A 116,511-nucleotide genomic window follows, 5' to 3' on the forward strand; every position below is an offset into this window, starting at 1 on the left:
CAGAGCAGCCACCCTCCAAAAAATCACCTGCTGCTGTGCAGCTGCCTGCCAGCAAGATGAACCAGAGAAAGTGGAGTGACAGACCAGCTTCTTCCAAGCAGTCCTTGGGGCTCCAGGGCTTCCATGGGAAGGAGAGATGCCCTGGGATGGCAACCAGTGCCCCGTCAGGCCTTCAAAGGAGGGAAGAAGGGCAGTTTCAGAGGAGATGTGGCAGTCAGACCCCACATGGCAAGTCCCTGAGTGGATCCAGAGCAGGTAGTCATGCTTCAACACCTCTTCCAGCTGCATCCTCAACAGGTCTTCATGCTGCCAGTCCTGTCCCACTCATCCCTTTGTCCAAACATATAGGGATCCCAGGAGGAGGGGAAAACAAAAAAAAAAAAGAAAAAAAGAAAAAGACAAAACACCCAGCGCCTTAAAAACCCTCCTGGGGTCCACAGCAAGGTACAAGCCATGAGATAAAAGGATTCCTGAAGTTATGTAGCAGGGAGCCACTGTCTCCATGTGCAAAGCTGCGGTGCGCTGGGAACTGTTTCTACCTGCCTCCGAGAGCATTTTATTGCTGAATTACTCAGTCACCCACATCATACATTATATTAGACAATACATAAGCATTTTCACATGCTTTAGAGAAAGAATTAAAAAAAAATAATAATAATAAAAAAAAAAAAGGCAACCTGGTGGATTGTTTTTGGTTTGGTTGGGTGGCTGTGATATATTCAACCGTGGGAGTCTTGACAGAGAAGTCTTGGAATTCAGAGTGTAAAAAATATATATGTATTTTTTTTAAAACAAAAATTAAAATCCATCAGCAGGAGGTTTGCATGATGCAGAGGAAGGTGAGTTTGGGGTAGCATTAAGTATTTACAGGCAAAAGAAGTGCTGGTTTAAATCCCTCTGCCATCCTTCCATCATCGCCTGGGAGGTGAAGGGAGAGTGGAGGGCTCCAGGAAATCTCTGTGAGGCAAACAAAGGCAGCTCTACTCATCAGCTGGCTCAGGCTTTCTTCTTCCCTGCTGCAGGATTTATCCCAGATGAGCCAACAGCCTTCCAGAAACACAACTGAAAAAAATCATTCCCTTACTGTTGAGTATTTTTTTCTCTGAGACTCATGGAAAAATTAAAAAATGTTTAAAATCAAAGAAGAGTTGAGAGAAACGCAGTAAACACCACTTGGACACAGCCCTGCTTTGGAGAGTCCCAGCAGGTCGGTGTGGGATTCCACCCTCATCTCACAGCCCCCACTGCAAGCCCTGGGAAAGGGGCAGGTCGGTCTGTCTGTCCTCCCCAGGCTTTCCCAATGGGTAAACAAGTCCTGATGCCCTGGGATGCACCTGGCACTCAATGCATCCTCCAGATGAGGCGGATGATGTAACGCAGAAGGCGCAAAATGATGATCTGGGGGTGTCCCACCTGGTTATCCAAGAAGCCCTAAACAAACAGGAGAAAAGAATAAAAGAACAACAATCAATACAGTTGACTGTTTTCAGCATGAAGCCCCACACACCATGCAGTGCCACGAAGGCATTGCAGAGGTGTGAAGAGGTTTAGGAAAATGAAGACAAACCCCACGACCTTTCATGCCTTCCTTCAACAAGAAGCTTTATGATACTCAAAGAGTTGAAGCTGCCTGCTCCCTGCCCCTGTACAAGGGGACAGGAGGCTTGTGATACTGCCAAAGGGTTTGGAACATGGCACAAGAGCAGTCTGGGGAGTTAAAAACCTGTGAGAAGGCCAAAAGGGTAACATTAAAAATTTAAGTTAGGGATTAAAATTACTAATAAAATAAACATCCCTCAGCAGAGAGAGCATAAGCAGGTCCCTGGATTTGAGCTCAGACTAATCCAGGTATTAACACCTCCTCATTCACAGAAACACAGCACCAAACACCCCTCCCTGGGGCAAGGGAACACAACAGTGTAGGAGAAAAAGGAACACCAACCTGGAATCTTCATCTTAAAGTCTTTTCGTCTATGGTGAAAGAGCAGCCCAGGTCTTTCCCTCTCTATCCCATCCCAAAGCAACTCAGACTATATTTAGCACAGCAAAATCATGCCTGTACATGCCCCAGAGAGAGAAATTACACTGCTTACAGCAATATGCAGAGTACCTTCTTCGCTACAGGGGTGTAAGGCAGGCATGTCCTGCAGTGGGCAGCTGTTGCCACAGAGAGACAATGGCCAAGAACCCTCCTGTTGGGTACCCCAACCTCCCAAGTGAAGGCATCTGTGCACCCCAGAGCACAAGTGGGACTGCCTATCCAGGAGCTGCCCCACAGCAGCATGATGCTAAAGCCCACTACAGTGCCTGACAGCCAGTGCAGCAGAGAGCAAGGAAAAACCCCAGCGGGCTTAGAGATGAAGGCCAAAATTGAAGTTCCTTCAATAAAGAACTATAACATTGAAACAGGGAGCTGAAACGAGGCATTTTCCACCTCTGCTTGGGTATGGGCAGTCGAGCTCATGGCATGTGTCAGCAGCCAAATGATGCACCCTCTGCCAGCAAAAGCCTGAGTAAGGAGTTGGCCTTCCTAGCCAGAAGGTCCTGTGGCCATGTCCACTAGCTGTATGCGTGAGCTTTGTCAGAGCAGAAGGGCGAGATGGCGAGTTGGCAGATTCCCTGTTACCTTGGTCAAGAGACATCCCCCAGGGGATGATGCAGAGGGTGCACTGATGAGGAACGTGATGGGGAACGTGTGGCCCCAACCCATCTGACAACTCCAACCTGCCTGGCAAGTGCTACTTTGGCAAGGCTCACAGTTCCCCATTTCTAACCTTGTGCTTAAAGGGCAAACCTCAGAGAGTGGTAGAGCCAAGCAGTGCTGTCCGGCAGAATCTTACCCATTTCTCCTGCCAAAGGGCTCTGCCAAGACCACTCATTCTCCAGAGCAGCCAGACCACTTGCAGAAGGGAACAAAACCACCTTTCCATGAAGCAACAACCACTAATTTTACATCAGCTGCTTAAATCAACATCCTCCTTTACATGCACAACTAGGTGCAAATGAAGCCAGGTATAAAGTGGGTTTTTTAGGGTCATGCATGACAGCCTCTGCTTGTGTCACATAGCAAGCAGGACATAGTCACAGAATCATAGATTTGTTTTGGTTGGAAAAGAGCTTCAAGATCTTCAAGTCCAACTGTTAACACAATACTGCCAGATCACTACTATACCATGTCCCTCAGCACCACATCTACTCAGCTTTTCAATCCTTCCAGGAATGGGGACTCCACCACTTCCCTCAGAAGCTTGCTCCGGGGCTTGACAACTCTTTCGTGGAAGAAATTGTTCCTCACATCCAAGGTAAAACTCCCCTGGTGCAACTTGAGGCTGTTTCCTTTTGTCCTGTCACTTAGACGTTGGGAAAACAGACTGACCCTCAGCTTGCTGCAGGGTCTGTTCAGGGACTAGTAGAGAGTGTGGTCACTGTTCTTCTCTGAACAGTTCTTTGATCCTCTGTTTCAGTTCTCTTCCCGGTTGGAAGCTTGGCTGTGGCACTGGTAATCTTCCTCAGCCCCCTCATTAAATTCACCCCATCTTAAACACCAGGCAGCATGGACCATGATCTTCTAACATGGGTTTGGAACTGGTTTTCCAGCATGTGAAGTCCCACATGGGGCAGCACCAAGGGAGCTGGTCCCCAAGAGATAACGTGGCAAAATCATCCCAGCTCATCACAAACCTCTTCACAGAATGTGCTCAAAGGACTCGTGCCTGCTCTTGAAGGTTAACACACTGCTCCAAGAGCCACCAAGAAGGGTCAGCATGGCACTCAGCACTTCTGCCATCCCTTCTGAGTCAGCTCACTGCTACCAAGCACCTTCTGCTTTCTGAATGCCAGTAAGATCTGTTTAGTTCCCACCTTTCATTGAAACATGTCCCTTGAAACAAAACCACCAAACAAACAAAAGATATTTTGCATCATGAGGGATCAGCATGGATGGGGGAGGTCAAAAGTATGTACCAGGTACATGTTGGGATAAAACAGCTTATCTCCAGCACATTGCAGGTCAGGAAAACCACTGCTTGGAAAGAACACAGCCAATGGAGAAGTCTCCAGCAAGGTGAAGTAGAAGGAGCTGGACCACAGCAACCTGGTAACCTGCTCACAGGCATCCACCACACAAACCCTGGGAGCGGGTGAGGAAATACGCTGCAGGAGTGACTCACAAGCTGGGGAAGACGGATTAAGGATCTAGCCAGTCAGCATTTCATCGCTGATGTTGCCACCTAACATGCTTCTGACTCTTCTTCCCACAGACAAGTGCAAGGGCAAGTTGATGGACCAGAAACCACATGCACAAGCATGCAGCTATCGATAACAATGAGCAGGCAAGTTACTGGCTAACGTTGCTCCTCTGAAAAGTGTTACTTCATCTCTCTGTGTTGGTTTGGGGTGTTTTGTTGTTTTGGCTGTTTTTTTGCACTAGAGTCATCCATTTTTCTTGCAACATTCAAAGGTGAGAGAGTTTACAGCCGTGTAAGTACACAGGTTTCAAAACACTGCTGAGAGATTCTTTGTAAGAAAAATAAGTTATCAGACCAAGACTATCCCTGTTTCTTATTTGTGACTAGCTTTCATGCATGTGATCCTCAGCAGCAGGGATCTAGGAGGTAAGCACAGAAACCTGCTGCATTCTCTTCCCTAAAAACAACAATGCCAGAACCCAGCTGCTGCCAGGTGTTGCTTGCAGAGTGGCTTTTCCCAACTCCACCCAAATAATACCAAACACACCCAAACTTTCCCTAGCTCTTAACTTTTAGGAGTTTCCTCCTCACTATTCTCAGGTCCTGTCCCAAACTTGATTGGTCCTGCGTGCTATGAAGGACACTCTGAACTTTGCAAACAAAAGCCTCAAGTGCCAGATTAAAGGTTATTTTTAATGGATATAATGATGCTGCAGCAGCAGACAACTCATCGGTGGCACATCCCCTGCATCCAGGCCAGCACAACCACCCGTGCGCATCTTTTTCTGTCTGTGTCTGAGCGAACGAAACACTCACTGCAGAACTAGTTTCCAGAGATGATTAAGCTTTTCCCTTTTAGAGGCCACACATAAAAGAAATGGAAAGTAACAAAAAAGAAAGATGAAAGTTACCCTTCTTGGACAATAGGAGGCATTGAACTCGTCACCGATGCGCCGCAGCTCCTGTGCGATCCAGATTTCGGGCTGTATGTCTTCTGCGGCAGAGGGAGATGGCCACCGGGAAGCTGCATGGAACAAAACCAGAGCATGAGGAAGAGGTGAATGACAAAAAAGATAAATCTGACCTGAAACTTGGCATTAGTCAATGGACTACTACTACTTTTTGTAGTGTTATTACCCCTGGCTTTTAAGCTTTGTTACAGTTCTAGGAGTTGTGCATGTTTCAAGTTGCTGGAGCCTGCATATGGTATGCACTGCAAACAGGACTCCTTGTATCAAATGTGTATCACAGGAGAGGGTTTTATTCCTTACTTTGTATTATTATGCTTCTAGTTTTTCTCCCCCTGCCCCCCCAACAGGCTTCCCTGCAGAGCATCTTTGGTGCATTCAAGCTTTAGTCCCCTCCTGGAAAGCCAAGATGCCACTGTCCAGTTTGTTTCCTTACCAAGGTTTCATCTTTCCCCTCTTTTCAAATTACTTCCTTTCCTTGCAGGCACCACAGCAGCTCCTCCTCTAACCCTAAAAACCCTCTGTCTGGGGGAGTTTCAGCTGATTCTCACATTTCTTCTCCAAACAGTTCTGAAGTTGCCCCCAAGAAGACAAGGAAAACACTTGGGTTTGTCATACTAAGAAGCAAGCCACAGTTGGATTTGGGTGCTGAGAAACCACGTTTCCAGCTAAAAGAGCCTTCCAACAATGGGAGAGAATTCATTTGAAGGATGCTTCTCAAATGGGAGTTCCCCTCTCAAACAGCATCTTCCAGCACTACAGCAGAAGATAAATCCAAAGCAAGAAAATGGTGCTGGTCTGCAAGAGGGGAAAAAAGAACTCATGTATCAATTATACTGTACTACACAAATATTTTGGTCTCCATTTTAAGGCATTGTTAAAAGTCACTCTGCAGCTCCCTGAACAGCCAGGGAAGAAAGGAGCAAGCTATCACTTGGGCAGGACCACATGTACTACCTGCTCCACCTCTTCTCCCTCCCACAAACTCCAGGGCAAGGTCTGCACAAGAATCACAGCCTTAAGGAAAAAATAAAATGGAAACAAAACAACTCCAAATAACAAAACAAAACAAAACCCCCAAAAAAACCACACCACCAACCAAGAGACCAACCCCAAACTACCGCACAAAACAAAACACAGCATTTTGGCACAGCAGCTTAGAAGGAATCACAAGGGAACAGAACTTGCTTCCAATCTCAAAATATTCAAAGGATTAGTGGGGCAGTTTGAAAAAAAAAAAAAAAAAGGCCAACCCACAACCTAAAACATAACAAAACAAACAAACAGGAATTTAAATACAAGTCTGGCTCCAACCCGACTGGAAAATGCATTTCCAAGCCAAACTAGCGCTGCTTGGCTCAAGGATCTGTTTTGTTTTCACGCTGTGGTAGTGCAGGAGCAGTACCCGCTGCTCGCCTGGGGACGGCCCAGGCGTATTTATTTTCCTTGCTGGTGAATGAAAAGCGGCACAGCCCTCGCGATACTCCACCCTGGGAAGACAAACAGGATCTCAGCCGGGGCGGGGAGACCATCCCTCTGCCTTCACTACAGCCAGACCTGGGCCGCCCTTCTGAGCAAGAGCTAAGCTAGGAATGAAAATGAGGGAGACGGGACCAAACCATGCAAGAATAATTGGCGACGGAAGGCAAACTTTGTGGGTGAGTGCTACTGCTCCCTTCTCCATCTTATCCTCCCCTGTCCCGGCACAGCACCCCGAGAGTTCATCCGTTTAAGAGATGGAGGCTGGGGTTGGTGGCTGAGAGCGAAATCAGGCTGAGGTTTTCAGAAAAGACTTTCTGTGGCACTGCTGAACAGCAGCCTCGAAAAGGTCCAGTCATAACTGGCCCCAAAATCAGTCAAAGGTGCTCTTGGGGTGGGGGATGGGGTGGGGAGGGGGATGGGCAATCGTAGTGCAAGATGTCTGCTGTGAAGATGAGGACAAACCAAGAGGCCACCAACACCCCTGGGATATCTTGCTCTAGCCCATGGGATGCTCCACCCAGAGACCAGCACAGTTACACTGTGGTTGTGCTTAGAGGGAGAAAAGGAAAAAAGAAACAAACCAACCCACGCCAAACTGCACCTACATCCCCAGAGTTTGGTCATCCAAAGCCCCTGCAGAGAACGGTTTCAGAACAACCACAATGAAGCTCAGGGAGAAAACTGAAGCAGCTTGAAAATGAGAGCAACAGAAACACTACCACCAGCTTCTTAGCTCAAGATTTACTCCTTAAATTCACCTATTACCCCCAGATGATTTCCTTCACAGGCAACAAGACATTCATGTAGCTTCTCTTCTCTCTTCCACAGTACAGGGAAACACACCAGGATCACAACAGCACAAAAACCCATTTACAGAGTACCTCCACAAGCCTACTCCAAATACACCCCAAAAACCCACATGCAAACTCTGCACCCCTGTGCCCTTAAACAGAGCTGCTCTTGGAATAAAAACAGCTGCAAAAGAAAATTGTCAGCCAAAGCCTTGAACTGTCAAAGAGTCACACAGCCCCACCAAAGGGTGGGTTTAGGGCTTGGGAGACTTTATGGTGGGGCAGGACCACCACCCCTGCCACACTCTTCTGCAAAAAACAAGCTTCTGTTACCTTCTAGCACAGCTCCATAAACTTGTAACACTCCTCTCCCATTTATCCCCAAAAGCATCTTCCTGTATATGAGAGTTATCCTTCCCATCTCCCATCCAAGAACCTCCCCTTGCTGCCTTCATCTAATTTCCCCACAAAATACAGTTTTGAAGGCAGCCAGGTATAATCCCTCACAGTCAGAGAAGCAAGACACCTCAAAGCACTACTTCCCACTACCTCCCATGCCAGCACCAACTCTTCTTCCAGCAATTAGCTCTCACACACAACCAAAGGAATCCCATAATTCCCTAGGGCTGCTTCCACCTTCCATGTCTGGCAGACTCAGGTCATCATCACTGAAAACGTTGGGGAAGATGTCAGGATAGACAGCTTCACAGCAGACCATGAGCTTGGTTCACTCCACCAAGCCTTGGAAAGAGTCTGGAGGGAGAGGCTAAGAGCACCTATCACACACAAACGGCTCTTGCTTCCAGGAAACACCTGTTTATTATTATTATTATTATTAAAGGTCACTGCTTATGCTTCCTAGAGCAGCTCCCCATCTCTCAGCCCACAGTCAGCACGACAGATAAAAATCAGCACATAAAACCCACAACAAAACATTATACCCTTTGCTTCCTTGCAGAGGGACTGACCCATTTCCGCGCGGGAAAACTCAATGGCACGTATCCGGTGGGACACTGCCAAGGCAAGGGGATCAAGGATGTGGTGTGCAGTGCAAAGCCCTTTCTCAAGGCAAGCTGCAAGGCACAGCCTGGTGGCTGTACTCGCTGACCAGGGATAAAACAGCTCTGGCAGAGCCAGGCTGCCAGCTTAACCCTGCTTGAGAGGAGCCAAGCATCCCATTTAAACAGCTCAAATATTTTCCCTTTGCTTATAGTTGTTTAAGATGATGCCCCTTGCAACAACAACAGAGCAAAGGCCCCAGTAAAACCAGCAACTCAACAGCTTCCTGATAGTGATGAAAAAGGAGCAGCTCAGAAAAATGATTCTTCCTGGAGTGCTGAAGAGAGGGGGAAAAAAAATTTTAAAGTGTAACCACTGGTCTGCTGAGGAACTCCACATCCTTGTGCCTGGCTGGGCCACGTGTGTTTGGCTTGTGAAACCTGCATTAAGTTGTAATTACTGTAATAAGGTCAGAAAATCTTTCCTAAGGGCATATAACAGTAAGCCCTCTACAGCTGTAACCACAGCCATTAACCGGGGGAGCAAAAACCTCAAACAACAACAACAACAAAATGACGACGTTCTGGTCCTGTAAAGCCTGGAGCTGGTGTTTGTTATCCCCCGAGGAGCACTACCGCCTCGGTACCCCGTTCCTACCTTCCTCTTTTCACCTGGTGAAACTTAAAAGGTTTCCTCTAATTAAAGAGAATTAATTAGAAGAGGAGCAAGGCTGGATGGCTCAAGCAGCTCTAACAGGCATGTTTTCCCCACCACTAGAGGCTTCCAACCAAACCTTACCTGGTAAAGTCACTCGTAAACACATGCCCGCCCATCACCACGCTGCTTTGAAGCTGGTTCTGCCTAAGCAGGCAGGAGTTGTGTGACCCCAGCGCCTGTGACACCACGCGGCTCACGGAGGAAGAAACAGGAGCCAAAAAAAAAAGCAAGCCGAACACACACACACCCCCCAAAAAAAAACCCACCCAACACAAAAAAACCCCACACCACACAACACGAACAAGAGGCCACTCACCTCACACAAACCCTGGCAAAAAAGTGGCTCGTAAAGCCTGGCGTGAAGCTAGCCCTCACTAGGAAACCGATTAAATAACTTTGTTCCCTCCTCCACAAGGAGGGACTGACCCATCCCGGAAAAGAATAAAAACAGCAAGAAAAAAAAAGTGCTGGATGAGTGGATGTTCCCCAGCAGTACAGCGCTCAGGGAGGCTGGACAGTTTGCAGAAATCCCACACCCCTGGCTGCCCAGGCTTGCGTCCAAAGTAGCCAGGTCAATCCAAACCAGCCCTAAACTAGTCAGGTCACCCCAAACTGGCCAGCTCACCCACCACCAGTCCCAAACTCACCAGGCTGCCCCAAATCATCTGTGTCACCTTGAATGAGGGGGGCTATTAATGTCCAGCCCCAAAGCAGGTTGCTTCAAACTGACAGGTCACCTCCAATCGGCCAGGTTACCCCAAACCAGCCCTGAACTCACCAGGTCACTCTGAAGCAGCCAAGTTGCCCCAAACAGGACAGGCTGCCCCAAATCAGCCAGGTTGCCTGTGTCCAGCACTAAAGTGGCTGGGTCACCTGCCAAGAGCCCTAAATCATCCCAGTTACCCCATATCACCCAGGCTGCCCATTGCCAGCCCTCCGGATGCCCCACAGCTTGCCCTGGCAGAGGCTCAAGGCTCTGGCAGGCCATTTCGCAACCACCCTACAGGTATTGCAGGCGCTGGGGCAAGGCTGCATCGGGTAAGGGTGCAGCATGAGTGCTGCTCCAGCATAGCAGCAGGGTGCTCGACCACAGCCCAGCGTCCCAAAAACAAGACCAATGGGATGAAGGAGGTCTCATTGCAGGTGTGCAGTGTTCATAAAAAGTTGCATTTCCAGGAAAAGCAAACACGGTGGGGAGTGGAAAGGGGTGCTGCCAAGCACGGGATGAGGATGGGAACTCCGCGGGCTGGTTTTGGGCACTCTGAGCGGTGTGCAGCCCAGACGGAGGATGTAAAGCATCGACAGGAGTGTGGGAAGTTGTTTTCATGCACTCCGAGTTGCATGGCTTCCCCGTCCCACGTCCACCCAAAACCTTACCCATGGCGCTGAGGCAGTGGCTGAGAGCCTGGCAGGGCGGGCTTGGGGTCTGAGTGGCCTTGTCGCAGCTGAGGGGCGCAGGGCTTCGCTCGGCGTCGAAGGAGAAATACCCGCTGGAGGAGCGCGACAGCAGCGGCGACCTCCGCACAAAGATGAAAAGGGGCGAGCGGGTGGCGAAGGGCCCGGGGCTGGCGGGTGGGCCCCGCGATGGAGGCCCCGCCGTGGCGGTAGCGGAGGAGCCGGGCAGGGCGGCGGGAGCCCCGGGACGCAGCTGCTGCGCGGCCGGGCCCGGTCCCTCCACCGCCGCCGGCAGCCTCCCGCCCTCACCGGCGTCGCGTTGAGCCTTGACCTCGGGGGGTTGCTTGGCCATCGGGGCTGCCTGCGGGGCGGGGGGAGCAGCACGGCGTGAGAAGCGGAGGAACCGCCGCCGCCTGCCCCGTGCTGGCCCCTCCCGCCCCCCCCAGCCCGGCCCCATTGTTCTGCCGAAAGTGCTGAGGCGGCAGCTCAGCGCAGCTCAGCTCCGTTCCGCGCCGCCCCGCGTCCCGCCTCAACCCCCCGCCCCCGCCCGCTCCCTCTCCTCTCCCCTCTCCGATCCCCGCTCACGGTGCTCTCCCCCCCGGCTCCGGCGGAGCTGGGCGCCCAACCACGGGGCTGGCGCCGGTGTGCACAGCAGCGGGCCTGCCCCGGGTCCGCCACCGCCTCTGCCGCCGGCCCCGCCCCGTGTTTACAGCGTCCGCCCGGACCGCCCCGACCCGCAGGGACCGGCCCACCGACAGACCGCCCGCCCTCCGCCGGTATGGGTCGTCCGGCTTACCGAGCGGTCTCCCGCCCTCCGCGGGCACGGTGCGGCTCATCGCTTCCTGCTCCGACGACCGGCCGCCCCACCGGGCTGCTCACGCACCCCTCCGCGCATCCCCCGATGCTCCGTGCTCACGCCTTCACACACCCCTCTGCCACTCACCCCCCCTCCTTGCGCGCTACACACACTCTTACACCCGTCCTTGGGCTCTGTACTCATGCCCTAACACGCCCCCTCGCACTGTACATCCACCTTCACATACCTCACCTTGTGCTGTGCACTGATGCCCTCATACCTCTCGCTCTGTGCACTCACACCCTTCCACACCCCTCCTTCAACCCACCACACACACTCATACACAAACGCCTCTGACACTGTTCACTTGCACCTTCACGTACCCCCTTTGCACTGTGCACTCACATCCTTACACCACGTGTATGCCCCTTACACTCTCCTAAGTGTGCTGCTTGTATTGTTCACACACACACTGCACATGCCCGTACACAGCCCCATGCACATGCTGCTGCCACCACCACAACCACCACCTGTTCTCCACCTCTGTGCCAGGCTGTGGGTGCTCAGTGCTCCTTACAGTGCTCTCACGGCAGAAAAAGGCCTGTGGTCCCAGCAATCACTGTCACCCAGAAGCACCCAGTTTTACCATAGAAGAGAAAAACAAAACAAAATAAAACAAAACAAAACCCCAGCAGCCTCCTCTACAATGTTTTGCATGAACAATCACAATATCATTTTGTGGTGAAAAACTCAACCCTGTACCCTGGCAGCCAGGACCTGCCAACCACAGCTTCCTCTGGCCCCAGCACCCACATCAGGGGGCAAGACAGGGGACAAAGCTCTGAAGTTTCTTCCTTCTGAGGGTTGCCAAGCCCCACAACAGGCTGCACAGGGCAGTGCTAGAGTCACCATCCCTGGAGGGGTTGAAAAGACATGTAGCTGTGGACTGAGCTTTGCCAAAAGAGCAGATGCTGGAGTGGAACATAGACCCCCCCACCCCATCCCAGCCATGAGCAGGTAGTGACACTTCATCAGCCCCAAGCCTAGGGGACTGTTGTCTCCAGCCAATGCCTCACTTTTCAGTGCCTCACTCTAGATACTGTGCAAATGTTCACTTGTGTGCAAAGCTTGAGAACAGCAGCCCATGCCTGCGCTGACATCCAGCCCTTGCATGAGCTCAGCGCTGAGAATGACCTGGGAGTGCTGGTAGACAAGCAGTTCACCATGAGCCAGCAAGCATCAATGTGCCCTCCTGGCCAAGAAGGCCAATGGTCTTCTTGGATGAATGAAGAAGTGCATGGCCAGCAGGTTGAGGGTGATTCTTCTCCCCTTCTGTTGTAGTGAAAGCACATTAGGAATACTGGATGTAGGATTCCATCCCTTATGCTGTACCATTTATGTCACACTTAAATCAATACTGTTTTTTCTTGTCCCTCAACACATATGCATCCACATGGATAGTAGTCCTCTGGTCCATGAGACATTTCTCCAAAAAGTTCATCGAATCCATTTAGTTCAAACACGTGGAACTCACATGTCAGACAGGTGAAGTTTGGTACAGCAGGATGACGTATTATGTATCTGGAGCTTGCTGCCAATGTACCTACTGCAGTCCATGTTTATGATCTGTGGTGTTCTTCTGCTGTATTACCCCATACAATGATGTCACCAATACATTGCAAATGGTCAGGAGATCCACCCTTTTTTAGTGTAGACTGAATCAGTCCATGGTAAATGGTAGGTCTGGACACCTGGGGCAATAATTCCAGGTGTACTGGACACCCCTTCCTGTGAAAGCAAACTGACATATTCGGCTGCTTTTAGATTTGCACTGAAGTTCTAACATGTCACTCTCATTGGTGAGACAGTTTTATTTAGGCCATAATAGTCTACTGTCATTCTCCACTCTCCATTAGTCTTCTGTACTGGCCAAATAAGACTGATAAAAGGTGAGTGTGTCTTGCTGATCACTTATTGACTGACCAGTTGATGGATCAGCTTCTGGATGGGGATCGGGGAGTCTTGATTCATGCAGTATTGCTCGTGGTGTACTGTTGTGGTAGCATCTTTTGTTCCTCAACCCTCAGTGGCCTCACAATAGAAGAGTTCTCTGATAATCCAGGCAAGGTAGACAGCTGTTTCATTTCCTCCATCTCTACTGCTGCTATACCAAATGCTCACTGATACCCCTTTGTGTCCTTGAATCACAGAATGATAGGGGTTGGAAGGGGCCTCCAGAGATCACTGAGTACAACCCCCCTGCCAAAGCAGGAACATTCTGGGCAAGCTGCACAGGAACACATCCAGATGGGTTTTGAAGGTCACCAGAGAAGAAGACTCCACAACCTGTCTGGGCAGCCTGTTTCAGTGTTCCATCACCACCACAGGAAAGAAATGCACAAGAGGAATGCATGGGGCATCTGGGCTAACCACAACAGGGTGCTTTTGCCACTTGTATTGAGTCAGACTTACTTCAGCTTCCACTGCAACCAGTTCCTAGGATCCCCAGGTCCCTCTGAAAGTGGATTCTGTCCCTCTGAAGTTTTATGGTATTGAGGTGAATTGCGCACAGGTGTCCACCAAAGCCTTGTATCCCTGTGGTTCTGATGTGCCAGGCCATTGAACCCACACAGTCCAATAAACTCTGTTGTCATTCTCCTCCATCTGTCTGGAGGCCTGGCCTCACTTACTCTGAACAGGGTGCTCATCATCCACAAGCCTGTCCAGGGCCTGACAATCCTTTTGGCACCTTTTCAACCTCTCCAGGGACAGTGACTCCTCCACTGCCCTGTGCAGCCTGATGCAGAGCTTGGCAACCCTCAGGAGGAAGAAACTTCAGAACTTTGTCCCCTGTCTTGCTCCCTGATGCGGGTGCTGGGGCTAGAGGAAGCTGTGGTTGGCAGCTCCTGGCTGCCAGGGCGCGCATTTGAGTCTGTCACCACAAAATGATATTGTGATTGTTTATGCAAAACGTATCACAGAGGAGGCAGATGGGGTTGGTGTGTTTTTTTTCTTTTTCCTTCCATGGTACAGTTAGGTGCTGCTGGGTGACAGTGAGTGCAAGGGGCTGCATGGAAGGGCTAAAAGGTAAAATTATCACAAAACAGGAGGCTTTCCAGGGAAAGAAAGTGCTGTTCCAGTTTCCACTGGGCAGCCTCCTAGATGGCATAAATGGGCTTCACACTCATGTCTTGTAAACATTTTCTTGTGTCTTCCCCATGGTCATAGAGGAGACACCACTTGGTGTCTTGTGGTGTGCATTGTCTTTCCTGAATAGACCTCACAGGAGAACATTCTCTCCTGATGGTTGAGAATCTCATCGGTACAGGTGGGAGCAGAACCTATCCTTCATCCAGGACATTATTTTGTACATCCTGGCAAGCATGCCCATGAGTATCATATGTTTTTTTCAACAGCAGAGATGTCAGCCTGTGGGGAGGAAGAGAGATTATTGCATGTTGATGTAGTTGAGCACCCATGTCACCCAACATTTGTGCCTCGTTGTCTTTCCAGCTAAATAATGCTGATGTGTTGGCATACGATGGTGATGTGCATCACATGGGTCCAGTAACTCTGAGTTCATCTGAGTGAGTCATCCAGGTCAGCAAAAATTCAGCCTCAGCATAGCTAGTTCCCTTAGATTCTTAACACCATTCTCAGTGGTTATCCACTTGCCTGGCTAGTATACAATATCATCTCTAAAGGGATTCCTCTTCCTCATGCTCAGCAGGAGTCACCTTCAGAGAGAGAGGATGTGCCCCTTTCCCAAGACTCCCAGTCAGTACCCATTTCTCTTGCCATTGGTCCCCACTGCTTGGCTTCTCTACCCTCAAAGTCCAAACATCAGCTCCGCTTTCCCAGCATTTGAGCAACCACGTAACAACTTTCTCACCCTCATGATGGCTCCAACCTTTATGTATATCTTGCAACTCACTTAAGGATAGGGATTGAGTGGTCACCTCTGATTCTTCTGCCTCTGATGTTTCCTGCAGAACCCCCCTTTTCTGTGCATTTCATTTGCCTACAGATGTGACTAATATTGGCACTTTGTGAGTCCTTAAGTCAGCCACATCACCCTTCACCAGAGGCTGAATAGCTGCAGTGTTTGCTGTGGGGGCTGAGACGGCTTCAGTACCCTTTGCAGGGGGTCCTGCAGATACACTCTGTCCACCTCTACATCAGAATGCCTGACATTATGAACAAGGTGGTGGAATTATCCCAAGGCTATAACAAAGTTTCTTTCTCCACTGTCATTTCATAGAGATCAGAAATCATTGTAACTAGGAAAGAATCGATAATTTCATAACTTAATGGCGAAGACCACCGCAGAGCTGCACCTCCAACCCTCCACCCAGAAACAATAAACCCCACAAAACCAAAACCCACCAGAAGTAAAGCTGCTAACAGCTTCAAAAGCAACTCTAGAAACAAATACCAGAGAATTACACCCAGCAACCACCCAATCCAGATCACAAACATAATGAATGCTTGTAAGAATCCAGTCCAATCCATTAAAACATCAACCATCCAAGACTCTCAAATTAAAGGTCTATGATTCTCCCAGGTGAGCTGTTTAGGTCAGGCCCCAAGTAAACACTGGGCACCAAATAAGCTGTCTATGTTTAGCCTGTATCTGGAGCTAAATGACAGCAATTTCTCTATCACTTAATGACCCCCCCATCAGCAGAGAAGGGGAACGAGGAAGATGAAAGGAGGCATACAGATCAAAATGAAAATGGATTAAATGAAACAACAAAACTAACACCAATGACAGTGTAAAATCTATAGAATTATACTCAGCCCAGTAAAGGTACAGCACACACTAAACAGGAAAGCACTCCTCAAGAGCAGAAGGAAGAAGAGCAGGGTCAAAGGAAGCCAAATCTGGAAGCTCAATCAGGAGACTCTCCTCTCTCCAGTAAATTTCCTCTTTATACTGAGCATGGTACAGATGGATTTGGGATACACCTAGCTTGGGTTATCTACCCTGGAGCTCCAAACTGCTATGGCTGGCCTGAGATCCTGTACCAGCAAAACCAGGACAATGTGTGTATGTGGGTTGAGCTTTGCCAATGGAGCAGATGCTGGGGTGTAACACAGGCCCCCCACCCTGCCCAGCATCCCCCCATCACAGCAATGAGCAGGCAGTGGCACTTCATCAGCCCTAAACCCAGGGGACAGTTGTCTTCAGACAACACCTCACTTTTCAATACCTTGCTCCAGTTACTGTGAAAATGTTGAATTGTGGGTGGAAGCTGACAACATCAGCTGGTGTCTGCTTTGATATCCAGCCCTTGTAAGAGATCAGTTCTGAGGTGAAGGACCTAGGAGTGCTGGCATGCAAGAAGTTCACCATCAGCAATGTGCCCTCGTGGCCAAAAAAGCCAATGGCCTCTTGGGGTGCATGAAGAAGAATATGGCCAGCATGTCAAGGGAATTTCTCCACCCACTCTACTCTGTCCTGGTGAGAGTATATCTGGAGTAATGGGTCCAGGTCTGGGCTCCTCAGTTCAAGAAAGATGGAACTACTGGGGGGAGCCCAGCAGAGGCTACATAGATGCTGGGGGACTGAAGCATCTCTGTGAGGAGGAAAGGCTGAGAGACCTGGGGGTGCTTAGTCTGGAGAAGAGCAGACTAGGAGAGGATCTTCTCAACGCTTATCAGTATCTAAAGTGCAGGTGGTCAAGAGTTTGGGGCCATACTCTTTATAGTAGTGCCCAAAAACAGGACAAGGAGCAAATGCCACAATCTGAAACTCAAGAGGTTCCATCTGAACATGAGAAAGAACTTTTCTGTGAGAATACTAGACCCCTGCCCCAGGCTGCTCAGAGAGGTGGGAGAGTCTCCTCTGGAGAGATTTCAAACCCAACTGAACATGATCCTGGGCAACCTGCTCTTTAGCAGGAGAGTTGGACTAGCTGGTCTCCAGAGGTCCTTTCCAGTCTCCCACCATGCTAGGATTCTGTGAGGCTATAAGCACTCTGGGGGTGTCTGATCTCCTCTACTGCAAGGAAGAGAATTTTATCAGGGACATGAAAATAAGCCCCAGCAAAACCCCAAGGAGCCCCAATGAAGCAGCCCAGCTGTGCTGGCTGAGATCTTGGTGAGCAGCCTGTGGTGCCTGGGGACATCTTGTCCCCCATCTGCCACTGTGAGGGTGTGCCTTTATCAGCCAAGTCTGGAGCTCCTCTGCCCTACCGTTGCCACTGGGGCCATCATCACCAAGATGAGCTGCAAACCTCCAGGGAACCAGCTCCAGTCCCCCCAGCCTCTACAAGGCTCATTAGCCCAAATGACTCCTCACCACTGACAACCCTGCATACTGCCCAAGTGCCCGGATGATGAATGTGCTGCTCCTGGCTTTCAGACTGATCCTACCTTCTGTGATGGATGCTGCTCCACCAGCTGGTGCTAGCACTGCTCTGTCTCCATTCATTTCTCTAGATGGGCTGCAAAACTGGTTCAGGAATAGCTAGAAAGGTGGTCCCAGCTCCCAAAACCTTGCATTTGCTTCACAAACTGTCCCGGGAGGCCCCAGGGGGTACTCAATAACTTCTTTACCTCAGTCTTCACTGCAAGGGCCTCTAGCCACACTCCTGATGTTATGGAAGGCAATGCCAGGGACGGGGAGGAAGAACTGCCCATCATAAGAGAAGATCAGGTTCATGATCACCTGAAGAACCTGAAAGTGTTCAAGTCCATGGGACCTGAGGGGATACACCCACGGGTACTGAGAGAACTGGCAGATGAGGTTGCTAAACCCCTCTCTATTCTATTCCAAAAGTCATGGCAGTCTGGGGAAGTCCCCACAGACTGGAAAAGGGAAACATTACCCCATTTTCAAAAAGGGTAAGAAGGAGGAACCAGGAAACTACAGGCCTGTCAGTCTCACCTCTGTGCCCGGGAAGATCATGGAGCAGATCCTCCTGGAGGCACTACTGACTCAGAAGAATAGTGAGGAGGTGATTTGGAACACTCAGCATAGCTTCACCAAGGGCAAATCCTGCCAGACCTGGTGGCCTTCTCTGAACAGGGGACAAAATTAATAGATGAGGGACGAGCAACTGATGTCATTTGCCTGGACCTGAGCAAAGCCTTCGACACTGTCCTGCACCACATCTTGGTCTCCAAACTGGTGAAACATGGGTTTGATGGGTGGACCACTAGAGGGATAAAGAACTGGCTTGATGGCCACACCCAAAGAGTGGCTGTCAATGGGTCCATGTCCCAGTGGAGGCCAGTGAAAAGTGGAGTCCCTCAGGGATCAGTCCTGGGACCAGTCTTGTTCAACATCTTTGTGGGTGCCATGGACAGTGGCATTGGGTGCACCCTCAGCAAGTCTGCTGATGACACCAAGCTGTGTGGTGCAGCAGACACGCTGGAGGGAAGGGATGCCATCCAGAGGGAACTTGACAGGCTGGAGAGGTGGGCACAAGCCAACCTCATGAGGTTCAACAAGACCAAGTGCGGGGTCCTGCATCTGGGTCGAGGCAATCCCAGGCACAAATCCAGGCTGGGCAGTGACTGGCTGGAAAGCAGCCCTGAGGAGAGAGACTTGGGGTTGCTGGTGGAGAAGCTCAACAGGAGCTCTCAATGTGCACATGCAGCCCGTAAAGCCAATCAGATCCTGGGCTGCATCAAGAGAAGTGTGGCCAGCAGGTCAAGGGAGGTGATTCTCCCCCTCTACTCAGCTCTGGTGAGACCCTACCTGGAGTACTGCGTCCAGTTCTGGAGCGCCTGTTATAAGAGGGATATGGATGTGCTGGAAGGTGTCCAGAGAAGGGCCACGAGGATGATCAGAGGGCTGGAGCACCTCTGCTATGAGGACAGACTGAAAGAGTTGGGGCTGTTCAGTCTGGAGAAGAGAAGGCTCTGATGTGACCTAATTGTGACCTTCCAGTATCTGAAGGGGGCCTACAAGAAGGCTGGGGAGGGATTTCCCAGGATATCAGGCAGTGATAGGATTAGGGGGAATGGAATGAAGCTGGAGGTGGGGAGATTCAGGCTGGAGGTGAGGAGGAAGTTCTTCCCCATGAGAGGGGTGAAGCCCTGGAATGGGTTGTCCAGGGAGGTGGTTGGGGCGTCATCCCTGGAGGTGTTTAAGACCAGGCTGGATGAGGCTCTGGCCAGCCTGATCTAGTGTGGGGTGTCCCTGGCCATGGCAGGGGGGTTGGAACTAGATGATCCTTGTGGTCCCTTCCAACCCTGACTGATACTATGATACTAATCAGCCCCCCATACAGATGCACACGTATCTGATGTGCAAGGGTCTGGGGTGGTCCAACTTGTTGATTCTGACCACTGATGGATCTTCCCTATCCATTTCCCAGCAGCTGCCCTAGATTCAGCAGCTCAGTTCCCATCCCCTCTGAGCAGCTCCAAAGGGAGGAGAAGGAAAAGAAAATGTGCAGGGAAAAAAAAAATAAAGGAAATTAATTAAGAAAATATATTAGGGGAAAAAAGGCAGGGACCAGCAACAGAAGGGAAAGGTTTGAGAGTCCTTTCCATCAGTTTGGCAGCACTGTTACCTTTCTATATTGGGGTTCCACCAGCAAGGCAGAAAAATCAGGCTTGTGCCTCCTTCCCCAGCCTCCAACAGCAGTACCCACAGTGCTGCAAGGGACCACCTGCTTCCTGAGCATTCCCCCTTGGATCTGGGAACCACCCTGGGGTGTCACCCCTTTTCTGGGGACAGCAGAGCATCCTGGGGCCTTCAGAACTGTGGCAGTGGTTGGGGGGGGTGGTTATTGGGAAAGGCACTAGGGCTGCCAGGGGGCATGGGGCTGGTGGGCAGATGCTGTGTCTATTTTCTCCTCCTTGTTCATTTTGGTTTCTGTGTAGGTGGCTCATGTGAACAGAAAGGTGATGGGGAAAGTGCTGAGTGAGAACAGCCTGTCCTTTCAAACACCTAAATTTAAGCCAGAGATTTTAGTGCCTTTGCAGGGCTCACGTAAGCCCACAACTATCTGGAGAGCTGCAACTGCCACCAGCTTCACCCCTTCTTTCCCTGAGTGCATTTTCCCCCCATGATTCACAGCCCCAGCCTCCTAGAACAAATACGTTTCGACTCTGTCCCCATTCCTATTGTTATGAACCATCTCAGAGGTATTTGCACCAAAGCCATGTCCCAAAGGTCATCTAAGTTTCATCAGCCTGGCACTGCACTCATCAGTGGACATGGATGGAGAGAAGCAGAGTTTGCAAATCTCTCATCATGCTGCTGCCTTCTTCCCTGCATCCCCCAACTCCTCATGGATGTCAGGTCAGAGATGCCACATCTCAGCCTTTATCCCATGGCACTAAGGAATGCTAACAGCCAATTAGCAAAGCTCCCACCAGCATCCACTTCTCAGAGATGCTGCCAGCCCTCAGATGCTTGGCTTCCAGACAGAAATGAGGAGGGAGGAATTAGAGGGGAGGTGGAGAGGGATGAATAATGAGGTTGGTGGAGATCCTGTGGACCCTGGAAGCATTCCACTGGGAAGTGTGTGGGGAGGAGGGTTGGAGGAAAGACCCCTGACACTGCCAGTGAACTGAAAACCCCCAGTATTGCAGAGAAAAAAAAACCTCCTCCAGACCTGCCCTGGACAAGCATCTGCTCATCAAACCCGGTTTTAATTATAAAGCATGCCAATGGGAAAAAAAAAAAGGCAGCTTCATCTTCTTCTCCAATCCATTGTGATAAATGTTATTTCACTTGGTGCTGGCAGATAAAAATCAAGTTTAAGCCACATGCCTTAAATACAAGGCTTTATCTGAGCCAGGCTTGGAGCCTGACCTTTACCATGTTGCAGCACTACATTATCTGCTAAGCACAAGTGGCTTTCACTACCCAGAGCTGGCACAGCACCCAAGGTGCTTCCACGGTGGCACAAGGAAGAAAGAAAAGCAAGGAGAGGAAATTTTCCTGTCCAGAGGGGCTCAGGAATGGAGGGGTTGCAACAAATGTGGGTTACAGCAGCCTACACTGGGGCAGGCAGGTGGGCACAGATGTATTGAGAGCAGCCCTGGAGCATACACCAAGCTGCCGCTGGGCTAGGACACCTGCAGGTGATATCACCAGTGCCTAAAGAACACAAAACGTTACCCACTCCGACCTCTCCCACCCAGACAGGGATGTTGCTATTCTCCCACCCACAGACATGGTGATGGACCAAAGGGCATTCCCTCGGCAACAGCAGCAGCTCTTGGAGGCTGCAGTGACTGGGAATGGTCCTGCTGTGACCTGAGTGATCCTTGGGCCAGGACATACCCCCAGGGGATGTTGCTTGGATTCACCGTGGGCTCAAAGTACTTTGTTACCTGGTTCATGGGTATTTCATAATGACTGAAGCAAGTTTTTGTTCTTAATGAGGCTGAGTGACAATGCCTTGGGTGACATTAATACCTCACCTGGATGACAACCAGGACTGCTACTTTGTTAGCATATACCTAACAAATTAAAGATGTGCCTGCAACTTTTAACAGTCTCAAAGTGTCCTTTTCAGTGACTTAAATACTGCAATTAAGATATTTGGCCTCTGCTATTTGATGGTAGGGAGACATTGCTGGCAGCAAGGGGTCAATGATGGGCTGCCACCAGCAAGAGATGGAGGACCTGGGAGAGAGCAAGCCGTAGACCCTATCTCACCACCAAGGCATGGCGCAGTGACAAAGGGCAAAAAGTGAGTAAACTTGGGTTTACTACAGAAGAAAAAGCAAGCCACCCACGCACCAGGAAATCTCTCCTCTCTGTGTGGGTGGTGGAGGCCCCAAGATGAGTTATCTTTAAAGGGCAACTCTGGGGATACCTAGAGATCTTCATCAGAGTGGATTCAGCACACGCTGAGGAGGAAATATCACTGTCTCCAGCTGGGGCTTTGGGGTTTTGTGCTGGGTTTTTCAAACCTCTATTTTAGCAGCTTATTTTGAAATATTTCAGAAAACAGGAGCCTGCACCTGCCAAAGTCCTTTCTGTGTGGAACCATTCCTATGGCCATTGCTACCCTTTGGCTCCTCTTAGGAATAGTTTCATCCTTTTTCCTCCTGCTTCTCCTTAAGATATTTGTGTAAGAAGGTGGCAAGAGCAGGTGCCTGGTGCAAAGGCTTCTCTTTAAAGCTATTTAACGGAAACTAACAGGGCATAGCCAACTTGACCCAATCTTTTACCCCCCTCTCAGACCTGTTCCTCCCCAGAAGCCGTAATAATTTGTGAAGTGCAAAATGAGAAAAAAAATAAGGAAATTACAAGCAGAAGTCCAATCCAGTACATTCCTGCAGGCAGCCTCAGAATTCACATCTGTGCCTATCATCCCTGGGATGCTTTTAGCAGGAGCTTGAACGTAGATGTGACGCTTGCTAAGTGAGGAGAGATGCATAGCAGGTTATAAAGCCAAAACCATTATCTACCACATAGAATGATGTGAAACTCCTACGCCTACACAAGCTCCTTCTCCAGTGACATTTAAGCTGTAGAAGCACCCACCCAGCTGGTGGCACAGCTGGAGAGGACACATCTGTACCGGGGTGGGGGGAGGAGGGCAAAACAACCCCCCCACCCCCCCCCAACCAACACTCTACCCTGAAGTATTAGTAGTAGGGGCAAACATGCAGGTGAAAGCTTCATCCTACTAATAACACAGGGTCATCAACCATGGCTTACAAGCCTGTGTTATGAGATAAAATACTCAATACATACATACATATATAAAACCTTGAGCATGGCAGTGATCTTTGCTTGGACAGAGAACAGCTGGCCCCAGCTCAGCTTATATTAAAAAAAAAAAGGAAAAACAAACCCAAAACAAAGGAGCAAAATTATTCAATTAAAAAGTAAAAAAAAACAACCCCAGCATTGAATGTTTATATTTCCACCAGCTACAAGGTTTCTCCAGCTGATCTGACTCACAGTGCGACTTACTCCAGCTGAGTTGTGAACCAGATGCTTCATGTCAAACCCAAAAGCTTTTCCACATACCGCAGGAAGCCTGACAAGAGGCAAAGCAGGCTGCACCAAATGGTAATCTGAGAGTTGTTTGCTGTAAAGGGAGGCAGAGGAGCCCCAGCTGCAGGGAAGGAAACATCACACATCGCTCTATGACAGGGAAAGGGCCAGAAAATCCTTCAGAACCCAACCCAGCTATCCCCCTTTGCAGCAAGCACAGCATCCATGCCCTTCTTCAGCATCCAACATTGTACTGTCTGGCCTGGGCTTAGGTCACTTACCCAATCACAGAATCCCATCATGGTGGGGGATTGGAAGACCCCTCTGGAGATCATCTAGTCCAACCACTTCTGCTAAAACAGGATCAGCAACAGCAGGTTGCCCAGGATCACATCCAGGTGGGTCTGGAATCTCTCCAGAGAAGCAGATTCCACAACCTCTCTGGGCAGCGTGGTCCAAGGCTCTGGTACCCTCACAGGAAAGCAGCCCTTCCTCATGTTCAGATGGAATCAATTTGGTTCTAGTTTGTGCCCATTGCTCCTTGTCCTGTTGATAGGCACCACTGTAGAGTCTTGATGGCCTACCCTTTTAGATATTCATAAGCATAGAGAAGATCCTCTCCCAGTCTGCTCTTCTCGAGGCTAGGCTGCCCCAGGTCTCAGCCTTCTGTCCTCAGAGATGCTCCAGTTCCCTCAGCTTGACTCTTTCCAGTAGTTCCCTGTCTCTCTTGAACCTGGGGAGCCCAGAACTTGACCCAATACTACAGATATGGCCTCACTAGGGCAGAGTAGAGTGGGCAGAGAACATCCCTTGACCTGCTGGCCCTACTGTTCTTCATGCACCCCAGACCATTAGCCTTCTTGGCCATGAGTGCACATTGCTGGATCATGGTCAACTTCTTGTTCACCAGCACTTCCAAGTTTCTCACTGCTGGCCCTTTTTCACATTGAACCATTTAAGCAGAGGAAATACACCCCAAGATACAGGGAGTTATTGAAGCCAGTTGTTTGTCTCCCTCCTGTGGATAGATGCACAAATTAAATGGGGCTCTGATGAGGAAATATCCTTTTTTTCCTATTGTTTCACAGGGTTATAGACCAGGACACTGCATGAGCACTGCACTGTGAGCAGCATCAGGGTAACTGCAGGTTGTGAACTCCCCTGGAGTCACCTTGCAAGGAGCAAAACCCAGGACAGATGCTGCTGTTGTGTTCAAGCTGCTTTCCAGATTTCTTGGTAGTTTGTATAATTCAGGTTAATTCCTGTTGTTTGGATGTTCAACAAGATAGCTATCATGGCAAGTCAGCCTTGTAGAAACCCGAGTGACTTGCACAGGCAGCACAATTCAGCACTGCGTGGGTGCTGTAAGTAAAAAGCATAAAAGCAGAAAGAAGGACACCTTTAAAGGAATGCTTTCCTTCCATTTTTTCAGAGCCTTTCCACAATATTCTGCCACAGTAAAAGAAAACAAACCTCATCTTCAACAGAAAACAGCCCTTCCAACTCCATTCAGGAGAGACATTTGCATCTTGGTTTTACCCTGTCTCTGATAACTGTGTTGCAGCTGGTCAGAAGTGAACGTAACGCAAGTCCTGTCTAATCTAAATTTAATCTGTGGACCTTGGCTTCCTTTGACCTAGAAGCTCCTGAGAGAAAGTGCAGTAGAGTAGGAGGGCTGTGAATATAGGAGCCCCCAAACTGAAAGATTCTGTTGACTATGAAAGACTGTCTGTCTCTTCTCCCAGGCAACTAGTACCAGAACAAGAGGACACAGTCTCAGGCTGCATCAGGGGAGGTTTAGGCTGGAGGTTAGGAGGAAGTTTTACACAGAGAGAGTGATTGCCCACTGGAATGGGCTGCCTGAGAAGGTGGTGGGTTTGCCATCACTGGGGGTGTTTAGGGCGAGGCTTGACAGGATGCTTGGTTGCAGGGTTTAGTTGATTGGGTGGTGTTGGATGATAGGTTGGACATGATGATCTCGAAGGTCTCTTCCAACCTGGTTTATTCTATTCTAATCTGTGCATTTGTCTTGCTGCTGACTCAAAGCAGCATTTCAAAATATTAATTTCTTATCTGCAGAGGCTTTTTGAGACCTACCATAAACCTGTCCTCCTTACAAAGCCTTTCCCTGCCCCCAGCTCTTAGAAATACATATTATGGCAACTAGCTAGTCTCCAGCATGCCCACAGCTCCCAAACTGGATGAGTCAAATTAAGCGGCAAGCGTAGTGCAATTATTTTGCCCAAAAGCACAGAAGGAGGCATTACCCTTCCTGAAGTTAACCCCAAGAATGTTTATTTCGAAGCCAGTTTATTATAGAAAGATTCCAGAGCAATGAAACACCAGTCCTGAGTAACTGTACAAGCTAGAGGCTCACTTCCATGAGCGTTTGTGTTCCAGCAGCAGCACAACAAGCCTGTTCCGAAGGAACTTGATCTCCTTCGCATACGACTTGCAGAAGAGGTCCTTCAGCCTTCTGCGCAGAGCTCCTAGAGAAGGCAGGCTGTGGCAGCTGGGGATGTTCAGCATGCTCTCAAAGAACTCTTTCCACAGCTCAGCATTGGCAAGCCTGCAAAAGAACAAAAGAGCTTAAAAAAACCCCAAGAAACTTCTCACTTTGAACTGTTAAAATCTTATTTCCTTTATTTTGTCTGCTGCCTCCTCAGTTAGAAGCTGGAGCAAGTGCAGGGATTGCTGCAACAAGTGTGGCCTCTCTGCTCATGTGCACTCCTAATGACCCAGAGGGATCAAGTTCTTCACCATGATGGTGGTGGAGCATTGGAACAGCTTACCCAGGGAGACAGTTGAGGCCCCATCCCTGGATATATTCAAGGTAGGGCTCGACAGGGCTCTAGGCAACCTGATCTAGTTGAGGATGTCCCTGCTTACTGCAGGGGTAGCTGGACTGAACGACCTTTAAATATCCCTTCCAATCTGAACCTTGTTAGCGGTCATTTCCTCCTTCCAGGCAGCAAGAAGCTGAGGATGCTGTACAACTCTCAGCATTACAGGAGATGACCAAAGAACCCTAGCATGGTGGGGGTTGGACGGCACCTCTGGAGATCGCCTAGTCCAACTTCCCTCCTAAATCAGTGTTGTCCACAGCAGGCAGACCAGGATCACCTCCAGGCAGGTTTGAATCTCTCCAGAAGAGGCTCCACAAGCTCTCTGGGCAGCTTGTTTCAGGGCTCTGCAACCCTCACAGGAAAGAATTTTTCCCTCGTGTTCAGATGGAACCTCCTGGGTTCCAATTTGTGCCCATTGTCCTGCAGCTGAGCATCACTGTGAAGAACCTGATCTGTTGACCCCCAAGGCCCCAGACCTCTCAGCCTTTCCTCTTCACAGAGGTGCTTCAGTCCCCTCAGCAACTTTGTAACCTCTGCTGCACTGTCTCCAGTAACCCCTTGTCTCCCTTGAACTGGGGAGCCCAGAACTGGACCCAGTGCTCCAGATGTTGCCTCACTAGGATAGAGAGGAAGGAGAAACTCCTTGACCTGCTGGTCACACTCTTTATGCAGCCCAGACCATATGCCTTCTTGAGCATGAGGTAACTGGTAGCTAGCAACATGAACTTCTTGCACACCAGCACTCCCAGGTTCTTCTCCACAGAGCTGCTTTCCACAAGGCAACCCCTAACCTCACTTGGTTACTCCTCCCCAGGGACAAAACTCTACACTTGCTCATCCAACTCTCCAGTCTGTTCAGGTTAACTCACCACAGGAACTGCTGAAACTCTTCCTGTAAGGCAGTGAATTTTATGAAGCAGTTCCCACGTGCTGAACACCCACAAGTTTTAAGGGCATCAAGAAGTGCAAGTAACACCAAAAATTGTGACAAATTAACCTCAAAGCTAGTACTAGTGACATCTTTCTAGACAAGGTTTTAAAAAGATTTGACACCACCAACCTTCTGAAGGTTCCTCCAGGCTTCCAGACACCATTTTCATTCTTCACTTGCATGTAGGAACCAAAAAGCATGCAGTAGACTGTTGCTGCAATGCCAAAGTAGTCTGTCTAAACAAGGCAGAAAGAAGATTTCTGTTAAAAAGGCATTAAGATCACTAAAAATTAGCTGAAACACACTCATATGGAGCCAGTAGGGCAAGCTCTGCAAGAAGAGGGTTCATGTTTTTTAAATCAGGATTATGCCTTTAAAGCAACAAGCTGAAGCCACAACTCTTCTGCAGAGGTCCAGCATTTCCAGACTCCATTTATTCATGGCAGATGCATGTGGTAAGTTCCAAATATCCAGGCTGTCCATGCAACCTCCTACCTGGTAGTTCCACGGTCTCTGTGTCAGCATTTCAATGCACTGAAATCCAGATGTTTCACACTTTGCAGTAAATGCTGTTCCTTCAGGGAAGAGTTTCATGTCTATACTCTGGCCCAAGTCAATGAGGGTCAGGCCATGGGAGAGACCATCTATGTCACATATATCATTGTCCAGAAACCTTCAACCACAATGAAAAGAAGCAATCATGTAAATCTCAAGGCTGTGACACCACCACATGCTGGCAGCTCAGGCAGCAAAGGGAAATACTTGCCTTTCTCCAAGGATGAAATTGTCAGGCTTAATGTCACCATGAATGATTTTGCAGCTGTGGAGCTCTTCTACCATATAAAGAATTTTTACAGCAAAGTAGATAACAAGTGCTTGAGGCATCACTTTCTCAGGAAGCTTTTTGTAAATGTTGATGGCATTCTGTACACAAAAAAAAACCAGGAAAAACCATCAGCTACACAGAAACAGCTTCATATGGATTATCCACAGGTCCCTGTTGATAAGCACAGAATGAAGGTCCAGGAAGAGGCAAGTAGAGAGGACATCTGAATATTCTACTGGAACAGCACTCCAAAGGGAACACAGATTTTCCAGAGTAGAAATTGATGACACTTACCAGCAATGTTCCATAGTTGTAGAGCTCACCAACCAAAATGCTGCCATTACTGAAGAAGTGAGCAGAATAAAAGTGGATGTAGAGATGGTGTACACTTGGATCAAGCCTTTCCACCAGCTGTGTTGCTATGTAGAATTCCCAAGGGTTGGCAGGTTTCTGCACCTGTAACCAAAAACTTGGTTTGTTAGGAAAACTTACTAGCATTTAAAGCAACACTGATACTTCTGCTGGCAACAGGCACTTTGTGTCAGAGAGAAGGCTTTTGAAGTCAAAACAAGAAAACCCTTCTGATTCCTTCCCCTGCTACAGAGAACTGCAACAAAACTGGTGAAGGGTCTATAGAACAAGCTTTATGAGGAGAGGCTGAGGGAACTGGAATTGTTTAGTCTGAAGGAGACTGATGGGACACCTCATTGCTCTCTACAACTCCCTGAAAGGAGTTGGAGTGAGGTGGGGGTTGATATCTCTAGTCTCAGGTGATAGAATGAGAGCAAATAGCTGAAAGTGGGCCAGGGGAGTTTAGGTTGGAGATAAGGAAAAATTTCTTTACTGAAATAGCCTTGGAACAGGCTGCCCAGGGAGGTGGTGCAGCCACCATCTTTGGAGGTGTTCAAGAAATGTGTAGACATGGCACTTTGGGAGATGGTTTAACAGCCAGGATAGCGCTAGGTCAATGGTTGGACTCGATCTTAGTAGTCTTTTCCAACCAAAACAATTCTATGTTTCTAGATGATCCTCAAAACAACCTTAAATCACCTTTACATACTCCTCAGTTTCATACTAAGCTCCTCAGTTAAGGTCTTACATAACAAAGGTTTCTACTGGAAGGTTAAATACTGAAAACCACAAAAAGATTCCAGAGGCAGATGTGATGTGGAGAGGCTAAGGACATGTGCCAACTAAAATCTCACAACCACACTTCTGCCAGACTGCAGTGCTGCACATGTGCCTCCTCAGCCAGCAGCAGATGCAGGCATGTGTGACCTTGTAAAACCCTCTGGCCTAAGCTGACCTTGCAGTTAGACTTTCCTCTTGGCATCAACTCTCATGTAAACACATGCTATCATCTGCTGCTCATTTCTGTACTGAAGACAACAGGACAGAGTAGAGAGAGAGCGAGCTGCTCAATCTGCAGCTGTTACCAAAACAAGTGTGTTTATTAATAAAGGCACCCTAGAGAGGTGTCACCCAGCAAAGTCAACATGATAGCCAACTGGCACCAAACAGGTTGGCTGCACAAAGAATACTTGTGGGACATACCTGGAACAAAGAGTGGCCCCAGTTTTATCAGAAATCTACAGACATTGAAATTTGCTATGGACTAAGGCCACTCAAACAGGAAGCTACCTTTGTTCAGCTGAAGAAGCCTGGCTGTAATTGTGACTCCTTAGGATACCTGCGAGACTACCACACACACACACCCACTTATAAAAGAGAAGAAGATTAAATTGAGTCAAGATAAATAACTTCCTGTTCAGAAGGCCATCAGACATCACAGAACCCAACCTGAACATGGCTTTGAGGACAGAGCAACACACTTTGCTTTACATCGGAGGGGTGGGTGCCAAGTGGATGGGGCCAAACTCTTTTTGGCGGTGCACAATAATAAGACAAGAAACAAGGGGTTCAAACTTGAACAAAGACTTCACCTCAACATGAGGAGAGACTTCTTTACAGTGAGGGTGATGGAGCACTGAAACAGGCTGCCCAGAGAGGTTCTGGAGTCCCCTTCTCTGGAGACTTTCAAAACCCACCTGGATGAATTCCTGTTCAGACTACCCTAAGTGATCCTGCTTTGGCAGGGGGGTTGGACCTGATGATCTCTTGAGGTTCCTTCCAACCTCTGTGATAAACAAGAAAACTTAATAGAATTCACCCAGGGTAGATGCCATTATTATAAAATTAATGAATTTTCAAGAAAACTATTTTGAATCAATGCTACTTACCTTGCATATTGCTTTCTGATTGTTTCTAGGGTTACTTGCATCCAGTATGGAAACTTGATAGACTTGGGCAAAGGCTCCCTCTCCTACCAAGCAGTCCACATGGAATGAGTTGGAACCTGTAAGAGATTAATAATATTAAATACTGCTTGCAAATTTACCAGAGACATCAATACTCAAGGGAAAACAAATAAGTAAAAAAACCACCAGCCTATATGCTATTTCTCTAATCGCTGTGCTAGTCCTCCTCTATGAGTCTCTTCTTGCTAGGCAGCCTCTCTATAGGAGGCTGCAACTCCCTCTTGGAGAACACTCAAGTGTTTCTAATTAAGTCCAACTCCCTGGAAGTAATCAAATTCCAAAGTGCACTCCTTAAAAAGTAAATGTTACTTGTATGACTTAAACATTATGTTGCAATTACAGTCGCACAGATTTCGTTGACACAAGAGGGCTGGTGCTCTATACAAAGTTGAGGGGTTTGTCAGAGATTAGGAAAGGAAGACCAGGAAGATTCCCTGTGCAAAATATCAAATTAAAAATGCTTATGCTACCAAAGATCATTAACAACTCCACGTCTAGCTTAAAATCTGAGGTTTGGATAACCTGCAAGTTAGAAAGAATACTTCAGAGGTTCCCAGAAAAAATGCTGTGGTGGGTTGAGAACACACGGAAAACAGCAACTGCTTAAAAACCCACAACATCTTAATTTCGTTTCTCTGGCTGAGACAAGCAATAAATCAACTTAATTACTTAATTACCAGGCCCCACGTTGGGCGCCAAAAAAAAGGAGTGTGGTGGGTTGAGAGGAAAGGCTCTGCCTTCCCTCCCCCACTGAGAAAGAAACCGCGGCTAAAACCCAGTCAGAGAAATGAGAGTATATTTTACAAGGAAACAGATTATATGTAACACAACAGATACGGGTATTTTACAATATATACAGAAATATACAGCAAATAAACTCAACCAGAAACCAGACCCCCCACAGAGGGGGCTTCCCCCTGTACCCCCTTCACCCCCCTACCTCCCTTGTCCCCCAAAAGAGATAGAAAAGAGACGAGGACGGTTAGCAGGACAGGGAAAGAAACAGAGAGGCCTGTTACAGGAGTCAGTATCTTATCTTAGTTGGCCAGAAGCCCAGCAGCAGTCCAGCTGAAAAGGACAGCGAAGAAAGGAAGACTGAAGGAAAGTCCCAGCTCCCCTGGGTCTAACAATCTCACCTCCCACCTTACTTGGCCAATAAAATTCGTTTAGAATACCAAAATATTTTATAAACATTTAGCCAGTGTGCCCCTTCCTTAAAGGCACAGCCTCAAACGGTCACAAATGCAAGGTGTGCTTTCAAGTGAAATGTTTGACACAGCTCTTACCCAGTGGGAGTTCAGCCTTCAGTATGATGGGTGGAAGAGAGGATTTCCATTCAAAGTAGCTGGCGTAGGTGTGGAGTGGTTTGGGAAGCTCTGACAGGAGTTTGCAAATCAATTCCTTATCCCAAGGGTTCTCAACAAGTACTTCAAGGAAATAAGAATATTTAAGCTTAAAGAAAAGTGTTATTTCAAAGGGGTAACACAAGCTTAAACTTGAATTAATATTACTGAATTTAAAACAAAAATCCTCACCAAAAAAAAAAAGGATAAAGTTAAGTATTCCTCCATTTTGACAATCCATCTCTATACCTATGGTTTCCCTGGTAAAGCTGCCCAGAAAGACAGCTATTTCTAAAGCATTTGAGTCTCAACTAGAAAACCCTTAGGCAGTCCTGAGTACTCCTGTACTTCAGTATGTCTTTGGCATCATGCAACAGGTATGACCCATGCTTGTCCTGCCTTACATCACTTGTCCCCATGCAGCAGTCTCCTTTCAGGAGCCACCAAAGACAGTTCTCTCACCGCAGCGGCTACCTTTATGCTGTTAAAGCACTGCTGCAAGAACATAACCCTGCTCTGGTCTCAGACTTGGATGGCAAAAAATCACAGGCAATGCTTTGTACCTGCAGGTCTAATGCTTCGGGCTGTCCTGTCATGCTCGGCTACAGACAGCTTCTCATGGGAAGCTTTGCTCATCCCTAGAGAGGAGGAAGACTCAGTTCTGCTCACGACAGTCTGCTCGGGTAATCTTTGAGAAGGAGCTGTAACAATTCCTTGAATTCCATTTCCTTGCTTCAAGAAATTCCCTTGCAGCTCTCCTTGCTCTGCAACATGTTCAAGAACAGGGCTGCATATTTAAAACAAAACACTATTAGGTGACAGTTCTGCTGTGGTGTTTGTGCATCTTCAGTAAACAAAAATGTGTCAAATACCTGAACTTGCAACTTTAGCCATAACCAACAGTAAGAATAGAAATGTCCATTTTATTAAGCAAAACAAGATCAGATCATATCATGCTACCCATAACCTAATAACTTTCAAGTTACTATTCAACAAGCTGAGCCAATACTGAAAAGAAATCAGTAGTTTTACACGCACAGCCCTTAAAACTTTCTGGACCGTTAACCTTAAATTTAAACACGTTAGAAAACTTGAATCATAGGAGCATTTTTAGGGGCAATACCACCAGGTTCATTTAACCCCACAAAGTGCTGAGATGCAAGAGATGTCCTCTAACCAGACTCAGTCTGACACCAATATATCAGCTCTTGATGCCTTGGAAAGTTTGAATCAAGAGCAGCACAGCAAACCTGCCTGCTCTGGCAGAAATATGACCAGCACTCTCAAGCCTTTAAAAGCCATGACATACCTGAGCTTCTTAGCTTTTGTCTGCTTGTGCAGTTCTTCAGAAAACTCCAAATCCATTCGTGGCAAGTCATCTCCACAGGCTGGACAAAGGGAACAGCAACAACAGGAAATGTTTATTTTTCCCCAAAGGCAACCATATTTAGAGTATTCTTACCCAGAAAAGGTTAAGTCACACTACAACTGTGAAAGCTGCTCGGGTATCACAAAAGCTAGAATGAAACAAGTGTATTTTAAAACATAGAAGTAAAGAGAATAGCTTAATTCTTTTAGAGAGTGTATTCTAAGATTAAAGAGGAGCAAACATGGACTATTTACAACCCCTTGGCACAGTTCAGAGCAGCAGTTCACAGCCGAGCCAAAGCCTCTCTTGTCCCCTGTCACCTTCTCTTATTCCCTCAGTTAAAGACTGTGGGAAAACCTGGAACCCAGGGCACAGAGAGGGAGCTATGCTCTCAACCACAAGTACTCATTATTTTACCTTTGTCCTCCAAAGCCTGCCGTGAATGTGCCGAGAGGTAATTAAATGGTGTCGATACAAGCTGGGCAGCTCGCGCAAAGTCTCTCGTGTTGTTCGGACTGGGAGCTAACGTTTTATTATTACTTGGTACATTCCACACTGTACAATCATCCTGCAAGAACTCCAGTGTCCCTGCTTCTTCCTAGAGAGGGAAAAAAAATAAATATATGAAGATTTAGAAATTAAGCCATCAGAACTATGCTGCCAGAGCTGCCCTGTAACCTACCAACAAGTCTGTGTCAACTCACAGCATTAGAAAAATAAAGGAACGAGAATACAATGAAAATCACAGGGAAGTTGTGTGGTGGGCCTAAATGCTGGCAATAATCAACACCACAGGAAAATACTTGACAACAACAACAAAAAAAATGCTGTGACAGTCTGCAAAAGCCCATCTCATTACTTAGTGACAGCATATATCCAAGCAGCCTGAAGTTTTATGCGTCTGCTTGGCTATTGAAAGTGTTCGGTGGTTATTAGAATGCTTCCTGTCCTTCCTCCCCAAAACAGATGCCGTATCCATACATCAGCTGCAGCCAGATTTGTTCTAGGAAAAGAGGTCTCCACTATGAAGCTCCCAGAAGTGTTGCAAAAATTAACCACTGGAAAAGTTCATCTCAATGGCAAGAAATGGGAAAAGGTATCTAGACTTCAGCTAGGTCTCATTCCTAAGAATATTGCAGGATTGGGAATAGAACAAAAGTAAATACAGCCACCTCTGACATCTCAGTAAGCATGTAATCTGTTCTCAAGGGCAATTCTTGCAATGAGATCAAACACTCACTTCTGTAGCCGCTATACAGTCAGTCAAGGGACGTTCTCCAGAAGTTCTGAGCTCTTCTGCTTTCTTTTTATGCTGGGGGATCCTGAGAAAATAGGTAGTTTAGAATAGCTTTCCCCAGAAACTTTCTAGGCATCACAACAAAGATTTGCTGGGTTGTTTGTTGGGTTTTTTTGGTTGGTTGGGTTTTTGTGTTTGGTGGTGGTGTGGTTTGGGTGGTTTTTTTTTGGGGGGGGGAGTGTTGTTGTTGTTGTTTGTTTTTTGTTTTGTTTTGTTTTTTTTTAGAACCCTACTTGCAGATACTTAGAGAAGTTGCAGTAGCTCAGAGAAACAAGCTACCCACAGTCATTTGGAAAACTAAGCATATCAAGCACACTATCCAAATAGGGAAGTTGTGCAATTCCACAGAGAAGCAGCTACAGCTTTCTCATGCCACTTCCAGGCAGCTGCTAGCAACTGCATTCAAGCCAATCCTGACACTGCAAATACAGTCACAGCAAAGTTACATGGAACAGAATCAATCCCATCTGCAATTCTTAATACACTGAACTTTCTTCCTCCTTACCTACTGTTCTCTTTTTCATTCTCATCTTCAAAGATAGAAAATGCAGGTGTGACAGGGGCAATAATATTAAGTTTCAGAGTTCCATCAGGCTCTTAAAAGATAAATGAAGAGATTATTTTCAACCAGCAAAGATCACATGAACAGCCGTGTTTTTAGCCCTAACCAGAAAAATTATGGTCATGTCTGCATCCAACATTCCTAGAATTGCAACTCAAATCATCTTTCTTATAAGCTCTTGGAAACAAGAAAGATTTTTCCACCTCAAAACCAAAACCAACCAGAATACAGATGCCTTCTTGGCTGCCTCTGGCTGTGAAATATCTCTCTGCTCACTGTTGTTGTCCTGGTTTTCAGACACTTAACTGTCACCACAGGCTGGAGATTCAAGTACTAACACCCCACCTACAAAGCTTTTAGGACAAAAAGGTTTACTCTTATGAAGTACCAGCAGTGCCCCTTCTCAAAGTCAGGGGTTAAATACCAAAGAAATCCCTACAGAGCAGCAAAATGTAGGCTTGCTATTAATAAAGTGCTTCTGACATTTGTGTCCAAAGTGCCACGAAGCTCAAGGGTCTAGAGCACAAGTCTTACAAGGAGTGGCTCAAGGAACTGTTTAGCCTGGAGAAAAAGAGGTTCAGGGGACAGACCTCCTTGCTCTCTACTCCCTGAGAGGAGTTTGGAGTGAGGTGGAGGTGAGTCTGTTCTCCCAAGAAACAAGCAATAGGACAAGAGGAAACAGCCTGAAGTTGTGGAAGTTAAGGTTGGACATGAGGAATAATTTCTTCCCCAAAAGGACTGTCAAACTCTGGAACAGGCTGGTGAGGGAAGTGTTGGAATCACCATTCCTGGAGGTATTTAAAAGATATGTACATCAAAATTTAGAACCCATCAGAAAACTGAATTCATTATCAGGAAAGAAATGGTTTCTTCACTCGATACCTACTCAAACAACTCAAAATTATGAGGACTACTGGGAAGGGTAAACAGGAAAAAAAAAATTAAAAAAGAAAAGAAAGAGTGTGGACTGAAAAAATAAGCAGTGCTCACCACTGTTTTTGCAAAAGACTTCAAATTGATCCTCGCTTTCGTTAAGAGACGACTCAGGCAAGATGGGTGTCTGAAATACATCCATGAGAAATCCTAGAAGAAATAAACCCCACAAGAATAGATCACCCTAAGTAAAGGTCAGGGGTTCTTTCCTTGCATATAGTCAAATCAAATGTCAATTTATTATCACTACTTATGGAATAACCCAAAATCAATTTAAAGACTTGAGACAACTGAACACACACACACACGAAGATCCAACCTGACCGACACCTACTTGACGACACCATGGCCTTACTGATTTTTTCCCCACCCCCCCCTCCAAGGCAGGATTTCAAGTTTGCCTCAAAGAGCAAGTTCTCCTTTAGTTTCTTAGATATTTGGAAAACTAATGAATACCGCAAATTTCTCATTGATTGTAATTTCAACAGATTGAGCTGCAACAGTGTGCCACATGGTAACACAGTTAGCCTTACTAACAAACTGTAACATGGCAGAAGAGCACAAAAAGCATCAGGATATTATTACTCTGCTATCTGGCTTCACAACACAACTCCAATTTCCCTTTTAGAATTTTGATGAAGGAATATTTAGAACTGACAACATCCTTCAATCAAAGGCCTTTTGCATAAGTCACCCTTTGTTTCAGCTTTAGGGTAAGCTCAACGCCAACCAGAGTTGACTTAGGAACTTCCTAACATTCTTCCACAATAGCTTGTTGTAGATCTTCATTTCAGAAATAGAACATTTGAGAATATCAGGCAAGATCCCAGGAGAATGAGGATGTTATTCCTGATGCTTACCCAACGCTTCCTTCGTATGAACTGTAGGTGAAGGCTGCACTTTGAATGGTGTTGCCTGTGTTGCTCCTCCCAGTGAGGTGTTTGGGGTAGTGTGAGAAAAGGAAGAATTTCCACCCCTAGATACTACAAATGAGAACATTAAGATCATTTCTGAAGCAGTATGGGCTTGTTTATCAACATTTAGCTTGTTCAGAGATCTGCTTGGAAGGTTCCCAAGGGAGATTGTCCTGAAGGGCAAGAGGGACCTTGGACAGCTGGGTGGCCTCTGAGGACTCCATCAAATCACAGGAATAATCCATTATCCACAAAGTCAAGCAAGCAGGAAGCCAACAAGGGCAAATAGTGAACTAAAACAAATTGCACAGAAGGTGGAAACAAGGACTGCCTCCATGGAAGGGACAGAGACATTATCCAAAGATGCAGGAATGGAGGCAAGAAAGTCAAAAAGCCTAGCTAGGGTTGGAGCTAGCAGCCACATGCCAGTAAGTCATACCAACAGTGTCAATCTTTATCAAAACTGGGCTTATTACCTTCTTTCACACCCACAGAAGCAGTCAGTCCAGCAGCTGTCTTGTTAGAGTGCCTTCAAAGAAAAGATTAAGAACATTAGCTTGAAATAAAAGCATCAGTTCAGGACTCAGTAGTACTTCACTCTAAGCAGCAAAGAGGCCTTTGCCAGCCTAGAACAAAGGAAATATCCCAGACAGACAGCAACTCGTGAGCTTCCTCCCACCCCCAATGAATAACTTTTTAGTCACACAAATGAAGTATGCAAGAGATCTTTAGAATGTTATTAGACACTGCTGCTTAAGTTTCTTATACTGTTGCCAGTAGTGATAAAACCTGAAAGACAGCAGAGTCCTTTAAAAGGTTAAAATGCAGGCACAAAATGCTTGTCTCGGACACAGTTTGCCTCCAAAATGAATAGCAACTGGATTTAATCTTGTTGGCCTAGCCTACTCAGCCATGCTTGCTTTGCCAACCCAGGTTCTCCTTCTGCCCCTCAATTTTCTTTCCTACATTAGCCAAGTCACACAAGCAAGAGTGCAAAATACAAGCACTTTTCTTCTCTGGAGACCTTTGGAGTCAAGATGTAATGCATGGGGTCTGCATAAACTAGGCATATCCTGCTGTTTATTTCAGGTGTACCATGGAAAACAATGATAATTACTTCAGTTACACTGAACTATCTCTTAAATGTAAGAACTTAAACAGAGGGTTAAAGAAATAAAAAACTGAAAATACAATTGTAAATCGCATAAATTAAGGTGTTTCCATGGGATAGTTCAGGTTTTATTCAGATGAGGAAGAAAGAGACATTTTTCTTAGTTGAAGTGTAAATACTGAAAAGCATGCAGAGTCAGCCTATTTATACATACTGTTCTCCAGAGCTCAAATTCAGAGCTGAGTCAGGATGTGCCTGTTCCTGAGCTAAACCATTACTGAATGGAGGGTGCAACAAACTCTTCTGGAGTTCTCCAAGCTCTAGCTGAGTTTTGGCTGCATTCTTCTTATGTGTTGTTTCACACAGAGAAGTTGATGCCATCTGGTGTTCCACGAGCTTTCCTGACTGCAGTGAGAGAGCAGTGGATAAAACACTTGATTAAGGCTGGTCTGGCACCAGATCTCACATATTTTGCAGATATGAATTTTGACAAGGTGCCATCTGGTTCTGCTCTAGAGCTGCACTGGGCATCACATGTGGATACACCTTTAGGAATGAGAAATATTCTTTTACCCTCAGACATCCCCCCCACATGTATAGCCATTGTCATTTTTTCTTTTGTTTCTGCACAACTAGAACAGTTTTTCATGCATAAAAGAACTATATACAATTAAAACCAAGTTGTGGAGGAGTAAAACCAAGTTTTGGGGTTTTAGAATTAAAATACATATCATCAGGTACTTATTTTATGCCAAGTATCTGTACTGGTCAGGTATTGCAACTTGCACCTCCCAATTTGGTTAATAATCTGCTCCAGTTACAGCCTAAATTTGGTGAGCTAAATTCAAAGAGTGCTTCTATTGATCACCTACTTACCACCACCTCATTTGATTCAGCTGATGTTGTAGATGCTGGTACCAGTCTAGCTGTCTCCAAGCTTTTGGTGATATGGGTAAGCTGTTTCAGCTTCTGCTCCAGGGCTTGCAGTTCAAGGACAGATGATTCTTTCTTCCTTATGGAGTTTTTCTCCCCTTCTTCTGAGGATATTAAGTGAAACAGTTAATCATTATCCAGATGAGTTTCTTAACACAGACAATACAAACAGCCTGTATGATAATAGGATGACATTCCGCTCTGGAGGCGTAAAAGTTCAGGAGGTGCAGCCATTTCTCACAAGTCCAACTTCTTAGTCTTCATCCCTTAAGTGAGGGCTACCCTAATTTGTCTATCTGAAGACTCCCTAGTTTTTCCTTCAAAATCTCATCATTCAGCTAACAAAGATATTGCCTCTAATTCCAAACTGTGCCTTTACTGCACCTGAAGACCATCCCAGCTACAAGCACGACACCACTGACTATAGAGTTGGAATACCTTTAAGATCATCAAGCCCAACCATTAACCCAGCACTGCTAAAGTCAGAAGGCCAAGTGAAGACAGAGTGAGAATCTTGGCTGCAGCATGCCTTTGATTGATTGGGGTCAGGAACAAAGTGTAACATCAGACATAATCATCTGACAGTTTAAAGGATACTCTCTTATTACAGGAATCAAGATCATCTCCATCTTTAATTACAGATAGCAAAGCTCACTTCAGTACTGCAAAGAGCTGCTCACTGTCCTCCGAAGAAACTCTAACCTCTATGACAATCTAGGTTTGAAAAGACAAACTCAAGGGATGAGCTTAAGCAGTAAATATTGATGTCAGTTGTTTGTCATGTTATTTGACATCTTCAAAGCTCACCCCACCCCATTTTTGTATAGAGATGCTAACTTGGGTTTCAAGAAAGTTTTCAAGCTTCAGGTGAGATGTTGAAGACAGAAATGCAGGAAAGTTTTCCAAGAATAGAAGAATGTTTCTGAAACAGCTAGATGGAAAGAGCAGAATACCCCATTCTTGCTGTCTTCTGAGGCACTCGTATTTCTTGAAGTATCTCTTGGCTCGCAGCTCCTCAAAAGAAAGTTCAGATCCTTCACATACAAGCAGATTTTTGTTGTACATTGCAATCTGCTCACATTCCACAACAGCAGAGGACGACTTAGGAAGAACTTCAGATTTGGAGATGTATGTAACATACTTTCTGTGAGGGAAAATAAGAGCTCTAATTAAGTGTACCTCATTTAGTCTGGAAGTGTGTTCATTTTCCTACAGCATGACGTTAAAAACCCACAAACACTTACACTTCTTCTCTTCCACCAGAGGAACAGGACTGAGCAACAGCAGAATCAGGACCCTAAAACAGGATGGGAGAAACAAAAAAAAAAATAATTTTCAGTATTATAGTTAACTACCCATTTTGACAAGATAAGTAACAACAAAGCCCCTAATATTTAATTCTGATTGAAGATATAACAAGACCATGAAAAAAGCAAGGACAGGTCAAAAAAAGAGCTCTATAAATCAACAGAGCCTGAGGAAATTAATATTGAAGATTTAACCATAGAAGTTTCTGTAATCTCTGAGAACTTTTAGAAGACAAACAAGCTCCCAGAGAACTTTGAGAGATAGATGTAGCCCTGGAAACCACTATCCAAGACATTGGAACTAACTGAACTGGTAGTATTCATTCCAAAAAAACCAGGAGTGCTATAGATTTCCTAGGTTTGTAGAGAACAGAGCCACTGAATTTCTTTGATAAGTTATCCACCCTCAGGGAACAAGCAGCAGACACAGCAAGTTTTAAGCTCTATTCTATCACCCAAGATATCTTTCAAGTATTTGCAGAAAATACCAAACAAGAAACCAAGTGAAGACCAGCCCAGAAATTTCTCCTCTTTTTCTGATTTTATCTTTTATTCATTCTTAAAGAGCATCCTGGAATGTGTGAGTGACTCATTAATAGTCACCTGAGTTTTGCAAGCATACGCTTGGTCGGTAAGACTCAAAACACCTTTTCGAGGAGCCATTTGATTTGCAGCATGTGAGGTTTGAAGTGGTTTTACAACAGCAGCATCTGGGACAGATAAAAGAGGTTTGCATTAATGAGAAGAAATAATTTTTCTTGTTTATGAATTTCTATTAACTTCATGCATTGGAAAAATAATATTTCATTTTGAATACACCTCCCTTAAGAATTATAAATATGGACAGGAAAAGAGGAAAAAGTAAAAGTAAAATTAGTTTTTACAGAAATCTTATTTCCTTCAGTCACAAAACTCATTGACTGAGGTAAAAGAGTAATCTAACTGAGCTGCATCTCATCAGCAGATATCTTTAGCCTCACCTTGCAAAGGAGGATTCCCAGGATCGTAACTCTGCAGGAGGCTAAATTGCAAGAAACATCAGTTATTATCTTTAAGTCACCTGTCCCTCGTTCCTCCCACGCCCAGGAAGGTTTGATTTCCCTTTACAGTCATCATGCCATGACATTTAACACCAAAACACTCAGATTCATTGCAAGACACTTGTTACTATGTATGGACAGAAGCTGTTAGAGTCACATTCACACAAAAAAGGAAGGCTGCAATAGGAAGCAGCATCGGGTCTGTTTCCTCACCAGCAAAAGGAACATACAGGTAGCACCAAGAGAAATGCAGGCAGTTACAGGGTGAGCTACAGCCAGCTTATATGCTCTGGAAAGTATACAAATGTCCCTAACTTGAAAAGCTATGTGTCATTCTCATGGCCAACTTATTTGAGCTTTGAAGTAATAAGGCTCACCGAGAATATTTCCAAGATAGGCTGCTTGAAGCAGGCCAGGTTAGGCATCTTTATAGTCTGGATAAACTTAACAGATACTATATGGGAAAGCAATCAGTTAAGGGATTTTCTTTCTGGGCACTACTTCACTGGTTTTCTTCTCAATAAGCTTTTTAAAACACTCAACAAACACTGAACAGCAAATTAATATTGTCAAGCTTATAGCCACCTTCAACAAACACACAACACTATCTAAAGAGCTCAATGAGTAGAGGACAAATCAGAATTACCAATACAGCTGTTGCAAGTTCTCTTGTGGTTGCGCCTGATTGTGAAGTCCTTTCTGAAGGACAGCTCCTGCACACTGCACATTGTTTTCATTTACAAGCTGCTGAGCCCACGCAACATAGAAATTAGATGCCTTTGCACCAATTCCCTGTCCATACAGGAATTCAAAATACTGGCAAGGAGGACTGATGAACTTTGCCTGCACGAGATAAAGATGCGTAAGAAATGCATAAGCCATAAGCACTTTCAAAAACAACCTAGGAAGTTGCAGATAAAACCCCCAATAACAGCTCCTTAGTTACCATACTAGGAAAGCTTTATTTTCTAAAGACAAAGACAGCTACTAAATAAGATGCCTCTCATAAGTTAAACATTTTAAAAACACAGATAAAAGAAAAGAAAGCTATCCTTCAGCAAGACTGAAAAGCTCTCAGAACTCCTGCAAGAGGAATACACCTGAATTCTATGCATCATAGCATGGTTTAGGTTGGAAGGGACTTTTCAAAGTCCACCCTGACCTTGCAGTCAGCAGGGACATCTTCAATTAGATCAGGTAGCTCAGAGTTCTGTCCAACCTAACCTGCAATATTTCCAGGGATGGAGCTTCCACAGTTCTTTGCAGTCACAGAACTACAGAACGGTGGGACAAGCTTAATTTTTAGGATAGCTTAACTCCCCAGACTTGCATGTACCTACCAACTTAATGCAGTAGTTAACAAATCTTGTATCCTGGTGGTACCTCTTGTCGTTTATAAAGACCTTCACAAGTTCTTGCAGGAGACTGGGCAGGCGAGTTTGTTTTTCCTGAAGGGGAAGACATCCTTCTACCCACTGTGCGTACCTGAAACACACCCAAGCCGGTTACGGTCCCGCCGTGCCCCAGCAGCTACGCCAATACCTGAGCCCGGGGTGTGCTGACCTGTCCCACGGCTCCAGCGGGTCCGACCCTTCGTAGTTCAGTATCTGAGCCTCGTAGCTCCTGTAAGGCAAGGGGGCAGGTCAGGCTGGGCCGACGGTAGGAGGGTCAGGTCCAGGGGCTGACCGCTTTCAGCCCCCGCGAAACAGTAACCGCCTCACAACTCCGGCGGGAAGACCACGGCCTATATTCTTCCCGCTCCCTTAGGTCCCCTCCGGCACCCGTCCCAACACTCCCCCCAACTGAAGCCCGGGCAGCTTGGACCCCCTCCCCATACTCAGCAGCCCTAGCGTGGCGCTGGGGCCCGGGGCGCCGCTTACCTCACGATCCCCTCCATGGCCCGGCGCACAACGGCCGCGCGGTTCAAACCCGCCGCGCACGCGCGCTGCGGCCCCGCGCCGCCTCCCCATTGGCAGCAGCCGGGACGGGAGCCCCGCCTGGAGCCGCCCAGCTCGCGGCAAGACCCAGGCGCTGTGCCTGCAGCTGCTGCCGCCAGCGCGCTTCCTGCAGAGGGGAAGGCGACCTGGCGGTCACGTAGTCCAACCGTTAACCAGCTCTGCCATGTCTGGTGCGAAACCATGTCCCTCAGCACCACACCGCCGTGTCTTTTGCCCACCTCCGGGATGGTGATTCAACCATGCCCTGGGGGAGCCTATTCTAGTGTTTGCTAACCCTTTCAAGTCATGAAGTTTCTTTTAGTACCCAACCTAAACCTCCCCGGTACAACTTGAGGTCACTTAGTACTAGGGAGAAAAGACCAACATCCACCTCACTGCAGCCTCCTCCCAGGAAGTTGTAGAGTGAGGCAGTCACTCTTAAACCTGCTTTCTTCCAGGCTGAAGAACCCCAGTTCCCTGAGCTGCTCCTCACATTTGTGCTCTAGCCCCTTCACCAGCTTTGTTTGCCTTCTGTGGGCTCACTTCAGCACCTCAATGTCTTTCTTATAGTGTCAGCCCCAAAACACAGGACTTAAGGCATAGTCCCACCAGTGCTGAGTTCAGGGGGACAATCACTTCCTCAGTCCTTCTGGCCCCACTATTCCTGATCCAGACAAGGATGCTGTTAGCCTTCTTGGCCACATACTGGTCTCTCTCTTCTGGACAGCTTTCCACCTCATGCCATCAATGGAGACTGTCCAGGTCACTCTGCAGAGGCTCCCTACCTTTAGGCAGCTCAACACTCCCTCCCACCTTAGTGTCAGCTGCAAACTCACTGAAGGTGCACTCAATCCCCTCCTCCACATCACTGATAAAGATGTAAAAGAGAACTGGTCCCAGTGCTGAGCCCTGGGAACACTACTTGTGACTGGCCACCAACTGAATTTAACTCCATTCACTGTCACTCTGAGCACAGCCATCCAGCCAGTTCTTAACCCAGCAAATCATCCAACCATCCAAGCTGTAAGAGTCAGTTTGTCCAGAAGTATGCTATGGGGAAACAATATCAAATGCTTAATACAGTCCAAGTAAACAACATCCACAGCTTTACGCTCATCCACTAAGTGGGTCACCTTGTCATAAAAGGTGTCCCATCAAACAGGATCTGTCCTCATTAACCCAGCCTGCATGATGATACTGAAGATGGTATCATTTTGACCTTCCCTGACACCCAAGTCAGGCTGACAGTCCTGAGGTTCCCCAGATCCTCTTTCTGACAGTTCCTGTAGACGGGTGTCACATTTGCTAATCTCCAGTCAACTGAAACCTTTCTGGTTAGCCAGGATTGTTGGTAAATGATGGAAAGAGGCTTGGTGAGCATTTTCATCAGCTCTCACTATGGGGACTTCATTCTGCTCAGCAACCTTATTTTCCAGCTTAGAGGGCTGAGTATACAGTGAACATCTGGTTCTATTACTGAAGATGGAGGCAAAGAAGGTATTGCACACTTCAGCTTTTTCCCCATCCTTGAGCGCTGTTTCCCCCCTGTATGTAACAAATAACAGAGATTCTCCTCAGTCCTCCTGTTGCTGCTAATTGATTTGCATGTGTGGTTCTCTAACAGCTGAAGCCTGATTAATTTTCAGATGGGCTTTGGCCCTTCCCCTTTTCTCCCTGCACAGCCTCACAACTTTGTGATTAGTCTGCCCTTCTTCCAAAGACCATAAACTCTCCTTTATTTCCTGTGTCACAGCCAAATGTTTCTATTCAGCCAGGTTGATCTTCCCCACTGGCTCTTCTTTCACCACATGGGAAGAACCTGCTCCTGCATCCTTTAAGACTTCTTTATTGAGGTATGTCCAGCCTTCCTGGATGTCAAATAAATATAGACTAATAAATCAAGGTTTTTCAAAGCAAAACCTTGCACGGGGCAGCAGTATTCACTGCACCATGGTCTAGGTGAGCAAGACCCATTCTCTGCCTTCCTCAGATTACTTCTTCATGCACAATTAAACGTGGTAGCAATGAGAATCCTACAACACTGTCCATCTTTATTGCCAAGGTCCACAAGGAACCATGTTCTAGGAGTGCCTGTTAAGAGCCTACCAAGGTGAGAACATCATACAGCACAACTAGCTCCTTCCCAACATTAACTCTGGGATTAGAGAGTCATGGAATCATTTAGATTGCAAAAGACCTCCAAGATCATCAAGTCCAACCGTTAACCCAGTATTGCCAGGTCATCACTAAACTGCTTCCATCAGCACCACAATGGCTCCAGGAACAGCGACTACACCACTTCCTGTAGCAGCCTGTTCTAGGCCTTAACCACTCCCTCAGTGAAATTTCTCCTAATGTCCAAACTAAACCTCCCCTGGCACAACTGAGGGCCTTTTCCTCTTGTTTCATTGCTTTTTCCTTGGAAGAAGAGACCAACTGCCACCTTGCTGCAACCTCCTTTCAAGCAGTTGTAGAGAACAAGATGATCTCCCCTCACTCTCCTTTCTTCCCTGGCTAAACAAGCTCGGATCCCTCAGCTGCTCCTCAGAAGACTTGTGCTCTAGACCCTTTACCAGCTTCACTTCCCTTTGGATATGCTCCAGCATCTCAGTGTCATTTTTTCCAACTGCTAAATTTAATGTAAAGAGCTGTTTAATGCAGCTTATTTGGTCCATATACACATACGGAAGTGCTGTAGTACAAGATTCCAGTTACAGGTAGATATTTCATAGCATACTGAATATGGCACCGTCACTCAACAGATACACCAACTGTCCCTCCGCTCTCCCATTGAGAGCGGTTTCCACTTCGACATTTATATGAGACTTTACATGAGATAAAGCTCCTTTACATGATGAAACTATGTTTGGCATCAGCTGCCCCTTCCACTGTGTGATCTGGTCCTGACATGCATGACCCAGCCAGGGACACACGCTTTGAGACCCAGACAGCTGAGAATTGGCTCGTCCTCATCGCCTGCTGTGGATTGTCCCCTTTATGCAGCACTCTCTGAAGTCTGATTACTGGGCAGGGCATCAGTGGGAGAAAAGTTCAAGATCTCTTCAAATGAAGGGCCTTCATCCTCGAGGGGTATCTCTGCCTCAAACATACGCTGGAGCAGAGCATCAACTGTCCTGTACCCTGCAGGTGGCAAAAACCCAAAAGTTAGTTTAGCATCCTGTCCTGTTTCTCAGCAGAAGTCAGGTTGTTGCTACCTTAAGGTAGCCTCCCATGTTTCACACTAAAAAAGAAAGAAAACAAATGCCTCAAATATTCCTGGTATTGTACCCCATATATTTTTAAGTACTAAGGATAAGATCATTATTTTAAGATTTAAGCACTTCTGTTCTTGGATTTGTGATCACTGTCAACTACCATGACAAAAAAATTGAAGGTTGGGGAATGCTAAGACACAGCAAAAAGGCCAGAAGAAGGCAAAGTAATTAAACTACAGGAAAGGAGTATATAGTCACCTCATGATCCAATCCAGAAGAAACACAAAGTGCACATAAGAAAGAAAGAAGAAAAGGGGCTTCTTGGCCACAGCAGGACTTCAGACACCACAGCAGTGCCTTCATAGGCTGGCTAGTGAAGACAGGACAAGGTAGAATAGGGGAAGAGAAACAGCAAACATTAGAGTGTCCACAGATCTCTCAAAATCTCTAGCTGAGTTTTAGCTGCTTTTATAGCTCAAAGGAAGCAGAAGTGCCAGGAAGCTTCCTCACAGACAGCTATACACAGGGATAGTTCAGAGCCCTGGGCTCTGAAAGCAGTGGGTACACTGTAAGGCTGCACTTACGTTTGGAGGCAATTTTGAACACCAGCCCTTTAGACTGTGGCTTTGATCCACCTTCTCCCTCAAGATCATGGTCAGCATTCTCCATGTTCTCAAGGAGCTGTTCATCCTGGAGCTCATCCCTACACAAGAAGGACCAGAAGTGAACCTGGGGGAGGGGGAACATCCTGCCTCAGGGGCCCACATCTACCCAGCAGCAATGGATTGTCTCAGGCAGGGCCCATACCAGTTGTAGAGTTCTATTTCCAGCATCAATCCTGTCCTCTAGACTGGAAGAGCTCACTAAGGCCAATGTGAATAGCCTTCTGCTAAAATTGAGACCAAGTCTATGTTGTCACGACAGATTAGAAAGATCTTTGTGACAAGGAAGGAGTCACAGCGCACACCTCAGGACAGAAGGTGGCTTTTTCCTCCAGTCCTGCTTGTCAGCTCTGCCAAGATAGCCACATCCACTACAACCCTTTAGGTGGGCTTACTCTTGAACTCCCATTCCCAGCTCCTGGATTTTCTGTTCAATGGCTGTTTCTACTTCACTCTTCTCCAAGGAATACTCAACAAAGAAAGCTTCCAAGATGAACGACACAAAGATACTGAAAGAAATGATGAACAGAATAACATAGCAGCATTTCCTTACTGGCACCTCCTTGCTTTTGGGCTTCAATTACCATCAGTGTTCCTAGGCTGTGGACCTACCACATAGCTCCCCAACCCAGCAGAGAAGGGGATGGAGCACCGAGTCAGAGCAGCACACAGTGGACATTAGAACAGATGCGGCAGATTCTCTATTGCACAGAATCACGATCTTTTTGGTTGGAAAAGACCTCCAAGGTCACCAAATCCAATCATTATCCTACCACTGTGGTGGGTTGAAAGTTAATGCTGGGGGAAAAACATCTAAACCACCAGTCACCACTAGACCATGTCCCTCAGCACAATATCTATATGGCTTTATAATCTCTCCCAGGACAGGGTCTCCACCACTTCCCTCAGCAGCCTGTTCTAGGACTCAATAACTCTTTCATGGAAGAAATATCCCCTAATATTCAACCTAAACCTCCCCTGGCACAACTTGAGGCTGTTTGCTCTTGTCCTATTGCTTGTTCCTCAGGAAATCAATCCCCACCTTGCTCCAACATCCTTTCAGGGAGTTGTAGAGAGCAAGGAGGTCTCCCCTCAGCCTCTTTTCTCCATGCTGAAGAACCCCAGTTCCCTTGGCTGCTCCTTATAAGACCTGTGCTCTTGACCATCTTCCAGCTTAACTGCCCTTTGGACACACCATGTCCTGCCTAAGAATCACACCATGTGAGACCCCAGAATCATCAGAGCTCTCTAGCAGGGAGCAGAGGCCTTCTTCCCTCCAGAATGGAGGAGGGCAATCCAAAACTTACTTGACAATAATTATCACCATCACAATGTGGAAGGCAATGAAGTACAACTTTGCAGGCTGAGCTGTCACGTTGGCAAATCCATTGGCAAATAGTATAAAGGGAGTTAAGGGCAAGAGTGCTAGAGGAGAACATCTTCCTGTGGATTTCTCAGGGAGGAACCAAACAATACCACCCAGCAATAACCTTCTGAACAAATCCCTCAGCAGGGACCATTTCTCTGTTATTTGGCACTACGTGTGGGCATTGTGCAAAACAAGGGGATCTTCTATCACAAAGGATATCATGCCACTGGTTAACTACAGTGAGCTCCATCAGGACAATGAAGGATGATGCGAAGTTGTTGAAATTGTTCTTGCAGTATTTCCCACGGGCAAACAGAGAATCCTTGAGAGCTGGGTTTCCACATTCCAGGGCATGAGGAGCATTTGAGTTTGCAGGGAAGAACTGGATCTTCCCATGGAATAACTCCATGCCAATTATAGCAAATACACAATACACAACCTGGGAAGAGAAACCCCATTGCCTCCTCCTTCAGTAAGCAACAAGACCACAGCGTTTCAGCAGGATTTTGTTGCAGACAAGACAAGCTGCTGAGGAACAGCACAGAGTCCAAGAGACCCAAGCCACTCAAGAGCAATTACCAGGAAGGAATAATAACCCAAGTACAACTCATGGAAATGAAGTATTTTCAGATCATAATAGAAGCTATTTTTAGGAAATTACTTGAGAAACTGGTTTCTCATTCAGTCTCTTGCCTGAACTATAGTTTGATTCCTTACAATGTGAAGCCTAGACTGAACTTCCCTAGCCTCACTTCTCCAAAGAGCAGAGAGGCATATCCTGACCTGTCACCCAGCAAGAACCCAATCTTTTTGTACACACACATGCAGTGATCAAGAATCAAATGAACACTTAAGAGTTTCAAAAGTCTGCCATGCAGATGTGTGCATTTGTCCTCTTGGAAACAGTGAGTGAAAGACTTCAGACACATTGCTGTAAAGGATTTCTTACCAGAGTCAGCCCACCGAATGTCAGCATTGTTGGTATGATGTTTATCAGTGTGTTCATGATGACTCGGAACCTACAGCAAATGATTCATGATAAAACCTGCTGGGGAGAGGCTCTTTTAAAGCCCTTACTTGTCATCACATCCCATCAAGCATATGCTCCCCACATGCTGTTAGAATTTATAACTAAGTCTCCGTAAAGGCTGCAGCAACTGGACTCATCCCAGACATATTAAGACAAGGCCTTTGGATGCTTTGAGTGGCCAAGGTTAATCCAAAGCAGTCATGCAGAGCAATTCAAGGCACTGTCTCAGCCAGTCTCTGACACAGGCTGCCCCTATAAAAAAATACCTCTGTCCCATCCTGCTCATTACCTTTGAATGCTGTCAACAATCCTTATCAGCCTGAGGACCCTTAAGATGAAAACAATGTCCAGGATCTGTTGGCTGTTGTACTTTGTGGCTGAGAAAGGAAGAAAAGTTTTTTGTTATGAAAAATGAATAGGGAAGCTTAGGAGATAAAGCATGGTCTTACATTTGTCACAACTGAACCCTTGTTAAACACTATTTATAACAGGTAGCTATAAAAAAGAAAGACTGGTTTAGTTCTTGGAATCCCTGTAGGAAATTGTCTTGTCAAAAGCCCTCCCGAGCCCAAGGTGATGGGAAATGACAACTCAAGACCACCAAGTTTCCCAGATGCATGCAGACTGCTCAAGCTGCACTTACTCGATTTCAAGGTGGTATTGAGTATCGTTGCAGTCAAGGCAGCAAAGATGATGAGGGTATCAAACCTAGCACGAGGGAAGGCAGTGCTGTTAGATTTGTGGGTGACAGAATGGGGTATTTAAGCTGCCACATGGCATATAAAGTGACCCCTCTTCTGCACATCTGTGCCAGGCAGCCACGTATCTCAGAGGATTTGCAGGATGGGGAAGATTTCATAAAACAGTGTCTGGGCAGGGGACAGTATCTTCACATTCTGCAGAGTTACTTTTGATTTAGACTGAGGCAGAGAGCAGTAATGCCTGTCAGAGCCAGATCAGGCCAGGAAAGAGCACCATGTCCTCTGGCATGTACAATCATTCTAATTAAAGTTATAATGTAATCTAATCACATCCTGGCACATGAGTTGAGCAGCCCATCTCTCACAAGAGACTTGCAGCTCTTGAGCTGAACACAAACATCTCGTTCCATTTCCCACCACCTTTAACACAAACTTCCATGCCACTCACCAGTTCCAGAATTGATTTTTGCCAAAGAACGCCCTTGGTTCGTAAGTGTACACTTTCAGGAGTATCTCAATTATATACAAAGCAAGGAAGACCCACTCTGCATAAGAAATATAAGGAGTTTCCTCATCCAGAGCAATGAAGATAGCATTTATTAGAATGATCACATCATAGGTCCAAACAAATCCCCTGCAAGAAGAGGAAGAGAAATCAGTTTGCCACTCAAGAAAGTAAAAGCTACACAGCTATTTCAGGGTTTCTTTGCCACTCAAACATTAGTAAAGGTAGTTTCCTAAATGGCAATCAGCTCTCCTCAGCCTGAGAGTTTAGGGAAGTTTTACTGTAGTGTTTAGCTTTGCCCTCTAAGTCCAACATTAAAGAAACTCAGAGACTGACTGGAACTGAATTTTAAATAATTCAAGCAGCAAGCCTGAACAAATCAGACAAAAGAATTGGGAGAGGTGTTGGGTACACCACACGGGTGTGCTGCAGTTAGAGGGACCTGGACAAGGCGGGAAGTAGGCAGAATCCCACCATATTCAAAGGGAAATGCAAAGTACTGCTCCTAGGGAGGAATGACTTCAGGCACCATCTGTCAAGCAGCATTGTAAAAGATCTGGGATCTTGGTTGACAAGTTGAACATGAGCCAGCAATGCACTCTGGTGGCAAAGAAACCAGACAGCATCCAGGGTTACATCAGGAAGAGTGCTGTGAAGAGGCTGAAGGGATTTTCCATCTATTCAGTACTGGGGATGACATGTTTGGAGTGCTATGTTCACAGGTGGGCTATGCAGTACAAGAGAGACAAACATACTAGAACAGGTGTGGCAAAGGGCCACAGAAACAATGGGATAGTCTAACACACCTCTCCCAGAAAGAGCTGGGATTGTTCAGTCTGGAGGAAAGAAGGGTCAAGGGTGTTCAAGATGTAAAAGTACCTGATGGAAAGGTGTAGAGAAGATGGAGCCAGATTCTTCTCAGTGGTATCCAGTGAAAGCATGAGAGGCAAGGGGCATAAATTTAATTTATTTTTGTTTTAAACTGAGGGTGGTCAAACGCTGAAACAGGTTGCAGAGAGGTTATGGAGTCATACTTGGAGATGCTCATACCCCAGCTACACATTGCCCTGAGTAGCCTACTCTAGCCGACCTTGCTTTGAGCAGGGGGTTACACTACATCTCTAGATGTTCCTTCCAAATTCAGAACTTCAGTAATTTTACAGTTCCAGGAAGCCTCAGTTGTGAAACAGAGTGCTAGTAGATCATAGAACCAGCTTGGTAAGAGGTGATGAAACAGCACAATACAGCTTTGCAGCAGAGACTGCTGAGGTAAGATCACCTTCAAGTGAAGTTCATAGTTTGGTCCTTCAAGAGAGGCCATAAAGCACCTTTTGCTTTCATCGAAAACTATTTACATTCAACACCTATAGAAGATCTGAACAAGTGGGACTGGAAGAGGCAGGGACTCGCCAGGCTAGTTTCTCTGCACTGAAGGTAGGCTAAGAGTGGAGCTGTCCACAGAGTGCTTATAAAACACAATCCCCAAAGCTTGCACTTTCCAGCATGACACCCAGAGGAGCATTTGCTTGCAACACCTCTACTCCACAGCCCGTTGAGTGCTTGCTCCACCAGCAGAGCCTCACCTGTGCCTAACCATGCTGCGCAGGAACCGACTCACCGCCGACTTGTACACCCGAGGCATCCACCGGCCCAGAGGATGGCTGCGGATTTTCAGGGTAATCACCTGGATGTTGAGAAGATCTGCCAGTTGTAAAAAGGACTTCTTGTCTGCAGCAGGAGAGAGCACTGAACATCAGTCTGCTATCATTAGAAGGCAGTATCTGGCAGAAGCAAATCCAAATGCACACAAGCTGCAGCAGTCTGGACTCCCTATCTGTTCACAGCAGCAGGTAACATCCATGCTCAAAATGTTGTCCGCCACAAAACAGTCTCAACTCAGTACTCAAGCAGCTCCTCTGCCCCATTCCTGGGGGACTAGCTCAAGCCATAGGCCAACAACCAAAACAAATCTTTAATGATCAGAATGGGCAGTATCTAGTGTGGAGGCTGACCCATCTCTCCTGGCATCCTGTCTCAAGCAGAAACAGAGTGAGAGACTCCAGAAGACTGTGTGGGAAGCCACATTGCTTGGAGAAATCTAGTAACAGGGGAGGCTTTCCTTGTCCTGTTCTGAGAACAGGAGGTCATATTCTCCATGGAAGGCTCAGCCTAATTTCAAATGGCCATGAAGAGCTGCCCAGAGCATCCATGACACAGGCTACAGTGTGGGCAGAAAGAATATGTTCTTGGGATTTTATGAGCCTAGAGGAAAGCAGGAAGAGGGGCCTGGAGTTTCTCAGGATCCCTTACAGACCACAAGTCCCAGCGCCAAAACCCTCAAAGTTCCTCTCCAGTCCCTTCAGCATAGCAGGGACCCACAGCTCACCTATGAAATTCTTCTGCTCATCATCTGAGATGTGCAGCAGCAGCTCTCGGTGAGAATTACTGATATCAGGAGCCACCAGCTTGACAAGCTGCTTCCACCGGGCTTCTCTAACCACAAACTGTGCTCCTTCCTCTTCCTTCAGGAGGTTGAAGGCTTCTATCATCTTGCGGCGCTTCATGTAAGCAAGCTTACGGATCTCGTTCTGGAGAGCAAGGAGGACAGAATAGTGTCTATACAGAAGAACACTGACAGACAAAATACAGTGTCTAACAGGAAAGTGATAATAAAGACCACAGGGTCTGCATTTCCACAGGTCACAAACGTGTCCACACACGCTTCCCATCCATAAGTGAATACTGCTGAGACTAAGGGTGGAGATTCTCTTTTACACAAATTTAAATGCTTAAGAACCTTATATCCTTGGGAGACCAGTTTCAGGGAAGACCTAGCAGTCTGCTTACTGAGAAAAAGCCAGTCCCCTCATGGAAGCACCCAAGCATTTCCATCTCTTTTGATCACAAGTACCAAACTGGCCTACTCTGTTTGGGTAGAAGCAGCAAGAGTTCTGATTTACTGAAAGCAAAAGAAATAAAGGGGAGGTCTAAGAGCACACAGCATGGTGTAAGTGTGTACAAGTTTTCCAAAGGAAAGGCAGATATTTCCTTGCAGTTTTATAGAACAGCAGCAGTCATTGATCATGATTCATCCCTTCAAATATTACCTTCAGGTGTTTTTTGTAGTTGTTGTATACAACAGCCAGGAAGAGAGACATGAAGATATACGTGTTGACGATGACAAAGGCAATAAAGAACAGGGCATACCACGAGCTGAAGTCAAATGCTGGCATCCTAGAGAAAGGAAAAGAGATTGCTACTTACTGGGCAGAAATATGGAAAGTAAAAGAAACCACAAGAAAAGTCTTCCAGATGGATTTCTCAGTACTGGGTTGGTGAGCCAGGTAATACCCAAGCAAAAAGAATGTGCATGAGTTCAGTTACAGAACTTCTACTAGTTTTCCTTCTAGTCTGTCATGCTCCAGTTGAAGAGATGCAGAAGAGAAAGCACAGAGATTAACCTTCCATCAGCACGGCTAAGTGCAGTCTTGAGTTTATGCCTCACTCATATGATGGTTGTTTCACAGACTTTCACTGCATTCAGATCTCCTCCACTCACTCTAAAACTAGTGTCATTTCTCAGACTAACAGTCTAGGGTCTCTAACATCCTAGTTCTGTTCAGTACATCTCCAGCACACAAACAAATCTGCCATTCCTCCCAGCCCCCTTTGATGGCACTTTCAGAGTGAAAACCCAATATGGGAACCCAGTAATAAAAAATGAGGATGAAAAGTCAGTGTTTTTAATTAATCTTTTATAGAAGTCTTCCTAATTTCAGATTCTGGTTCAGAGCCATCTGCAGAACATGAAAGCCCTGTTGTCACTCTGAAGTACCTTGTTGTGCAAAATAGTATTGTTCTAACCAGAGATCCTGCCACCAGGAGCAGGACACTAGCACTCACAACAGGAAGACTGCAAGCTCAGCATACATACATGACATCAGGACTGTTTGCTGTTGTCACCAGCACATACAGGTCAAAGACAATTTCTAGGTAGTTTCTGAAATACGGCAAGCCTTCTGCTGTCTGGAGATTCCTAGATGGAAAACGACAACCTGAAGTTAAGCACAGAGGTCACATGTACCACCTCAGTACTGCACATATCAGCAGTTCTTGCATTCACTAGTAATCATTTGGAGTTGCCAGATTCCCTCTTGCACCAATGTACCACATGCTTCCCACCCAGCTCTGACCAAAAGAAGTATTCACACCTCTCACCAAACAGCTTCAAGGCCATGAGAGAGAACATGAGGAGGCTAAACATGAAGAGCAAGAAGACATAGGTGATCTCTGGCAGTGTGTTGCGGATGCTGCGGAAAGCTCTCCGAATCTGCCAGGGAGAAGGGAGTAATTTTTAGAGTCAAGCGATACCTGTTTTTCCCCTCACCATTCCATTTATATTGACACCTACACAGGGAACAGGTGGAGTGGGACAGGATTCCACAGAATCACAGAATCAACCAGGTTGGAAAAGACCTGAGAGATCATTAAGTCCAACCTATTACCTATTACCTCCTGACAACTAAACCGGGGCTCCAAGTGCCACATCCAATCCTTTCTTGAACACCTTCCATCACCCAGAAGGAGAGATTCTGACCCAGATGTGGCAACTCTATTCTGCAAGAGTAGGCAGCCTTTCCTCCTCATTCCTCAGAAGAGATGCTAGAAGGAGATCCTATTCATAGGCCATCATGAACTCAGATAGCCAAGGGACAGCAGGCCCTGTGGCACTGCTGAGATATTCTTGTGGCAGGAGACCAATCAGGAACAGAAGCCTATCACACCAGGCCACAAAACACATGCTCTGATCCTGCTCCCTCCCTCCCCCAGTCCTCCACATGGCAGTAGTTTATTCATTCACCAGTCAGGACCAGAATGGTCTGGGGCAGCAGGGCAAAGATCTCCCCACAACAAGAGGAACCAGAGTCCAAACTGCCCATCTAGACTGAGAGTTCAGCTTCTGAGAACAGCATGACACTTGTCATTGTCTGCCTCAGAGATTTCCAGAAATAAAAAACTGGTCTTTTGACCCAAGGAGAAGTTTTCTCATCTGTACTACTGCTCATGTGCTCACCTTCTGAAGGCAGCATTTAACTCTGCTTACAGAGGCAGCTCCTCTACACAGGTCAAGCAAATCACAGACCTTACAAGACTGCCCTGTAGTCTTAACTTTTTTAAGTCTGACCTTTCCTAAATCATCACCACACCATGTTTGGTGAGAAGCTCTAGTTCCAGTCTCAAGAGCCCCCAGGGTTCTGGACAACAATAACCCAGCCCACAGGTACAGGGAGTAATCCTTTAGTACTTTGCACAGAGTCCAGGTAGCACCAGTTCTCGCCATCTCAAATTCTTGCTTCATGCTACCTCTGAGAGGAGCCTTCACTTACAGGAGCCTAAAAATCTGCCATTTCTGCACAAACCCCTTTCTTTCAGAGGCATGAGGGTGTCCATAAAAGGGACCTTGCACAAGTGTACATCCCACCGGATCTCTTCCTTACCTGGCGACTCTCTGCAAAGTTGATCAAGAAGATCGGCCTCACAATTCTTGACCACCGAACACTCTTCATATTGTATATCCTGAGGACCCCATATATGGCCAAGTCGGTTAGGGATAACTGCAGAAGAAAGAAGGGTAATTCCCAGAAGCAATGTTGGGAACATGTCTGGATGATGAAGATAATAGGGTTAGCTGATGAAAGACAGATGCACACACAGGTGTGTGAGAACAGGCCCAACTGCTGGTTTATTAGGCCATGGCTCTTGCAGAGCCCTTTTACATCAGATCTACATTGCTAGGAAAGCAACAGAAGGAAAAGCCACCTCCACCTTGGAGGCTACCTTAGACCAAACTCACCAGAATCGCAGCCATGATGCAGATGTTTTTGGTATCCTTCCAGAACACGCTGCGATGGGTGACTTTTGCAAAATGAGTTAGTCGGCCAAAGAACACCAGAAGGCACAACACCTCGACCACAGAAGTGACCTGCAGACAGAGAAGGGGCAGAAGTCACGACAGCCAAGAACAGTGCTAGCCTTCTGCACAGGAGAGGGTGTTCAGGCACAGAAAGACTAGGCAGAGCCAGTAGCAAAGATTTTCCAGTTGGTTGTGTTGTTGTCTGTTTTACAGGCTCACAAATCTGGCACTGGCAGTTGCAGGTTTCTTTCTGTTAAATTCCCCACCAGTAAATCTGTGTTTACTTAGGATTCAAGGAGAACATTGCTTGCAAGTACACCAGTGGTTAAACAAATAAAGCCTAAAGAGAAGATAGTACTGGCTCTGCTTCTGCTTTCAGCCACACAGAAGCCTGGAATTGTTCTCCAAGATACAATATGACTTTGTCCACAACCACATCAGCTATTCCTGATGGCCACGATGGATCCATTAGTCCTTGTGCTCCAGCTCCTATGGCCTTTTTTGTCCCCATTTCAGTAGACCAAAGATATCAACAGAAACACCAGCATCAAATATTTCCCAGGGCATTTGACAAGTACTTTCAAGCAAGAAATCCTTGGCTGTTCTACCCAGTAATGCAATACTAATTGTACTGCTACACCTACACCCAAAACTTACCAGGAAGGGGAGAGGATACACAGCAGGTTCTTCAAACATTGCAAGGGACAGGTTGAGGAAGATGAAAAAGTAGGTGGCTGTTCGCATAGTCCAGTGATTATAGAGACGATAAAGCCTGTAAAAAGAAGGCAGTGGCACCATACATAATGGGTTCAAAACACACCTTGGAAGAACACACACTGTCCCCATCATGGAAGAAAAACAGTAACAGCAGTGTAACTTTTGAGAGCCAGGGATTTAGCAATTGGTTTCCTGGCCCTTTTTTATGGCCTCACAGCTGACTCAGAAAAAAAGCCCAGGAAGGAGGAACATAGTTGTTCTTCAGTTCAGTTTGAGACTGCAGCATACAGATCTGGTAAAGCTATTTCCTTTTTGCAAAAAGTTCATTCCCTGAGTATGGACTCCTGCTAAGCTCAGGCATCCACATGATACACAAACTAAGTCTGACATGTAATCTAATAATCTTTCTTTGCAGGTTAAAAAGCAAAAAGATAAGTCACCAGGAAAGATGTATGGAACTGCACAGTCAACCGTTTTAGAGCTTTAAGCATTATCCAGTTCTAAGCCTCCCAAAGGAGGTTTCACGTGATGGCAAGTAGAATAGAATAGAATTAACCACAGTAGACACAGTTCATTAGGTAGATGCAGAGCAGATCTACAATGCAGATAGTTCCTTTGCCAATAAAAAAAGGTGCCAACAGTCATCCCATCTGCCAAATAACCACCTGCATAAAGGCTACAGGTCAGAGGACACAGATGACAAGCTATTATACCCTTAGTAACACCACCAAAACACAATCGTATAAAACCTGCTCAGTTCTACTATTTGGACTAAGCATACCAGGGCAGGACATGAGTTTTTTTCATCCTCCTAAGGTTTACTCCTGGAAATAGCTTGTCTAAAGCAATCCCAACCCAAGGTAAAAGTCACCTCTGAAGCTGCTTGGCCTCTTACCATCAGCTAAAAGCTAAGACTGGGAAAACAGTTTTAAAGTTAAGTGAAATTCCCCAAGTCATCACTAATTAACATAAACTTTTAACTACCTCTAGCAGCTACTGGCCTTTCTGAAACACACCTGAGGCACCATACTTTGATTAGCTCAAATCTTGGTAGGTGGTGGGTTGGTGTCACCCACTGTCAAATCAACCAGTAACAGCTGTGACTACCTGACACAGAGCTGTTATCCCAACCATGCAGCTCCCACCACTAAAATCCTTCTATTTAAACCCAGCACAGTCACACTCCAGAACTTCCTTCCATACATGCAAGGGCTACACCAAGCTTCCCATACTCCTCCTTCCCACAGAGGGCTACAGCTTGAGCCTTAACAGATTCTAACTATTTTTGCACCCACAAAAAGACAAGATTTTATCTTCTTTCCCATCCCAGACATACAGAAGCACAGAACCACAGAACCCCAACTTCAATCCAGCTCTTGGCCCCTCACCCTCCCTTCTCAGCACCCAGCTGGAGAACTCGAGTGCCTCAGCCCTTTGGACACAGTACTCCCCAAATGTGATGTGTTTAAGGGGACGCCGACCTCCTTACCTGACTGCCTCCGGAGAGGTCTTGAAAGGAATATTTCTGTTGTACTGCGCATCAGAGACAAACGCTGCTGCAAGGAGAAGATCCTGTGGGAAGGAAAACAACACAGAAAGCTGGTCGGTGGGTACGGGGACCTGAAAAAAAACACCTCGGGCAAAGGCTCAAAGGAGATCCTTTTCACCCCAGGGTACACTACAGATGCGAGAAGCGGTACAAGGGATGCCGCAGCTTGCCACATCCGCATCCCTCCTTTGCTAGCGGGAACCCAGCACCCTCCTGGGGGAAACCTCCTCGCTCCCGGGCGGAACTCAATCCGCTACCTCAGAGACTGCCTCCGCCATGGCTCGAGGAGACGTTTCGCCTGCCCGGTCCCGCCGTCTTTAACAGGGCCCGCCCCCGCCCCGGCGGAAGGGGTGGGCAGGCGGCTCCGAGCCCGGCCACCAGAGCTGCGGGCGGGGATGGGTCCGGAGGCGCTGCGGCCGCGGGCTGTAAGATGGGCGCTGCTGGCCGCCTTTGCGGCCGGGGTACTGGTGGGCTGGCAGGCGAACAGTGCCCGCCGCCGGTTCCTCCGCAGGCGCCAGCGCTGGCTCCAGCGCCGGCTCGCCGCCACCAAAGAGAAGCTGGAGGCGGCCTGAGCCCGAAGGACACGTCGGTGCGTCCCTGCTTTTGGAAGCCGATCTCGCCCTCCGAGCGTGTTTAGGGAGGTCAGCACGACTCTCTGGTTCTCTTCTCCAGCAGTTTAGCCTCGGCGGACGCTGCGGGAGCAGGAGCAGATTATCCTGCGATGCCGTTGGAGCCACGTTTGAAATCGACTGGTGAAAATGGCGTGGGAACGCTGCTGGAAAAGGACAGCACCTATTGAATCCCAGGGCCTTCAGAAATCAAGATCCTGAACTGTACCGGTCTGACCTGACAGAACCTGTGGATATAGGAATGATGACAGCAGATGAATTTCTGTATTTCCGGGGTTTGTGTTTGTGCTACACCTCATCGCTGCTGTGCTCTGGACAAGAAATGCTGCTTCTACATTAAACTATCAAAAATCACGGTGTGATGTTCCTAGATGTATTTATTTCTCCGACGGCTGAAAACACACCTTAGGGGCACTTGCAATGAGTGACAAAATCTCATTATGTAGTGAAAAGAACCCCGTGGGGTCAAATCAGTGGTGATGGCTGTGTATGTTGGTGGCATGAGTGAGCAAATTAAACGAAGAGTGCTTGTGGCTGTGAATTTCTTGTGCTTTGGACACGGAATTGTGGAACTGTAATGCTTTCTTTCTTCCCTCCCACTGCTAGCCAATTTCAGGGAGTATTTACTGGGGTCTGAGAGAACGGGCTGCTACTGCTTTGCACTGGAGAATTTACTGCCGTAGGAACAAGGTTTCAGACCCTTGAAAGTTCCTTCAACACAAACACCAGGACCCTTGGAGTTCCTTCAATACAAACACTAGGACGTGCAGTATCGAGTGTGTGTTCTGCTGTGTTCAGCAGAACGGCTATTAACCAGAGCATGTGCTTCAAACCACATCTTGGACCAAGCTGTACTCATTTTACCAGTGAAGTGCTGATACCTTTTCACAGTGTGTCTTTTGGCGTTTTTAGCATCAAGACTGGCAGAAATGGGGGTTCTGTACACCATGGCCTAATCTGCATTTGTGGAGGCAGGGGGAACGATTCAGTGCTGGGTTAACAGATGGACTTTATGTTCATAAACATCTCTCCTAACTGAAGCGATTCTATGATTACTTGTAAGTGTGAAGTGTGCACTCAATACAAATTTTCCAAACAATCCAGCAGCTAATGTACCTCAGCCTTACTTGATTTAGAGAAGGACAAGAAATTCAGTAAGTTTCACATATTATGCTTTTATTACAGTGCTGGACATGGGGGTCTTTCCCAAAGCCTGTGTACCTGTTGAGGATTGGCTTAGGGAAAAAGGACATGGGTCCCAGGAACCTCTGTGCAATTTAGGCCTTGAAGGGCTTTCTGTTGAAAATATAGCAATGGAGTAGGAGTTGTGGAAAAGTGCTGATTGCCTGGTATGCTAAGGTCAAGCTGCCCCTGAGAAGAGACAACCAAGATAAGGAGGAGGCGAGATCTGGGAAGAAGAGCAATTAGACTGAGTAGAAAAAAACACAGAGTAGTGAAATAACGGTGTAACCTTTTAGAGATAAACCAATAGTATGTGGTAAATTAGAATAGAATTAACTATGTATAAGGCTATAAATAATGAAGCGGGGAACAATAAAGTTGGATGATTTCTATCACTCATATTGAGTCTTGAGTCTTGTCGTCCTTGTCTCCGTTCCCATCAAGTACCGACAGAGGTTTCAGGACATGCTTACGTGCGAAAAGTTATCTATCTAAACTGACAGACATATGCTGATATTTCACAGAAAGTCACAGGTCCTGTTTGGACTTCCTTTCTTCAAGGTCCATCTGCCCCTTCCTGTGTTCCAGCCAATTATAATAAGGGGAGTTCATCAGTTTTGTCATTTAATTAAATCTGGTATCTCTTTATCAACTTTGCTGTCTTGTTAAACTTGCTAATTTTTTAAAAAGGATTTTCCGCTCATCAACTCCAAGGATTTTCTACTTGTCAGTTCCCCCCTTTCTTACACCCAGTAGTTTATTCCTATACTATATTTTCTTAAAATAATTTCCTGTTTGCAGCTCATACCTGAGTTTATAGTTTTTATACTTCCGGTATGATTCCACGCCACTTTTTCCTGTACACATGACTATCTTAATCAGAACGAATATTAATGCTATTAATATGACAATCATTACAGTTCTTACCAACAACTGTTTAAGCCAGAAAATGTTGGGCATCCATGAGGTTAATTCTTCCCAGAGGTTTGAAAGTCCATATGATGTATCATCCTTGCTCACCTCATAGAATAGAATAGAATACATAGAATAAACCAGGTTGGAAGAGACCTTCAAGATCATTGTGTCCAACCCATCAACCAATCCAACACCACCCAAACATCTAACCCACGGCACCAAGCACCCCATCAAGTCTTCTCCTGAAAACCTCCAATGATGGCGACTCCACCACCTCCCTGGGAAGCCCATTCCAATGTGCAATCTCTCTTTCTGTATAGAACTTTTTCCTAACATCCAGCCTGAACCTCCCCTGGCGCAGCCTGAGACTGTGTCCTCTTGTTCTGGTACTGGTCGCCTGGGAGAAGAGACCAACATCCGTCTGTCTACAACCTCCCTTCAGGTAGTTGTAGAGAGTAATAAGGTCACCCCTGAGTCTCCTCTTCTCCAGGCTAAGCAACCCCAGCTCCCTCAGCCTCTCCTTGTAGGGCTTATGCTCCAAACCCCTCACCAACTTTGTTGCCCTTCTCTGGACTCGTTCCAGCAAGTCAACTCCTTCCTAAACTGAGGGGCCCAGAACTGGACACAGTACTCGAGGTGCGGCCTAACCAGTGCAGTGTATAGGGGCAGAATGACCTCCCTGCTCCTGCTGGCCACACTGTTCCTGATGCAGGCCAGGATGCCATTGGCCCTCTTAGCTGCCTGGGCACACTGCAGGCTCATGTTCAGTCCACCGTCAACTTCCCCTCGTTCCCGTATTTTTTGTACATTAGTTTTAATTTGTCCTGACTTACCTATATAAGTGCAACAAGAGCTGTTAATCAAGGTACACATCCCTCCCATTTGAGCTGTAATAATACCCAAAGCCAGCCTATTTCGGATTGACACACCACTTGCAGACTTGACTTCTTCCTGTAGATTCTGCACCACATCAGCTACTGAGGTAGCAATGATTTCCATTGTAGCTGATATCAGCTTTTTCAAGTTGCGCAACATCCAATGCAGGGATCAATGCTCGAACAAAACTATGATATCCAGTATTGTATCTAACAAGGGGATTTGCTGTTCTTTGATATCTTCTCCAAAGAGTTCTCCAATATCCTCTAGTCAGGATCTTATTATGGACAGTGATTTGTGGGGTTAAGTAGCCTGCAGTGCAAACTACTGTCCACTTTAGGGGTAAGCTTTTTCTGGTATAGCCATCCCCACATAACCACCAATATCCATAAGGTAGTAAGCAACTAGTTTGACTAACAGGGCTACATCAGCCCTATGACATCCAGCCTGTTTGCCTTAGAAGAGGTGAAGTCAGTTCCCTGAACCCATGGGTTGTCACCTGAGGGTTCTCCAGAAAAGTAATTCCAACTGCAGTCTAACCTGTTAGATTTCACCATCCTACCTTATTTTCACAGTATAACACTACACTTGATCTTAGCCAAAAGGCTATTTTCACTACTTTCATTACTTTCCACAAAAAGGGTTTGTGAAGAATCCACAATTAATAAGTAAAACTTTGGACCCAGGCTCTCTGAATCATCTTTCCCATGTTGACAATTTTGGAAACCACTATCAGAGGTAGTCATCCAGACTAGTGGCCCCCATGTCCAATTCATTGAAGCTACCCCAAATACCGGGGTCTTCATTTGGCCTCGGGGAAGTTTGGTGCATATCGAACAGTTAGAAAGATTAGTTTGCAAAGCCAATTCTTGAGTAACATTTAAATACATATTTCCTTTCCATCTCTCAATAGTACTAAGCAACAAACATGCCACAATTATCGATACAGCTTGAGCTTTAGGGGTCCCTGTGATTCAAGTTTCCATTCTGTCTTGGTCCAGAGAGGGAAAGAGATTCAGTTCTTTTGAATATTCCCGTGTTATGAAATTAGAGGCACAAACAAGGCCAAAATATCAACAGCAAGGCTATTTATTAACAGAATAAAGTGGATGGATCAGAAGGGGAGAGAGGTAAAAAACAGTGAGAGAGAGAGTGAGAGAGAGAAGAGGGAAAGAGAAGAGGAAAGGAATTATATTACCACACCCCTCACCCCCCAAGATGGTTTGGGTCTGTGGGGGAAGGCTGCTGCAGCTTTGGAAGGGAAGAGATGTTGGGTCTGCAGAGGAAGGGTGCTGCAGCTTTGGTGTGGAGGAGGTGTTGACCTTGTTGGCTGTGCTGTCCTCTGAGCAGCCTCTTCAACTCTGTGAGTTGTAGCAGGCGGAACTTAGGACACAGAGAGAGGGTTCCTCTTGGTCTGCTTCTTCCAGGCTACATGGTGATGTCTCTGTCATTTTTCTCTCCTGGTATTCTCTCCATTTTTCTTCCCAGCAGCATTGCCCCGGGCTTTTCCTTCTCTCGTGTTTTTCTTCTCAGCAGCATTGTCCAGGTCTTTTCCTTCCCCTGAGCCAGTAGTTGGTCAGATCTTTCATACAGTTTTTTAGGTATGTATATTCCAGAGAGTATCAATAGCAGTGGCCTCTGCCCATTATTCCCAGGGCATCTGCAGTCTGGTGAGCAATCTTTAACTATGCACCTTCCAGAGAGTCGTTATCCAGTGACAACTGCCCAATACACATCAGCTTTGTCTGGGAAAGCAGCAAAGGTGATTTTATCTTTGTTGAGTCACATCAAGAAAGACAAAATTTAGTCTCTCACACATTCTCTTGATGAAGTCTTCTTGACTCAGGTGTGGTGGATCCAGGCAGCATGTTCCTTGATTTTAATGGCTGTGAAGGATGTCAGTAACACCCATTATGGTCCAGTCCACTTGGGCTCCAGAGTGTTCTCTGAAAGAGATCTGACATAGGCATAGTCTCCAGGTTCCACATCATGGACTAGTCTAACCCTCTCACATGGGTTCCAATCACCTGTTTGTTAACAATACTCAGGTTCTTATAAATCTGCTGAACATACTTGTTCAACATTTCTTCTCTGAATTGCCCTGGTTCAGAAGAGCCCATAGTTCCTACTACATAAGGTCTCCCAAACAGGATTTCAAATGGGCTCAACCCTTCCTTTGTCCTTTGCTTAGTCTGAATTCACAACAGGGCAACTGGCAATGCTTGTGGCCAAGGAAGGTTTGCTTCCTGCCCGATTTTTACTATCTGATTTTTGATTAAATGGTTAATTTTCTTCACTTGCCCACTCGAATGTGGATTATAGGGGGTGTGGAGTTGCCAATTAATCCCTAAGATTTTACTTACTTGTTGTACCACCTTTGCCACAAAATGAGGTCCTCTGAGGAGATAGCAGCAGGTACCCCATAACGAGGTATTATGTCTTGTAACACTGTTTTAGTAACCTCCCATGCTTTGTTTGTGTGACAGGGAAATGATTCCCACCAACCAGAGAAGGTGTCAGTGTGTACCAACAGGTACCTGTATCCCCCCTTTCTTGGGAGCTCAGTGAAATCGAGTTGCCATTGGTGTCCTGGATAATTTCCTTTGCTAATCTGTCCCAACCTAACTCCTCTCCTTACCTTGGGATTAGCCTTAAGACACACCTCACATTGCCAGGTTACCTGTTCTACTGTGCTGTATAACTTTCGTGCTATACACTCCTGAACCAATTTTCAATACAGGGCTTCTGTTCTCCAATCAGTCTTTGCATGTTTCATCTGAACAAAAGTCCAAAGAAGGTTAGTAGGTATGATTAACTTCCATCTGGTGTTCTGACCCATACCTTACCTATCCTAATCCCTAAGACGTCTTTGATTAATTTCTGATCCTCTGTGCTATACACAGGGTCTGGCTCTTTTTGCTCATTTGACAGTTTACCATCTGGGATCAAAACAGTCACCTACCTCCCTTCCTTGGCCATCCTTTTATCTGTTTAATTTGCTAATCAATTGACTCATTCTTGACTGGTATTCCCTTTTTGGTGTGCTTTGCAGTGCATTATGGCTACCTTACTTGGCTCTTGCACTGCTGCCAGCAGCCTCAGTATTTCTTCTGCATGTTTAATACCTTTTCCTTGAGATGACAACAGTCCCCTTTCTTTCCAAATGGCTCCATGGGCATGTACCACCCCAAAGGCATACTTGGAGTCAGTCCATATGGTTGCACATTTCCCTTGGGAAAGCTCAAGGGCTCTTAGTGCTATAATCTCTGCCTTTTGAACAGAGGTGTTACTTGGCAGGGCTTCTGCCTTGATTATCTCTTCTCCTGTAGTTACAGCATACCCAGCTTTTCTTTCTCCCTGGATCACAAAACTGCTTCCTTTGGTGTACCAGTTATGGTCTGACATTTCCAGGGGTCCTTCCTTCAGGTCAGGTCTGCTGGAGTAAGTGGCCTCAATTGTTTCCAAACAATTGTGGATAACTGGTTCTTCATCACCTCTCTGGAGGAAAGAGGCTGGATTGACAACATTAGTAACTTTGATTTCTACATCATCCTGTTGTGGAGACAGGCTTGGTTTCTAGAACAGCAGAGACGGTATGTGATACTAGGACTGTGATCTTCTGTCTCACTGTGATATTGTGAGACTCTTTAGTCTCCCTACTTTCCTGCAATGCTGCTACCAACATCCTCTTTTCCTTCCTCATATTCTCTTCTTCCCTATTAGAGAATACCCTCCATGCTACATCCAAAAGTGCCTCTAAATCCCTTCCCTGTGGGGCTGGCAACTTTTGCAACTTCTTGCTGATATCACCAGCAGATTGCTCAATGAATAGTGATAACAGTTGTTGTGTACCTACTTCTGATCCAGGGTCAAGAGAGGTGTTTTTCCTCATGACTTCCCTCAGTTTATCTAGGAATTCTGAGGGTGAGTCACCAGGCCCTTGTCTGACTGAGTATAATACAGACCAGTTGATTGCTTTCGGAATGGCTTTTTCCATTCCCCTGGCTACAAATTCCCAGTATTCTTCCAGTCCAGTTCTTCACAGGGCATCATTGGTATTCCATCCTGGATTTTGGAGTGGAAATACATCCCCTGTGTTTGCTTCCCCTCCCTGGTTTTGAATTATTTCTGTTGCCAGTTCCAATCCATGTTTTTCAATTAATTGTTTTTCTGTTTCAGTCATTTGTTCTAATAACAACTGGATATCATCCCAGTCTGGATTATGCTGCCTGATCACGAATCAAAAAGAAGTAGCTGTCCCTATAGGGTCATTACAATAATTTCTAGGCTTTTTTCTCCAGCTATCCAAATCCTGACTTGTAAAGGGCACCTTAATCCAGACTGGGTCACCCTCTGGCCCTACCTCTTGTCGCAGAAGAGCCTGAATGGGTATCTGGGGAGCCCAGGCAGCCACTTGCTGTCCTCAGGTCCTTCTTGCCACTGGGCTTCCCAAAGCATGAGTCGTAAAACTGACTCCAGCACCACTATCAGAATCACTATCTGCTGCTCCCAGAACTTTTTATGTTATTTCCTGGACCCGCTGTCACTACCCTTTGCAATTTTCCTGGAGAGCGATAAAATTCAGGCAGGTCTTTTGGTTCCTCAGGTTTAAGACCTCTCTGCCCTACGCTACACACAGAACAACACCTTTTCAAGCATGCCTGCCTCTTGTTCTTGGCTTTGTTTTCCTTTTCAAGGGCTAGACCCATTGGATCTGAGGGAGCTCCAATACCACAGTCCCTTTGATGATCAGGATGTTCTCGGAGATAGAAAAACATATCAGCATATATTGACTCATCCCATTTTTTCCCCCTTCTTAAAAACAGCATCAGTTACAATAAAGTTTCATACTCCAAACTCCCATTTACCATCCATTTTTCTCCATTGTCTAATTTATATAATGGCCACCACCGGGTACAGAATTTAATTAGAGTCTTTTGGTTTGTTGATCCTCTTGGAGGGCCTCCAATTTGCTCCCAGTGGGCAAGTATACAACCAAGTGGGGTATGTCTTGGTATCTCACTACTTTGTCTCCCCCCCATTTTACACAATACAACACAGTACTGCATTCTTACAATACACAGAACACACAACTAATACAATTACAATCATAATGACTGGTCCTAAATATACAATTATTGGCCACACTCCCATTCACAATTTTTGTTTTGTCCATTTCTGGCCGTGCTCTTTGCAGAGAAACTGTGATACTGTGAAACAGACTGCAGCTCAGGACTCCCACTCACTCAGTAGATTTTTCGGCATCTCAATCGCACACACACTCAGCCACACATTCAAAACATAGACAATGTTTCTAATATTTTAAGTTCTTTAGGAACCCCCCTGGCCCCATACATACTTAAAATATAAACAATGCTTATAGTTCCCTTCAGGACCCCCCTGGTCCTGACCCAAGAGCTCCTTTACCTAGAGGTGGCAATAAATGCCTTCCTCCTGCGTAGGGCATCCCCTCACGGCTCACGGAGTTACCCCTTTTATAAAAGCAATACCTTCTCTTTGCCAGCAGTCTTGTCTGTCCCTGCGGTGATCTGATGAGTTGGGGAGCTCCCCTCGGGAATATCTCGGGGGGTGTCCTGTGAGGTCCTGTTCCTCAGCAGGTCCTGCAGCCGAACACAGTTCTGCCTGGCTCGCCAAAATGATTTAGACAAGGAGGAGAAACTCGGTAAGCTTCACGGATCATGCTTTTATCACAGCGCCGGACACGGGATCTTTCCCAAAGCCTGTGTACCGACAGCAGTTTCAGGACATGTTTATATGCGAAAGGCTATCTATCTAAAATGACAGATATATGCTGATATTTCACAGAAAGTCACGGTGCTTCCTATCTATACGAAGGTTATCTATCTAAGAATGACAGAGGCATGCTGATATTTCACAGGAAGTCCCGGTTCCTCTCCGGTCTTCCGTTCTTCCAAGGTCCATCCGCCCCTTCCTGTATTCCAGCCAATTATAGTAAGGGGAGTTCGTCATGCATTTTGTCATTTAATTAAATTGGGTAGCTCTTTATCAACTCTGTTGTCTTGTTAAACTCGGTAATTATTTTTAAAGGGTTTTCAGCTCATCAACTCCAAGGATTTTCTCCTTATCATACTGGTTGCCCTGGGGAGGGCAAACGGGGGTCTTATCGGCAGGGTGGCTGCAGGCCAGCTGCGTCAGTCCCCAAGCCAGGCCTTCTGTGGTGGCGCACGGCTGAGCGCGGCCCTTCTGTCTCCAAGTGGGATCTAGCGGGTGGCCCTCGCTGCAGAGCAGCCCCGAGGACCGCTCGGCGGCCCCCGGGGGAGGGGGAGGGGGCGTTATCAGCCCCCGGTTCTCTTTCCCTCAGGAGAGCCGCGCACGCGGCCTACGCTTCCCGGCGTGCAGCAGCCCCAGAAGTGACGCTCTGTGGCAGCGCCGCGGCGCCCCGTTGCCTAGCAACCATGTCGGTGCGGCGGGAGCGGGGCCCGCTACAGCGGGTACAGCGGCGGAGCCGGGAGCTGCAGGCGCAGGTACCCGAGGCTGGACGGCCCGGCCCGGCCCGGCCCGGCCGGGCCTGGACCCACAGTTTCTTGTCTTGTGTTTCAGGTGGAGGCGCTGCGGGCGGAGAGTGCGGCCTTGTCCCCCGGGCAGCGGAAGGGTCTTTCTCAGAGGTGAGGCGACGCCCGAAGAGGTCCCTCGGAGGGGACCTAACCTCGTTCCCACCGCGCGGCCCCTGCCCGAGCTTTCCCCCGCCCTCCTCCCGCTTTCCCCCTCCCCCTGCTTAACTTTAGTCCCGTGGCCAGGAGCTGATTAGCTTGTGGTAAAAAACATCTCCCAGTTACTCGGAGCAAGTGCCCTGGCGCTTAATTCCCTGTCACCTCTGCATCAGAACAAGGAGCAGACAGTTCTCAGTACACTTTTCCGTTTTCCTGCTAATGGTACAGATCTTTTGCTGCCCCTTCTCACTCTTTTCCAAAAGAAAGCAACAGTCTACCTGCTTCCCAGTGTTCAAGGGCTGAGGCAGTTTTAAGTGGGAACTTGTACATTACAGGTGACAATCAGCTAAGCTGACGTTTAGGCCAGTATTGGTATTTGTCAAGCTGCATGTGCACAGAGCTGGGTGAAAGTCTGGTCGCTAAACCAACACGTTTCTGTAAGTGTGTATGATTTGGGCCACCCATCCATCAGAATTTGAAGGAAATGCTCTCTTGTTTTCAATGCAGATGTATGCATCTAAAGAAATTGGTGGATGAAAATACAAATGCTCTTCATGGTTTGAAAAAAGTAAGTGCAGAGATGAACTGGTTTTCTCAAAAAAAAAAAAAAGAAACACTGCAGGGAGCATTTAGAGAACCCTAGAACCATAGACTGGTTTGGATTGTAAGGGACCTTAGAAGTTTATCTAGTCCAACCACCCTGTAGTGAGCAGGGACATCTACCCCTATAACTCTTCTCCCAGGCAAGCAGTACCAGAACAAGAGGACACAGTCTCAGGCTGCGCCAGGGGAGGTTCAGGCTGGATGTTAGAAAAAAGTTCTATACAGAAAGAGTGATTGCACATTGGAATGGGCTGCCTGGGGAGGTGGTGGAGTCGCCATCACTGGAGGTTTTTAGGAGAAGACTTGACGGGGTGCTTGGTGCTGTGGGTTAGTTGCTTGGGTGGTGTTGGATTGGTTGATGGGTTGGACGCGATGATCTTGAAGGTCTCTTCCAACCTGGTTTATTCTATGTATTCTATGTATTCTATGTATCAAGTTGTTGAGACCCCCATCCCAGCTGTCCTTGAACGTTTCCAGAGATGGGACACTCACAACCTTTCCAACCTTACCACCCTCACAGTAAAGAATTTCTTCCTTATATCTAATCTAAATCTACCTTCTTGCAATTTAAAGACATTACTTCTTGTCTCATGACTACACTTCCTGATAAATCTCTTTATGATAAAGTTGTTTTTTATGATAAAGAACACCAGCCTTCTGGTGTTCACATGCCTCAGGAAAAGAGCAATGCCTAGCACTGCTCAATCCCTGTCTGGGATCTCTGAGATCAATTTATATTATTTAGATGCACATTTTTCATGTTGTGCCTACAATCTTTATCCACCCAATACATTATGTTTATCAACCCAATGTGCTGTACTGGGAGTGGAGAATGCAGGTTTGACATATAACATGGAATTTCAGTGTAAAAAGTAAAGGTGTCACTAAACAGGGAGTGACAGCAGCCCAGGAATGTGAAGGCTTCTACGACACATCTGGAAAACTTACTTTATAGGGGAACTTTAACTTTGATCAGTTTGTTGTGTTCTCTCTCAGGCTGATGAGCCTGCGCCTGTAGGGAATTACAATCAGAGGAAAGAAGAGGAAGAAAAGCTGTTACTGAAACTCTCTCAGCAGCTGCAGAAGCTTGTAATTGTCTTGGATCAGGATAGGGCAACTCCAAATTATGCAGTGTAAGTGGCTTAAACAAATACGATCAGCACATTACAGAATCGTATGTGTGTGGTGGGAAAGGACTTAATATTATCTTAACATTATAGTTAGAAGTGCTGATAACCCAGCTCTTATGGGACTTGTTTTCTTGGTGGAGTCAAGAAGGACTTGCTGGAATTTTCTAAGAGTGTTGGTTGAAGGCTGAAATACAACATGGCTGCTGAAAGGAGAGGATGCAGTGTGGTCTGAACTCATAGGGAGGAAACACCATTGGGATGGCACTTCAGGACATGGTTTAGTGGTCATGGTAGTGCTGGGTTGCTGGTTGGACTTGATGATCTTAGAGGTCTTTTTGAGCCTTAATGACTCTATAATGCTGTGATTTTGGATTTTTTTTCAGATCAGGACAGAGTAATACAGAGGAATGAAAACTGTATCTGGATAATATCCTTGCAGAAAAGCCTGTATCGCAAAGCCTTACAGTAATTTCAAATTTTGTTGAAAGAATACTAACAAAAGTCTGATTTATATTGGGTAGGGATGAGGAGCATCAGAAAGATCCTCAAAAACAAGACAAAGGAGAGGATGAGAGTGAAGATGAAGAAAGTAGTGAGGAAGACAGTGAAGAAACAGATGATGACGAGGAGGATAAACTGTTGGATGACCCAAATGTCAAAGAATGTATCACAGTTGGAAACTTCAATGCACAGCAGGAAGGGGATCTCACATTTACGGTAGATATGGCTCTGTAGAAGTTACTTGGCTGCAGATCATTCTGTATTAAGCAATAACTATAATTAAATCCTGTGATTCAGCTGGTTGCTGGTGGGATTCAGGGAGAAATGGGTTGGTGGAGTCCATTTGCTGCCTGCCACAGCAGCAGGGTTTGTCACAGCAATCTGTCATCTCTGTGGTGGGAAAAATGAAGTTTTCTTGGTTTTCTTCTGACTGTACCTTGAACCATGTTGAAATATTTGCTTGTCTTTTGTCTCTGTCTCTCCTTCTAATGGCAAAGAAAGGTGAAGTCCTCCTTATACATGACAAGAAGGCAGATGGCTGGTGGGTAGCAGAAAACTCAAAAGGTGTGAGAGGCCTCGTTCCTAGAACCTATCTTGCGGTTAGTGTGCTGCAGCCTTCTTCTGTTCTGGCATCACCTCTTGTTTTACATACATTCATGATAATACAGCTGCTTAAATTATAGTGCTTACATTCCTTACTTGTAGGAATCCTCCAGTCCCTTGCTGTAGCTGCAGAACTAAAGGCAGTGTTTTGCAGTTATAGTACTCTGGAGTGATAAATCACAGAAAAAAATCTCCTGAACCATTAACATAGGCTGTGGTTTCAAAATGCATTTTAAAGAATAGAACTGTGGAGATGTCAAGCACTTGGCCATTCTGAATTTGAATCACAGGTCCATAATGAAGATGGTGAAAGCCAGGAGGAAGGTGAAGAACACATAGAAGTGGTGGATGAGACAGCAGATGGAGCTGAAATTAAAAAAAGGTAAATGGAGTGATGTGAAAGCAAGTAAGTCTAAAATGATTATTTCTCTTCCTCAAATCTGCCAGCGAGAATAGTTCACAAGGGTATTTGGTTCTTTGCATTTTTGTTGAAAACAAGCCAATATTTAGTGTTTAAATTTTTGTCCCCAAGAGGATGATATATTGTCAAAACCACTTTATTTTAATTCCAGAACTGATTCTCACTGGAGTGCTGTAAGAAGAGCTATCATGGAGGTAGGTGTGTCTCTTAAACAACAACTTCACCTACCATAACGGTAATTATTTTGTTGGCAAGATTTGCTTTTACTAAGCATTGCTTCTTCTATTACAGACCATTGTTTTTACTTAACATTTTTTTTTTTTGTAACAATAAATGCTAGAGAAATGTTCTCTAAACCTTTAGAGCTGCAGTCCAGCCCATGTGTCTGAATCAGTGTGCAAGTAAGATATTTGCCACAGTAGTACTATAGCATTTCTTTGTCAAGGGTGTGATTTTGTTTGGTAACTGCTTCTCTGGAAGGGGAAGGGAAAGGAGATTTAGCACAAGGGAAGTCTGGCTGAACTCATCTGTGAAACAGCAAAACTTCCTGAGGATGGGCCAGATGAGCTTCAGATGAGGTGACTGATGCTTCAGGTCTCAGATACTGGTTGTGTGAGAGTCCTAAATGAGGATAGAATTAGCTATTATATAGTAGAAACACTAACATCCTTTTTCTTTCTTTTTGGCAATAGAATGACACAGTAGAGGTGCTGACCACCATCGGAGCTGTTCCTGCTGGATTTCGCCTATCCACACTTTTCCAGCTCTTAGAGGGAGGTAAGATTTTCTCATCATACCTGCAGTGCAGGATTCTCAAGAGTCTGTGGTGAGCTTCTTATCCTGGTTACTGGCCTGTTGGACTGAAATCAGTATTGCTTCATTATAATAGGTAATCTGAACAGGCTTATACAGTCATGAGGGTTGGAAAAGACCTCCCAAGATCATAAGAGTCCAATCATTAAATAATGTATATTTTTCTTCTTCTTCAATTAAGTTTTCATTTACCTGGGTGAAATCCTGGCCACACAGAAGCAATGACAAATTTCCAAGTGATTTCCAAGATTTTCCTCTTTGGAAAAGAGGAAGGTAATTCCTGTTGACAGGAGAAGGCAGAAAATGATGATTTTTGGGTTGGTTTTTTTTTTAATCTTTCCCTCAGAAATCTTTTGGAGTCTCCTCACCAAATATGTTACACATATCATGTTTTCTTAATCTTAGTGTTTAAAACTGTTTCAAATCAACAGCTCTTTCTGTTAATTAAATTACTTATGGGATGACATACTGCAGAACACTTACAGATAGTAGAAATATCCTTTTTAAAGGGTGCTTGAAAAAGAGTCCTCCATAGTTTTGTCTGGACCGGACAAATATTCAAATGGACTTTAGTCATATCTGAATTTTGGCAATAAATATCCTAAAAAGCATTAAGATGTTGAGAATTAAAAAAATTCCTCTTGTTATAGGCACTCAGTTTCAAGCAAGTTACTTTTTGCAGCCTGAACTTACTCCATCACAGCTGGCTTTCAAAGACTTGGTGTGGAACTCTGAAAAAAACACTGTGAGTATTATTGGTACAAAAGCTATGATGCTTTTGGTCTGAGACAAAGAACAGGAGCTCTGAGGCATGATCTGCTATCAGTATTTCAAATTGGTGGGTAAATACTGCTGTGAAACAACTGATGGATTTTGATGTCAGTCCCCAGGCTGTAGGCAGTTGATGTTACCACATCCTGTTCTCTAATAGGCAAAAAAATGGGTACAAATTGTTGTATTGGATATCTCTAAGAGTCCTGTTTCATCTTGAGTTTGTGGGTTCCTTTCCTGCCTGGGGTGATGCAGATCTGCATAGGTGCCTAGTCTGAATTTTTAAACTATCAACTTCCACTGGGCACTGTGACTTCATGGATTTAATTTGCTTTCTTTCATTTTGGCTAATGATTATATCTTTCATTTCTTCTCAAACTTTAATAGGCCTTTGTCACACTAAAATATTTGTAGTTATTTTCTTAGAAGAGAGCTAAAGGCTTATGAAGAATTTTTGCTGCTGCTGGTAAAGCTACGCAAGCTTTGTGGTTGTAAGAGTCCAGTCTAGTGAAGATCTCTGTAAATAAACACAAAATGATACCATGTGCAGGAGGAGCCTGTAGAGTGATGCCTTCTTCTGTTGTCTGTACTTCAGATCTGTCCCAGACCAACTCGAGTATCCCTGATTGTGACACTGTGTAGCTGTAAAATGATTCCGCTCCCCGGAGTCAGTATTCAGGTTCTCAGCAGACATGTTCGACTCTGTCTCTTTGATGGCAGCCGGGTAAGTTGTTTAGCTAGCAAAAATAGTTGTGATTAGGTGTGGATCTTTCTGGTTTCTCTGTAGCCAGCGCCTCTAATTGTCTCACTCAGAATGAGATGCACACAATCTGCCTCCCAAGCTGCTTAACTTACTCTCTGATGAGTCTGGCTAGATACTTGCCTGTACTTACATACTGATGCACCCTCTCATGCTGTCACTGCAGACTTGTATGCCCCCATTGACCTGTGGTCTGGGTAGTTGCCAGCCCCTGGACATATACGTGTGTTCAGAATTCAGAGCCCATTCACCCCCCAAAATAGTTATAAACAGAGTTTGATGAGAAAACAGAACAGACTGCATTTATCAGGTGCTGGGCATGGCCAGACATGCATATTTATCCCTCTATTCTCCCACCCTTGTTATTCTACAAAGCACCCTGATCTCTCTGTTTTTCTGCCTTAAATTTCTCCCCTGAACATGCCTTTTACTGTCACATGCAGTCCCAAAATGCCCTTCCCATCAGTGTCTTATATCCCTAAGCAGTCTGGAAGGTAATCTAGCCAGCCACTCCTGTTGACTCATTTTGATGGGAGTCACACCTGCCCTCTGGGGCTGACGGCTGTCCTGGGAGGGGCTGGGGTGGGAATGAGTCCATAATTTCAGTTTCTCCACCTGCCATTGTATTGCTTTGCTCCTTCATGTTTATGAAGATAAGCATTTTTTAGGGCTGATCTGGCCTGTGATGTGCCTGGGAATAGTTGGGTCTGGGTCATATTCAGATTGCCCACCTGCTGTGGATCCAATGTGTGAATGTGTAGGGCAGCTTCTTTAGAACAGAATCTAACACTGATGATCTCATGGTTTTCTTTCAGCTTCACCAAGTGCTTTACTGGTGTATATGCAGCAATGAGAGTTTGAAAGTGCTCTGTGGCTGCAGAGATAACTTTTTGTGTAGTCCTTTAAACTGAAATCTGATTGAGTTGAAGAGAATGAGTATTTTTGGCTTCATAGTGTGCAGTGTTGGATCACTCTGGGATAATACTAATACTGCATTTTCTTAAAGCTGCTGAGCTTTCCACAAAACCTTGACTTGGCTTTTTTCACCGCTTATAATATTTCAGGTGCTAAGTAATATTCATACAGTGAGAGCTACATGGCAGTCTAAAAATCCTCAAACATGGACCTTCTCTCCAAGGGTAGGTATCTTTCTCAGGGAGTGACATAGCTGGGAACTACCTGTTTACAGCACGTATTACTTACGGTATTTGTGTTGAAGTAAAATGTACTGCAACATAAATGAACACACAGAAGACAAGACTTGTTGAAATGTACAAATTCAAACTAAACCAAATGTTTTAGCAGAAACACTTTGGGGAAGAGAGGGGGGGAGGAGGAGTAGCAGGAGGGATTGGTGATCCAGCAAGTGGTACTGGTTAACTCTGAATCAACGTCAGGTGCATGCTATGTGGTGTTCATGGAGAGTGGAATTTGCTGCTGTGTTCTTGGAGAGAATGAAGTGGGTTTTGACATCTGAAACTTTTTAATAGCTCATCACAAAAAAGTACAAAGTACCTTGGTAGCATAGCTGTATTTCATAGCACGATAAAGAAGGGGAGCAAGTTTTCAGCTGAAACTGGCTCTCTCCTCATGATTTTCTTCTATGATGATGAGTGACGTTTGACGTTTTCTTCTGAGATGAGTGACGTTGGATGGCCTTTAAAAATCAGAGCATTTTTAATTGGTGAATTCACTTTTCTTTGTTCCTCCCTGCCTCCCTCTATATTAGGTAACAGGTATTTTACCCAGCTTGCTTGATGGTGACTGTTTTGTCAGGTCCTGCTCTCTGTCTTCAGACATTGGTCTATTATTTGAAGTTGGCATCACTTATATTCGCAACGTAAGTGTGTGAAGTTGCAGCATAAATTGGTCCAAGCACAGGTTTATAAAGTGAACCAGCTGTACCACATTCAATGTTAAGCTGCAGTACCCCAGCAGCAAACTGTTGAGACTTGTCCTTTTCCTAACTTACTACAAGGTTGTCTTCCTTTGTACTTCTGGGAGGGAACAGAAAGATGTTAGGGTTTGGAACTTTTAGTTCTGATCAACATTTAGGGAATGAAAGACTTTCTGACTAGTGGGCATGTGTGTACCCACACTGTTAGTCTGCCAAAGATCTCAGATAATGTGATCACAAATGACAAGTTCACTCTTTCATCCTGCATTGTTGTGCTATCTCTGTCATTTGTTTCAGACTACTGTGCTGTCTAGATTGAAAAATAAAGTTTGAACTGTTTAAATGGTACAGAGGGTGGTTTCTGGCTGGGATTGATACAGATACATGCTACCTATGTAGGATACATCTCTGCAAAGCACAGTCAGTAGTGACACAGCAGACAGTAAAGCCCACCACAACTACTGTAATAGAAGGTGGATGCACACAGGACACAAGAAACAGCATTTTGGGGGTACAGTGGCTTTTTAGAACAGGTCACTGTAGGAATTTGGGGTGCAATAATTCAGTGCCTGTGGACATGTGGAGGAGAGACAGGATGACAGCATGGTGGGGATGCAAAACTACAGTGCAGGGAGATAAATAGAGCCAATGTCTGTAGGCAACTGGACTATTTAAGTGCTGAGGATGAACAGCATGTTGGTTCACAGAGACCTAATGAGGCATAATGGCTCTCCTCATGCTAATTGGAGTACTCAAGGTTATGCAAAGCTGTCTGCTTCTGTTTATTGTAGTAAGCTGAAGAGTGTACAAGTTCCTACCTGTTACTGGTGCTGTTTGGGTCAGGAAACAGATGGGCTGGCAGGCAAGATCAGCTCCCTTTCCCAGGCACTGTCTCTGGTACTGTGAATAAAACCTTCCAATGCATGATGTCACTGGCTTAGAAACTCTGATTCTGGAATTGGATGGGTATATCCTCTGGGTAATTTTCCCCCCTCCTTATTTCCACCCTGCATTCTGTAGAGCATCAGTGCAGGTTTGGGGTTTTTTATTTTCTGTATCTGTGCATTTGTTCTTTTTCAGGAGTTTGATATACTTAGTTTTCCCTTAAATGTATATTTCTTGGCTTTGTAAGTCCTTGTGTTTTAAACATGTTGATGGATGATCAACTTCAGTGTAACTGCATGTGCTGTTTGGTAAACATATTCAAACACCTGCAAATGTGATACAGTCAGTGTTTTCTGAGCACAAATCTGGGGCTTTTACCAGTTTGACATTATTATTGTAAAATTTTTGTGGGTCAATTACTGCTCAAGTTGGTTTTGGTGTTTTTTTACTAGTCAACAGGTGAAAGAGGAGAGCTAAGCTGTGGCTGGGCATTTCAGAAGCTATTTACTTCTAGTGGATTGCCTGTCCCTTCCAAGTAAGCTCACTATGTCTCTTTAATGTAAAATAGAATCTCTGTGTATATTGAAGGTGACTATGTCCCTTTTGATTCTGGCTCTTCTTTGTGTGCAATTTGCTCTTTATCCCTTCTCCATTTTAAAATTAGGAGATGAGTTTCTAAGACATGGATGCAGGTAAGAGCTGTTGTGAATGACTCTCTTATTGTTCACTTGGAGCGTGTGAACAAGCTTATGTCCTGCAGTTCGTGGGTCCAACAATCTTAAAGAATAATAAAATGTATGTATTTCTGTTTTGTTAAATGCAGGAAAGCTTTCTGTTAATTGACAGAAATTATTCATTGTAGAGCAGACAAGCAATACTTGGATATTTACCAAATGTGTGCATACATGTGTATTCCAAATACATCTGGATTACAGGGGGAAAAAAACCCACCACAAGAGACTTCCACTGTTCTATAAGTCTCTGAATCTCTTCCAAGTCTGCTCTCTAACATTGTTTTTCTATTCAGTTAAGCTAACAATGGTATCCAGAGGGTGAAGTTGCATGGTTGCTTCAACAGTGACTTACTCTTGACAGAATGAAGATAGTATTACTCTTCAGCATTTTAAATCTTCTATGTCTAAGTAGCTTTGATACTTAAGCCATGACTCATCAAGAACATTTTAGTGAAACGATTGCTAAATTTCATGTAAGAAAAATATCGGAGGCCTGCGGAAAAGAATCAGCATTGGTATTTCTTTTAAAATAATCCATGAGTTTCCCATTTATCATTTGAGTTTTGGTTATTTAGTACTGTTCTCATACATCCCTACCCTCTTTTTATTTTAATGACGCTGCTCTTCTTTCACAGAATATATGAGCTGCCATTAAATGGTGGTACTCCCTATGAGAGAGGAGTTGAGGTTGACCCATCGATATCAAGAAGAGGTGTGGTTTCTCCTAAGCATTATATAAATTAGATGAGACAACAAATGTTATGTCTGTTTTACCATATGCTCACTAGCATGCAGTCATCACAGCGTGATTTGGTTTTGGGTGTTCTCATTTTGCATAAAAGAGCTGATTTTAGGGCTGGTGGGATTCATAAGCCTCATTGCCCTCTACAACTACCTGAAAGGTGGTTGTAGACAGGAAGGGGTTGGTCTCTTCTCCCAGGCAACCAGGACCAGAACAAGGGGACACAGTCTCAAGCTGTGCCAGGGGAGGTTTAGACTTGAGGTGAGGAAAAAGTTCTTCACTGAGCGAGTCATTTGTCATTGGAATGGGCTGCCCAGGGAGGTGGTGGTGGAGTCGCCGTCCCTGGAGGTGTTCAAGGGGAGATTGGACATGGCACTTGGTGCCATGGTCTAGTTGTGAGGTCTGTTGGGACAGGTTGGACTTGATGATCCTTGGGGTCTCTTCCAACCTTGGTTATACTGTGATACTGTGATAAGGATCTGCCAGAGACAATGTTGACAATGTTTCTGTAATTTCCAGTTTCCAATGTCTGCAGGTTGAGGGCTAGTTCTGAGAAATGTATTATTTCTTCAACTGCATTTTTTTTAACTGCAGGATATCTGTCCTAGTTCTTTCCTGCAGGGCTGAATAAAGCTTCACTAAGCATTGGTTTAGACAATAGACCACTTGTGTTTTATATAAATAACATCCATTTGCCAGTGATACATGCTGCAAGCTGCAGAAGCCTTTTGCCTTTTGGATTTGGATGCTTACCTCCACGTTATTCCATGTATATGATGAATTCACCATCCTAGAGAGAGATAATAACTTATGTTAGACCAAACACTGGTATAGCTGATAGGTTGATATGTTTTCCTATTTTCAGTTCCTCCTGGTTTTTAGACCATTCTTAAACCATTACAGCCTTGCCAAATTTAAATGTCCGTTCTTGTAATGGAATTCTTAACATTCTTTCAAAAAAGAGTGATCTCACATAGGTATTTATTTCTTAAGCAGGCAGTGGTGTTTTTCATCAGTTTATGACACTCAGGAAACAGCCTGTGCTTGCAGTGAAGCTGAGGTCATTAAGTGCGCGGTCAAAAGACATCCTGAAGTAAGTATTTTGTGTGTGCTGCCATAATATGAAAAAGTATTAATTTAGCCTAGAATAGTCCCAGAGATGTAAAGTGTTCCTTCTCCCTGGGTCACTTGCTATGGAAAAATGTGAGAGTCCTGTCACCTGCATATTGTACTTGATCTTCGTTTGATGCTTAGAGCTACTCTGCTGAAATAAACTAAAAACTCTTTAGATAATGTTGAAAACCACAACAGCAGGAGCCTCCTGTTACAGCTTCATCAAAGCACACCTTCAAATGCTGTGATAGATTCATGGAGATGCCAATAACCATCATCTCCATAAAGCTGTCATTACCTCCAAGTTTGGATGAACAATGCTCTGCAGGAACACTTTTCAGTAACAATCTCAGCTGCATGTTCTTTATTTTCCCAACAGTTTGCTACCAGAAACATTAATTGGCAGTATGTGCCACATCCACCTCTTGATATTTTATCGACAACTGCTTGGTGATGCACTCCTGAAAGACAGAATAAGTGTGCAAAGCACAGGTAAGAATTGCTATTGTGGAGAAGAACTCAGTAATGGAGAGTGTGCAGGATAAAGATCGGGTTTCCAAGGAGAATGACTCTCCAGTTTGTAAGAGAAAGCAGGACTCTGCAGGAGCACCTCTTCCTGATACAGGGTAGTACTCAGAGAATTGTGTTCCCTGGTAGTGCTGGCAGCCATCTCACCAAGTTAGTTGTGCTCCCTGTGCAGAGGATTTCAGTGCTTCTACTTGCCGTCTGCAGGTGTTGTGGGGACAAACAAAAAGCTGCTGTCCCTACATACCACCACTCAGGGTGTTTGCACTTCAAACTAGTAATACTTCAACTTGCATCTAACTTCTTGTCCTCACATCACTTCACATTGCAGAATGCAAAACCCACAGGAATATTTTTATTTTCAGTGAAGTATGAATGAAGTGCTTTCAGTGAAATTCTCATTAAAAAGGGTTATTTCACAGACTCACAGAATGGTAGGGGGTGGAATGGACCTCTGGAGATCATCTATTCCAACCCCCCTGCTAACACAGGTACACCTAGATCAGGTTGCACAGGAACGCATCCAGGTGGCTTTTGAAAGTTTCCAGAGGAGACTCCAAAACCTCTCTGGGCAGCCCATTCCAATGCTCCAGCACCCTCAAAGCAAAGAAGCTTTTCCAAATGAAAAAATAAATACATAAAAATGAATTAAAAGCAAGTAAAGGATTCTCTGGAAGAGAAAGACTCCATTTTCACTACCCAGGCAATGATCAGACATGCACACAGCATTACTCATTCATTTCTAGTGTATGTGTGTTCTCTGAGTAACAGAAGAGATTAGGCACACAATTTTGTCACTGAGGGTAACTCACCTTCTTTAGCTTTTTAATTGTTATTTGCTTATTGACTAATTGAGCAGGGAGAGACAGGAGTGGAAGAGTTCAGGTTTTAGAACTCAGCATCTTGCTCTAATTTTGCAGCTGTCTTATTCTTTCCACATCTTTCAACAAAACTCTAATGGTTAGTGTCTTCTCCATTTTAAATAAATTTGAAATACAGAAAAATCACATTTCATAACTCTGCTGTATGTGAATTTATATTGGTACTGCAAAGTCATTTTTGGGGTGTTTTTTCTCCAGCTCCAGGATAAACTACCTATCATCTCATTCTGTGGCAAATAAACTTCCTTGTGCACTCACTTATATTTTTCACTTAAAATGTGTAGCCCTACTCAGGCATCTGAATTACAGGTTCATCTTTTAAGCATGCTCAGATCTTAACCCCCTTCCTGATCTTCTTGAATCTCTCTCTCTATATTCTGAGTATACTGATTTGAGTGTCTGAAAGGCAGACGGTTTCATAAGTCAATACTTCATTTAATAAACTTCTCAGAGAAACTAAAAATGCTTTGATTCTAAACAGCAGTTGAGAACTGCCATACTTACTTGATGTGATCTTGTAGGACAAAAGGTTAGGCCTCTTTTGGAGTTCAACTGTATCCACTTGGAATGAATTAAAGGTTTCACCCCAGCATTTCAGAAGTTGTTTTGGTAGCTGGTTTCTTCTGGTGTAACAAGAGGTTTCTCATATTTGAAATTCAGCTGTCATTTTAGAAATAGACAACTTGAAATATTTCACAAAAGCACTCAGTTCTGACTTCCATGAACTGTTCTGTTACTAGTGAATGGTTACCGTTTGCTGAACTTTCCATCAGCATGAAGAAACAAGGGTAGATTTAAACACTGAATATCAAAAGAGAAAGAAAACACTTCGACTAAAATTCTCCTGTATGTCACTTGTAATCTTATCCTCAGTTTCATTAATGAAAAATTAGAGGACCCCTGTGCCAGTGGGCCTCAAGATTTACCAGATGGTAAATTAACTCTGTTACTTGTTACCCGGTTATCTTAAAATGGTATGCAAGACAAGCCAGACTTAGGTAGAATGCAAGTGTGTTTATTGATAACATCCAAATCAAGCAGGGCAATTTCAAGTGTTTATAAAAAAAGACAGGTGCAGACACGAGGAAGAACACCTTGGTCTACCATAGGTTAGATCAATAAGGCTCTTCCTTGCTGGCTTCTCCTAACAAAGCAGCAATCGTTCTTTGTATGTCTCCTCTCTCAGCTTAAATGCGTCTCTGCTGTCATTAGAGAATGCAGTTGTTAGAGAGCTCTTAACACCTTTTGTGCTCTCTGCAGTATTATTACAGCTAGTTTTTTCTCTGCAAAAGGGAGGGAATATGTTGAATACCTTGATATATTGATACCTTAAAAACCATCCTATTCCTTAGCCTTGAATGTGCTCATTTTCTGTTTCAGATTTAATCTGCAATCCTATTTTAGCAACTTTCCCTCAACTCATGGATCAGCCAGACTTGATGGATGCACTTCGGGTATGTTATCTACGCAGTCTTGAGTTCCAGCTCTTGTGTTAGGTTTTCCATGTAGCTTGCAAACTTTGCTCTTTTTTTTTATCCTGTGAAAAGAGAAATGGACAATACAAAGAGCAGAAGAGTTTTATAATTGTTTTAAGTATTCTTTGGGGTTAGGCTGGATTTCTCCATGCTTGTAGGGTGGATAAAGATCAACCTCAGTTGTGAATGTTTTTTCTAAGAAGTGGATCTCTTGATTTCACCTATGTGGCTCTGATAGTTTCAAACCTCCAGATCCTCACATTTGTAAAATTTGGTGGAATGGCTGTTTGCTTAAATCAACTAAAGTGGCACAAAGGAGGAGTGCAAAGTGCAAGGAAAGTGGGACTGCAACAGGAGCTTTAGGTACTGTAGGACTGCAGTGAGCTGAAACTGGAATTGCTTTAGATCTTCACAGTCTCGGTCTGATTCTACATTTCATTTCAGAGTGCTTGGGCAGATAAAGAAAGAACATTGAAGAAATCAGAAAAGGTAATAAATGACATAGTTTTTCTTTGATGTATATTCAGTTTAATTTGAACTAGAAGCTCTCTATCAGTGTTCTTGCTAGCGAACCTTCCCTCTCACCATAAATTTATTTAGCAAGTATAGATGCACTAAATGCAGTTCATAACATTTCTTGTCCATATTTACAACAGGACAGTAGGAGAAAAAAATATGATATTGCAGCTTTTTGTCTTGGTGTTTGTATATAGTTGTTAGTGGGGAAACTATTACAGGCTCGTACTCAAATTGTGGCTTCCTATCATGATGTACTTCTGCTACTTGACTGGTAAAAGCTTTCTACTGGTACAAAAGGGCCTGTGTGTGTCCACAAAATAATTTTTCCCCCTCCAATCTTTGAGTTCCAGTCTTCCTACAGTATGCCTGGAACAAGGCCCCAAAATCCTACTAATCTCCCTACGTCAGAGAGCTGTAATCTCCCATTTTGGTGTGTAGAATCGTCCATCTGACCAGGTGTACCCATGCCTCATCCTACCTCCTGTCCTCTGGACAAAGAGAAGATTTAGGTAACTGAATGAGGAAGTCATTGGCTCTTAACCCAAGACCCTTTGCTTCTTGGTAGCAGCAGCAAAATATTTCATTTATTGTGCATGCTACTGAACAGATACAAAAGGAGATCTCCCTGTTTATGCAAACAGAACAAAAGGCTGTTGAGTCAGAATAGCTTTTTCGAGGTCATTCATCCAAAATGAAAGCTGATCTGCTTAAAGAATTAGTACCTCCTTGATATCCCAGAACCATCCAGTTTTACCTGAATTGTCAGGTGCCACTCCCACGGTAGGATTGTTGCCTGGCAAATTCTTACTCCTTGCATGGTTCTATGACACTTAGCTTCTAAATCTTCTGTTGAGGTGTGAACTGCTCAATGCCAATTGTAGGGCTTATGTCTGTGGGCTGTTTCTGGAAGACTCTTGGTGGTCAGGGAATTTCCCAGAGGGCAGAGCTCTGTGTCCATACACAAAGGGATTTTTCTAGCTTGACTGTGGAAAGTGAGGCACAAGGACCTTATCTGGTTAAAGAAGTCAGGATCTTTCAGTGTTTGATAATTGACTGGGCTGATTCTTAGTCTTGGGGTTTGCTAACTGGACTTTACAGGGGAGAGCATAATTCTCACCACAGACAAGAATGTCCCAAGTGTGAAATAACAGTACTGACAGTGTGGCCTTACCTCCTGCCAAAAGCCAGGTGCTGCAAGGACTGTGGAATTGTTGCAAGCCTCCACCTAAAGCAGTAGAGAAACGAGTGGAGTTGGGGCTTACAAGGTGGTGAGGATGTGGCACAGTCCTTGTGTGCATGGCAAACAGTCTCAGTCTGTACCTGCAAAGGCTGTAGGGAACTGTTGCCAAACACTGTTGTTTTCAGGAAGAAATATAAATACCCCATGAGCAAAGGGCTCTCAGTGACAGATTGTTTTGTGGTAACACTGGTAGGGTTTGTCTGTGTATTGCTGCTCTTTGTTGTATGGAGAAGTAGGTGGGTAGGAGAGCAGATTTGTTGATCCGTGGTTTATGTAGTGTAGTTCTTGGCAGTGAATGTGAAGTTCATCCATGATGTTTGTTTAGGAAGGTCACATCTCTTCCCTGAGAACTGGGCATTTGTGGAATGTTTTTTTGGTTTGTTTTTCACTTGTGTACAGTAGTTCTACAGCTGTGCTTGGCAACACCATATATTTGCACTAACGTATTTTCCAATACTCTTCTCTGCAGAGAGATCAAGAATTTCTGAAGTCTCTGTTTGTCCTGGTATACCATGACTCTGTCTTCCCTCTCCTCCAGTCCACTTTTCTCCCCAAGTACAAGTGGGCTGATGAAGAGTGTGAAGCATCTCGCTGGAAGGCAATTGCTGACTTCTTGAAAAGGAGTCAAGAGAATGATGGTGCACTTCAGTATCTGCTGTCATCAGAAAACACTCACAAAGCCTTTGATATCTCAGAGGTGGCTTACGATTTCTTAGGAGAAGTGAAGACAGACAGTCCTGGAGTATGAATGGATTACAGAATAATAACTCAGGCTATATAGTAATGGGGTAAAAATATAAAGAAATTGTTACTGAAGTGTTTACTGTCTGAATTGCAATGACTACTTTAACACATTCAACATTTTGAGAAATTAAAATTACTTGATCAGTTCAACTAATTGAAAGTTTTAATGTGTTTTAAATGTTCCCCATTGCAGTATTAGACAAGGCTGTATTGGCTGTTACTACAAGTAACTGCTGTAGCCTCATCGAGTGTCCCATTAAACTGAACAAATGCTGAGGCGGTGATTTTCTTCTCTCATACAGCTTCAAATTAATTTCCAGTTTTGTTTTAATTAGGGTGAACAAAATACTCTTTGTCCCAGAACCCCAGCAGACTGGTAACAGGCAAGGATAATAGCAGTGATCTTTAAGAATGCTGCTGAACAAGGTCAGGGAAAAAAAATCGTCGTATGTCCAATCAGTGGACAGCAGGTTCCTCTGTATTTAGACTGGTTTGCTGGTTTTCGTTCCCACTCAGGAAAAGGTTGGGTTATTCACAGGAATGTGCTTGACCCACCTAATACAAATAAAAGCTGGTGAGAATCTAGGGCATGCTGTGTTTCCCCTATGTGTGCAATAGAGAGCACCCTCTGTGCTGCTTGCCTAGGGCAGGCTAACAAGCTGTGGGGTGTTCCTCAGGGGGACCAGGACCTTAGAGGTTACTTTCCCCTGAGCAGTTTGTACCCATGGGCCATATGTGCTGCCTGCCCCTGGTGGAAAGTTATAAAGCCCATGTGTCTTTCATGCTGGAGTATTTGGATGCTTTCTGCATGGTGATGGCAGTGATTTATGTGGATTTAAGTCCAAGCCAGGCTGTGGCTTGGTGTAAAATAAACAAGATCTTTCACAGAACCCTGCATGGAGCTCAGAGCCAGCTCCCACTGACAGCATTTGTAAGCTAGAGTCTCCAGAAGTGCCACAAAGCACTTCCTCTGGCCTAGGAGGGGTCAGACGATAAGAACCATCATGCATTTGATCTTTGCTCCGTATTGCGCAAATGCTTGGCACAGAGGCCAAATCCCTAGGGCATCACTTGGCTCTTTAACAGAGAGATACGGTGTCTCTCTAGGATATGGTTTTCTTCCTGCTGCAGAGTACTGCCCAAGTCGAAGAGGTCAGAATGATTTCACTAGGCCATGAAGCTAGTATGCCATCTTCATCCTTTCATCCCAGCAGTTATCAGTTATGGCATGAGGCAGAGCCCTCTGGAAAAAAACAGCATGTGCTTGTTGAATCCAAAGTGCATCTGTAGGAGGTAGAAATCAAAGCTGTCCTGGTAGCCATCCTTCAGTCCTTTCTGGGCACTCAGGAACAGACAGGCAAACCCTCCCGTCTTTTACCAGTGTGCTGAGCCATCCCTAAAAAACATTTGGCTCTGAGTTCTTGAAGCCTGGATGTGCTGGATGGGTGTGGGGGAGTCTGATGTGAACACGGAGCAGAAACCTGAACAGAAAGGGGAGGAGGTAACAGCAGTGGAAGTGAAAATATTTCAAGCTTGAAACAATGCCAAGGATGAAAACTGATTGCAGGAAACATTTCTGCCCTGGTGCGGTGTATGATTTTTCTACTCTGGTTAAATACCTTGAGCTGAATGTGTGCAGGTGGCAGAGCTGGGGTCCCCATTGCTCTACTGTCCCAGTGTTGGTGGCAAGGCGTGTGAAGCCAGCTGCACTAACCAGAGGGCTGCTGAGGGCTCTTTCAGCCGGAGGAAGCAACGTGGTGCCAGCCTGGGCTGGTTTCTGTGATTACGTTCTAGCGGGTGTGTCAGTTAAAACCCTGCACGGGAGCAGCACTGCTCAGGCAAATGTGAACAGAGCCAAGCTGGAGCAGACGAGGTGACAGCTGAGAAGAGATGGCCTCAGTGGGTCCTCCTCCAGCCTCCACGCAGCCTGACTTACCCTCTGGAATCGCTGTCTTCATAAAGATCCCCTACGCCTTCATCCTACCAGAGATAGTGAGTATGCTGAGCTCTACTGCTTTACATCATAGCCAATCTGAAAATCAGGGAACAGCCCCCAGAATGATGCCCAAGTCAGCATTAGTGGGAAATAGTGTCTCTTCTTTTGGCTTATACTGAACATGCAAATGTGATCTGCATTGTGTGTTTTTTTGAGGACACTAGCTCTGTGTCAGAGCCTGTGTGGTCATTTGCTGCTTTGGGGCTGGGAGAAACTGAAGAGCTGCTGGCACCTCCAGGGTAGTTATTGCCTAGAAATTGCTTGAAAATCAAGGGAATTTTGTTCACTGTATTAAGACTTTCCAAGGTCTTGAAGGTGTATTGTGTGACAGTCCACAAGTCTATCAAATTATTATGGGTCCAGAGGGCATCAGCGTGACTGGCAGAGATAACCACCGGTGTACTTTGACACATGACACAGTGCTGCTGACCCACGCCGCCCATGCTCTACGGGCACAATTGCTGTGGATGGGGTTTGCTGTGAGCTGCCCATCTGAGGGAGTTTCATCCACCTAAGCTGGAGGGACACAGGGCAGCACAAGTTTATCCAGATAATCCCACATGCTGTTTGTGCACGGTAAATATTTTAGGTGGATCCAGAGCAAGCGACTCACTCAGGTTGGTGCATAGAGCCAGGAGACTTCCTCATGCCATGATTCCAAGTGCAGATTTACAATAGGCACAGCTGGGCTGATGGGGCCATTCACCTTCCCCAGATAAAAGCACACTTTATGGCTTCTCCATCAAAGCCCTTGGGGTGAGATGTTTCCTTGTATGGCAGCAAAGCTTTCCCCTTTTTGTAACATGCATTTTCAAGTGTTTCCCAAGAGCATTCAGGGAAACCTGTGCCAACTTAAGATGCTGCTGTTGTGCGGGTATGCTCTGGGAGGCTGGTCATGCTGCCTGAGGATGCAGGGTTTCAGGCTAGCCTGGAAGGGAGCTGAGAGACTCAGGGTGGAAAAGGGGCTTTCCCCATCCTGTGGTCATCAGAGGTGCCTGTGCTTGTCCCTGGCAGGTCTGCGGGACCTGGGTGTGGATCCTTGTCGCTGCTACTGCCGTCTCCTTCCCACTGCTGCAGGGATGGGTGATGTATGTGTCCCTCACCTCTTGCCTCATCTCCCTGCTGCTCCTCTTAGGGTACCTCCTCGGCTTCCACAAAAACAGCGAAAACTGGAAAGTGCTGGTAAGGAGAGGCTGAGATACCAGTAAATGTTGATAGCAGCATTGTGGGTGCAAGACCACCATGGCTAGTGATGGGTTAGCCAGTCAGCTGCCCAGCCCTTAAGCAACCAACCAACTCTTTTTCCTCTTTTTGCCTTGGCTGGAAATGCCACGACTGGAAATGCCTTGGTTGTTACATGGGCACAGGGGAGGGTTCAGCTTAGCATGAGGGTTTGGCCCCAGCCCCGCTCTGGGTGTGTATCCTATTCAAGCACTTTCAAGTGCAGAGGATTGGGGCAAATCAGAAAAGGATTGTGCTGGACAGACTTTGATCCTCCCTGCTCCCTTGTTTTGCAGGACAGTTTATACCACGGTGCCACAGCCATTCTCTACATGAGTGCTGCTGTCTTGCAAGCCAATGCAACCATCCGCTCTGAGTTGGGCCCCAACTCACCCCTCTACTACCAGCTTAACTGTGCTGCAACGGTGAGTTGGTCCAGAAAATCCCAAAGAACCCACAGTTCCCTTTGGGGAGATGCAAGAGCAAATATAAAAACCACAGCAGAGCGATCCTAAGCCCAGCTGTCACACTGGTCAGAGCTTCAGCTTCTTGCCTCTGTTGCATTGTGCAGCCAGTCTGCACTTCTCTGGGTCTGGCAGCTCAGGGAGTCTTGAGTGGCTGCCTCTTGGAAAGTGGGGGCTTTGCCTCTGAGGCTAGAGTTCTAGGCTAGGAGGTTTCCCCAGTTTGAGAGCACCAAGAGGAGATGGGTTTATACTCTCATTGCTGACCCCAACTTTTGCTCTTTTTCTCATACAGTTCTTCGCCTTCATCACAACCCTGCTGTACATCCTCCATGCCTTCAGCATCTACTACCAATGAGCCCAGCTTGTCTACTACCAATGATCCCAGAGGCTTTGCCTCTGCAGGATGAGGGCTTTCCCAATGCAAGGAATGCAGCTGTTTTCCACCAAGACGTCCCTGCCCCAGCCCTGTCACCCACCCTGTGGTGACACCAGTTGCTCTTCCACATCACTGAAGGACGGATTTTGGAACAGCAGTATTGTGTCAGTGTGCTTGCAGGGATATTTTGTGCCTTGTCCATCAGCTACACGAGGGGAGGGACTGGGTACAGGCTTCAAGCCAGCCTCCCGCTCTGACGTTCCACCAAATACAGATGACCAAGGAAAGGAAAATAAAAAGAAAAATCACTATTCCTTCAGCAAACAATTTCCTTTCTTATATTACTTTTCTGTCTCTGGTTTAGCTGGGTCCCTCCCCAACACATAAATTCGTAACAGGAATACAATGTTGTGTTCTTTGGTTTTCAGATAGCTTCACTTGGTATATGTCTGACCAACCAGATTTCCACCATTATCCAAGCTGTGTTCATTTACCAAGCTCATTTTACTCTACAAGAGTTAAAAATTTCCTTTCAAAAACTAGAATATGTTCACAGACTTAGAAAGCTGCAGCAACCTTTTTAAAGAAGTAAATCCTAGGAATTTCTAACAAACTTCTAGATATAGTATAAAATTACAGCATGAAAAGATGACTTATTTCAGTTATTTCGGGTAGTTCTTTTTCAGTGTCTACTAACTGCCATTACAACACCCACAGCCACAGAGTTCAGTCAGTGACAGCACCATCACCTAGCACCAGTGTTACAGGCATCTCTGCTCTCTTCATCTTTAGGGCTGGAGTGGCTGGCAGAGGGAGCTCCCTCCTCTCTCTGCCTCAGAAAATCCTCCACTTCAGGGATATCATTGAGTCGCAGGACATCTAAGTAGAGAAGGTAGTCCTGGAGGCAAGCTGGCAATGGCAGCTCCCGGATGAAGTGGTCCGAGCGCAGGCGTTCACTCATTAGAATGGACCGGATCTCAAGACGACAAAGATGAGACAGGGAAGGAATGAAGGCTGAAACATCAAAAAAGTCAAACACTGAACAGGACACCATGGGACTGCATTGCTTGCCTACAGTTACCTGCTCTAGTTGGATCCCATCTGAACTACCCAGCCTCTGGCAGACAACAAGGCAGAGTTCTTGATAGTGAAGCACCATTGCCTGCTAGAGTCAGCATTTAGGAGCTAGAAAAGTTACCCTAAACTTCTAGAAACAAAGTGTCAAAGAATCGTTTTATCATGAATCCCGTAGTTTGACTTAACCAGCCTGGAGAAGAGGAGGCTCAGGAGAGACCTTATTGCTCTCCACAACTACCTGAAAGGAGGTTGTAGCCAGGTGGGGGTTGGTCTCTTCTCCCAGGCAACCAGCATCAGAACAAGAGGACACAGTCTCAAGCTATGCCAGGGGAAGCTTAGGCTCAAGGTGAGGAGAAAGTTCTTCACAGAAAGAGTTATTGGCCATTGGAATGTGCTGCCCAGGGAGGTGGTGGAGTCACCATCCCTGGAGGTGCTCAAAAAAGGACTGGACATGGCACTTGAAGCCATGGTTTAGCTAGTCATGAGGTGCTGGATGATAGGTTGGACTTGATCTCTGAGGTCTTTTCCAACCTTGTTGATTCTGTGATTCTGTGAACAACAACCTTCCTGGAGAGAGGCCCATGCTACCAAAGTAGTAAATCCATTTAACAAAAGGGAAAACACTTTTATGGTATTAAATGACAGCATGACTCAGTTGGCTTGATGTTCTAAATCATGGCTAAATAACTCCATTCAGGACAAGCACTGCGCTGAAAGACAGGAACACACATCTGAGTGCATGCTCACTCAAACACAAGCTTTCCTGTCATAGATCCATTTATCCTGATAGAGAACTGTAGTGCCTCTAAACTCTCCTGGGGCAGCTTCTCCATTTGTGTTACTCAAAAGGAATCTGTGATATCAGCTGCAGTAATTTCTGTGTTTTGGTATGGCAGGGTAAGGATGAAAGGTATGAAATTCCTGAAGACCATATATTTTGCAGTTCTTCAGCTGGAGATGTGAACACCCATTCTGGAACTTCTCTGCACAAACTGCTATGTTTTTTACATTCCTGTGCTCACACAACCAGTTCAAGTGCTTGGTTACTTCCCAGGTGGGGAACCCTGCCTCTCAGCACAGCAGCTGTCCTGTTTGTGCTAGGCTGAAAGAATGAAACCTTCAGACTTCCTCCCACTGCTTTTTCCTCTCTGCTTTCTGTCTCTGGCTTTAGTTACTGGATACTACTACAGCACAAAAACATTTAATATATATTTACTAATATAAAAATAAAGAAAGAACTTCATCTAAGTGTCCCCAGATACAATGTTTGTTGGGGTGCTTTTTTTTCCTCCAAAAATATATTAGTCAGCTTCAAAAAATGCAAAGTGCTCTAGCAACACTATCACTTAGACATTAAGATAATTATTAAAGACCCTTTTAAAGAAGAATTTGCTTTAAAGTAAGTCACTAACAAAGATGCCTGAGCACAATTTTTGAGTAAGGTAACACACAGGTCACAGAGCCATGACTCATTTCTGAAGGGTGAATGCAGTGAGTGCTGCTAGTGTTTTCCTGGATGATTGGTTAGTGAATCCTTTTTGGCTGACCACTTGTTGATTACATGAGCGACAAAGAACAGCTAGATTTGTAGGTATTTAATATGATATTCTGTATGGTTTGTATTTTAATTGCTGTCAGACGCTTATGGAACAGGATAGACACTTCATTGAAATACAAATCCACCTACAGCCTGCAGGCTGGCATACACAGACTTTTTCTTCCTAGTTTTAACGCTTACCAAAATGGCTTTTGGGAGTCCAGGCAAACTTCTCTTTGTAGTCTGAAATGTCTTTCTCTACAGCGGGAGGAAGCCTCTTCCAGTTTGTGAATTCCAACATGAAATCAAGGGCATCCTTGCTCACCAAGAAAATCCTGCGTAACAAAAACCCCATAAAATACCATTTTACACTAATAATGGAAACAACACATAGAAAGCTTTACAGTTTTCTAATAAACACTTAACAGCTTATATCCTAAGCCCAGAAAGAGAAAACCATTAAAGACAGACCCAAAGTCATTTCAACAGCACAAGCCTCTAGTAATCTGTTTTTACCTTCCTCAGTTTCTTTTTAGAAGTTTAGACTGTATGAGAAAAATATCTACTCTGAAATTTAAATACCTCAGTAAGTGCATAAGAAGGTTTAAGTAACAGTAGGTAAACCAGCCTGGTTTTAGTACTGTGTGTGCTGAAGAGCCATGCAGTTTCCCAGAATGGTTTCTTGGCTAGATGTGTACAATCCCAAATTTGCATCTCAATGGAAATATAAATGCTCTGAACACACAAAAATAGTAGATTGAAAAGTTTTAATACAACTCCTTTTTTTCAGGAGATTGTCAAAACTATTTTATGTCCTTTCTGGTTTTTATTATTACATTTTTCTTATTTGAATGAACTTTCATACATTGACCAAAACCCATCCAGAAGAAAGAGCTGATTGCTTGGCTCCTCTATGAGAACAGTTGTGTTACTTTTCCCACTGGTAATTAAAATTGTCTTGTGCTCTAGACTGACTAGTTTATATAAGATTTATTATACAGTTGTATTGCATGAGGAGCCAGAAACAGCTAATGAACCACATGCATAAAGTTCATTTGCCATCTCCTATCCTCTTCTTATCTTCTAGGAAGATAAAGTTATTGAAGTTAAAATTAACAAAAACATTGGTTTTGTAGGTGATGATGGGGTGCTACTTTGAAAAGTTGACATTTAAACAAAGGATCAATTGGTTCAAAGGTATTTGTGGATTATGTAATAAATAATCAAAACCTATCATATATGATACACCTGTCTACTGACTCCAGCTGTTATGAGTGGATGATTTCTTTCAGACTTTCCCAAAGCCTCACTATTTCTGACCCCAGCTACTGATGATCAGGTATTGTCCTCTGAGAGCATGTGTAAGTAACACTGGCAACAGCTTTGCAGATTATCATACAATATTTAAAGAAGTAAGATCATATTGTCTCCTTACCAGAATCTGCACATTAAATTCACTGGATTAAAACCAGCCAAAAGCAGGTGAGGCAGCCATTCTTTGTACTCCTTGTGAACTTTAAGGGTGTAATTTGTGAACTTTTGTAATTGGTCCCCAGAAGGTAGTGAACAACCCAGCTTCAAGAAGCGTTGAAACAAAGGAAACTTCTCATGGAACAGGCAATATCCCAAATTAATCCCAAGTAAGGTGATCCCATATTTCAGGAGAATATCAATGAAATGAAACAATCTGTGAACAGCACATAAGGAATAGGCGATCCTGTTAGTTCTTCCTCACAAAGCAGCTACCATTTCACTTTTTACCTCCAAGAAAGCTATTCTATCCAAACTCCCCAAACAAAACAAACAAAAAACGACCAACCAACCAAACACCAAACCAACAAAACACCAAACCAACCAGCTTCCAACCCTTCAAAGCAAGCTTTTTAAGACTAAATAGATCAATTTTGAACCGACAGCCCAAAGTCATCAATTGTTGGTATCTGTAACCCACAGGTATCACTGCACTGCTGATCCACTACATGCTTGCCAGAAGCAGAAAGCACTGTGCCCACTTGATTAGGTTTGACCTTAAAAGTATGCCAGACCAAATAAATGAAAATATCATAGGACTGTGCCCCAGAACTCAGGGACCAGCCTGCTGTTTAAATGTATTAAGGGTTTGATTTACATCCAGCTCTATTTACAGGAAGTTTGACACTCAGTGAACTACTGTACACGTTTTAAAATGGTTCTACTAAAACCACTGTATCATTATCACTTAGAATATGGCAATATGATAAAGAATGAGATTATGACTCATAATTAGTGTGTTGCCTTTTAGTTAATAATTATATATTAAAAATAGGACAGAAGGGGAAAAGTGATGTCCAAGGACTTTTAAAGGCCTCCTGACCATAATTTTGTATTAAAACAAGCTTTCTTGTAAAATACAATTCCTCAAATAGCATCTGCACATCTGCCCAAGTAGTTACAGGATTCAGAGCATCAAAGCACATCCTCTATAAATATTAGTAGTTTGGCTACAAATGTTTACAGGTGACAAACTTCTGGAATCTCAGAACTGTTAAAATATTGCATGTTTTGATTTTTCTTCCTTAAATGAAAGAAATTGGAGCAGGTCCCATGTGGAAGACAAGAGACAAGAAGGAGAAACAGAAATAGCGATTCCCAAAGGTCTGCCAGCCCCATAAGCTCTAATTTTGCATCTGCTGGACAAAGTGTGGGTGAACTAAACTCAGTACTACCAAAAGGTCATTAATTTAAATGGCAGCATATAAGCAATAAATTTTGGTCCACGTACATGAAATATTCCATTAGAACCTGAGTTTTAAGAAGACTTAAACACCTTTATTGAAGATATTTTCCTTAAAGACATTAAACATTAATTCACATGAATATATTCCCAAGAAGGAGTGTCTACAAAGGATGAACTAACCACAAGTCTGGCAAAATACTAAAGGGCAAACAGCAACCAGCTGAAGAAAAAAGTTTTCCAATACATTCTCTACCATATTAAATTTCTCTGTGTTCTAAAGCATAAAACAGTTACCAGGTAATTGCTTCCCAGCCTCAATTAAATGTAAAACACAGTATTACAGCTCTCAACAAATCCCAGTGACAAATATGTGACTGAGATTTGATCCTCCACCTAGATTTGAGCTGTGCCAGTATTCAATCCTTTGATTGTTATTTGATATATTGAAGTAGTTTGGGAGGAACACAAGTTGAGCTTGGGGACAGCAATATCCAAACAGTGATAGCCCACTCCTCCACAATTTAATTTCCCACAGAAAAAGGAAGAAGAAACTTCTGTACTACAGGGAAAAAAAATTAAATCAACAATAAGGACATGAAGAGCACCTTACTGACATATCATATACAAATGTTAGGAGTAGGGCTTTTACACCTTACTTTCCCTCCAAAGTCGTAGCTTTTACATTAGGAAGTTAGCATGGGTTTACTTCCTCATATTCACCAGGGGTGAGCATCACTCATCAGCCATAAAAAGAAATGGATCATGATCTAAAAGAATGTATCACTCTGTTTCCCAGTCCTCTTCCCAGCTGTAGTGTTCAGTTGATTAACTGCTTGTTTTATGCACAAGACTGGTATACAGAAAACACTATTTTTCAGTAGCTCATCTTTCCTGAAAACAATTTGGATACTTAAGAAGCCCTTTGATCCAACCACATCATCAAGTCATATTCCTAGACAACAGATATGTTGATGAGGCCTTCTGAAAGCGCAAAAACTAAAATTATGTTCCACGAGACTCTTTCCTTCAGAGATTTCCGTGAAGCTCTTCAGCTCATGCACCATTTGCATGCTTAGAATTTAGCTCTGTCAACCCAAGAATTGAGGAAGCAGGGCAGGAAAATAGCCCATGTTAAAAAAAGCTAAATAAAGGACAACATAATTATGAATAGTTTCAAAATATAAGAGATACACTTACCCTTTTTGGAAGACCACACACATGGGTGATGTGCAGTCAAAGCTAAGGCACTCCTGAGCATCTGGACTATAGCCTGCTTTGAGTAACATAACCAGACATTCTTTATTTCCACCATATAGGGCTGAATACACAGGGCTTACTTTGCCTTTGCCTTTGTCACAAATCCGATCAGTAACCGGTATCAGCAACTCTAATATCCTGCAAATAAATTGACCTTATGTGATAACTGATTTTAAATATATGGTCATTATAACTAAAAAAGAAGTATCCTATCTATTTCTTTCACTACTGAGTTTGCATTAAAAAAAATATAATTTCATCACAAACACTGTGCTTTGGCAATAAATATTTTAATCCAAAACCAAGGATGCATATTTCCTGTTATCCAACAATCCTCTTTCAGCAATATATCAACAGTATCACAGTATCACAGTATAACTAAGGTTGGAAGAGACCTCGAGGATCATCAAGTCCAACCTGTCTCCACAGACCTCATGACTAGACCATGGCACCAAGTGCCACGTCCAATCTCCTCTTGAACACCTCCACAGACGGTGACTCCACCACCTCCCTGGGCAGCCCATTCCAATGGCGAACGACTCGCTCAGTGAAGAACTTTCTCCTCACTTCGAGTCTAAACCTCCCCTGGCACAGCTTGAGACTGTGTCCCCTTGTTCTGGTGCTGGTTGCCTGGGAGAACAGACCAACCCCTTCCTGGCTACAACCACCTTTCAGGTAGTTGTAGAGGGCAATGAGGTCACCCCTGAGCCTTCTCTTCTCCAGGCTAAACAATCCCAGCTCCCTCAGCCTCTCCTCATAGGGCTTGTGCTCAAGGCCTCTCCCCAGCCCTGTTGCCCTTCTCTGGACACGTTCAAGTGTCTCGATGTCCTTCCTAAACTGAGGGGCCCAGAACTGGACACAGTACTCAAGGTGCGGCCTAACCAATGCAGAGTCCAGGGGCACAATGACCTCCCTGCTCCTGCTGGCCACACTATTCCTAATGCAGGCCAGGATGCCATTGGCCCTCTTGGCCACCTGGGCATACTGCTGGCTCATGTTTAGGTGGCTGTCAATCAGTACCCCCAGGTCCCTCTCTGTTTGGGAGCTCTCCAGCCACTCCGACCCCAGCCTGTAGCTCTGCATGGGGTTGCTGTGGCCAAAGTGCAGCACCCGGCACTTGGACTTGTTAAATGCCATGCCATTGGACTCTGCCCATCTGTCCAGTTGGTCAAGGTCCCTCTGCAGAACCTTTCCACCCTCTAACTGACCAACATCTGCTCCTAACTTGGTGTCATCTGCAAACTTGCTGATGACTGACTCAATCCCCTCATCCAGATCATCAATGAAGATGTTTAAGAGGATGGGGCCCAGCACTGATCCCTGGGGGACGCCACTGGTGACTGGCTGCCAGCTGGATGTGGCACCATTCACCAGCACTCTCTGGGCTCAGCCCTCCAGCCAGTTCCTAACCCAGCACAGAGTGTTGCTGTCCAAGCCATGGGATGACAGCTTGGCCAGGAGTTTGCTGTGGGGGACGGTGTCAAAGGCCTTGCTGAGGTCCAGGTAGACCACATCCACAGGCCTCCCCACATCCACCAAGTGGGTCACCTGATCATAGAAGGAGATCAAGTTGGAGAGGCAGGACCTGCCCTTCCTAAATCCATGTTGGCTGGACCTGAGCCCTTGGCCATCCTTCAGGTGCGCAGTTATTGCCGCCAGGATAATCTGCTCCATCACTTTCCCTGGCACTGGGGTCAGGCTGACTGGCCTGGAGTTTCCAGGTTCCTCCATCCGACCCTTCTTGTGGATGGGGACCACGTTGGCCAGTTTCCAGTCATCTGGGACCTCTCCAGTGAGCCAGGACTGGAGGAAAATGATGGAGGGCAGCTTAGCCAGCTCACCTGCCAGCTCTCTCAGCACCCTAGGATGGATCCCATCTGGTCCCATGGACTTGTGAGTGTCCAAGTGGCTCAGCAGGTCCCAAACTAATTCCTCATGGATTTCCAGGGCATCACACTGCTCCCCAACCCCATTGCCCTGCTCAGGAGGCCACTCGTCCTGAACTCCTGCCTTGCTGTTAAACATTGAGGCAAAGAAGGCGTGCAGGACCTCAGCCTTTTCCTCATCTTCAGGCACCGTGTTCCCCTCCAGGTCCAATAAGGAGTGGAGGTTCCTCTTGGCCCTCTTTTTAGCATGAATATATTTGTAAAAATGCTTTTTATTGTGTTTGACAGAGGTGGCCAGCTTCAGTTCCAACTGGGCCTTTGCCTCTCTAATTTTATTCCTACATAATCTAACCACTTCCTTGAACATACCTCAAGAAGCCTTCCCCTCCTTCCAAAGGTGATACAGCCTCTTTTTTCCCCTTAAATCCTCCAGGAGCTGCTTGCCCATCCAGGCCGGTCGCCTTCCCCGCCGGCTCATCTTTTGGCACATGGGGACTGCCAGTTCCTGTGCCTTCAAGAGCTCCTGTTTGAAGTAGGTCCAACCCTCCTCCAACCCTCCTGGACCCCTCGGTCCCAGGGAACTTTACAAATAAGTTTCTTAAAGAGGCTGAAGTTTGCCCTCCGGAAGTCCAAGGTGAAGGTTCTGTTGGTGCTCCTCCCTATCTCCCTGCATATTGAAAACTTCACTATCTCGTGGTCATATAGTACCACTGCACATTATAGTATATAGTACCACTGCACATTAAATCCAGACTTCATGAAGTCTGGAAGCAAACCAAAAATAAGAGTTGGAAATTAAATGAATATTTACTTTTGTTACAGAATCACAGAATTATTGAGGCTGGAAAACACCTCTGAGATCTTCAAGTCCAGCCTATGACCTAACACCACGACAAACACAACAACACTAAGATACTGGAACAGAAAATAGTTTTGTTTCATAGGTCATGCTTTTACATCCTCTCCAGCTAAAAGGACTAGTGACAAGCACCAGTTCTTTGGCTAGTGGAACATACTGGTGATGCTTGGGTGGTCACTTAAATATTGTCGCAAAAGCAATGAAGGCAGCATTGGGTTTAAAGATGTTTCTAATACTAACAACTTTGTTAATTCATCTTCGGTTTGTGAGAAAGTAAAACTCCAGCTTCCTCAATGCCTACCACAGCCTGCCCTCCTTTGAGGAGAGGTATCAATTTGATGCACCTACCTTTCATGGCCCATTTCAGCTGCCGCGTGAATCGGTAACTGCCAGTTATCCTCATTGCAGTACAGGTTTGGGTCTGCTCCTTTGGCCAACAGCAGTTCCACGCACTGGGTGTGGCCCTCCTGTGCAGCTATCAGCAGGGGAGTGGCTTTGTCCTTAGCTTGACAGTTTACATCTGCGCCTGTCAGAAAAAGCCAAGACTTTACATCACCACCCAAAATAAAGAACAAATTGTTAATCAGTGATTGGTTTTCACAGAGTAACTTCCCCACGCAAGGCGTTTTCCACAGCAGTAAGGCAACGTTTACTAGCTTGCTGCCAACTTTTTGAACAGTCAGTGTTTAAGCATTTGTAACATTTAAACAAGTACTATTTCTCTGCTCAGGTCACGGCACCCTCAGGCTTAATAGCAATGGCAATTAAATTTGGTTGTGAGGACATGTGCACTTAAACATATAAAACGTGTTCATTATGTGACGGAAACTGTTGCTGTTAATTTATGACTAGAGAGACGTATCTTCGTGGAGCCTGAAAAATATGCTATTAGAAGAGCAATGTCCTCAAAATCAGACCACTAATGTAGTGCTGTTGAGGACCTCTAGAAGTCCCTGAAGACCCTGATGATCATGAATCTTTTCATAGTCTGGATTTATTATTTCCCACCACTATGTGTTGAAGGCTTCCTGAAATTATTGAAACAATATTTAAGCAGTGAAGATGGTTTGGCATACCTATCCGCAACTAAAATTACATTAAACCCACTAAAATTTGAAGTTGTTAAGTGTAAAAGTAGAACTGAAATTGTGTCTGGTGACAGGCTGATACAAGTTTAAAAACAATACAGCTAAATGAATGATCATTATTACCATGGGATACAAGCAGTCTTAAACTCTCCAGCTGTCCATACTGAGCAGCCACAAATAAAGGTGTAATTCCAAAGTCATCTTTACATTCCTTGCTTGCCCCTTTCTCCAGGAGTATTTCCATTATCTCAGTGAATCCCTGAAATAAATATTTTTACTCTTAACCAACAAAAAAGTGGGAAATTAACATGATCCGTATTTCCCCACACGTTCCAAACAGAAATAAAAGAAAGTGTAATATATTTTGTATTCTAAAGATATATGCCAAAAAATACTGGCAGAAAAAAATTAAGCAAGTTAATTATTTGATTTTTTTTCATGTTTGCTCATTTAAATTAAATTAGTTTACAAGACCCAGCAAGCTAATATATTTCTACTCTGGAAAGGGGTCATACATCTCACTGATCATGACAAACTAATCAAAAGATTTTGTAGGAGATTCGCTTCCCAAATCCAACACCTGAGCTGGCCAGTACTTAAAGTATTTATGATACTTAAATAATAATTGCTTCCCAACATCAACATTTCGTGTCATTTCAGATACACTACTCAGTGCCTTGCATGCCCTTCAAGCATTTAGACAACCTTAGGATTGATAGGGTAGGTTAAAAAAAACCACCTGATAAGAAGGTTTAGAAATAGATAAATTATCACTCAGAATACACTGGTTACAAGGCAATTTACAAGTTACCTGAAAAGAAGCTTGATGTAAAGAATTCCATCCAGACCAGGAATGAGGTCCTTCAATGTTTGCTCCATGTTGGAGCAGAAACTTTACAGTATTGATGTGTCCATTTTCAACAGCTTTGAGTAGAACAGTTAAAACAAAACCCAAACAAATAAAAAAAAGGAAGTGTGAAACTGTTTTAAACACTTGTACACATTGTAAATTAGTTTTACAAATTTACGCGGATGCACTCACTGACAAAGCCTCCTCTGGCACCTTGATTCACCCTCAATTCTACCAAGGTACATTTCTGATGTATAAGCTTGATATTGCACTAAATGACCTGCTAATAGTTGCTAATGACTGAAAAATTTTTGGAGTGTTAGTGCAGGACCGAGCCAAAGGAGTGCCTTTGCCTTGCAATTCTCAATGTCCAACACAGAGCTGTGCCATACCCTTGTTATGGGATTAACCTGAACAGAAAGCTTTTCCTTTTTAAAAACCTCTTGGGTACACAGTCCTAGAACTGTTTTGGTTCTAATGTATGCCAGCACTTATACATAGTGTTAATTAGCATTATCCCATGTGCTTTTAACGATGATTTCTCCACCAGTGAATTTCTCCACCAGTGCTACCTGTTACCAACTGTTCTAAGCAAATAAGCTATCCAGTTGTTTACAAATAAAGCATGAGTAGGCTTGCAAACAAAAGTAATTTGACAGCCACATTTGCCTGGGTATGGAGGTGTGTTAAAACGACAAGCATATGTAAACAGTTGATTTAAACTTTAAGGATTCAGTACAGCAATAGTTTTAAGCATTTAATTATGTCAAACAGAAATCATATAAGAAATACTAAAAAAAGTTACTTAACTGCCAAACTAGGAATTTCAAAAAGAATAAGGGGTCTTTTCACACAAGAAGCAGGGAAGAATTAAATAAAACAGATGTGAAACACCCTCATAGAAAAATAATTCTGTACCTCCTAGACCTTTTCTGTGCTAGAAAACAAAAGGTCATGCAAAAAACCTATTTGATTTTACAATTACATAAACAAACAATAATCTGTATACCCACTCAATCTCTAATTCTAGTATTTAGGCTAGAAAAATCTGTAATGTGGTAGGTAGCAATGGAACTCTGATGAATTGAGTTCATTGTATAAGCTTTTCCCACACATCAACTCTTCTGAGACTTCAAGCTCATGTCACCTAGGAACAGTGGGGTGGTTGCTTCAGTGGTAACTTCATTGGGGTCAGCCCCAGATTCCAGAAGAACATGAAGACTTTCCAGAGAGCCATGGCGTGCTGAAAGGTGCAGAGCACATAACCCTTCAAATGTCTTTGAGTTTATGTAATCAACAGATGAAGCTACGAAGGAGAATACAGAAGAAAAAAAGAAAAAAAAAGAGTATATTTAGCAACTGATTACAAAACAGAGTTATTTTATGTTTGTGGCCTACAGTATATTCATAAATGTGTTATTTAACATCATTAGTGTCTGCTATTGCTGGCCCTATGCAGATACCCACCCTGGACAGAGAAAGTAAAGTAAAATCAAATGTCATTCAGAGACTACATGATGTCAACTTCTCCTTGAATACAATGAGAGAAATCTGTTTAACTTCTGTTGTATTTTGCAGAGTAATTTAGGAAAGAAAATAAAAAAATCACAGTATTTCACATCGCATTTCCCTTACCTGCACCAATAAGTACCCTCAGACATTCACTCGAATTGTGAGCTGCTGCTTCATGGATTGGCACCCACCCCCTGTTATCTGGAACGTCGATGCTGTATCCTTGCTTTATTAGTTTCCTCAGCATTTTAACATTTCCTTCCCTGGCTGCAAGCCCCACGGCAGAACATCGATCAGAATAGGCTTCCGTGAAATCCATCCCCGCGTGTGGCAAACTGCAGGAGGAAGAAAAGGGACGAGAAGGACTAGTATAAATCATTTGTATATTTGGAAAATACCTTTAAGTCCAATCATTAACCCAGAACTACCAGAACTCGTGATTTATACTGACTGATAAATCAACAGATTTATGCGGTTTGCTGAGGTTTTTGCTTGGTAATTTTGGGGGAGCGCGGGGGTAGTAGCTGCCCTGCTCCTCCCTGGGAATAAGATTTGGAGGGCAAGGAATATCGTTTCCTGGGCCAAACGACATCACTGTAAAGGCAAAGCTCTGAGCGGTAGGTGGGCTCACCCACACACCTTGCAGAATCATAGTCACCGCGGCAACGCAGAAGCTGCCCGTCGCAGAGCTCCGCGACCCGCGGAGCCCCGCTGCTCCGCCTGGTGCCGGCCGCGGGGCCGCCCCGCCGGCAGTGCGCAGGCCCGGCCTCCTCCCGGCCCGGCCTGGCCGCCCAGCAGCAGTCGGTTTAGTCATGTGGGTGTTCGGCTACGGCTCCCTCATCTGGAAGGTGGATTTTCCTTACGAGGAGAAGATGGTAGGACGCATCCAGGGCTACAGCCGCCGCTTCTGGCAGGGCAGCACCGACCACCGCGGCGTGCCGGGCAAGGTGAGGAGGGGAGCGGGGCCGAGGCGGCCCCCTCACGGCGGCGGCGGGCCGGGCGGGCCTCGATCCCCGCCGCGGGGAGCGGGCCGGGCGAACCAGGCTCCGTGAGGCGGCGGCCCGAGGCGGACGCTGCCGGCGGATCGCGCCGGGATCCCCGGCTCTCCGGCCTGGGAGAGCGCCGCTGCCCTACTGCAGTCCTTGAGGCTATTGCTGCTTGTCTTTTTTTTTTTTTTTTTTAAGCTTAAATGTCTGTCTTAAGGGCGCCTGGTGCTTGCTAAGACCAGTTTATTTCCACTTCTAGTTTATTTCAGTGTGTCAGGAAGTATTTCCTACAGTTCAAGAACTCATTTGCTCCTGTACTATTAGTACTTCTGTATGATCAAAATACCAAACCCCAACAAACAACACAATAAACTTCAAAGAGGAGACAAATGGTTACAAAAACCCCATCGGTCCATTTTACTAGCTCAAAATTAAGCGAGTTAGTTATAGATACTAGGATACAGACAGATAGTTACTGTAGACATTAAATAACTGACTGTCAGGCTGTGGAGAGAAAGGCTGCTAAGTCAAGGCCAGAAGCACACATAGGAGTGACCACTATTTTCCAGCTTTTTTACTTCCAAACGAAAACTCATGGAGGAGGAGATACTCACTGGTTGGAAAAGGAAAACCAAACAAAGACACACCAAGAAAAAGAAACTAAAATTCCAGAAGCAAGCATTCCCAATTTCATGCAAACATAGAGGGGGTTTTGCTTGGTTTGGGGCTTTTTGGCTTCTGCCAAGAAAGGTTGGACCAAATGATCCTTGAAGCTCCTTCCAACCTGGTATTCTTTGATTTCTAAGCCACAGGAGTGAGAATAATAGTCTGCTGTGCAAGCCTGTACCACTCTCTCCATAAAAGGCTATCAACCTTATTTGTTGAGCTATTAAGAATTATATGTTCAACAATAGGATACAGAAAGATACAGCAGGTTAGATGACTTCAGTGTGGCAGTACTGCTACTGACAGCTGTAGATACTGGTCAAGATTTAGTCAACAAAAATGCAAATTGATAATAAATGTATAGAAACTGATACCTGCATGCAGCTCTCCAACAAGTCATCTACTGTGAATGCTGGGTTTGTGCCGTATTATTTTCCTGATGCTCTCTAAGCAATTGTCTAACCTGCAGCCTGGTAACTTCACTATAAAACTGGAATATGGCTTTAAGAGCACCTCCAGAAAAGGCATAAAGAAGTCTTTTTAGAAATAAAACACAGCAGACTACATGTAGCATGGAAGAAATGTTCATCTAGTTCTAAATAGCACTAGTTAGAACGAGTTTGGCATCCATCATACATGCAATTCCTGTATCCAGACATGCCCTGTGTTCTTTCACTTTGTCATTCTATAAATTAACAACAAAAGGAGTAGGGAAAATTTCCATCCTTTGTTGGATGCAGAGGGCAACATAGTGACTAAGGATGAGGAGAAGGCTGAGGTGCTCAATGCCTACTTTGCCTCAGTCCCTAGCACTGGATCCAGCAGTTTCCTGGACACCCAGCATCATGAACTAGGAGTCAGGGAAGGGAATCAGAATGAGGTCATCACAATAAATGAGGAAGCAGTCACTGACCTGCTACACTGCTTAGACACACCCAAGTCTATGGGGCTGGATGGGCTACACCCAAGTGTGCTGAGGGAGTTGGCAGATGTGCTCACCAAGCCACTTTCCATTATTTACCTGATGTCCTGGCTAACTGGGGAGGTCCCAATGGACTGGACGGTAGCAAATGTAACACCTATCTATAAGAAAGGAAGAAAGGAGGATCCAGGAAACTATAGAGCTGTCAGTCTGACCTCAGTACCAGGGAAGGTCATGGAACAGGTCATCTCAAGCACCACTACATGGCATAGAGAAAACAGGCCCAGTCAGCATGGATTTACGAAGGGCAGGTCCTGTCTGACCAACCTGATCTCCTTCAATGACAGGATGACTCAACTATTGGATGAGGATACTGGCTGTGGATATTGTCTACCTAGACTTTCAAAAAGCCTTTGACACTGTTTCCCACAGAATTCTTGTGGACAAACTGGCTGCTCGTGGCTTGGATGAGCACACACTCTGATGGATAAAGCACTGGCTGGACAGCCAGGCCCAAAGAGTGGTGGTCAGTGGAGTTAAATCCAGCTGGCAGCCAGTCACAAGTGGTGTTCCTGGGGGTTCTAATTGACAGGCAACTGAATATGAGTAAGCAGTGTGCCCAGGTGGCCAGGAAAGCCAATGGCATCCTGGCTTGGATTAGAAATGCTGTGTCCAGTAGGAGTAAGGAGGTGATTGTCCCCTTGTACTTGGCTCTGGTGAAGCCACACCTTGAGTATTGTGTCCAGTTTTGGGTACATCAATACAAAAGAGCTGTGGAGGTGCCAGAACGAGTGCAGAGGAAGGCAATGAAGCTGGTGAAGGGCCTGGAAAGTAAGTCTTATGAAGAGCAAGTGAAGGAGCTGGGGCTGTTTAGTTTGGAAAAGAAGAGGCTGAAGGGAGATCTTACTGCTCTCTACAGAAGTAGGAAAGGCTACGCTTTGTTTAAATAAACAAACTTACACCTCCCTTTCTGGAAAAAAAAAGATGTAATGAAGCTAAAATTATTTAAGGTAATATTTCCTTTTTATTCCATCTTACTCTCATATCCATATGCAAAATACTGATTCCTCTATCAGTAAACATTTAGTAATTTTAGTAGCTGAGCAGTTTATGGTACCACTGAAACCAATCTAACAGTGGAAGATCTTATTTTAGTTTACCCCAGTATTTTGTAGCACACATTAGCCAGACCTCAGGACTATCCTGAGGAACTATCTCCGTGCAGACAGACAAAGCCCTCATACTAGGCGAATGTCACAGACTAATGCAGGCTCTGCACCATGTTAATGCTATTTTCCTCTTTTTACTGGATGGTAAAACCTGGAAGAATCTCCTGCCATGCACACTCGAGACAGGAGTACCCTTGGGAGCCCTAGTATACAGTAGTTAAGGGCTTGACATGATATAAACATTAAGTGCTGAAAAAACATGCACTTAATTTTCCTCAATGGCTTCCCTTGTGATTCAGAGGGGTTTATGCCCCTTATCACTACCGATGTCTTAGAAGATCCCAGTACAGCCACAGAACATGCCTATCCTGTGCAAGGTAGCCAAGTTGCCCAGGCAGGCTGTGAATGCCTCCTCTCTAGAGGTGTTCAAGACCAGGTTGGATGAGGCCTCGAGCAACGTGGTTTGGTAGAGGATATCCCTGCCCATGGCACAGGGGTTGGAGCTAGATGGTCCCTTCCAACCCAAACCACACGATTCCAAGTTCTGGCTGCGCAGAACTGACACAAATCCCTCACAGACATCTGATTTAGGAGACCATTGAAGTTTGTCCTTGCCAGTAGTCTCTTGGCATGACAAAAATGGCTTTGGTGTGTATTGTATAGCCTGTCATTGATAGACTTACTGTTTTCTTTACTTAGCTAGCAGACGTAATACCCATGGTTCCTTCACAGTGTTCGTTTTAGGTAGTTCTACACAAGACAAAGACTCTGCAAACTAACACAATAAATATCATGTCCTTCTCTAGACAAACAGATTGTTCTTTCGTCACACAACCAACCTGAAGATTAAGTGCTGTTCAGTATTTCATTTACTATTTAGGCTTCAGAGACAGAAATTCTTGTTAATGAAAGAGTTGTTGTTTCCTTCACGGAACATCTCTTTAATCCATCATTTACAAAATCTTAGTGACCAGTATTGAGTACACAGATCAGGGAAGTATTTATGGCCAGGAGAGAGACTAAAAAGGACAGCATGCATAATGCACTGGTCTTTATCTTAGCATGGCAGTTCTGACAGTGTGTATTCCCAATCTGTTAAACATAAAATACTCAGGAAAATATTTAATCATCAGATTTTTTCCCCTCTATTATGGTTGTTTTCCCCTCTATTTGCCCGAGTTCACTATCGTCTGGAATATATTTGTTAAGATACAATCTGTAGATAAACAGTCCAAGATCAATTTGGCCTAACTCACGGTGAACCCTTCGGTGCTGTTACTAGCTGGATGTATTGACTTGCTACCTTCGAAATGATAAACTGAATTCCAGCGAATAGTCCCAGTTAATTCACTGGTTGAGACTGGTTTTAAGTAGAGTGGATGAACAGATGCATTTATGATGCCATCTCTTCCCAAAAGAAACACCCACTCACATTATAATCAATTATAGAATCATAGAACTGTTAGGGTTGGAAGGGACCTCAAGGATCATCTAGTTCCAACCCCCCTGCCATGGGCAGGGACCCCCCACACTAGATCAGGTTGCCCAAAGCCACATCCAGCCTGGCCTTAAAAACCTCCAGGGATGAGGCTTTCACCACCTCCCTGGGCAACCTGTTCCAGTGTCTCCCCACCCTCATGGTGAAGAACTTCTTCCTAACAATCAGTCTGAATTTACCCATTTCTAATTTTGCTCCATTCCCCCTAGTCCTATCACTACCTGACACCCTAAAACATCCCTCACCAGCTTTCTTGTAGGCCCCCTTAAGATACTGGAAGGCCACAGTTAGGTGTCCTTGGAGCCTTCCCTTCTTCAAACTGAATAGCCCCAACTCCCTCAGTCTGTCCTCACAGGAGAGGTGCTCCAGCCCTCTCCTCACTGCCCTTCTCTGGACACATTCCAGCACATCCAGATCCTTCCTGTAATAGGGTCTCCAGAGTTAGCATTCATTTAGTTTTGTTCTTTATTTTATCAATCAGGTCAGGAATAGATGGCTGATGCTGGGAAGAGAACTGGCATAAAAATGAAAAAACACAGTACCTCTGAGCATATAAATAGCCTTTAAAGTGATTAAAAGATCTGATGCTGAGTATCTGTGCTTGATGGTATCTATGAAATATTCTGCAAATGTGACATTTCATGTTTGGCTTGTTACCAATAGACTGCATGGCTTGCCAAGGAGAAAAGTCTGCACTGTCACTGTGCCAAGAGACAAACACAAACTCACCAGGCAGAAAGGCAGAGACATGTCAATGAAATTAGTAGTGATGTCATAAAAAGGCCAATATTGAAAGTTAGCTAAGACTAAATGAAAGGCATACATCCAAGTGCATGCATTTTCAGTATTTGCAAACCATCTTCTTACTCTTCCTGCAAGAATTAAGTCTTTGAACAATAAACTTTTACCAAGCTATCCTCCCTCTGCCTGGTAAGGCAGAATGAGCTAGAAGGGAGAAGAGAAGGGAAAACGGAAGTCTTTTGCACAATGAACTTTTCTCAACTTTCAATAAATTAAAAAATTACCAGCAGATTTCTTTGTTCAGAAACATCGAATTAGATAGTTTTTAACCCTGGGTGTTGACATTTGTCCTGTTGTGTAGTTAACATTTGCTACAATCCAGATAGTGTAACCCCAGCCAGACATCTCGCTTAGTTCTATACAAACTGTACTGTGTTACGTAATTTTCCATGCCTGCATATGAAATTTTTGAATACAAGTGACAAGATCCATAAAAAACCACCAACAACAAAAAAAATTGTACTGGAGATAAAAAAAACAGTAGGGCAGAGAAGCAGTTTGACTGAGAAAGGTGTGCTCCTTGAGGGATAGTTTCACATTAATGAATTACTGTCACCATTTGAAAGAGTTTGGATACTACATACAGAGCAAAGACATTCAAAACATCCCTCTTTATGACTGCCCTTAATTTAACTTATGTGTTGCAGGCACTTTCCACTCAGAATTTAACTAATTTATCTAATAAAAATCAAAAACCATTGTCAGAATATGTTTATATTGGCTCAAAAAATAGACCTTATTGAGACTGTCCTGAATTAGATCTCTGATCTGATCCTTTCATTACCTTCCCACCCACCTTTAGTCTTTTGTTTTGGTTATGATTTAGGGTAAAAGCCTCTAATTGAACATTTTAATTTTAATTTCAGCCTGGAAGAGTTGTGACTCTGGTTGAAGATCCTGAGGTATAGTACTCTTGTTCTGTCTCTGTAGTATACAGAATGTCCTGTTACATTCCCAACCTGTGTAGTAAGTCTCTCTTTATTTTTGCTACTCTCCAAGCAAATCATTGAGTTATCTTCAGTGCAGTTAAAAGTTCTCTCCATTTTTCTTGTAGTTAGAGCAATGACACTTCACTGTTTCAAATAAATCTGTAATAACTGCTAGTAGTTTGGGTCTGTTATCACCAGAGACGTATTTTAATGGATTTTCCAGAACAATGACTTAATCTATCCAGTTATAAGATGCAGAATTGTACTTCCAGCATTTGTATAGTGGTGACATCACTACACCTGTAATAGACCCCAGATCTTGCTCTCCCCAAAGGAAAACAGAAACAAATCAAGATTACACTGCAGTAATAAAAAAGGAGATACCCTTGCTTTAGTTTTTTGCTAAGCAGATAAAATGATTAAGGAACTAAATACCACAACCGTGCTTTTGGTTTCTATGTAGTGTTGTGAAATTAGCTCCTGTTAGAGGAAACTGTCATTGGCCCAAGTCTGCCCAGCAGGTAGCAGTGCCTCCAGAGGCAGGAAGAAGGGATGACTAGCAGCAGAGGGAGAGCGAGGCCATACAGCACCTGGCTGTAAGAGACACAGAATGGGTATTTTGGTAGTGGTTATTTTTTGTTTACAGTTGGTTGTCTATGCAGTTGTGATATTGCTGTCCTATCAATCTGTTTCCCTGAACTAGCAGCCAAAAAGATTAAGGTTAGCAGCAATCAAAAAAATTAACTGTTTTTTGCAGTTCACAAACCCAGAAAAATGCACTGCACTGTCATTTCCATACCTTTCTAGTAAGGGATTTTTCATATTACTGACTGCTGGGCACCATTATGTTACAGAGATGCCTATAAAGACAAAGAATGCTTATGTTTGTTGTCAGTTTGTACTATTAAGCAAACTTACTCGTTAGCATAGAAACTTCTTTTTCCCTTGGCAAACCAGCTTTGTTTCTTTCTTTCTTTTTTCCCTTTTCTTCAGAGTCTGGTGTGGCCAGATGATCACCCTTTACACACAAACATCAAATGATAAAGTAATTTGCTTTAATTTCAGTTACTCATTCTGAAGTTTAAAAAGGTAACTGTATTTTGAAGGTATCTTGGCAGACTACAGCAATTATTCCCCTGGATGCTGACACCAAACACTGTGGTGACAGCAGCAGTGGCACTTGTACTGGCAGTGCCAGCTCTGTGCGTCCTTTTTCACTGGTTATATACATAGTGCAGCTTGGAAACATCTAGTTTAGAGAGTTATTTTTACTTGCTGAATTTCTTTGCCCATTAAGGGGAAACCACAAAGAAGAACATCCCACTGCTTGTCAGATTTCTGGGTTATAATTTTCTATAATCTTAATGAAAACTTGATTAATTAATTAGCAGTAACACTTGAAGTGTCTACTTTAAATCCCTATCTCCATCACACCCATATGTTTTCCCATCAACACCAAAGCAGACCTGAATAGCAGTCACTTTCTCAGAGATATTTGTGAAGAGGATAAAGAAATATTCAGGTTATCAAAGCCTGTAATGAAATTTATCCTCTTTGATGAGGTGCTGGAGATGCCATGTTTATTGTGCAAATGACATTCATGTCTCAGCTTTTTCTTCTCCAACTCGGTTTCAGTGCAGTAACACTATCACACTCATCCCTCTATGTATGCATTAACAGATGTATGTGAAATTTGGGTCCTTAGAAATGAAACAGAGAAAGCACCTGATCAAAATGACTCTGAATTTGGCACTATTTAAAACTTTCATTTTCATATACGAATTTTGTGAGGTCAGGGAAATGCTTTGTACACTTTTTGCCAGCTCCTTAGCAGCCAAAGCTATTTACTACTTCAAACTTACGAGCAACAAGAAATTGTTTAGTAAGAAAGGCCCTGGCATTAGTAAGAAAGCACATGATCCACCTGCATAATTACCATTTTGACTGCAGATTGCCGAGATAAAACAAAGATTTTAACTTGTGATTCCTATGAAGTGCAAGGAATAACTATAAAAATACTGAAAATGGAAGAACATCAATTTAAGAAGGTTTTTCCTAAGTACAATAAAAATATATTAATTTGTAAGTATCTTTATGAACACTGCTTGGATTTTTTTTTCTATGTCTTCTGGCAGGGGTGTGTATGGGGTGTTGCTTACAGACTGCCAGCAGGACAAGAATGTGAAGTGAAGGCATACCTGGACTTCAGAGAGAAGGGAGGCTACAGGACCACAACTGTAATTTTCTACCCAAAGGACCTGTTAGTAAAACCTTTTGATGTGTTGTTGTACATTGGAACTTGTGACAACCCAAACTACCTTGGTCCAGCACCTCTGGAAGAAATTGCTGAACAGATTTGTAATTCTGTTGGTCCTAGTGGAAGAAACACAGAGTATCTGTTTGAACTTGCTAATTCTATCAGAAATCTCGTGCCAGAAGATGCAGATGAGCATCTCTTCTCCTTAGAGAAACTAGTCAAGGAACTCTTGGAAAAGCATCAAAAGCTCAATTGTCTATAAAATAACTTCTTTGTTTTAGTAGTCTTGCTTCATCTTCAGAGGAATGGTTTAATTGCACAGTGGGGGCATGTTTCTCTGTATCATGCTATCTTCCTTATTTTAATTGAAAGTAGTAGTTGATCATTAGAACATACTGTTACAACATTTTTTCAGGAGTCTATAGAAAGGAGAGGAAGGGAATTGTTTTAGATTTGAATTTGGTATATTGGGTTTTTATCCAATGAAAATCTCAAAAGAACCACTTAAATTTCTCTTGGTTTGAAGACTTACCCTTTATATATTAGGTTGTCCTTAAACACAGAATAAACCATTTCATTGTCAAGGAAATAATGGCTTGTTAAATCAAGCCCCTGAAAACCAAAGCACAGGGTACTTTTGACACAAAAAAGCCATAACCTATCAGTGCCTCATTTTATTAACATTAATGTAAAGAATAAAGCCAAAATATTAAAACAGCTAAGAGTATGACAAAATCACAGCACAGCAAGAATGCTCAGACATCCCCATCTTGTCTTTTAGTGCTGTTGTAACCCCATCTCTTAAATTCACCAATTTCTGAGGATAGATTTTGAGCCAGGAACTTTCAACCACTGTTTCAGGGATTCAGACAAAAGGTAATGAAGAAAGGAATGCTCTTTTCAATAACCTTAGGTGTGTTGGATGGAGAGCCAAAGAGGGTTGGAAGCCACCAGTTTAGCGTGCTTACGTTAGGAAGAACATCGGCAAATGGAGTTTCCGTCCCAAGGAGAACTTATCTTGCTTTTCAGAAAATGTAATTTATTTTTGTTAACTTTTAACAAAGTATATTTTTGTATGTCCGTATAGGAAAGGTGCTATATCAACACCATGTCACATCACATTTTTTCTTACAGAGAACGTATAAGTGTTTGGTAGTAGCTTGAAAGCCTGTATTTTGTGTCAACAACTGGGAAAAAAGGTCAAACAGTAAGCTGCTAATATTTTCCTTAATCACCTACAAAAGCCAACAAGAATGAAGGTTAATAAACATTTGAGAGGATATTAAAATTTAAACCTAAATTCAAGATAATTAGACCACTACAAATATTTAACCCAGAAAGCTGTAATTTTTTACATGCTGCATTATAATCTTAATATGTCTCAGGTATGTCTCAAGCACAGACTCATTGAGGGAAGAAAAAAGGTGTTAGTTTTTAGAAGCCACTGTTTACTATTAATAGTTGAATGCCACTATTTCAAGAATACATGATAGGGTATTACTTGGACTACTCTAAACTGCAGATGTAAATCACAGGAGCAAAATAATAATGTGTATAGACGCCTCAAGTTTCCATTGGTACACATGAGCTACCTGCAAACTGATGGAACACCCTTCAAAGCTCTTGATTGTCCCTTGCACTGTGCTGGTTTAAGATTGACGTAACCCAGTGGGCTGTACAGTAGAAGAGTATGCTCAGAACTTCCCAGTGTCTGTATGTAGCGACTGTCATTAAAATGCCCAGAGCTGGAGTTGTGTTAAAATACGTATAATGGCGTGTCCACTCTGCATTGTTTTACAGTTCTTTCCTCAAAAAGATCCTTGTTGCTTAGAACAGGGCAGGGGAAAATTACACTCAATCATGATTAAAAAAAAAATTTAAAAAATCAGTGATGATTCCCTCTAATTATTTAAGCACTGTCTGGGGCATTGTGATTATGTGCAGTCCTACATTCTGTATCTCTGATTATACTGAGGATGTCACTGGTTCATTTACTTTCCAGGTCAGAAAACTTGGCAATAATATGTATCATGATATGTTCCAGTTTGTGCACATAACCTCAGTACAATTTGCATTTATGAATGTGTGATATTAATGTGGTGGAATAGAATAGACCAGGTTGGAAGAGACCTTCGAGATCATCATGTCCAACCTATCATCCAACACAGGATATCAATGTGTGTCTAATTGCATCTTTTTACGATATGCTGTTACAGCTAATGAAGAGCAACAATCAAGAGCTACTGTTGTGCAGTCTTAAACTGGGTTGACATTAGGAGTTATTTAAAGCATTGGAAATAGGCATTTGTCCTTGTTATATGGGGTTGGAGCCACCACTCTTCTACAGCTTAAATCACCATCAAAAGCCCAGTATGCTTCCAGATCTCTTACTCAACACACACACAAAAAAATTTGAAACATTAACATACACTTTTTATGTGCCATACATGCTTATTTTTTTTTCCTGCTGGTTAGAACTAAATCTAAATTTGTGATAAATTACAGAGATTTCAGATATGGTTTCATTATGCAAGCAGACACATACTACAAACTGGAGTACTGAGTCCAACTATGCAGCCCCCCCATCCAAGAAGAACATTAACCTGTTGGAACAGGTCCAGAATAGGCTATAAAAATGATCAGAGGGCTAGAACTTCTCTCCTGTGAGGACAGGCTGAGAGTTGGCATTGTTCAGCCTGAAGAAGGATCCTGGGAGAACTAAATGTGGCTTCTCAGTATTTAAAGGGGCCTATAAGTGAGATGGGGACAGGCTTTGATAGGGCCTGTTGTGACAGAACAAGGGGTGATGGTTTTAAACTAGAAGAGGAGAGCTGTAGACTACATAGAAGGAACAAACTTTTTATACTGTGGGTGGTGAGACTCTGGCCAAGGTTGCCCAGAAAAGTGGTAGATGCCCCATCCCTGGAAACATTCCAGGTCAGGGACGCAATGTGACATAGTTGAAGATCCCTGCTGACTGCAGGGGGATGGACTAAATGACCTTTAAAGGTCCCTTCCAACCTAAAGTATTCTATAATTCTAAGACATGAAGCTACCTCTAAACTTGTTTCCAAACTGAGGAAACAATGGCCTCACCCATGTTGTCAGATTTTACTGCCTGGGATCCACAGACTCAAAATGTCCGAGCAGCCAGCATGGACCTCTGCCCTTCCACATGTGAAAGCAGCAGTATGCAGTACTAGGTGGCAATGGTCTTTCCTTCTGTCACCCGACAGGAAAGTTTCTAAGGCCATTTGTAGGGGAAAAGACCTTGCCCAGCAGTTGATCAAGACAGACTCTTCCTGTGCTGCTGAAGGGAATTAGTACAGAGCAGTACATACGCTGATGTATCTAAATTATTTTGGAATCTCCTAAATAGAACTCCTGTATTTAAATTGCAGGGGGGAAAAGTCAAGTTTATACAAAGACTGCAGTAAGACAGTTTAAATTAATTGTGCTGTAATGCGAGTGAAAATTAAAAAGCAGATACTAAAATGTAGCTTATGTAATGCCTGATATTCCTTAGTATGATCAATTAACAAGTCACTAAATATGCAGTCATCTTCTGTGAGTGTATTGATCTATAACCCAAACAGGCAACATCTTAGTTTAGAAACAGGTACACTTAAAACACATTTGGACTGCTACTGACAAAATTTGTGTCAAAACTTCTGTAAGTAGATCTGCAATTCTTAATAGAAAGTTCACCAAAGGCAATCAAAACATTCTGTAATTACCAGCTTCTTTTGGGATGCCAAATAGTAATTATTCTCTTCAACCATTTGTCTGTTCCCTATTTTCTATAAAATGAACCAAAGCTAACTGTCACAGCCTTATGACATAGACAAACTGTTAATGATTTCCTTACTTTTGTATCACTACATCTTTATCCTTACTTTCATGCTCCCAATAGAATAGAATAGAATAGAATAAACCAGGTTGGAAGAGACCTTCAAGATCATTGCGTCCATCCATCAACCAATCCAACACCACCCAAACAACTAACCCACGGCACCAAGCACCCCATCAAGTCTTCTCCTGAAAACCTCCAGTGATGGCGACTCCACCACCTCCCCAGGCAGCCCATTCCAATGGGCAATCACTCTTTCTGTATAGAACTTTTTCCTAACATCTAGCCTGAATCTCCCCTGGCACAGCCTGAGACTGTGTCCTCTTGTTCTGGTACTGGCCGCCTGGGAGAAGATACCAACATCCGTCTGTCTACAACCTCCCTTCAGGTAGTTGTAGAGAGTAATAAGGTCACCCCTGAGTCTCCTCTTCTCCAGGCTAAGCAACCCCAGCTCCCTCAGCCTCTCCTCGTAGGGCTTATGTTCCAAACCCCTCACCAACTTTGTTGCTCTTCTCTGGACTCGTTCCAGCAAGTCAACCTCCTTCCTAAACTGAGGGGCCCAGAACCTCACACTGCCGGTGACGGCCAGGTATGGGCCCGACGCTCCAGCGCCATCCATTTTCAGGGCTAGTTGATTCGGCAGGTGAGTTGTTACACACTCCTTAGCGGATTCCAACTTCCATGGCCACTGTCCTGCTGTCTAGATCAACCAACACCTTTTCTGGGCTCTGATGAGCGTCGGCATCGGGCGCCTTAACCCGGCGTTCGGTTCATCCCGCAGTGCCAGTTCTGCTTACCAAAAGTGGCCCACTCAGCCACCATTATTTTTTTTCACAAGCGTAGGTAAAGACCATTCTCCTTCTAGTCTAAACTGCTTTCTAGAAACCTGTATCTGATGGAAGTCCTTCACAAAGATAACTAAAGGGCATCTTAGTTGGGCAGAAGAATGTTGGGTAATTCTTAGAATCAGTTTAACACATTCAGTAGAACAATTTTCAAAAAGAGAAAACATACAGCCTTAAAAGAAGTTCCACAAGCCAGAACATTTCAGGCAGTTTTGCTAAGAAGCATAAGAAAACAACACTTGTTTGCACAAAACAGAGATGTTACCCCCCTTACAAGCAGAAAACTTTTACCATTTTGTGATAGCCTTAAAAGCTAAAACAACAGTTACTTGCAGCATCCCCCATCCGTATTATATCACTGGTTTATATCCTTATTTCCTGAAGTTCATCATGCTTAACTCTGCTTGATATCCCTTCTCATTCCTTCTGGTACACATGTAGATACAGGCTTTACTCAAATTAAGGAGTTGAGAATGTGGAAAAAACCCCAAACAATACAGCTCCCCCATCT

General features: G+C 44.7%; 7 protein-coding genes across 11 annotated transcripts; 3 read left to right on the forward strand and 4 right to left on the reverse strand.

Moving 5' to 3' along the window:
• Positions 1–673: 673 nt before the first annotated feature.
• Positions 674–11,215, reverse strand: BCL2L11 (BCL2 like 11). 2 transcript variants are annotated; one of them, XM_054180018.1, is made up of 4 exons: positions 11,125–11,215; positions 10,522–10,900; positions 5,099–5,211; positions 674–1,431 (listed from the first exon to the last, which is right to left on the reverse strand). In XM_054180018.1, exons 2-4 carry the CDS (start codon positions 10,889–10,891, stop codon positions 1,342–1,344), a joined length of 573 nt encoding a protein of 190 aa, XP_054035993.1. In that variant the 5' UTR covers positions 10,892–10,900; positions 11,125–11,215; the 3' UTR covers positions 674–1,341. The 2 variants fall into 2 exon arrangements, with proteins under 2 accessions (XP_054035993.1, XP_054035992.1); XM_054180017.1 differs by lacking the exon at positions 674–1,431 and having other exon boundaries at positions 4,939–5,211.
• A 14,334-nt stretch (positions 11,216–25,549) lies between these two features.
• BUB1 (BUB1 mitotic checkpoint serine/threonine kinase) lies at positions 25,550–45,910 on the reverse strand. Its single transcript, XM_054180019.1, has 25 exons — positions 45,777–45,910; positions 42,552–42,611; positions 42,329–42,473; positions 41,635–41,831; positions 40,929–40,969; positions 40,552–40,658; positions 39,886–39,938; positions 39,595–39,785; positions 38,585–38,745; positions 37,923–38,113; positions 37,074–37,126; positions 36,544–36,666; positions 35,741–35,833; positions 34,694–34,784; positions 34,141–34,213; positions 33,309–33,489; positions 32,832–32,910; positions 32,086–32,309; positions 31,466–31,606; positions 30,102–30,217; positions 28,156–28,317; positions 27,802–27,959; positions 27,531–27,708; positions 27,165–27,271; positions 25,550–25,827 (listed from the first exon to the last, which is right to left on the reverse strand). Exons 1-25 carry the CDS (start codon positions 45,896–45,898, stop codon positions 25,632–25,634), a joined length of 3,243 nt encoding a protein of 1,080 aa, XP_054035994.1. The 5' UTR covers positions 45,899–45,910; the 3' UTR covers positions 25,550–25,631.
• On the reverse strand, positions 45,873–58,635 carry LOC104301659 (uncharacterized). Its single transcript, XM_009902071.2, has 18 exons — positions 58,528–58,635; positions 56,979–57,093; positions 56,262–56,390; positions 55,906–56,022; positions 54,619–54,737; positions 54,342–54,443; positions 53,515–53,641; positions 52,794–52,995; positions 51,991–52,135; positions 50,351–50,536; positions 49,845–49,909; positions 49,491–49,578; positions 49,121–49,190; positions 48,391–48,610; positions 48,110–48,200; positions 47,198–47,311; positions 46,725–46,843; positions 45,873–46,066 (listed from the first exon to the last, which is right to left on the reverse strand). Exons 2-18 carry the CDS (start codon positions 57,063–57,065, stop codon positions 45,921–45,923), a joined length of 2,127 nt encoding a protein of 708 aa, XP_009900373.2. The 5' UTR covers positions 57,066–57,093; positions 58,528–58,635; the 3' UTR covers positions 45,873–45,920.
• A 9,969-nt stretch (positions 58,636–68,604) lies between these two features.
• On the forward strand, positions 68,605–85,248 carry NPHP1 (nephrocystin 1). The gene is made up of 20 exons (XM_054180026.1): positions 68,605–68,695; positions 68,772–68,836; positions 69,389–69,449; positions 70,481–70,617; positions 71,136–71,331; positions 71,613–71,714; positions 72,009–72,100; positions 72,291–72,333; positions 72,832–72,916; positions 73,603–73,697; positions 74,319–74,447; positions 75,548–75,622; positions 76,213–76,323; positions 77,718–77,800; positions 78,635–78,711; positions 79,735–79,834; positions 80,234–80,346; positions 82,641–82,714; positions 83,180–83,224; positions 84,964–85,248. Exons 1-20 carry the CDS (start codon positions 68,627–68,629, stop codon positions 85,240–85,242), a joined length of 2,031 nt encoding a protein of 676 aa, XP_054036001.1. The 5' UTR covers positions 68,605–68,626; the 3' UTR covers positions 85,243–85,248.
• Positions 85,249–86,416: 1,168 nt separating this feature from the next.
• Positions 86,417–89,507, forward strand: MALL (mal, T cell differentiation protein like). 2 transcript variants are annotated; one of them, XM_009902069.2, is made up of 4 exons: positions 87,102–87,230; positions 88,249–88,416; positions 88,752–88,880; positions 89,212–89,507. In XM_009902069.2, the coding sequence occupies exons 1-4, from the start codon at positions 87,129–87,131 to the stop codon at positions 89,272–89,274; spliced, it is 462 nt and encodes a 153-aa protein (XP_009900371.1). In that variant the 5' UTR covers positions 87,102–87,128; the 3' UTR covers positions 89,275–89,507. The 2 variants fall into 2 exon arrangements, with proteins under 2 accessions (XP_054035999.1, XP_009900371.1); XM_054180024.1 differs by lacking the exon at positions 89,212–89,507 and having other exon boundaries at positions 86,417–87,230; positions 88,752–89,060.
• A 108-nt stretch (positions 89,508–89,615) lies between these two features.
• On the reverse strand, positions 89,616–103,023 carry ASB3 (ankyrin repeat and SOCS box containing 3). Of its 2 annotated transcripts, XM_054180020.1 has the most exons (10): positions 102,941–103,023; positions 102,201–102,412; positions 101,713–101,871; positions 100,527–100,639; positions 99,839–99,974; positions 98,976–99,153; positions 95,823–96,020; positions 93,345–93,596; positions 92,111–92,244; positions 89,616–90,309 (listed from the first exon to the last, which is right to left on the reverse strand). In XM_054180020.1, exons 1-10 carry the CDS (start codon positions 102,961–102,963, stop codon positions 90,041–90,043), a joined length of 1,674 nt encoding a protein of 557 aa, XP_054035995.1. In that variant the 5' UTR covers positions 102,964–103,023; the 3' UTR covers positions 89,616–90,040. The 2 variants fall into 2 exon arrangements, with proteins under 2 accessions (XP_054035995.1, XP_054035996.1); XM_054180021.1 differs by lacking the exon at positions 95,823–96,020 and having other exon boundaries at positions 89,618–90,309.
• On the forward strand, positions 102,828–112,043 carry CHAC2 (ChaC glutathione specific gamma-glutamylcyclotransferase 2). Of its 2 annotated transcripts, XM_054180022.1 has the most exons (3): positions 102,828–103,024; positions 108,986–109,021; positions 111,184–112,043. In XM_054180022.1, exons 1-3 carry the CDS (start codon positions 102,890–102,892, stop codon positions 111,565–111,567), a joined length of 555 nt encoding a protein of 184 aa, XP_054035997.1. In that variant the 5' UTR covers positions 102,828–102,889; the 3' UTR covers positions 111,568–112,043. The 2 variants fall into 2 exon arrangements, with proteins under 2 accessions (XP_054035997.1, XP_054035998.1); XM_054180023.1 differs by lacking the exon at positions 108,986–109,021.
• The last annotated feature ends 4,468 nt before the right edge of the window (positions 112,044–116,511 follow it).

This window comes from Dryobates pubescens, chromosome 3 (assembly GCF_014839835.1).
Source record: "Dryobates pubescens isolate bDryPub1 chromosome 3, bDryPub1.pri, whole genome shotgun sequence".
Taxonomy (NCBI): Eukaryota; Metazoa; Chordata; class Aves; order Piciformes; family Picidae; genus Dryobates; species Dryobates pubescens.

Excerpts from the sequence above, each read along its gene's own strand:
- CHAC2 (XM_054180022.1), top strand. The coding sequence starts at position 102,890 with ATGTGGGTGTTCGGCTACGGCTCCCTCATCTGGAAGGTGGATTTTCCT. Across the intron at positions 103,025-108,985 it reads ACCGCGGCGTGCCGGGCAAG|CCTGGAAGAGTTGTGACTCT; the intron begins GTGAGGAGGGGA and ends TTTTAATTTCAG. Across the intron at positions 109,022-111,183 it reads CTCTGGTTGAAGATCCTGAG|GGGTGTGTATGGGGTGTTGC; the intron begins GTATAGTACTCT and ends GTCTTCTGGCAG.
- BCL2L11 (XM_054180017.1), bottom strand. The coding sequence starts at position 10,891 with ATGGCCAAGCAACCCCCCGAGGTCAAGGCTCAACGCGACGCCGGTGAG. Across the intron at positions 5,212-10,521 it reads CCACTGCCTCAGCGCCATGG|CTTCCCGGTGGCCATCTCCC; the intron begins GTAAGGTTTTGG and ends TGTTCCATGCAG.
- MALL (XM_054180024.1), top strand. The coding sequence starts at position 87,129 with ATGGCCTCAGTGGGTCCTCCTCCAGCCTCCACGCAGCCTGACTTACCC. Across the intron at positions 87,231-88,248 it reads CCTTCATCCTACCAGAGATA|GTCTGCGGGACCTGGGTGTG; the intron begins GTGAGTATGCTG and ends TGTCCCTGGCAG. Across the intron at positions 88,417-88,751 it reads GCGAAAACTGGAAAGTGCTG|GACAGTTTATACCACGGTGC; the intron begins GTAAGGAGAGGC and ends CTTGTTTTGCAG.
- BUB1 (XM_054180019.1), bottom strand. The coding sequence starts at position 45,898 with ATGAGGACGAGCCAATTCTCAGCTGTCTGGGTCTCAAAGCGTGTGTCC. Across the intron at positions 39,786-39,885 it reads TCTGGTGGAAGAGAAGAAGT|AAAGTATGTTACATACATCT; the intron begins GTAAGTGTTTGT and ends TTTCCCTCACAG. Across the intron at positions 30,218-31,465 it reads GAAGGCTGAACTCCCACTGG|GTTCCAACTCATTCCATGTG; the intron begins GTAAGAGCTGTG and ends AATCTCTTACAG.
- NPHP1 (XM_054180026.1), top strand. The coding sequence starts at position 68,627 with ATGTCGGTGCGGCGGGAGCGGGGCCCGCTACAGCGGGTACAGCGGCGG. Across the intron at positions 72,334-72,831 it reads TAAGAAGAGCTATCATGGAG|AATGACACAGTAGAGGTGCT; the intron begins GTAGGTGTGTCT and ends TTTTGGCAATAG. Across the intron at positions 77,801-78,634 it reads GGATTGCCTGTCCCTTCCAA|AATATATGAGCTGCCATTAA; the intron begins GTAAGCTCACTA and ends CTTCTTTCACAG.
- ASB3 (XM_054180020.1), bottom strand. The coding sequence starts at position 102,963 with ATGCGTCCTACCATCTTCTCCTC. Across the intron at positions 99,975-100,526 it reads TACATCAAGCTTCTTTTCAG|GGATTCACTGAGATAATGGA; the intron begins GTAACTTGTAAA and ends TATTTATTTCAG. Across the intron at positions 90,310-92,110 it reads GACTCCCAAAAGCCATTTTG|CCTTCATTCCTTCCCTGTCT; the intron begins GTAAGCGTTAAA and ends TTGATGTTTCAG.
- LOC104301659 (XM_009902071.2), bottom strand. The coding sequence starts at position 57,065 with ATGCGAACAGCCACCTACTTTTTCATCTTCCTCAACCTGTCCCTTGCA. Across the intron at positions 56,023-56,261 it reads GCATCATGGCTGCGATTCTG|TTATCCCTAACCGACTTGGC; the intron begins GTGAGTTTGGTC and ends TTTCTTCTGCAG. Across the intron at positions 49,191-49,490 it reads ATTGTTGACAGCATTCAAAG|GTTCCGAGTCATCATGAACA; the intron begins GTAATGAGCAGG and ends CATTTGCTGTAG.